The sequence below is a fragment of the Bactrocera oleae genome, chromosome 6 (genome assembly GCF_042242935.1).
Source record: "Bactrocera oleae isolate idBacOlea1 chromosome 6, idBacOlea1, whole genome shotgun sequence".
In the NCBI taxonomy this organism is placed as follows: domain Eukaryota; kingdom Metazoa; phylum Arthropoda; class Insecta; order Diptera; family Tephritidae; genus Bactrocera; species Bactrocera oleae.
In genome coordinates, this window is record NC_091540.1 from 392410 (window position 1) to 513488 (window position 121079).

The window sequence follows — 121079 nt, forward strand, 5'->3', positions numbered from 1 at the left end:
TATTTATATTAATAAAACTTGAATGTTGAAATATATGCAAAATTTTTCATTGTTTACAAAATCCATGTAACTTTCGGTAAAGTATGTGAAAATATCTCAAAACAGCTGTATGTGTGCTTAACAGATAACCGAATCACAGCAATAGTGCCGCAGCGACGCCGGTTTGACCATGAGAGACAGAAAATTCGCTTGACACTGACATTACTAGTCTTTCGCAAATGTATGAGTTAGGAGGAAAACTGGCATTGAATGGCAGCTATAGCTGAATACCGCCAAGGACAAGGTCGTGCTTGGCCCATACAAATTCTCTCAGTCCGTTATTTTTTTTTTATTTTAAATTTGTAATAATTTTTTTATTCCTTACACTTTTTCAAGAATTTATTTCAATGAGATTTTTTTTACAAGAATTTGATTTTCACTGTTTTTTTACATAATTCTTTCACATATGCATATTGTATTTACTTTTTTCGAATGTATTTGAATTAGAATAACCAAACTTTTGGAATACACAATTAATTTATCACATTTTTTACTCATTTTATTTGATCCAATCGCATTGGTTTATTCGTATACAACCGAAATTATTTAAGCAATTAAATCAACCAAAGCTGTTGCCGTACTTTCTCTTACTGACTTACTGCTGGTCTCAGTATCGTCATCATAGTTGTATTTCATGTATGTTAATGTATGGTATGTAGATACGTGTGTCTGCAGTCGATGTGGTAAATCAGCATTGTTCTCAGTTCTCGGAACTTAAAATAGTTGCTAATACATACAGACATAAATGGCAGAGATTGAACCAATGAATTTCGCAATGTCCATGCAAAAGTAGGCATGTGTCTATGAGAATAAAAAGCAATAAAATAAAGAGAACCTACAACGCAATCTCACTTTACAAAATTGGAGAACTGGAGCTGCAAAATCAACACAGAAAAGAGATATTTCGGTGACAAAATCGACATTTCTTATACAACCCTATCGCGCTCCCTGAAGACTTTACTTTCCTATTGTACAACGAAAGTGAAACCCTGAGATAATCTTACGCAAATATGAGCGAGAAGAGAAAATCAAGAGAACCGAAGAGTTGATGCTAGTTTAGTATATAAAAAAATAAATAACCCAGAACAGGAAGTATAGCGGCAGTACTCATTATTGTTGTATTTAATATCCACATACATACAAACTCATACCTATAGCTAAAAGTAGCATTGTTGTTTTTTTACTCAATAACACAAATTCAAGTTCACTACCACAAGTAACAAATAATTTGCTTTGCGCACAACATGTTGTATTGTATATACATATGTAGTGTTATATGTTTTCCTACAAATAAATATGTATATCAAACAAGTGCATTCACTCTGAAATGTTCGTGAATCTCATGTGAGAGCGAAATATACATTCGCATCTAATTTTTGCTCTCAGATACTACTTGTTCTCATCGATTTCAGCAGGCAAATGTATACCGCGTCAAAGTATATGTACAAATGTAAATACAATATAAAAAGTAAGGACAAATTTCCTCTGGTCGGAATCGAAAATTGTGTACAATATTCATTGTTTTAACGTTAGGCCAATACCAAAATGCCTATTTTTTATACAGCATTTAAATATAAATAAATGAATATATAAAAAGTAGGGAAGGAATATAATATACATAGTAATAATATTGGTCTCATGTTCAAAAGGTAATATTTTTTCCAATTACCATTCCAACTATAATAAATGGTAATCAAATATTCGGATTGCTATATTTGCAATATATATTTTCAAACATACTAAGACTATTGTATCCAAGTATTAATACATTTCTTACGCCTAACACGCATTATAATATACATTTAAGTACTAATTATGTGTATGAAGGTACTCAGTGATGTTGTAGAATGCAGTCTTTTAAAAATCTTTAAAATGTGAGTTTTCCTCTATTATACAGAAACAAACAAAGATTTAATTATGAAATTAATTTTACAGCCATATGCAAAGTATGTACATAAATACTAAATTATTGTATAAGACCAATAGAAATGATAGAACTGAGCTAGTAACTTCATGTATGCTTTTAAATTGTATACTGTATATTTTAATTTATCCAGTGTATGTAATACTTATATATGTATGTATGTAGAATACACTGACATGTGTCCATGCGCGAATTATGCGAAGGCTTCTAATGAACTGCATCAGGCGATGCCCATGAAGAAACGAGTACATCTACCCACTGACCTTAACATTGATCCGTTGCATATGAGGGTTAGTTAAGCATTAGGAGAGTAAATGCGCTCCTGTCATGCTCTCTAACAATAATGATATCGAAGTTGTCGACAGCCACCACATTTATAAGATACATATTTAAGAATATTGTTACTACGTACATTAAGGAACTTGGGCACACACTATATGAAACTTGATGTATGCACTATGAAAAGCTTTATGCTAATGGATAAGCCTGTTCATAAGCCCAAAAATTCCATAAATATTTAAACTAAAATTTGTGTACAAGTTATTCTGACTGCAAGTTAGAATGTAATTTTTACATTAAATTATATAGTTAATATATCGTCTCGACGTTGCACAAATAAAACTTTTCGTACTTCATTAGAAGCACGGGTGGTTCAGAGAGGAGACAATAGAATGAGGGGACTTTAGTCCTGGTGCTATCATAGTGGGCCTTCTAACGCCCTATGTGCGTCGGTAGACAGCCGCGTTACTTACCTACCTACATACTTATCTAGTTAATATTAGTAAATCATCCTGACCCACACTGCTAATTCGGGATAATTCATATAACGAATCAGAATTAAGTCAAATAAAACTCTGGATGGAATAATTGAAAAATAAGTATGAATTGTTCCACTTTAAGATAATATTAAAATCAAAAGCTATATTTTTTTTTAATTTTACAAAAATGTATGAACACTTGACTATTTTACCAATGCTTAACATATGTTAAATATGTATAGCGTATCTACATACATACATACCATCAGACAAAGACATACAAACGTAGACATAAGTACTTATGTACATATCGTATATACATATAATATGTATACAAACATGTAAATAACAATAGGAGACTTAATGATCGCTAATGAAATTCAAAGTACCGCTTATTATTTATTATAGTATCTTGTAGTATTTCTTTACAAACATTAAAGGAGGGTATGCCGTATAAATATTGCAGTTTATTTATTAAAACAAAAACTACTCGAAGTAAAAGAAAGCACTATGATTTGTTTAAAATTTTGTTAAATATCTTTGTTTTTACAACACTTTACTCTTCACCAAAAATTTTTCTGTTTACTTATTTTATTTAAACTTCAGAAGAACAACACTATTTATGTACATTTTGTATATTTAAATCACTAAAGTATCGAAAATATCTGACATGTAAATTAATAAGCTACTACCACATATGAACGACTTGATGTCGCTTTTGCGACTAACCTTGCAAGTAGCGTCAGAACTCTAAAACCATTGAATCAACTCATGTACAATGTACAAATCTGCACCAACCGTCAGGCGCCTGTCATACAAACAAGTGAGTAAACAAATGGGTGTTCAAGCAGCGCAGCGGGCAATGAAACTCAGAACAACGCCGGCATATTGGTTTAAGTTGCAAAGAGTGTGGGTAGGTCGGGACGCTCAGGCAATTTAGCACAAAGTAGAGTGGGAGCAGACAAAGTAGATAGAGGTGGATGAATACCAGCCCGAGTTGAACGCGCTCACAAACATTTACGGAACTGCATTTACGACAAAAAAACGTATCCATATAGAGACCTGAATGTTTGTGTGAAAGCACCACACAAAACGCAGCTAAGAGAAGTCAACGAATTCGTCCAGACACAGGGATCACGCAAGTATGAGGGCATACACCCATATATACAGGGTTAGATATGTATTAAAATGGGAGGCAAGTTCAATGAACAACGCCAGCCCTATAACATTGAGCATTGTAAAACAGTATATGAGCATATATGCGTATACATATATATATATATACATACACATGTATGTATATATAGACCATCTTCGCTTTTCCTAAAAAGTATTCCCTTTTGTGCAGTAAGGGATGTTATTGCATGTGTTTTAGGGTTTCCATTTTTTTTTTTTTAAATAGGATCATGGACATCTACAAAGGTTTGTTTACTAGAAAATTTCTATATTTACACAATGTTCAGCACAAGACATTTAAAAAGGGATGCAATTTTGTCCGTCCGACGGTTATTATGGATGATAACAATTAATATTATAAAATAATGAAATGAGCTATGTTTGCCTTAACACAATCACAACATCTACGCATAAGACATAAAAAAGTGAGTATTACTTTTATTTCAATTACAAACCATAAATCCGCAGTTACAATTAAGGTGTTCTTATTTAATAATTTATTATTATCTTTTCTATAAAATTCAATAATGATATATAAGCAAGATGATGTTGGCAATCCTAGTTCTCAACCACCAATGTACACATAGAAAAATAAAATTATGTGTAATGTTAAAAATACAGCACGAAAAGACAAGTGCATACATAAGTTTCACGTATTTTGTTCATTAACTTAGAACTATAATTAAATAACAATCAAATCAATTATTTACAAGTATAATTTAAATAACGATCATAGAATGTTACTACTCTTCTTTAAATAAATTTTGTAGTTTTATATCTCTATGGTGGAATATAAGTATTTATTATACATAAATCTATATTAATCTAACAATTAATACCTTCACACAACTATTCTATTAATATACCATTATATTGTCCTATGGCTCCTGAACCGTAGCTAATATTTCCGTTAATGTCAGAAGTAAAGATGAAACCCGGTTCTGGGTTGTCACAAATGCCGAACACTTTATACACTTGCAGTTGAAATTGTAGTTCACTTTCCATAATAGTAAAATGAGCTTGTATGTAGATATATACGTATGCATACATAAGCATTCTCTCTTCTAGTAGAATGGCTCTCCTCACGTCCCAGTTGTTGTGACGCTTCGTTATTAAATACTCGAGTGACGTTCGAGTTTATACCCCGTATATGCACATACACCTACATACAAATATATGTCTCTCTACAAAATACGACTGCATTCGTAATTGGGTTGTGTAAGCGTTTAGTATACCACTAGGATTACTCGCCACACATTTTACTGCAGCGTCTCAACGCCTATATTGATGTGGAGTAGGGCAAAGGGAGTCATAATTTTTGGTATCAATGACCTTCACCGCGTTGTTGTCGTTGTCATCGTCACATTTCTTGTTGATGGGCCACCGTACTATTTATATACATGTATATACATACATATACATGTTTGTATTAATATGTCTGGATGTATTGATATGGTTTCTGTAAAATCTTTTTGGGTAACATATTTGTTCATAAGCATTGTATATATATTTGTATTATATATGGTATGTACATATCTGTGTATATACATATTTATTATTCATTGGAATAAAAATCTTTACATTTTTAAACATATTCATATTAATATAACTAGATTCTCATGTATGCTTTACTAGGAAATTATTTTCATGAATTACCCAGTGTGAAATAAATAATGAGTGATTCTTCAAAGGTCTTAATTTCTTCTTTCTTTTCATCGTATATGTATTAAATTTCTAAATGTGATGATGAATAATAATAATACATTTTCTATTCCAGTTTTTGTTTAAGATATAATACATGTTTATGTTCTAAAGGATTTACACAAAACCCAAGGGTTTTGCAGCCTTCTGCGACAAATTTTAGGTAAGAATAAACAGACGACTTTTTTAAGTCATTCGTTTTATTAAATAATCTAACGAGATTTCCATATTATTCTCCGTTAGAATAACAGTACGCATGTGTCAGAATTTGAACAGAGCTAACTAAAACAAAATAAGCCTTACGTCCTATATATAATATGTAAATATATTGTACATACAAGCACATACTTATGCGTATTGCAGAGTTGTATACAGCACCAAGGCTAACGTCCTCATATTGCAAAATATATATACTATGTATATACTTATGTGTGCATACGTGTACTCTTATATTTTTGTGATTCTACAATATAGTCTTAATCACTATTACACATTGAAACTTCGCCGTCTGTCGTTGTAAGGGCGAGTACTATAGCAGGAAGGGCACCCAGACTGCATGCTACAGCGGTATGAAAACACGTTCTGCTTGACTTAAGTTATACATTTGCACATGCTCAACCTTACCTACTTTCATTCTACCCGTCTGTGGCTGCCACCCTCCAGCTTTTTCATGTTCGTGACATTGGCAGTGGCATTGCAATATTGCCTTGCTGCCGCATTTCTATTTTTCCTATATGAATTGAAGTTGGATGTGTACATATGTATACATATTTACTCCACTCTCGAACAATGGCCAGACCGGTTGAAAGCATTATAATTATATCTACATAAGTACATACTTATATCATATTATATGTGCACTCTGTACATATGTATGTGTGTATATTATATAACTATAGATGTAAATGCGATGGTATGTATACATACATATATGCTATTGCATACCTTTCGTTAACGTAGTGGTATATTTTGCACCGTTCATGGTCGTTGCCATTTCAACGTCTACTCAAATTCTTTGTGGGTACTTTCTAGACATACATACATAAAAGAAAATGCATTTCGACACTTATGTTTGGTAGTAAAAAGTACATGGACATATTGGAAATCAACATGTTACAATTTCAACTTGCATATTATTTATATTGTAACCTTTTATATTTAAAATATTTAGTATTTATGTTTAGAAAATTTAAAAACTAAATACGTGTAGTAACAAAAAAGATGTACGTACATTTTATTTAACAATTATTAAGGGAGAATAAAACTGTTAAACACTGTTTTTGTCACACGAACTTTGTGATAATTTATTTTTATGTTGGTGAGTTTAATAAACAATATACATATAATAATTTTGTTTCAATCACGTGCAGCTACATATTCATTTCTGCCATAATATCCAGTATTCAAACTTTTTTTCGGCCAACAGACCAATCCTACATAGTACCGAACTACCTGTGCCAAAGTCTCCAAATTTATTTGTACACCTGAAAGAAAAATTCCCCAAACTCAACATGCAATGTATATTTTTTATATTAAAGCTGTACAATATGGCAGATATTAAATATCAGGAGTGACGCAAAACGGTTTTATGACCCCATAAAAAATAAAAATATTTTAGATATAATTATTAATTAATAATGAATACTACTCGTTATTTTGTAGCTTTTTCATTTAGTTTTGAATCACTTGCTGAGTTGAGGCGGCAAGCATACCAAAATTATTTCAACCCCAACGAGCTTGCCCCCAAGTTCGCTGCAAAACCTAGGTCGTTCACTTGGTAAACAGTCAGGTTAACTTTTTGTTCAGAGGAGCGGTATGACTACATAAATTGAAGCGAATTACTTTGTATAGAAATAGTAGTTATGCCGTTAATAAATTATTTTAAAACCTTTACAATATTTCAAAAAGACTCGTAGTTTGTTTTAGCTTTATTTTGCTATTTTTTAATTAATGTTTCATATATGTATGCTGATGAAGTTGCATATACCATACAGAAATGCACATGCTTACACATAAACTTTCTCTAAGAGTACTAGTATATTTCAGATTATACATTTGCGTACAAATACATATGTTATTATATATATGCAAATATATGTGTATGTATTCACATTATATACGAAATCACTGTAAATAAGTGCAGATCTAAAGTAGTATGAGATATAAATGTATATACCTGCACATAGTACATATGTATAGTCGTAATTCTAAAATACAACAATTCTGAAAGTGACTCACTGGAAAACTTCGAAATAAATGGTAGTGGAGTAAGACGGTTTATGAAAAATAGAGAAGGAAATGTCGTATGTAGGCAAACTGTACCAAAAGTGTGCATCAATATTAACAGTGTCATACTCAAATGAAAGCAAAAAATTATCTAGACATTGTAAGAAAGGGAAATTGGTGACCTAAACTAATAAAGGAATGAAACTACAAACAACATTTTTTAGATATATAAAATCTATGCATAATATAATCTTGTGTGTGTAGGTAATTCCTAATGTTTCATAAACGATATAACTACAATAATAATGTAATTGTAAATAGTCCGTTTCACAAGTAAAAATTAATTATAAACAATTCGGTGTCGCCGAATTACAGGTTTTTAAATCGTAAATGTAATAGTTTAGCTATGAAAAACGTTTTACGCCAACCGTTAATATCCAATAGGTGTAGAAGTTTTAGGACTTACCGTAAACATTAGATCTTAATATAATATAAGTATGGTATTTTTTGTAAACGAAAATTTGTTTTTGTTTAATATATTTGTAAATTTGTTTATGATATATTTCATAAATAATCACAAATGCCTATGCATGTACATATGTACATATGTCTGTGACGTTTGTTTTGCCCTTTTTCTTTTTAACTATAACTGCTAATAATTTTTATTTTTCAAGAAATTAAGCGATTTAACCAGAGAATGTTATCACCATCTTTGATTTAACTTTGGGCTATTTGTATAAATTCCATATGTTATTTGTTGTTAAATCGAAAAGTGGACATTTACTGCAAACATATTAATATTTTTTACTATAATTCATGAGCTATGCATTTTAAAAAAGCTTTTTGCGAAATAATTTATATCAGAGAATGTTATCGAACAGAGAAGGCAGAGAATGTTAATAAATAATGCACTTTCTATTTATTAACATTCTCTGTTATTATGATAGAACATCGAAAAAGCTCAAGTTCGAAAATGAAATTTCACCACCCTATAAGGGAACGCAACGAACTACACCACTCTTTAAAGGAACCAAGCAAAATGTACATACATACCATAAATAAAAAATAAGATTTATGATTTACCGGATTCGAACGTAAGTGTTTGCAGAGAACGTAAAATACAGAGAAGGTCCAACTACGGACCAGCGTGTGAATTGTCAAAACCTAACAAAATGCGATGAGAGTGTTTCACCACAGTCGGCTCGGAAGAAGAAATTTTAACAGTGGCGAGTGAACAGAGCTGAGCATTGAATAAAAATTATGCTCAGAAGTTTGCATAGATATTACAGCCGCATGTTACTCTTTTGGCTTATATTTTTATAAGCGTACTTATATGCAATCATATTTATTGATATCAGAGAATGTTGATGAATTTTTACATTTCTGGCGTTGCGTAAGCAATATACTTATCAAACAAATGATAAGTTGAGTTAAGCTCAATCCGAATACGAGCATATAAGTTCGATTGCTAAAATACATAAAATTAAAATTTTATTTAATTTTTTTATTTTATAATTGGAATTAATTAGCATATCTCAATTCAATAACTTATTTAGCATATTTTACTTTCAGAGATAATTAAAATATTTCAGGAAAATATGTTCATATGTTTAGATTTATTCAATATTTCCTTATTATGCGTATTTACAAAAATGTGATAATCACACATACATTCATAAGTACACGTACGCTGATGCTTGCTTCTTCTTGCCCCGCACAAGCAATGACTTTTGTCTACACTTTTTGCTTTTTGCGAGTTGAACGATCGCAGGCAAGGAGGGATTGGGGCGCACTGCCACATAATTATTTCAGATATATATTTTATATATCAAATTTAGTTTAAAAACGATTTTAAGTATGGATATATGTGTATTTATATATATATATAATAAATATTATATTACGAAAATAATTCATAAATGCATCAGTAGTTTTCAATTCAAATTAAGCAACATAATAATATACTAAGGGTCCTAAGTTAGAACGCCTCTGTGTATGGTGGCAAGCCAACGAAATAACGGCGAGTTCGGGCAGACATTGTGTTGTTGAAAAAAACCAAATGACGACTTTGTCGACAAACATACATACATACATATGAGCTCGCATACATATTGACGCCGAATTTTGCGCATCGTGGCGGAGTTGACAAAATTTGTTTCAATCAACAATTTTACGACAATGTCGATCGGCTATGTTGTCTCGTTTGTCCTTTTTGCAGGGCTTTGCTCTTGAAAATTGACTTATGCTCTTTTGAAATATTGCGATTACCGATTGGGCTGCATTTTCATAGCGTCGTATTTGGATAAAATGGGCTAAATCGACAAACTATGAAATAATGATAATAAGTAAACATATAAAAGTACTATATGGACTGTGCTTAGAATATATAGAAGTAGTTAATGATTTCATATGAATGGCAATTTTATATAAATTTTGTAATTTAATGCCATAAATAGTGCATAATATAAAAAAAAAAATTAAAATAATAATTCAAATCCCTAAGAGGTCATGTTGCCAATTCTCCTTTCTGAAGTGAACATCAGACAAATTCTTCAATTTCTGATTTTTAGCAAATGTTGTGAGGAAGCAGCTTGTGGGCAACATACAAACGCGAGGGGGATGGTAGGATTTTCAATGATACAAATTGTAAAATTGAAATTTTGCTGATTCTTCAATTATACTGAAGACATTTAAATTCAATTTCCTTCATTTTAATTTTCGCGCATTTGCGGTAGGAATTCTATATGAAAACCAAATGTGGTTTACCAGGCGCACAGAAAAAATAGCGCGGCGCAGAGTTATTAACGAGCGCACTTTGCTTTGAAGCAGACGCACGTTCCTTATGAATGAATTTGTTGTCGTTGTAATTTGAAATACTTAGAAAATAAGCCGTGAGTTTGCTTGAATATTATTGGCCGATTCTGGCGTCTACGTTTTTTTGTCACTTGCGCGAATGTTTGATTTTTTGCGAAAGACATATTGAGGGACATACATATGTACATATGTGTACATATATGCAAATATATTTGGACCTGCGAATGAAATAAGGCAATTTCAAGAATATTCACATATGGACATATGAATATTTGAAGCAAGTAAAGAATAATAGCTGTTTGAGTTCTCTGATTTTACGTTCTCTGCTCTGTCTTAAGTGTTTCAGAGCGTTCAAGCATTTTAAGCATTGTATAAGCCTACAAGTAGCCAAAGAATCAGCTGTTTTCCTATGTGTGTGAAACAGCCGTGATCATCTAATCGAATATGCCTTTTTTTGACACAGAGTTTTAAATAAAAGGTTGTAGTGTAACAATTTGCATGTAAAATGGAAATATCTGGAAAACTATACGTTTGTGGCGCCAATAGTTATATATATTCGTGATCTGGAGAATCTCCTCTATCCAACCATACCCCTCTTAACCCTGAAATCGTGGGATGCTAAACTAAAGTTTTCCCATTGCTTTTCCTCACCACCTCTGAGGTTGTAATATAGGCGCGTTACAGACCTTTTTTGGGTGTTTGTTTCCCCAGGACTACACCGGTAAACTAAGAATTTAAATATTCAACAGACAAAGAATTTTCACTCACAAAAACATAAACATGTAAGTTAAAAAAGATAAAATTTGAAACATTTAATAATATTTCAATACAATAAATAATAATTAAAATAATACTATGTAAATTTAATCTTTTGGAATTAAAACAACCGAAAAATATTTTAATATGGAATAAAAACATTCTTTAAGGTATTAATTTTAAAACATAACACGGCAACACACTAGAGCAGATTTCTGTCATTTGATCGTTTTAGTAGTAGAATATTGGTTGGCAACCCGTACAAAGTGTGATTTTAGTAGCAGAATATTGGTTGGCAACCCGTACCAAGTGTGATTTTAATAGTAGAATTTTCGAGGCAACCCGTACCAAGTGGGATATTTTTGCGTGTGTTTAGTGAAAATCTTAGGATTGGCTACTTGTAGATTTATACAATGCCTTAAACCCAGCTGTTATCTGATTACAAATTAGTCAAGACGAAAGTTTACGAGTTTCTTAAATACAACACGCAAAAGTCAAATAATTGTTTAAATTTTTCAAGATTCAAGTATGACGGCAATTGCTGGTGGTCATGGTGAGCCAAACCCCAATGCTACATGGTTGGGTGCGCGTGGGATGTGGTTGGCCTATGGCTTAGGTGTGCTGACAGTACACTTAATTCTATTGTCGGTTCCATTTATTAGCATTCCAATGGCTTGGACTATTACAAACCTGCTGCACAATGCGGTATGTATTTAGAATTAATAATAATTTACCTTAACTACAAGTTCACCAAACAATTTTCACTTTTATTATCACATTACAGGCACATTTATACTTTTTGCACTTAATAAAGGGAGCACCTTGGTTAAGCATTGAAAATGATGGTGCACGTCGTTTAACTCATTGGGAACAAATTGATGATGGTGAACAGTTTACAGCAACGCGCAAGTTTCTTACAGCTGTTCCGATTGTACTGTGAGTAATTATATGTAAATCATAGCTAATTTTTACAAGTTAATTTTCGACTGTTTATGCCTTAGATTTTTGTTAACCTGCATCTATACAAGAAATGATCCTGATCATTTTATTGCAAATTTTATTTCACTTGTGCTGGTCACCCTGCCCAAACTACCACAATTCCATGGTGTTCGCCTCTTCAATATAAATAAATACTGAATTGTAATTTCTTAAAAGGTTTTGGGAGATACTAGATAATGGAAACTGTTATGTGTTTGTAATTTTTAGACTGAAAGGATAAAATCATTTCAAAGTTAATATTAACAAATTATTTTATACATACTTCTACTTGGTATTAATCTATTTTTATTACCACATAGCATAGACAGTTACAGGTGAAAAATAATTAATAAATAAATTGTGCATATATGAGATATATTAACTCATATGAATGTAACCGATAGACAGGATTTTTAATTAAATACTAGTTTTTCTGAATTACTAAACAAAGAAAGTAGTTGAAATAGTTATTAATTAACTGTAAAAAATAGTACTCTTATTAATAAAATATACGTTCTCTGTTATATATTATATTTCAAATACCCGGAATTGAATTAAATGCTACCTCTTATTTAATTGAACAAAAATATGTTATTTATACTCGAGCTTTAACGTTATATTGCACTTTATAAAAGTATTGTATTCAAATTCAAAATTTTATATTTTTTAGTAATGACTATTCATAATTACAAATAAATGCCATATATCTTTTTAAGCAGAAGAGGCAATCTTAAGCATTTTGGAGATGGTATTTCTCATCAATCTAAAAAATAATATCGATAATCTGATTACTATTGTACTTTATGTAATTATGATCCGTTATTATAATGTAATTGTTAAAATAATAAATTGAATAGCATATTCTTGGAATATAAAAATGGTCCAAAATATTTACCACGGTTTTCGTTATTTTAATATCCATAACTAGCTCTTTCACTATTGTACAATTTACGGATAAACTAACAATCTTATCGATAAATTTAAGAAGTGGATTTATGTCAATACCTTGCTCCACATCTCTAGTGCCAATTTAAAATAGTCGACTGTCACCAAGAAATTGTTACTAAGCTCAAACAAAATTATCTTTCATATTTGCCATCGTTGCAGCTTTCGTCGTCTTTGTGGTCTGTGCACTCTATTTAGTGTGTTCATTTGCTATTGTTGATTGAACTGTTCCATTAGAAAAGCTTTGAGCTCACAGCTAGTTATTTGCAAAATTTATTTTGGAAAATAATCAATTAAAAAAATAGTATAGTGCCTGCAAAGCAGTTGAAAAATAGCCAATCTGTTGAATTTCCCGCAATTATATCTGCAAACGACATCGTCTTCGTCACACAGTGCACGGACTAACAACATGCCAGTAAGTCGGAGTTTTGTAATAAATGTACACTAAAAACGTTAGTAATTTTCTTTAAGGTACACGAATTTAAAGTGGAAATGACCTGTTCAGGATGTGCAAACAGTGTCGAGCGGGTCTTAAACAAGCTGGGAGGTAAGTGTTTTCCGGGGGTGAAAATAAGGATAACAAGTGCCTATTCTAATTAGTAGCAAAGCAAAATAATGCAGGTATGTACATATGTATGATATATATCTACGACTATTGTCCTACGTCGAAGCAGGCAGACTTCGATTATGTGTAAATAAGTTCACAAAGTATTAGTGTCAGCACTAATTAATTAATTGGGATTACAAATTGATCACATAAATCGCAAAATTATAAGCATAAAAATAAGTAAAATATATTCGTGTGTATAATGTATATCTGTATGTAACCCATATGCTCAAAATTGTCGGCCCTGACAACAGTTTTTCTTATCTGATGCTTTGTCCAGGAATTATAAAAAAATTACAAAAGTAAATGAGCAGATATAATTTAAGTTATTTGTAGCATCAATCTCCTTATATAATATTGCTAATGTATAAAATATTTTTTCTTTGCACAGCGGAAAAAGTTGAGAAGATCACTATTGATCTCGATTCCAAAACGGTGTTGGTGACATCGAATTTGACAGCCGATGAATTGCTGGAGACGATTAAGAAGACTGGCAAAGCGACTCAATACGTTGGGGTAAAGGAATGAAATGAACTTTTTTGTAAGTTCCGTAAGATTGCCAAATTGAAAATGGAAGTTTAAAGGCGGATATACAACAAAGTATTGATAAGTCGAGAGCAAGCTGAAATCTACATTGGCAATTACATTGTAATCTTTTTAAATCGTTTGAAACGAACATAGAAATTAAATTTCAGGAAGTGTAGATAAATATTATGAAATATAAAATTAAAAATAAAAGAAATAGCTGTACACACACTTTAAAATTAAACACATTATTATAAACTACGAAGAATTTAAATCTCTTTTCTTGCTGTCAAAGCTCGTGTTTAATTAATTACTAACTATACTAGAGTAAATACACAAATTTTAAATATATTTACCGAAACAACAAAAAAAAAAACATCAACTGTCGTGTTGAATTATTGAATAATATTCGAACACTGATATTTACAAAAACCTACTTCTATAAAAAAAGTTTTATTCAATATTAATTGTAAATTTTAAACAAAATAACGCAAGTAAAAAATTTTGAATCGAATAGATATAATCTAATGCATGCATTTAAATATTGTAGTTCGTTTAAGAAAATATTTTCAATTAAATAATTAAAACTTAAAAGTACAATTTATTCAATTAGATATCAACTTGAACCCATATGCCAAATAATGAAATACATTAATATAATTGCTTATTATCTGTAATATATGACAAAATGTGAATGTCAGGCTTTCTGAAAATGCATGCATAATTGTGTACGGTGCATTATTTATTTTCTATGCATATAATACGTTGTTCCAGCTCTCGCAATGTTACCACAATTTCCCCTAACTGCGTCTGAAGTGCGTTCAATTCTCGCTGCAAATAGTCTTCGTTTGAAGTTTGCGTCGAAGCACATTGGAATATCGCTATGTTAAATACCTATGATTACAAACACAACACAATTATTATAAAAATATTTTATTGACAAATTAAAAGGGTTAAATATTGTACGTGCCAAGGATATTATGCGGAGCAAATCCGGTGTGAAAAATTAAATAAATAATAATAAAAAGTAGTTATTGAAAAAATATGAAGAATCAATTACTTCGTGGTATGTATGAAAGTGTGTATTTGTCATAGATCAAAACTAGTAGCAGCCGAAATTCAAACTTAAGAAAATACGGATAAATAAGTCCAAATTAAAAATATTTGCTAGGTGCGCCGTGCTCTTCGTTGACGTCGTTATTGCAACTATTGGTTGGATTATTTGGCATGTGTAGTAGTGAGGTGCTGCTGTTGCTGTTGTAACTGATGCTATCAGCATTTGCGTCTGTTTCTAACTTGTCTAAGGTTTCGTGTTGTTTTCGGAGTGATGTAGTAAAGCTGCTTACTGATTGTTGTTTTGCTGTGGTGTATTGACTATCAAGAACCTGAAAATTTTCATCACGCATCTTATATGCCACTGAATGACGTGGGTCAATTAAAATGCTGTCATCACAAACTTTTGATTCTGTATCTACAACCGAGTTATGCGGTGTGGCAGCATGACAACTAACGTTGTTTTCTTTTTGGAAAGAAGCTTGCTTGCTTCGGAAACTATTCGTATCAAATGTATGTAAATTTGATTTCCAAACGAGTAACTATAAAAATAAATATATGAATTAAAAAAAATGCGTATTCATTTCTTAAGTTCGAACCTGGCGATCTTCTCCTGCCGAAGCGAAATGCTGTCCGTCCGGTGAGAATGCGACAGCACAAACTTTATCAGTGTGACCTGTCAGTGTATAAATGGGTCGGCCTTCTAGTAAATCTAATAGTCGTATAGTGTCGTCATCACCTCCAGTTAGTAAAAAGTTTCCATTTGGATGGAAAGCTAAATCATTAACTGGCGCCGAATGTACTTGATATAATTGAATTAATTCACCTTCGGCAATGTCAAATATTTTTACACGATTACAGCTTAACGCAACAGCTACTAAATTCCCGTCTGGATGCCAGGCTACTTGTCGACCCATGCCACGTTCTTCGGTGAAAGTACGCACACATTCCCCTGACGTGACGTCGAAAATTCTTAGTGATTTATCATCACCACAAGATGCTATTAATTGGCCATTAGGACTGAACTTAGCTGCACGCACCCAATTGTTGTGTCCGGTGAATGAAGTTAAGAATTTCCGTTGTGCGACTTTCCATAACTTCAAAGTTTTGTCATCTGAAGCCGTGATAAGCTACAGAAATATATTTGAAAAATCACAGAAATAAATTTATATTTAAGTTCCTACCATAGTTCCACTAGGATCAAAATCTACACTTCGAACAGCTTTGCTATGTGCTAAAAATTCCCCAGAAACTCCACGTATCTTTGGTTCCCAAATTTTCACTGTACGATCTTTGCTTGCCGATGCTACTAAATTAGATTTAGGAGACCAACAAACATTGTATACAGCACCGGAATGTGCGCTAAAGCGTATGCAGCGAGCAGCTTGTTTTAAATCCCATAAAATTACGGAGAGGTCTAAGGAGCTAGTGGCCAAACGTTGGCCACAAGGACTAAACCGGACCTGAGTTATGCTAGAGCAATGTCCTGAAAAATGTCGTTCCAAGCATGGCTCTGTGAACAATTCTTCATTTAACATACTGGCTAATTATTCGCAATGCATTCAGTAGTTTAATGCTATGTTAATTTGATTTAACTGAAATATTGTAAAATTGCTAACTAACAAAAGTCGAACTCAAATTCTCACTAATTGAACATTTTTAAAATTTCAACAGCTACTCGCTAAAGCGTAAACAACGAGTGGTAATAAACAGTACGATCAAAAATTTGACCTTTCTTAAAATCATTGTATAAATCTACAAGTAGCCAATCCTAAGATTTTCACTAAACACACGCAAAAATATCCCACTTGGTACGGGTTGCCTCGAAAATTCTACTATTAAAATCACACTTGGTACGAGTTGCCAACCAATATTCTGCTACTAAAATCACACTTTGTACGGGTTGCCAACCAATATTCTACTACTAAAACGATCAAATGACAGAAATCTGCTCTAGTGTGTTGCCGTGTTATGTTTTAAAATTAATACCTTTAAGAATGTTTTTATTCCATATTAAAATATTTTTCGGTTGTTTTAATTCCTAAAGATTAAATTTACATAGTATTATTTAAATTATTATTTATTGTATTGAAATATTATTAAATGTTTCCAATTTTATCTTTTTTAACTTACATGTTTATGTTTTTGTGAGTGAAAATTCTTTGTCTGTTGAATATTTAAATTCTTAGTTTACCGGTGTAGTCCTGGGGAAACAAACACCCAAAAAAGGTCTGTAACGCGCCTATATTACAACCTCAGAGGTGGTGAGGAAAAGCAATGGGAAAACTTTAGTTTAGCATCCCACGATTTCAGGGTTAAGAGGGGTATGGTTGGATAGAGGAGATTTTCCAGATCACGAATATATATAACTATTGGCGCCACAAACGTATAGTTTTCCAGATATTTCCATTTTACGTGCAAATTGTTACACTAAAACCTTTTATTTAAAACTCTGTGTCAAAAAAGGCATATTCGATCAGGTGATCACGGCTGTTTCACACACATAGGAAAACAGCTGATTCTTTGGCTACTTGTAGGCTTATACAATGGTTTAAGGGTGGCACAATTTTCTACACCATTTCGATAAAAACAACTTATTTTTCTGAATTAGAACGTATGCTGCGTGAAATGAAATAGAAATTCAGTATATATATAAATTAATCAATTACGAATAGTTTCACATAAACTATAGACTAATAATTAAATACACAAAGCAATTGAAATGATATGAAAATGGACATGGGAAATAAAGATTAAAAGTTTAGATAACAATTCCTACTTTTATACAAGCGTGATTATGCTTAAGAAATACGACCCTGTGTTACAGCTGCTTTAATTCCCCTTTTATTTTATTCGTTTACGAAATTTCTCTACTGACTCACAATTTTGATAAGTGCATTCTTGCAACAATACATTAATTTTAGTGCATACAATTACGGAATAAATGGTGTTGGCTTTGATCTAAAACACATTATGCAAAATATTATTTGAGAAATCTCTTTTTGACATTATTAATCCACTTGTTTAATAGCAAGTGGTACCTAATTGTAGGTCTGTAAAGTGCGAATATATTATTACAAAACGGCGTCAGGTCGCGAAGACTTTTTGAGTGAACACACGCCACTAATGGACGGACACGTCGGCGCAGGCAGCAGCACGCGTCTGAACGGTAGTGGTAGTGTGGAACAAAGGAAACGGCAAAATATCAATTATGGAGCTAATGATCAAATAGATGGGGTACGATAGCGAATACCATGTCAATAGATTTTGTATCTTTTGTGATTATATGTATATTTGTAGGCTATCTTAGATGTGCCCAATGTCGTCGTACGACCGGCTAGACAACGAAGCAGGCCCACCGCTTCACAGGCAAATGCTGGAGCAACAGGCAGCTCTAACAACGCACCTTATCAAGCAACTAATGAAGAATTAGATGAAGAGGGATTAAAATATGGTGCACAACATGTGATTAAATTGTTCGTACCGGTCTCTCTTTGTATGCTTGTTGTGGTGGCCACAATAAATGCCATAAGTTTCTATTCGGAAACTGATGTTTATCTGTAAATATAACGAAAACTATTCACATTATTTTTTATTAGTATATATTTATTTTCCAGTTTATATACACCTTTTCATGAAAAATCTCCCGATCCTGGCGTTAAATTGTGGAATGCTTTGGCAAATTCAATGATCCTTATGGCTGTGGTTGTTGTAATGACAATTTTATTAATTGTTTTGTATAAGAAGCGTTGCTACAAAATCATACACGGCTGGTTGATTCTCTCATCGTTTATGCTACTCTTCATTTTCAGTTTTTTGTATCTGGAGTAAGTTGTGCTAATTTCTTATACCTCTCTGCGTATTTACATTAATCTTTGTTTTAGAGAGGTGCTACGCGCTTATAATATACCTATGGACTATCCCACAACGATATTAATATTGTGGAATTTTGGAATCGCTGGCATGATGGCTATACATTGGCAAGGTCCTTTACGTTTACAACAGGGTTATCTCATATTTGTTGCGGCTTTAATGGCATTGGTATTCATTAAATATTTACCAGAGTGGACAGCATGGGCAGTTTTGGCGGCCATATCTATTTGGGGTAAGTTTGAAATGTGAAAGTGTTAGAAACCGTATGAAATAAAAGAAAAAATTTAATTTCCAGATTTGATTGCTGTACTTTCGCCAAAAGGGCCTTTGCGTATTCTGGTAGAAACTGCACAGGAACGCAATGAACAAATATTTCCGGCTTTAATATATTCATGTAAGCTATCATGTATAAAAATTGATAACTTATTTGCAAAAAGTCTTTATCTCCGCGTTTTATTCATATTTTCATTAGCAACTGTTTTATATGCCGTCGTCGATGCTGCGACTAACGAAAGCAATGACAGGGGTGTTGAGGGCATTGAGAATGGCGTTCAACAAACTGAGGAGCATGCTTCTTCCTCCGCCGGCCCGGCACGTCGCACAGGTAATGCCAGTAATGTGGTGAATGACGACGCAGCCCAGGCCGCCGAAGGTATGCCTCTAGTCACATTTAAAACCCACGGAAATGGTATTTAAATCAATTTTTTAAATTTTATTTATTGCGCTTTTTGGAAGTAAAACGAACAATTTGGTGGTTTGTGGTAGTTCATATTTTGTTTTGGTTGCAAGTACAAACATGTTTGATTCGCTATTTGTAATTATATTTTGCATGTGATAGGTTATAAGTAGTTAAAGCTCATTTTCTCATTTTCTTTGTACATAATTGTAGCGCGATTTTTACGAAACATGTCTACATAATTTTCATCATAACTAAAAAAAAAAAGAAATGAAACTTACCTAATTTTATTATAGAAGCCGGTTTTACTCAAGAATGGACAGAAAGCCATGCTGAACGTGTGTCGAGTCGGCAAATTGAAGTACAAGCTAGCAATGGACAAAACGCCAATCGTTCGACGGAATATCGCACAACAACTACTACAAATAGACCCACATCAACCTTCGAGGCACAAGAACGTAAGTTTTCATAGATATTCATGAGTTTATTTTAACGAGTACATTAATACATACCTTATTTTAGGTGGCATCAAACTTGGACTTGGCGATTTTATTTTCTACTCTGTATTAGTTGGTAAGGCATCGAGCTATGGCGATTGGATCACTACCATTGCCTGTTTTGTGGCGATATTAATTGGACTTTGCTTAACACTTTTATTGTTGGCTATTTGGCGCAAAGCTTTGCCAGCTCTACCCATTTCCATTACATTTGGTTTGATATTTTGCTTTGCTACAAGCGCTGTAGTGAAACCATTCATGGATAGTTTATCAGCTAAACAAGTGTTCATATGAAGACATTTTGAGTAATATATAACCCTTTAATTCTACTATATTATAGAATAGGTAAAACTTAGCAAACAAATTTGCGTATCGGAATTTAGTATTTAAATTATAATTATAGTTTTTTTTTAAATTGGACTCCATAAACGAATTTGGGATATTTACAATTTTTCCATTCTAAAAAAATATTGGCAACATATGAATGAAAATTATGCTGAAACACGCCTAATAATAAATAACTTAAAACAAAAGATTTTCGCTAATTTTTAAAAGGCTTATTAGAGTTTATTTTTATAACAGAACACTGTCAATTAACAAATGTATAGCGGTACAAACTGATCATGGCAATTGTTTTATTCAGTTTCCTCTCCTTTCGCCTCTGTATTTGCTCGCTCTTTAGGGAAACCTTTTGATTTTACTATAATTTTATCTCGAAGTCCTATAACCCAACCGGGTTCTAGTCCATAGAATATTTGACGCGCATCTTTTTGGCTTATCAACATTTCATAGTCGGGATCATCTTCAATTCGTGGAAGTTCATAACCATACTTTTGTGCCAATACTAGTCGTTCTTTGCTTATCTCCTCAGGATCAGCAAGGTAACCACGATTTTTAGCGGAAGCGTAGTATTCGACGGCATCTTGTGGTGGTAACAAACGTCTTGGGATAGGTTCACCCTTCTCGAACCACTTTTGTGGGTTCACCATAGCCTTTATAAATTATAATAATTATAATAGAAAATATTGTGTACAGTGAATTCATATATGCACACCTGTAAGCTTCTGGGGTCATAATAAGCGGTACGTATGACACCACCATTTTTTTCAATGGCTGCTATCACCGACTCCTTGGCATGTTGCACTTCAATACATATTTTTGCTTTAAACCGATCAATTCCATCGTCTGTCAATTGAAAACCATATTCCATGCTAGCAGGTTGCAGATGTAGGAGCCCTGTATTACATAGAGTTGTGATGTCAATGGGTTGTTTGGGATCAATACGATTGGTATCCAACAAAACTTGGAGCTGTAACAGCGATAAAGGGGGGTATTGTCGACGTAAATGATGGCCTTTGTAATATGGTTCGTAGGGGAAACGCAAATAAAAGGGATTGTTGCCTGTTTCATAACCAAGCCGCATGTAATTTTGTCGCTGACCGGAACCTTTGTTGCCAGCGCCGTGTTTATCGCCACTATGCTGAGCACGTCCACGCTTTGTCTATATGAACAAGTTATTGTTTTTAACATGATGATTTTATTTAATAAAATAAGTTTTATAGTATTTACATTTTTCTTAGAGTTCGGATTTGGACGTATATTACCAATTTGTACACGCGGTAAGGTACGCAGCATTTTTAATGCCTTTTCGGCCGATTCGCGTAGATGCGCCATTTTGGTATTTTTTATTAACTTTATAACGATTATTTATAAATGTTTTTATATTAAAAACTATAAATTTTAGGTGAATATTTCTACAAATCTGTGATAAATTCACATTTTCAGCTGTCAATCCATAAATGTTAAAAACAGCTGTGTGGTGCTATTAATTCTACTTGGAAGCACTTAGTGGAGATTAAAACCAGAGAATGTAAAATATAGAGAAGGTCCAACCAGCAGAGAATGTAAAATATTCAACAAAAACGTTCTCTGCAGAAAATTTGTCTTTTTATGTTTTTACACGAAAAATTGTAATTTTTTAGTTCACATTCCACATGGCTCCCCATAAAACTGATTTTGATTTAACTGATAGGGGCTGGGTTGATTTATATGTTAAAAAATGTGAAAACATAATGAAAGAATTCACGGACTATGTGTATGGTAAGTTTCTCCCTTTTTTGGGTATTTATTTAGAAAACTCCAAATTGCTTTTTATTGAATTCACAGCTTTACAAAACCACTGTTTGAAAGAGCGCAGTAAGATTGTAGAACTTGATAATAACTGTAAGCAGCTTCAAACAAAATTATTTGAAGAGAAACACAAGCAATCAACACAATACAAAAAGGAATCTATTTTATATACGCCTCTGGATCGAAACCTCATAGACACAGATATATTGGGTGTTACCAGAATTACTACACCTACCAAAAGTGACGCAGATCGAACTACAATAAGCGATGGCTCGCCCGCATTTCTGAATATGGCTATGGATAGCGAACAATTAAATATGGAATCATCTTGCGTTTTAAGTCCCGCACAACATCTTCAGGAAATATTACCGGCCTCCGAGCAGCTAAGTAGTCCGAATCGCTTTTTGATTGGCATTGACAGTGTTTTACAGCACAACACATCGCCGACATGCAAATCAAGAAACAACAATGAAAACCAAAGTGCATTAGGTTTTCTAAAAGCGCGCGGCCGTGTCGGTAAAACTTTGTATAACGATTCCTATGTGCATAAACTTCGTGAACAAAATCCAGTATCAAATGAAGATGATAGCAAACTGTTAAAATCAAAAGGGAAGTTGCAATCCAACCGCTCGGATTGGCTGGAAAAGGACAAGAAGAGTGAAGAGCGAAAAGCTGTGTTAAAACGAAGCGCTAGTAATATGGATGAGGTAATACGCAAACGTAGCCTGATGTCATTGAATAAAAGTGGCGAACGAAAATTAAGACAGTCGCGGTTAACCCAAATGGTCTCTATGAAATCAAATAAAGTAAAAAATGTAAGCCACAGTTAATTACAATTTTTATATATTTGTGTATATTGCGTTTTTGCTAATGCTTATAAACTTATATTTTGCCATTAACAGGGTAGCATTTCAACTTCTCCGGAAAATGTGAGTGATGCACAAAATTTTTTATTATCGCCAACAAAATCTCATGTATCCTCCACTACGACACAAAAAACGCTAGCCTTTCCAACGTTTTCCAATGATACTGACGATATATTCCCATTCAGTAGCGAAGATGACGATGATGAGAATGTAAAAAAATCAAACGAAAATAGGGCAATAAAACAAAATGTTAAGAAAATGTATGACACAAACATTTTTGAACTAATGCCCAACGAAACAGATAAATCTGATAGTGTTTTGGCTATAACTCCCACAGCGCCACCATTAATTTGTTTAGATGAATCAGATGATAGCGAGCACAGAGCAGAAAGTAGGACGAAATTTGGAAAGTTGACGACACAACAAGCAGCCCAAAATCATGTAAAAAAGACAAGTGTTGTCGTTAAAAAAGAAAAAACAAGTAGTGAAAATTTAGCCACCGAGTTGGCGGCGGCAATGTTAGCCGAATGGGAAGAGGAGCCAGAAGAAGAGTATGTAAAAGCAGAATCGCTGAAAACCACCTCGAAAAAGAAGGCGAGAGCAGTTGATTTGAAACCACATCTTTCAAAGCTACCTGAAGCGAAATTTTCGATCAAAGAACGCTTCAATATCGATTGTGATGAATGTCAAAAAGTAATTGAAGTGAATTTTATTTTTTTACAAATATTTTTGAAGACAATTTATAAATAATAATTGTTTTTTTTTTACTTGCATCTTATTAGTATATCGACTTTATGGGCAGCAATATGAGTTTGTCGGAAATTGAGACGCACCTTCGACGCTGTACACGTCACCGCACTGCGAAAGATCACATACCAACTACGCCACCAAATTACTGGAATCCTTTGATGCCATCGTTTCCCGAAAATGATCCACGTAACAAAACACTTTTAGAAGATCCGTTTATACAACGGAAGCGTAGTAGCAATAAATCGTAGAAATTTACGGCGCTCAGGTAGTTTTAATATTATTATTTTTATTATTGTATTGTTAATGACTTATAATATACGTTTTTACTAACTTTGTAATTGAATGTATGTATGTATATATTTTTGGAATTTAAATTCCCATATGAGTTCTATAAGTTGCCACGTTTTGCCTGTTCGATTTCGATAGCTGTGAAGAGTGACTTAAAGTTGCCGGCACCGAAACCCTTAAAAGAAAGAATTGATTATTATTTAAAGGCAATAAAAGCAATATTTAGAAGACAGATTAGTCTTTCATAAGGGAAAAATAATTTACAGGCGATCTGAGGTTGGGAAGAGGGGCGTGGTTGAATTTTTAAAAACGGTATGTATATACGCGAACTAGTCTCTCAGGTTTTGAGACATCGCTCTAAACTTTTGCAAATTTTCTGCTCAAATTTTTTTACTCAAAAATTTAGCCGAGATTGTTTTCCAAGACAAGACTACAATACCTGAAGAGATTTCCAGATCGGACCACGATATCAAAAACTGGTATAGAAACTGACCGAACAAAATCAAGTTGTTGTGTGGAATCTTTTCTATTTGTGGAAGCTTTGGTGCAAACGAAGCATATTTTTTTATATCTTTTCAAGTATTAGCAATTTATCTCTCAGCAACATATAATTATATTACAATTGCCTATGAAAACTTTTCCGTATCACCCTAATGCTACAAAAGTTATTTAAAATTGCTTGCTTTAAACTTACATTGTGATTGTGTCGCTGAATGACTTCAATGAATAGTGTGGGTCTATCTTGCAGATTTTTCGAGAATATTTGCAACAGATATCCATTATCGTCATAATCGATTAAAATATTCAATTCCTTAAGCAGTTGCATGTCTTCCTTGATTTTGGTGCGACTGCTTTTTAAGTTTTCCTCCAAAATATCATAGTACGAACTAGGTATTGTAAGAAATTCTAAACCACGAGCGCGTAAATTACGCACTGCCGTTATAATATCGCTAGTATTGAGCGCAATATGTTGCACTCCAGCGCCACCATAGTACTCCACATACTCCTGAATCTGTGACTTCTTCTTACCCTTGGCCGGCTCATTGATGGGCATCTTAACATTCTCCTGGTAATTGGCCATTACAATTGAACGTAAGGCTGAGTAGTCAGTGTGTATTTGCGAATCATCCACTGACCAGAAACGATGAAATTGCAAAACACGTTCGTACCAAGCGGCAACACTCTCCATTTGTAAGTCAGGTTGATTACCTACAACGTGGTCGATAAAATCGAGTTTGGTGGATGGCAAACCTTGTAGAAGATTGTCGACGGGCGGTGTTACAAAGCCGGGTAAAAATTTACCGTTATATTTAGTGCGATCGACAAAGGTGTGTGTTGTGTCGCCATACTATGCAAAGAGAAGATGAATAATATTTGAAATTCAAACAGAAAATTACAGCAAATTGTAATAAATTGTAATAAATTCTACACTAAAGAGAAAATTTCGCTTTTTTATTAACAAAATTCAATATCTGGCTTGCACTCACTGTTTTTATAGTAGCAAAGCGCACGACACCATATTCATCCTTCTCCTCCCAAATTTCGCGTACTACTTCAGCACCGCGTTCCTTCGCGTATTTGAAAATCGCTTCTAAATTTTCTACCTCAAATGCCACATCCTTTACACCATCACCGTGTTTCATTAGATGTTGACCATGTTCAGCATCATCGACATTGTAGGCAGATACAAAAACGAAGATGATACGATTCTGTTTGACCGCATGTTGGGCTAGACGACGATGCCCTGTCTCTAAGCCACGATAGCCTACATGCGTGAAGCCGAAACGTGTTGTGTAGAAACTGGCAGCCTGTTTGGCATTACCCACGAAGAAGGTCAAATGATCGAAACTAAGAAATTTACCAAAAAGCGGCTGAAAGTTGTGTAATGAAATTATTGAGAAAAAAATTTTATTTTTATTGAAAATTTTGTTTATAATATTTTTACAGTCTAAGTAGCTTTTTTAATTACCTTGGGTCCTTTATCAGTATATGATGTCTAGAAAATAAATGAAAGAAAATAATGTAAGGTTACACATATTTATATAGTTTATTTAAAATTTGGTGGTTCAATAATAAAATTACAGTTTATAAATAGTTTTTTTTATTTAAAATTAATTACATATTAAAAAATACCAACATTTAGATTTTTCAATATTTTCTTTCAAACTATATTAAAAAAATATATATAAAATTTCTTCAACATTTTCCTTTTAAATTACAAAAAAAAACTCAAAAAATATTTTTTGAATTAATATTTAAATTTTGTATAATTTTTGATTGCTGGATATTTAGTTGACCTGTGCGTTTTGTCATCTTATTAGCTCTAAATCGATTTATTTTGATCGAAAACTCTCTTTCAATACTTTAATGTATTCACCAATAATTTTATTTTAAAAAATATAATATATTTTTAGGTAAATAACTAAAAAAATGTATTCAAGGATTTTTATATGTTTTTAAAAGTTAATAAGATTGGTCCACAGTAGTTTTGTTGCCTAAGATCGTTATTTCTGTGCTCACAGTCCATTAAACTGTCAACGATTTGCTCTCTCTCTCTCTCTCATTTTGAAATCTCTCGGTTATTTTGAAATATTTATTTTCATGTTGTAAATATTTCAAAAATCAAAAAACATGACACAAAATAACAGAATTATTTATACAATAATTTTAGTAAACATTAAACGAAGTAAACAGAAACAGAAATATCGAGAACATATATATATTTCAATAAAACTCCTTTAAAAGAACCGTTTTAACGATCAGCAGTATTCTGCCATCATGTATCGCTTCCATCAACTTTGGAACTTTTCTCCCGTCACTTTTAGAACCTGGTGAAATCGCTCTCTTCTGTTCCTTACTATATTTTCGTAGATTATGCGAAAATGTATCGATATGATTGCGAAGATAGTCCAACTTGTTACACATATTTGCTCCTAGAGTCTGAAAGTTTGTTAGCTTCTTTTTCAGAATTTCTTCATAATTAGGTGCTTTAGGAAATTTTCGACTATATACACAAAACTTTTGCTATCTTAAAATTTTGAAACAGTTATGACCTTGATCAAATCTGTATCTGTCATTAATTGTCGTATTTGAGAACCATTACATATGCTAAGTAGCAACTTTTACTTACTTAGCTTTGGAAATTTTCAACAAATGACTTTAAACAATATCCTTCCACGTTCGCCACGTTGAAAAATTGCTTTATCATTCCCAACTACCTAATTATGTATTTAATCGCTAAGAAAATAATTTTGGCGTAGATGTTTCACCCTTCCATTCACTTCCACCTTTCGCATATTTCGGTAGAAAGCCTGGGAGTGGAACCTCAATCATGACTTGAAAAATATTTTTTTACAAACAAGCCGGTAATTGATCAGAATATGCAATAATCATAAAAAACCAGAGCACATTCAATATTTTAATGAATAAATTTGTTATCTGGACACTTGAAAACATCAAAACTTGCTAAAATATCCAGGGCAATAAAAAATTGTTTTTTTTCTTGCGAATTATTAAATTAAATTGCACAACTTTCTAAAATTTATTTTTAGAAAAAACTCAATTTTCTTCAGATTAGAAATTAATTTAGAGGAAATATATCTTTGTTCCTCAAAAATTCTGTTTTATTTATATTTTCATCACATAATAACTGTATGTAACAAACATACCATTTTTACTTATTTTAAATATCTAAATTCTCACGAAAATCACAGTTTTACACAAAATAAAACACTTTTATATAAAAGTACAAAAATCAAATAGTTGAAATTAGAACTCCAGTGACTGAGCTTAACTCTTCAGCAACTACAGCAATCTTCGAAACGGTAGACGGTTTATATAGCCGCTGCGAACTTTCTGGGCTTAGTGTTATAATCCTGAAGCTACCATCACATCTACATCTACTAACCCGTGTTAGTGTATAATATTAGTTCGCTAATATACGGCTGCAAAAATTTGCATTAGCAATATATATATATATATATATGTGCGTATGTATGTGAGATCCACGTGTAAATACATAAGTACTAGTATATTATACAAATCTACCTATGTGGGTATACTTGTATGTTGGTGAGTTTGCGGCGCTCGAAATCTTAATTTAAATATTTCAAACGGGTATTTTGTTTATCTGGTCCTGACAACGGTTGCTTGCCGATGCTTCACATTTTCAATCCAATATTGTTTTTATTTTGAATAACGCTGTGTTAGAGCTCTTGTTATTCGACTTAACGATTAACCGGATTAACCGCAAAGGGCATTATTCGAATAATAATATTCGATTTGCACTATCCGGATAGTCGTAAGTTGTCGACTATTCAATTAACCGCTCATTTTGGACTAACCGTTCGCTGTCCGCTATTCGACTAGTAAGCGTTCATTCAAAAAAACAAAACAATGTCATTTCAATTGGATTTAGAACAATTTTTATTTAAATACTCGCAGCAGAAGTCGCAGTTACAAACCGGATATTCGAATAATTTTAAGAGCCCTTTTCTGTATATAATACACATATGATTTTTGCAGGGATCATAAATATTGCTGATATTTTCATTTGTCAAAGCAATACTTTAGTCACGGAATTCCTCAGCGAGTGCAAAATAAAATCTAAATAAATTACTTAATATTTTAGGGTAAAGGGTAAAATTTAAATTGCTATAGTTTACTTATGAATAGTAATATTTATGATTACTTCATAACATAGATTAGCTTCTAGATACACATTTCTAAGTACATTGTATATTTTTATACCTTTTATACACTGGAAATAGTACTAAAAATCAACAATAAAATACTTAAGTTCAAGTCAAATTAAGGTTACTTAATAGGGAAAGCTTAATAAGGAGACGGTTCCGACAAATGTGCAGAAATGGGTGCAGAATGTGCAAAGAACGTGTGCAAAATTTCAGATCGATATCTCAAAAACTGACGAACTAGTTTGCGTATATACATAAATATCCATCGGTTATCTGAGTGACAATATTTGTTTCCAACAAAAACTCTAACAAATTCCAATTCATTTATAAGCAGCTTCTCGAATAATTCATTAATCTATTAGTTTATTTCTTTTTTCGCGTATTTTTAAATTAAAACAACAATAATAATCACATTTTACCTCTGCGCAGCTGTGTTGTTTTTGTTTATCACATTATTTTTCATATAGCAATAATGATAATAATATTTTTTTCAACAATTTTTATGCATCTCATTATTTAAGATATTTGCGAGATCTCTCTTGCTATGTTATTGTGCGTGTGTGTGATATTTTCATTACAGCGGCCATGGTCACACCAACACATACGAACACGAGCAACTATACAGTTAAAGCTGTTACGTTGCCGGCTGTCGAACAGCTATTGACCAATAGCGATCTTGTTTTTGGGGGCTCGACACCTCGCACTCCAGCCCACCCGCCTTCGCGTTCCATACAACCAGCCTGTGGTGGCGTCGCAGAACAGGTGTTAAATGAATGTGAAAAGAAATTTGCTTTGAACGGGTTTCTTACGTTAAAATAAGCTATCGACCGGCATGTGACAAATAGCGGGTTGAGCATGCGCGCTTCGACGTTTACTGCGTGCACAGACAAATGAAATATTTACATTTTGCATTTAAATTCAATGGTTGGTATATGTAAGTGGTTCTTATGATATAAAGATAACCAAGGAAAGTTGTCGTTAGACACTCGTTGCAACTAGCCACTATTCCTAGTAGTCGTTAAGGTTAAGGTTTTTTGATATAATAAATAGTTGGATATCTGAATAAAAAAATAATAAGCACATTTTAGCAACCATATTTTATTTTTCGTATTTTTTTAATTTCAATAAAAAATTTGATGAAGAAATTCTAATTCTGATGTTGGGGTTAAAAAGAAGAAAATTGCAAAATTTGAAAAAAACATAACATCAATTAACATTTTTTCGAAAAAAGCTTTTGACTTGTAATTTTTTTGAGACATACGTTTTTTTATGATTTTTTAAGAATTAATTTTTAAAAGTATTTTAAGCTCCTTAGAATTCCTTTATTTTTCTTTGCAGTCCTAAACCAAACCAAAATTTTATTAAATTGTTGTCAAATGGAATTATTTGTACGAGGTTTGTTCAAACATTTCGGCTAAATCACTGTAGTCGATATTCCAGCCGAAATGCTCCAATCGAAACCAAAAAAAAATCTTAAATAAATCTTCCAAAAAGCACCAACACAAGAGTTTTTAAATCATTTTTGAAATTTTTAAATACTTGTAAAATTTCTAAAACCCTGAAATTTACAAAACAAAACCACAAAAAAATAATACTATGTGAAAAATATTTGATCAAGATCTTAAACATCTAGCAAAGAAAGTGTAGGGTGTTTTTAAGTCAGCAGATGCATTAAACAAATATTGCTTATTCATTGTAAAATGCATGTTTTTCAGCGAATAAAATGTATAATTGATGTTTATTTATATTTTCATCATATTTTTAGAATTTAGTTGCGACTTTTTTTCTAAACCTTAAATTTTCCCATAAGGCAATGATTATGGGTATTTTCTATGAAAATAAAATCTGAAACAAGTCTTCAATACCACGTTACCCGGAGATGGGCAACACGTCTTTGAATACAAATTAACCACAAAAAAAATTTAAATATTTGGTTGCGAAATTTTTAGCGTTCCTAATTTTAGAACCTGGTGAAATCGCTCTCTTCTGTTCCTTACTATATTTTCGTAGATTATGCGAAAATGTATCGATATGATTGCGAAGATAGTCCAACTTGTTACACATATTTGCTCCTAGAGTCTGAAAGTTTGTTAGCTTCTTTTTCAGAATTTCTTCATAATTAGGTGCTTTAGGAAATTTTCGACTATATACACAAAACTTTTGCTATCTTAAAATTTTGAAACAGTTATGACCTTGATCAAATCTGTATCTGTCATTAATTGTCGTATTTGAGAACCATTACATATGCTAAGTAGCAACTTTTACTTACTTAGCTTTGGAAATTTTCAACAAATGACTTTAAACAATATCCTTCCACGTTCGCCACGTTGAAAAATTGCTTTATCATTCCCAACTACCTAATTATGTATTTAATCGCTAAGAAAATAATTTTGGCGTAGATGTTTCACCCTTCCATTCACTTCCACCTTTCGCATATTTCGGTAGAAAGCCTGGGAGTGGAACCTCAATCATGACTTGAAAAATATTTTTTTACAAACAAGCCGGTAATTGATCAGAATATGCAATAATCATAAAAAACCAGAGCACATTCAATATTTTAATGAATAAATTTGTTATCTGGACACTTGAAAACATCAAAACTTGCTAAAATATCCAGGGCAATAAAAAATTGTTTTTTTTCTTGCGAATTATTAAATTAAATTGCACAACTTTCTAAAATTTATTTTTAGAAAAAACTCAATTTTCTTCAGATTAGAAATTAATTTAGAGGAAATATATCTTTGTTCCTCAAAAATTCTGTTTTATTTATATTTTCATCACATAATAACTGTATGTAACAAACATACCATTTTTACTTATTTTAAATATCTAAATTCTCACGAAAATCACAGTTTTACACAAAATAAAACACTTTTATATAAAAGTACAAAAATCAAATAGTTGAAATTAGAACTCCAGTGACTGAGCTTAACTCTTCAGCAACTACAGCAATCTTCGAAACGGTAGACGGTTTATATAGCCGCTGCGAACTTTCTGGGCTTAGTGTTATAATCCTGAAGCTACCATCACATCTACATCTACTAACCCGTGTTAGTGTATAATATTAGTTCGCTAATATACGGCTGCAAAAATTTGCATTAGCAATATATATATATATATATATGTGCGTATGTATGTGAGATCCACGTGTAAATACATAAGTACTAGTATATTATACAAATCTACCTATGTGGGTATACTTGTATGTTGGTGAGTTTGCGGCGCTCGAAATCTTAATTTAAATATTTCAAACGGGTATTTTGTTTATCTGGTCCTGACAACGGTTGCTTGCCGATGCTTCACATTTTCAATCCAATATTGTTTTTATTTTGAATAACGCTGTGTTAGAGCTCTTGTTATTCGACTTAACGATTAACCGGATTAACCGCAAAGGGCATTATTCGAATAATAATATTCGATTTGCACTATCCGGATAGTCGTAAGTTGTCGACTATTCAATTAACCGCTCATTTTGGACTAACCGTTCGCTGTCCGCTATTCGACTAGTAAGCGTTCATTCAAAAAAACAAAACAATGTCATTTCAATTGGATTTAGAACAATTTTTATTTAAATACTCGCAGCAGAAGTCGCAGTTACAAACCGGATATTCGAATAATTTTAAGAGCCCTTTTCTGTATATAATACACATATGATTTTTGCAGGGATCATAAATATTGCTGATATTTTCATTTGTCAAAGCAATACTTTAGTCACGGAATTCCTCAGCGAGTGCAAAATAAAATCTAAATAAATTACTTAATATTTTAGGGTAAAGGGTAAAATTTAAATTGCTATAGTTTACTTATGAATAGTAATATTTAAGTTGTTATAACATTATACCAATATAAGATATTTTAAAATATTTAAAAATTAATATTTTCTAAAATTAGGAACGCTAAAAATTTCGCAACCAAATATTTAAATTTTTTTTGTGGTTAATTTGTATTCAAAGACGTGTTGCCCATCTCCGGGTAACGTGGTATTGAAGACTTGTTTCAGATTTTATTTTCATAGAAAATACCCATAATCATTGCCTTATGGGAAAATTTAAGGTTTAGAAAAAAAGTCGCAACTAAATTCTAAAAATATGATGAAAATATAAATAAACATCAATTATACATTTTATTCGCTGAAAAACATGCATTTTACAATGAATAAGCAATATTTGTTTAATGCATCTGCTGACTTAAAAACACCCTACACTTTCTTTGCTAGATGTTTAAGATCTTGATCAAATATTTTTCACATAGTATTATTTTTTTGTGGTTTTGTTTTGTAAATTTCAGGGTTTTAGAAATTTTACAAGTATTTAAAAATTTCAAAAATGATTTAAAAACTCTTGTGTTGGTGCTTTTTGGAAGATTTATTTAAGATTTTTTTTTGGTTTCGATTGGAGCATTTCGGCTGGAATATCGACTACAGTGATTTAGCCGAAATGTTTGAACAAACCTCGTACAAATAATTCCATTTGACAACAATTTAATAAAATTTTGGTTTGGTTTAGGACTGCAAAGAAAAATAAAGGAATTCTAAGGAGCTTAAAATACTTTTAAAAATTAATTCTTAAAAAATCATAAAAAAACGTATGTCTCAAAAAAATTACAAGTCAAAAGCTTTTTTCGAAAAAATGTTAATTGATGTTATGTTTTTTTCAAATTTTGCAATTTTCTTCTTTTTAACCCCAACATCAGAATTAGAATTTCTTCATCAAATTTTTTATTGAAATTAAAAAAATACGAAAAATAAAATATGGTTGCTAAAATGTGCTTATTATTTTTTTATTCAGATATCCAACTATTTATTATATCAAAAAACCTTAACCTTAACGACTACTAGGAATAGTGGCTAGTTGCAACGAGTGTCTAACGACAACTTTCCTTGGTTATCTTTATATCATAAGAACCACTTACATATACCAACCATTGAATTTAAATGCAAAATGTAAATATTTCATTTGTCTGTGCACGCAGTAAACGTCGAAGCGCGCATGCTCAACCCGCTATTTGTCACATGCCGGTCGATAGCTTATTTTAACGTAAGAAACCCGTTCAAAGCAAATTTCTTTTCACATTCATTTAACACCTGTTCTGCGACGCCACCACAGGCTGGTTGTATGGAACGCGAAGGCGGGTGGGCTGGAGTGCGAGGTGTCGAGCCCCCAAAAACAAGATCGCTATTGGTCAATAGCTGTTCGACAGCCGGCAACGTAACAGCTTTAACTGTATAGTTGCTCGTGTTCGTATGTGTTGGTGTGACCATGGCCGCTGTAATGAAAATATCACACACACGCACAATAACATAGCAAGAGAGATCTCGCAAATATCTTAAATAATGAGATGCATAAAAATTGTTGAAAAAAATATTATTATCATTATTGCTATATGAAAAATAATGTGATAAACAAAAACAACACAGCTGCGCAGAGGTAAAATGTGATTATTATTGTTGTTTTAATTTAAAAATACGCGAAAAAAGAAATAAACTAATAGATTAATGAATTATTCGAGAAGCTGCTTATAAATGAATTGGAATTTGTTAGAGTTTTTGTTGGAAACAAATATTGTCACTCAGATAACCGATGGATATTTATGTATATACGCAAACTAGTTCGTCAGTTTTTGAGATATCGATCTGAAATTTTGCACACGTTCTTTGCACATTCTGCACCCATTTCTGCACATTTGTCGGAACCGTCTCCTTATTAAGCTTTCCCTATTAAGTAACCTTAATTTGACTTGAACTTAAGTATTTTATTGTTGATTTTTAGTACTATTTCCAGTGTATAAAAGGTATAAAAATATACAATGTACTTAGAAATGTGTATCTAGAAGCTAATCTATGTTATGAAGTAATCACGAGAGTAAATAGATTACGAAAAAAATGTTGAAGGTCTCTCAATAAGTAGCTAAATTAAAAAACCAATAACAAAGAGATTTCGAAAACTATCCAGCTCATGCGGTTAAAATTTTCTATTGACCGTATTGGCGTTCAGCCAAAAGCTCTTAGTGAAAGCTAAAGATAAACAATAGCAAAAGCGACAATGAGTTCGCAGCAAGTGAAATTACATATGTACATATTATGTATGTCACTTTTTTAGTTCGATAAATATGCACTAATATTCTTTTAGCACTTACATATGTTTATACACAATCAAGGGTGTTAGCCATTGTAAATATGTAGGGAAGTGTGAATTATGAAATCTACACATGTGTATGTATTATATTAATGTATTGGACCATCAATGACTGACACTACATAATTTGAGCCAATTTGTCTAACTTGACATGCTTTCGCTGTTTGGATGGCATTTTTTTGTTTTTGTCTGCTGTCTTAAGTGCTAGAAGGGCTGCTGACAGCTGCGGAGTGTATTTGCGTGAACTTATGTTTTACGAGCATCTTAATTTGTCAGCTGCTTATTACACGGTTGAAATGTATTTATTTTTAATGTAGCGTATGACATTTTGATTGCGGGAAATTTTAAGAATGAATGTTGAAAATTATTTAATTTATTATTATTTGTGTTTATGGTTTAATAAATTTAAGAAAAAGTGCGGTTATGTTGGTGTATATGTAAAGTTAACTGTACAATAAGCCTAAAGTTGTTGTGTGAAGTAAAATAATTATAATAATAATAGAAAATCGAATGAAATTGCATTGAAAAATCTTGTTTCGAGAAAAACGCGTTTAAAGTGGTGTCGTTTTTTAGTTGATTGACCCGAACGCTATTTCCTACATTGAATTGAATCGGGAATATTTTTTCCCTTACTAATTAAATAAAGCCTGCTTTAAGCCCACAATTTTTTTCGAGTTACTGGCATGACCCACTTCTCCACGACTAACTTATTTTTATACAATTGCTTATCTCAGAAATACAGTATATATATTTTTTTACTATATTATATTTTTGTAATATTTTTTAACATAAATTTGATTTTTTTTTAATATTTGTTAAATAGATATTATGTATTTTGTATATTTTCTGCCTCTCACAAAAAAATTAAATTCTAATAAATTAATGTTTCCATGTTCAGTTTGCCAAATGTCCTTGCTAAACAGAATATTTATGATTATTAATATATATGTATTCTCGTATGTATATACATATGTATGTATGTTTTTATTATCATTTCGTAATAAAGGATGCTAGCGAATTTGAGGTATCTTGGCCGTCTGATTGAACCCTCAACTTAATTATATGGCAATCCCATGGTCTGCTTGCAAACTTTCAAGCAGGTGGTGTATCCTTTAAAATTAACCGTCTAGCAGTCTCAAAGAGAGTGCAGAGAAAACCAAATAATAAACAGCGTCAATACTGCGAATGAGTAAGCGCATGCGCAGGCGCCAGAATGTCATGAGGCGCTGAAATGTGTGTTGGTAGTTAATAAAGGGTGTTTTGCTTTAATAAATGCATTTTGTACACTGAAAATCGTAGTCAAATATTTTTTATAATTTATGTTATCATTTTCATAATATATATTTATTTATAATTCATATAATTTTTTAACCAAAATTTTGGTGAACTATTTTTTTAAATTATTAATTGTTATATATATTTTTTTAAATTCATATCAATTTCGTTTTAATTTGTATATATTTTTTATTTAAATTTAATTAATTTTATTATAGCTCATATCTAGCATTTGTTTAGATTTCATTAATATTTTGCCTACCGTTATCCATTTTTCCACGTGTGTGTGTGTCATCCTAAGTGTATGCAACGCATTTTGCCTTACGCTCATACTCAATTTTTCATTTTAAGGTGAAGCAACAACAAAGCGTATTCGTCTTGCGTTCACTCGTTCGCTTTAGCCGCTCTTTTTCATAAGCATTCAATGCAAAGCGTTTTCACCTTTGGAAGTTAAACTTTTTAGGGGTAGTTTCTTCAACTACTTGACCGTTTGTTTGTGCAGGATACGCAGCTATTAAACAACTACTGTTATATCCATATAGAAAAAGATATACATACAAATGCACAAAAGTGTTCTCGTTGCCTATCAACGATTTCTTATGAGTTGCTGATTTTAGTCGTTCTTCAAGTAGACCGGAGTAAAGTTCATTGACGCGCCGACGCTACGGCGAAGACGACAGCTGAGACATACTACTTGTAGACTGTTTGTCAAAACACACATTAGAGTATATGTACGATTATAATTTCTAAAAAAAAAATAAATTAAGTAACAAAATAATTTTATTGCAATTTCTCTGTGAAAAATCATAAATTATTGTATTGTTTTTGGTGAAAGTTTGAAGATCGTGTGTGTCTTCTATGAATTATATATTGAAATATTATTGATGGGAAAAGTTTGAAATCTATGATATAAAAAAGAAATTATAAAGTGAGAGTGATAGTGAAAGATGAAATATGAAATTTATGAAGTGTTGGGTTATAAAAATCAAATTTAAAACTAAATACAGCCTTATACAAAATTCGTTTATAATTCCACAACAACGCATATAAATAATATTTCTTTGTAAAAATAAAGGGTGAATTTTTAGTGCTTTAAAATTTTTTCTTCTAATAAATTATAGAAGAATTATTTTGTCATTTAGATTTAGCAAATTTTATGGAGTTTTAAATTTGCACACTTTTTCGAATAGCCGACCGCCTAAAAAAGGTGATTTTTGGGAATTTTTATAAGGAAAACTTATGCATGAACTATTTAAAAATTTTGGGAATAATTAATTAAAATACACAAAAATAAAAAAAAACTTATTTTTAGAGAGTTAATAATCGCTATTTCTCAAGTTACGAAAAAAACTTGACGCATCACTATTTTTACGACCTTCAGCGTTTCTCAAAACAAAGAAATAGATTATTAATCTGTAAGGTATTACTATACAATGATCCATGATTGTTAAAAAAAAAAATTAATTAACTAAATGACAGACTTTGAAAAGAAATGTCGAATTTCGCTTGGGGTGGTTGTTGACCCACCAAAATTACATTTTTCCTACAATCGAAAAACTGTAAGGTAATTGTATAGAGAAACATATGTACCAACAAGAAAAGTAAAACAAAGTCTTTCAGTTATAACTGCAGTCAATTTGAAAATTTTCTTTTCTTTTTACGAGATTTCCCACTAGTTGTGCCTCTTAAGCCGGCAATAATACGGTGAATATTGTCTTCCCACAAGGTTGATTTATTCATCCAAAGTGATTTACGCTTATGGACTATTGACTTGAGGTTTTGATTTGATTTTATTACCAAAACTACCAACTTCTTGTGGGTACAAGATAGAAAATAGAGTCTGTTTGTTGCGCACCAAATTCAACAATTATACTTATCTATGGTAAGTATTGATTAAGCCACTACTGTTCCTCAAAACTGATGTGTGTGAAGTTTGTCACTGACATCGAGGTTTGGAAATAAATTTTACCGCACATAAATATCAAATATAAGGAGGATAGGATAGAATAGGATTGTGAGAGACATGAGACCTGCTGTACCTTTAAATAATCACCCTATTTTATAGTAAGTCGTTTTAATTATGTTAAAATAGATCTTTAGATACCGTAAACACACCTACAGTTGAATAAATACTAAAGTTTATTCAAAAATCATAGTTTGTTTTATAAAACCACACTAAAACTTATGCTACTTGTATTTTATATGAAAATCATATATCGAAAATTCGCTGCTCAAATGCATGGAAAAACTAGTATACATACATAGATAGTTAAACAAATAAGCACAAGATATGTACGTACATGTATAGTAAAGGAAATCATCCCACAAATGGGAAACAGACATAACAATCAACACTCATAAATTGCGAAAAAATGTGTACGAAATATGCACACACTTTACACAACTGCGCGCAGACGAAATTGAAATACTCGTATATGAAATTTTCTCGGCAGCACTTGTTCATATACATACTTAGATGCATATATTTCTACATACAAAAATTAATATGTGATGTTAATAAATATCTGTCGATGATTGACATTTGAAATTTCATAAATCATGCATTAACAAAGTGTTTTCCAAAGGCCAAACATTTGCAAGCACCGGCACTACACAGCTATTCAAACTATTAGCACGAGCATTGTTTATTTACAAATGTCGCAGTCGGACTGCAACAGCGACCTTAGCATGTGTCGTAGATAAACAAGGTAAAAAATAACGTAAAATAAAAATAACAAAAACAAGTTAGACGTATGAATCATGTGAAAGCGTTCGATCAATAAATTTATGGAACTAATTTAATATGTGTGTTATGTGCAAAATGAATATATTCGCGCAGCTGACCTGCTTATTTGACAAGATATTATTATGCAAACAAAGCTAATGCCACCTTCCTAAATTGGCAAAAAGGACTTTCGCGGAATATAGGATATTCTATATGGTATGTAATATATACATACTCACATACCATATAACAAATTTCCTTTCATTGCTTATTCGCTTGCAAATATTTGTGTCCTACCCCAATTTGCCGGCGTTGAAGGCTAGCCGGCACACATACGCTCCAAGTGGCGTCTCTGAGGAGCAGCAACTAGGCTTTGCTGAAACGCAATTTAAATGGCTTTTTTGCACACAATTTTCGCATTAAATGTGGATTCGTGCAAGTGCTTTTTTAACCACATATAACCTACACTTTAAATGAAATGCAAATTGTTTGCATACTATGGTCCTTACCACTAACCTCTCTCTAATACTACTCAGATATCTCCCTCTGACTTCATTCCATTGTGGCGGCTAGTTGCTGACGTGCTTTAAGGATAACCACATTGCCCTAGTAAGGTTCGGCTTGGTATTTTAATGTCTTCACTTGTACTTTTTGTGAGCACTTGCACAGTATGACATGCGAGTAATTGTTTGGCGCATGATGTCATCTTAATATACATAGCTTTCACTTCGTGCTCTACAACCATTGATTCCTTTAAGGGTAATAGGAGTTTATAGCATATAATCTTTGATGTGCTTGCTTGTGGTTTAATAGGAAATTGGCACATTAACATACGTACATACTATGAGTGGGTATGAAAAGGAATTTTATAATGATTGAGTACTGTGCTAAAATTTTAGAGTAATTTCAACAAATGAACAAGTATACCCTCACCAAGAGATGAGTAAACTTTGCTGAATCGAATAAGCAACTGAAATATATGAAATAAACTGCCACAATTTAATAGAAGCTGTCTTCGATTTGCCATATTTCTGTTCACTAACTTTACGTGTAAAAGTAACAACAGAGTTGGCGATTGTTGAGTTCAATACAAGAACTTGAATGGGAAGGGGGTGGCATTATCGCTTGCTATTCTTTTTGAGCTTTTAGAGTTATTTTAACGTTTTTAAAATAATAATCTGACAAATTACTAATAGAAATCTAAATATATTTTTATTGATTTTTAAAACTTATAATTTGAATTGAAATATAATTTATTCATAAAAAATAAAAGGCATGGACTCTGCTAAAATTTTATGTAGCGACCTCGCCAAGCGTTAGCCAATCGAAACAAATAGATATAGTTTAGAAATAGTATGTTTGTTTGCCGATTTTGTTTTTGTTATTGAAATCAGTTTCAATACCTTTTTCACGCGTTCATTTATTCTTTTTGGCTGTTTCATTTTGTTAAAAAAAAACCGGCCCAAACAGTCTGTTTTGGTCAAGTAATGTGTTTTAAAGTTATTCAATGTTTGCCTACCGATAAAAGTTATTGGTTATTGTCGACTTGATGAGCCCAGTTGAAGTCTGCTTCTCGTTTTTTGTTTTCTTAAGCTATGTAGATATATAGTAGAAACGATGATATTGGTTCTCAAGGTTCTCTTAAATAAAAAAAAAAGATAAGTAAGTAGACTGTTTGTTTTTTAAAGATACTTATGGCACTTCTCGAACTCCATATCATTTCATAATTAAATTTTCTTATGTAGGTATAATTTGTATGCTACTATAAATTCTACAAATATTTTTATGTGGGAATAAAAGCGATAAATTTTAACTCAAATGCCGCGAATTTTAGTAGGTTTCGATGAAGGGAAAATAAAGTAATGATATAAATATTCATTATATATTTAGTACAATCCTCGTAGGAAATCAAATGACCATATGTGATCTAACGCTGAGTTCATTTATCCATATCCGTTTGTCTGTCCGTCTGTATATATACGAATTAGTCACTTAGTTTTTGAGATTTCGATCTGAAATTCATTCATTTCAAGTTCTTGTATAGATAACTATATAGGTTTGACAATATATTTTCACGAAATTTCACATAAATTATTGTCTAAATCAAAGCCTTCTCTTTCTCAAACTGACCGATCAAAATCAAGACAAAGATCTCTTTAACCCTTTTATTCTATTATATGGTAAATACACCTGCCAATAGTATTATAGCTTCGGTGTAACCGAAGTTAACGTTCTGTGATCAGAAAAATAAGACTGTTTCTATAAATATATTTCTGCCTACTTCAAATTTATTTTCCTACAGGTATATGTACCCTCACACACTCTACAGCATAGTATATTAAATGTTGCAACAACAACCTGTGTATTTCTAAGAGAAATAAACTTACAAACAATAATGTATACAAGTGTAAGAATCCCTCTTTAATAGATGACGTTGGGCGCGCAGCATATGTTGATTCCTTTCGAGTTGCCTATAAATAGGCGACCTAAAGAATTCACTTTATGAGCTGCTGCATGCTATTATTAACTAGGGAGTATGAAGCCCCAAAGTATCACTGCATATGTTCCTAAATCTGTATGTATGTATGTTTCTAAGCAGTGTGCTTAACATTAATATAAATTATAAACAAATGAGAAAGTAGGCATGCCACAAACACACATGTACTTATGTATATGTATATAGAAACCCATATATTTATCGCAAGAAAGTCATAAAGGGTGGTGAGGTAGGCACCAAAGAAAGTGTGTCAGAAATGTATGCTAGGAATGAGGAATATGAATGTCGGCGTATACTAGGACTGTCAATTAACAAATGAACGGACGATTAGTATGGCTGGATGAATATTTAAATACCTAGATGATTGGTGTATTTAATCAACACACAGTGTGTGGCACGCGATATTCCATTGTGTGGTGGCTGGTGTAATAAAGTGGCAACAAATTAGAGAAATATATATATAGAGATATACATATGTACATACTATGTGAATAACAAATGCAAAGGAATAAAACCACTTGTAGGGAGCGGCAGATTTTTGAAAATAATAAACTTCTCCAGCTTTTCAGGTAAACGCATAATTGTCAAGTCCTATAGCAAATTGGCGCACAATTGGTAACGTTTTTTTTATCTCACAGTTGTCTCTCTATATATTGATCATACCCCTGTGTTAAATAACTATACTTATATATAAAGTATATGGTAGTTCAAATTCGCATCGACTTTTCTATTTTTTAATCGAATAACCGACAACTTACGAATATCCGGATAGTGCAAACCAAATATTATTATTCGAATAATGCCCTATCCGGTTAGTCGATTAATCGAATACCAAAAGCTCTAGTGTGTACATATGTACATACCTTTACAGGACAACCAAATGTATACATTTATGTGTTTATATTGACAATAAGATAAGATAAATTTAAAAAAAAATTAATGTGCGAATTAATCTCACTTCTGAATTTTTAAATATTTATTTACATAAATATATGGACATTTGGGATACTTCAACTATAGCATTCATATTTACCGAATACTCACAGTAAAACCATAAATCGTCACGTTTTATAAATGAAGTATTGAAGTATTCAACTTGAGAATGGTTACATAACTGGGTTGCAACACCCCATCACTGTTTACAATGACTTCTTGAATATTCCACGAATTGCAGAATAAACAAACAAATACAGATTATTGACATATGGACATCGCTATGTCAAACAAAAATATAAAATATTTGCTGAAGAATCATATAAAGTTCGGCACGCCTTCTTTAAAGTATTGACAATGTCATAAATGTGGTTTCCGGGAAATATTGGGATAAATAATCAATCATCGACAAAGTGTGGGTACCCAGCAAGACAACTGTCGGTTAAATCGTACTTTAATTAACAGAGAACTCTGTCATAGATTTCTTAATTTAAGAGTCCGTATCGCAGCAGTTGGGTCTAGTTAATCGAACTGGGCTTGAATTTTTATCCGGCTTTGAAATATTGCCTCGGCAAACTTTCTCAGAATTTCTTCTGCTCCAATAACAACATAACTAGAGATTTTCTTAAGGCCGTGCCAAAAAAACCACCAGAAAGTTGTACATGTAATGTTTTATAACTTCCAAAATTCGAAAAAAAACTTTCAAAATCGTAGAAAACTAACGGGGGAAAAACCGTATTTTTTAACAAATATTACCCACAGCCCAACGAAGTACTCAAGTTGTATTATATTTGTAAAATTAGATTTTACACAAACAGCCGTGATCAAGTTCAAAATACAAATGACTCTCTAAAATATTCAAAATACAAATGACTCACACAACTTGGGTTATGGCACATGCTCTCCAAGGTCCTGTGTTGAAACAACGACTTGATTAGTTCGAAACCAAAATTTTCTGACTAAAATTAATTCAATTTATTAATTCGGCTCAAAAAGAGAGCATATTTCATCTGCAAGTCAATATTTTTCAATAAAGACACGGATAATCTAAATTGGACAAAGATATTCTAGTTTGAGATAGTCTCGTTTTATTCCGTATGAGCACAGAGTCTACATTCTAATTTCAAAGAAATCTCAAAAAAATGGAAGATCCTTCTAATAGAAACGAGAAAAATAGAAAGGCCTTTGTAGATTTTCGTGATTGAGTTTTTTCGAAATTTATTTTTGTACTACTATATGGTATTAGGGAAGCTTTTAGGCGCAGATACTTATGTATAGGACTCTGTGCTAGTTACACATATATCATGTATGTACGTATATATACCACGTGATGAACCTTAATATTGTTTATTTTATTCTCACAATAAATAAGATACCACTCGTATCTTAGTTTTGTTTCCGTTCAAAATTAGCCCTTTCTACTTGGAATTTCTATATTTATATATACTTATACTTTTATTGCAAAGATACAAGCAATACATTTATTCGCAATAAGCCTAAAAGTCAGAGATGCACTCTTATCTAAATTCATACGCGCTTACTACGCATTCGGTCCATAGTTGCCAACTTGGTAATTTATGCTTTCTTTACGATGTTTTTAAAAACATAAACGTGTAGCGTCTGGTGATCTATTTTGTGGCTTTTCGAGCTCAGTTTACAGGGTTTTTAATATAGTATGTTCGTTTCAAAATTGCTACAAATATTGTATAAAAAGAATGTTCCAATAGTGGTCATCTGACAAGAGGCAGTATTAAATTACCGATAGTAATTATAATTTTTTAATAAAAAAAAGGCATCAATTTAAATAATATATTGTTTTAGAACTAGGTTAGACTGGTTTCAACTTCTCTAAGTTTTGGAGCTTTTTGTAATTTAAAATATGGCAACACTAGCTCCTGCTCTCTTTCACGTTGCCTGAGTAGAATGAAGCACAGTGGTTCAGAGTGTAATTCGTGTGAAAATTGAACAAAATACAATTTACAATACAAGTTATATTTTCAATAAAACATATACAAAATATATAAATGTAAGGCAAATATATATTTTTAAAGAAAAATTATTAAAAAAATAATAAAAAAATGCCGTCATAATATAGGCTGTAAGAGCAAACGAAAAAAAAATAGATAATACAAGCTTACAGGTATTAACCACTTTCGATTTAAGCTGTGATCATTTGTCAAATAGTGAAAATGTTAAAGCAATAAAGAGGTTATACTACAATTTAATTCAATACAATTTAATTAAAAACGGAAGAGTATTTCGATACCTTATTAAAATGGTATACCCTTTTTCTATTTTATATGTGTTGGTTGGTTGAAAAACGCAGTCGCCTGGGGGAGCGCTTGGCTTGGGGAGATGGCCGCACTTAAACCATCATTTAGCCCATTATGCTCCCAAGTTGTAACAAATTTAGTCCTGTTCAGCGACTCTGAGGATTCGATGAAATGCTCTGGGATGATAACTACAATGTTGTTTAGTTCCCTCCTACTTAAAAGTAAAAGCTCTTTAGTCTGATCGCTATCAATACTACTCCAAAGTACGTTTGTGTTAGGCCCTGTGTTGCTAGTATTCCAAGGTCTGAGTTAATCCCCTAGAATATATTTAAATTTTATATATTCTTGGCTATTTCTATTTATTTTATTTTTTAGTACTTTGTTTGGTTCACCACTCTCAAAAATTCAACGAATTGAAGTCAGTTATAGTATAAGTATTATTACCTATATTATTGTCAATAAATTGTGTGTCTACATTAAGTGGAATGATTTAAAATTAAAAAAAATTTTGTGTGAACGAATAACCTAAAAATTAATTTAAAAATGTAATTAAAAATTTGGTAAAACATTAATTCTGTACCACTGTGCGTCACGTTCAACGCGCTCACCGATAGCAAGTAAAAATATATGCTAGTGCGTTCAGTGTTGCAGTGGCAGTGAAAAGCGTCACACGGATATGGTTTTCGGTGTGTACCGAACGTAAGTGGGTGGTAAGAAACCGCTTGATTTTCGTTGAAGTAGTCGTCGCGCGATTGAAACGTGACTTTTGAATGTTAAAAACTATTAGATATATATGTTTGTATATATGTATGTTTGTATGTTAAATTCATTCACTTTTAATGTGGCAAAATATATTTGATTAAAAGATACAGAGCGTTTAACACTTTATTATGTTTACTGACAGGACTGTGGGAGACATGCGTGTGCGTGGGATTCTACCGTAAAAGTGTTAATAAATCTGCGACTGATTAAAAACATGCACTGTGCAGTATATCAAATTTTAAAATTATTTTCAAAATTCCAGTGATTTGGGAATAGATGTGTGTGATATTTGGTTGTAAATGTAAAAATTTAATATCTGTTTTGGTGGAAACTAAAAAACTTAAATAAATAAAATATTTTCAAACATTGCAAAACTTGGATTTTATTGGTTACGACGCCGTATCTTCGGCCCAAGAGAAAAACTGCTCAGACTCCTTGATTTCTCTACCAGCGTTTTGTAGATTCAGATATTTCATCCAACATGCTGAAGACCTGAAAACCAAGGTCTTTAAGTATAAGTGGTATGGTGAAGATAAAAGTACTAGATGATTCTACCTCAGAAGCTAATCCTAACAATTTTGGCAATCGGAATTCGGCAAGAATTTTGAGTAATTGTTTAATGACCGGCCGCTTAAACATTCTAATAAAATTTAATCATAAATAGTACATCTTTTGATTAAAAGTGGTTCATAGATTACAGAATTTTAGAAAAGCTTTTGATGAGTAAAATATTGTTATGCGTTCATAAGTATAAAAATACAATTAGCACCGAAAAAAGGGTTATTCAGATCAGCTCGATCGTTATTCGGTAGTTTTTTATGTGCGTTTTGTTTTTGTTTGCTTTTTAATTTTTTACTTGATAACATCAAATCAGCTGTTTGTTTTGCGTCGTAGCCCAAAAAGTTTTGTTGAAATTTATCAATCAAAGCCGACCAATAAACACTTAAAAGTATACTTCTACAAATACATATGTTTATGTGAATTCTTGCAATGCTTGAAATAGTGCTCGTGGAGAAAACAAGTGATGTGTGAAAAGAATTCGAAATAATTCAAATGCAAAGTAGAGGAGCATTTCTTTTTTTGTTGTTAATTTTTTCTAATGCTAATTAACATTTACTAAGTGTCATGTTTCAGCACTGTACGGCTGCAGTAAAACTGATAATGCGGCTTGAACAATAGCTCGAACAAAACAAAAAAAAAATTAAAACAATAACAAAACAGCTTATAAAAAAATTATATACAAAAAAGTGCACATTGCAACAACAATAATAATTTCTACAACATTTGTTTTTCCGCTTCATTTTCATATATAGGTTTTTTGATGCGTCTCCAAGTAATACGAGTATTATCGCTAGCATTCTATGCATTTAAGTGTCATATTATGTAAACAATGTGTGATTATAAAATACAAAAATAAATTATTTCAACGAAAAGCTTGTTAAACATTTAAGTTACACTACGGTTGCTGCTAAGTGTTTGCGCGTCGGTGTATTAGTGTGGGGCAACGTTGAACGAAGATGAGCGAATGCAAAATGCACACACTCCAAAGTGATAAGAATGCGCGAGCGCAACAACAACTACGAAATTCATCTTTGACTCAACGTTGTTGTAACAGTCAAAATATTTGTTCGAAGCGATTGACCGCTGAGCATTTCAATTCTTCTTATAGAAGAGTTACGCAAAATAGCACAACAACTGATCTGCCAGCATTTAAACAATTCCAAAATTTACTACAACGATCCTATTCGGTATTACACCTAAAGAACAAAACAAATTTTAGCCGTATTTCCAATCTACTCTGCTTACGTTCTAGTCAACTGCGACCGCAGCGCGTCGCGCTTCCGTCTGGGGCGGGTTATCAACAAAGTTCAACGGCAGTTAGTAAAACGAATTCTACAACAACAACAAAGCAAAGTGTTATCGAGCATTGTAGTATTTCCAGCAGCTCGACGCAACAACTATATATAAACGACAAAAGTGGTCGTCAACTAACGCGTTCCCCATCATTGGTCCTACTTATCCTACTGCTATTGTGGTTTTCGCATTTAATTGGTAGCTCCTGTGCGGCGCCACAATCTTGTGTACTCTGTGATATAAGTGATTTTAAAGAGAAAGCGCCTAATATGCAAGCACCATATGAGGAATATCATTTCGAACATCAGGTGACGCGTTTGGAGGCAATAACGGCGTTGAAAACATTTAATGTCAGCAATTATGGTGGTAAGTATCGAACCGATGAGTTTACCTTCGTTCATTTCTTAATAGTTAACTATCAATATTTTGCCAAGTTTCTACTAGAAAAGTATTTCTTAAGTGAGCAGTTTTAGGTCAGTCCAGGCCCTAAAAGGCATAACTTTGAAAATTTATTCTCAGAGTAAAGAAAAAAACCGAATTAATTTTTAAAGGTTTTATAAAACATGTCCCTTTAACCAAAAAAGCGCGGAAATCGAGAGCGTAAGAAGTAGCTAGCTGAAGCTCATAAACGACTACCAGATATTCATAAGAATTGTAAAGAAAACCATCACCCCTTTTCGCTCATGACTTCACGAACTAATAAACTTTTCAGTCCGATGCATTCCAAAAAAGTATTGAGACGAAACTGTCGTTAACAACAGTGATGGTTTTTTACTTTTTCTTAATTCGCTCTTTATGGGAACAATACTATCCATTTTTGCACTCTTCTGTTTTCGGATAACTAGTTGTTTCTTGCAGGAAATAAACGGGGAAAGCCCTGTAGATATCTTGCGTATTTTTAGTTAGGACTTTTTTATAATAATTTCTTCCTCTCTTTCTTTCTCCGGCAGAACCCTCCGGTTGCGCTATCAGCTGCTTGGATAAGGTCATGAAATATTGTTTAGGGCAACAATTTATTAACGATCACTGTTGGTGTGAATTGGGCCACACAGAGGGTGAGTAATATCATTTTAATTATACTCTTTTTTGAATATACTTATAAATATTTATATTGCAAACTTATTAGGAAATTATCTAATGAAATCATATAGGTTTATATGCATATTTATTTATTATCGAGGGTGTGCTTTACTTTCAATTTGAACAATCTTGATTTTTGCATTTGAATTTTGTAAATGAGTAAGTTATCCATATGTATGATGCATAATATCAGATCTATTGGCTAGAATCATTTTGAGTTTTTATTATGTCTAAAACTTAGAATCTTGTTGCACTGTGTAATTTTCTTCCTTTATTTTATCTATTTATTATAATTTTATTCCCATATCAATTGTCACCTCATATTTAGTTCACACAATTAACATAATGCTTGCCTGTCAATTTGTATATGATTTGACAGTGTTCTTAAATATAGCTATTTTGCAACGATTACCCGGTAATAAGTTGCATGGGGAACTCTTGTGTAGACTAATACACGGTAATTACACAGATGCATATACATTAAGGTGGTACAATTACTATTTGGAATAAATATGTATATGAAGCATTCAGTTCCAATCGTGTACTGATTTAGACTGCAAAGCAAAAAAAACATATATCCCGTACATTAATACATATGAGTATATTTGTGTAGGCCATTTGCTAATTGATTAATTTAAGGACTTTCCCACACGCTCATCAACCAATTGTTGATGTGCAAATACCGTTAGAATTTTCAAAACTGATTTATATAATTTTAATTTAAAATTTCATACCTTTAAAATAAAAAATCGCAATAAATCAAAGTCATCGGCTATAAGCTTTTAATGTTAAAAAAAATATTTTAATTAGAGTTGCAGAAAATTACATTAGAGTAGAAACTGGAAAAACGTTTCGCCTTAGTTCTGATGAATATGTATGTACAACATATATATAATGAATAAGTATATTTATCTCTAATCAAAATGCTAAATCAAATTAGCATTAATTTACACGTCATTTGTTAATTATAAATATGGAAACAAAATCACATTAAAAGTGGTTTAAATGGGTATTGAAGTGGAAATATTAAATGCATATCTACGTTTTTATTTATGGTACATATGTACATACATTCATATGTACAAATGTGCAATTATGAATATATAATATAACATTAAATTAAATTTAAATTAGAAACTAAATATTAGTCATTTCATGTGGAAAGCTGATTTCTTCGGATACGGATACCACAATTCGAGCTTCAGCAAATTTTTACATTTTTATATACATACAATTCAAACTTGGACATACTCGTATTTCTTTTACTAAACGTCTTACATTATCCACCCGATCTTTAGGTTGATTAGAAGGTTTAATTTTATGATCCAAAATTTTTTAATGTTTTAGTTTTTTTTTTTTGATGGAAAATTGTCGGATCACCACTACACAAGCTAGTTTTTGGCTCACCCTCATAGATATAGTACACTGCGAATCAGAGACGGCGCCTAATTTATCATAGATAAAATTCATCGCGTACAAAACTAAACCTCGTACAATAGAATAATATATGTATGTCTGTGTCTTTAATCAATGTTAGATAAAAATATTGAATATATCTGCAGCCTAATGAATATATAGATATGTATTTATTGTATGTATGTGTATGTAGTATAAGTCGTTATCCCAACCAACGAGTTAACCAATTGTTTCTTTTCTACACAAGAAAACAAGTTCTCTTTTACGTGTTGTCGGTTGTCAGACTTTATGCAGAAGTAGACCAGTTACATATTAGTTTAAAAAATGCCCATTTGTCTAGTTCAATTTATATGCACCTGAATAATTTTAATTCAGATTTTATACAGGTTGTCTGTACCTTTATTGAAAAAATACGTATTCGCCGATGAAACTATTATGTCTTTATTGGCAAGAAATTGGTCAAGGTCTGGTGTGTTTTGGTTGTTTTATAAGGTTGGCGTATTCGCCACTCTTCAAATTAAATATTACAAAAAGAGTGAGAACAAAAAAACTGTCAACTGTTTCAACTATCGCAAACATCTGATCATTTTTCATAGTTAGAAGTAAATACTATTATATAATATTATTTCGGATAAACAAACTTTAATTTTGTTTGGTTAGTTATGTATTTTTTATTAGACCGTATATAATATTATTTTCAATGAAGTATCTTTACAAATATATGTTCTTCTCTAAATTAAGGAGGTTTGAATACCCCTATGCATTTTCACCAGGATTTCTGCTGTTATAAGTATGTATGTACCTATAAAGTCAATGATACAATCACTCATTTCGCTGTCTATATCATAATTTAAAGCAAACACTAACTAACAAAAGTATGAGAGTATGTTTATTGAAGAAAGAAATGGACAACCTATTATCTACCGACAGTTGGGTGATTATTGTTCGCATTGCTTATTCCACGTTGCTGGAACGGTTTATTACTTAGCACAAGACAAACTTTTGCATTTTGTGTTCGAAGGTGTTGGTGAGCACATAAACAATTGCTAGACAACACCAGTTCGTGATAGGTGGCATTCTTGTTCACCTAAGGGCCCACTCACTAATGGTGCAAAAAGGTAAAGCAAACACCTTTCAATTGGAAATGAACATTGTTGTAGCCAAAAAGAACAAAATAATTGAGAAATAAATGGACACGGAAATCGCGGCACTTCATGTGATATATTTGTAAGCGCGGCTTTATAGAAACAATAGAAAAAGAATGTTTTAAATAAATAAAGAATTCATGCCAATAAGGGTAGCGCCACTTCCGTTGCTTAAAGTCGTAGCAATAATATTATATGGAAATGATTTTTAATGTAATTTTAAAATTAGAAAACTCAGTGTCAAAGATGTTTTAGAGATATTCAGGAATATACTAATTTACATATAATCCATTTGGATCTCAACTATACTATTTTATCACTTTCAAAATAAAATATTTCGTATGATCAATATAGTGCGACTCCGATATCCTTTTGACCTACTACTACCACTCGCCCTTAGCGAACTTTATCTTGCCGCAATCGTAGGGATTCTTACTGGACACTGTCAAATAGGCATTCATGCGGTAAGGGTAAAAATCCTGTCGGACGCTAGTTGTCAAAGTCGTATAGAGGAAAGTTAGGTGGAAAAATCCAGGCACTTTCTCCTCCATTGTACAGCCTTTGCAATACTGAGGTTGAAACATCTCGGCAGTCTTACCTTCGGCAAACCAGAAGACATAGCCGAAACTGACATTAGCCGTCTCAACAAATGTGTGATATGCTCAAAACCTTTGTCAATTTGTAAGGGTCTTAAGATCTATTATATAGGAGTTTTAGGTACCACGACAAAACGACGTTCTAACCTGCCCAAGTGAGATCCCTGTTAGAATCGACCTCTTAACCTAACTATCCTTACCCAGCCTGAAGAATTTTCGCTTGAAGTTGGTGTATTTAAAATTTGGCGTATTTTCTCTTTGCTGTTGCCCATCTTTGATGCTTGCTGAAACAAAACTACGTCGAACAAACACAAAATTATTTGAGCAGTTTTTTAGAACGATCTTATCGTTCTAACGCTTATAGTCGATATCGATCGGTCGTTGCTAAAGCCATCTATTGGAAAAAATAAAGATTAGTAAAAAGATATCTTTAATGTAATTTTCTTTAAATATTTGATAACAAAATATTGGTAATTCCAAATTGTTTATTAAACAATATTGCACTGGCTCAAGATCTTAAGAAAAAATAAATATTGCTAAAAAATACAAAAACCTATAAAAAGTCATTCTCATGTTGAAAATGGCTTCATGAGTTTTGAGTGATGTTTAAATTGAGTTTGCTCTCATTTAGCTGCCAATATTGTTGTCATACGCTCAATGAAGTCCTATATCAATATTCTACATACTTATATAGATATTTATATTATATGTACATATATTCCTATTTTCGCAACGCCGATTAAAAATATTTGCCATGATCCTCTGCGATTAGTCGCCGGCAATTAAGCTAAACAACTTCTCACTGTCGATCATTGTCCATGAACACCGGCAGTCCGTCCAACGCTTCGATGCTCGCCTCGCTTAACGCATTGCAATACGATTTAGCTAAGCAATGTGCGTACGCGTATTTGTTTTTTCTATTTTTTGCGTAGCGATTGCTTAACGCTTCCGTTTAATGCCGTAGCGCCATTGTTTGCAGCACACAGACAGCAAAAATAGAAAATAGAAATATTTTCAATTTATTTAAAAGATTTTTTTATAATCCCTAAAGTAATGGCATTGCAATTGCAACTTTTATGTAGAACTTTATGATTAATAATGCAAATAAAATTTTTTACTTGTTTATTTATGTAATGCTCGCACATCCGTTCACCTACCAATGATCAGCTGATAATTTGAAAAAAGCACTTCAAGTTCACATTACTTATGTAATATATGTGGCATATTAACCTAGTTTTCAAAGAAGCCGCTGTCGATTGCAATCAAATCAAATTAATTTATTATTTGTTACAACAAAACTTTAAACACGTTTAGGTCAATTTCAAAAAAATTATGAAAATTGTAAGCGTGTTTTGAAAAAATTACTTGAGCACACGCAAATCATGGGTTTTATCAACCATCAAGCATGTATGCTTGAGTGTACAGGGTAGTTAATAAATATTTAATTTATGAAAAAGTATTACATTTGGCCTCAAAAAAATATTTTTTAACATTTTATAAAACTGATGACATTCGTGAGATAAACCGACTTCCGCTGATAGATATTTTTCGATGGTGTAGAAATCGTCTTACACTTTAAAAAATATATATTATATTAAAAATTCCCAAATATATTAAAAATCTGGTATTAAGACAAATGTTTGCTCACATATCCTTAAGGGTTATATCCACTTGCAAGTCAGAAAAAACGTTTTTTATAATTTTTGTGAAAAGGCATTTTATTTGATAAATAAAAAATGTACACTTAAATAATTTAACGTACTCTAATAATCGGTAATTCGTTTTGAAAAATTTTGGATTCCCTTGTTCCCGTAACTTATCTCCAGGAGGACTTCCGAAAAAAAGGGTCTGGCTTTGAGGAATATTTTTCTGCATAAAATTATCACAAATCCAAAAACCAATTTACTATTTATTATTATAATAGATAAAATACAGGTAATGATGAAGGCATAGTAAAAATTAGATTTTTAAGAAAATGGCGGCAAACCAAAAAAGTCGTTTCAAAAAAAATTTACATTTCCGTGTTTCTAAAAAAATAAGAACGTTTAAATCCTTATCGACTCTGAAAACAGCGTTCGGAGAAAAACGTGATAACAAATTTTGGAGCCGATTACACTAAGTTAAAAAATGATTCAAAGTAAACTTGTATTTGTATAACCCGTTACAATGAATTACAACTATTATTCACAGTAATTTCTCCAAACTCGAAATTACTAAATTGGAGTCACATTGCCTACTTTTCTAACGTATTTGTACTTGTAGTTTGTAGTTTTCCTTTTAGTAAAGGAATCTACAGCACTTAGCAAGTAATGACTTCAGCTAAACTGTGCTGCTATTAATTTTCGTAGTTGTGGCTGATTAGTGTCACATTGGCACTGGTTGCATGTGAATATGTGTATTAAATGGGATTGAAATCATGGCAAAGTAATTGGAAAAGTCATGCTGATATATTTTAATAAACGACTTGGCCTATTTGGCCTAATTAAACATATTTGTCACCTGGTCATCATTTATATTGTATAAAGTGAGATAATTTTTAGTGGAGTAAATTTGCTTAAATGCTGTAGTTTAAGAAAATCAAGTGATTTTTAGATTAAAAATAATATTTTTCTTTATAAAGTATCTAAAATATCAAACAAAATAAAATACTATATTTTTTTGTGTAACAACCAAATACATGGGCTGAAAAGACTTTGGTCTGAAAATTCTGCCTAATTTTGTTCTAAAGGTTCCATCGATCCAATAATGCACATTAATATAGACTATGGACATGTTCGAGTTAGTAGAAATTAGAGCTTAATTTTGAAATGTCAAGAAACTTTGCGAGTATACTAGTTGAGTTGAGAGATTTACAGTATATACAGTTTTTGTTACTAAAAAACAAAAGACTTTCAGCCCAAGTAGTAGGTCGAAAAAAAGTAGATATTGCTCGATATTAGACTCTTAGAAAACACTATCCTATTTGTGAGTTGGTGCGGAAAAAAAAAACAGTTCTTCCTTCTCTCTACTAGTGTCTAGCTCTAGCACTTATTACAAAAATGAAAAATTCAAGGTTGTTATTAGATATAATAGTGCATCAAAATGGGGATTTAGATTCCAAAACCAGAAAACATTGATAACAATCAGACGAAAATTTTTCGCAAATTTATTTTTACCCAAAAAAAAAAATAAGGTTAAGTTGCCTTATGAATTATATTTACCATAAAATTATTAAAAGGATTATTAGTACATATTTTCTGTTCTCCATCTAAATTTTAATTTTGAATCTGTTCAATGTAAACTGATGGGTTTATATTATCAAAAATTTAAAGCAACATTAATCATATTAACATTTTTGCTTTATATGTCTACATTTATAAATGTTAATGTAAACATTTTCAATTGCAATTTAAATTGTTAATGTTACCATACCCATTGCATCAACCATCAAGCGATAATATAAGAACTCTACCTTGTAAATGTGCATTCAGATGGAAAAGTATTCCAAAAAAAAATCAAGAAAAATTAAAACTAAATACTACAGCGGCAATAACATTGTGCATCAACGCATTACTGTTGCACATATTTACATATTGTGTACATATATATACTGTATAAAGTGCTTCCTCTGGTGCTTTCCCAGTTCCATTGGCTGCTTCTTAGTGCCTTCTTGCGGTTTTTCACTAAATATAAAATCATAGTAAATAATTTTAGCGAAAGTAAATTATATGGAACTTACATATGTTAGGTATCAATAAAGTATTAGCAGGGCGTCGATTTGTTTAACGATTTGCGCGCAATTAAATTTTATAACAAAGTGAATGAACTGAAACAAAAACTATTTTTAATTCGATTGAATGGTATACTTATGTGAATTCGAAGGGAGTTCGAGTTGAACATTTAATTTGATTTAAGGGGCACACCTAAAGTGTAAATAAATATTTCAAATAGTTATTGGGTTACAGCTCTTTAAAGTGTAGCTGCTCAACTCAATTTACATCAGTTTATCTTTAAATGCATTTTTTCTCAAAACTACATTTTTCAAATTTGCTTAACTGATTGCTCGGAGACAAGTGACTCGATCACTATCAAATATTTTCTGCATGTACCTAGTTCTACATACAAAGATCTACCAGTTTTTTGATCTGATTAAAATTCGAATCTTGGCAGGCCAAAAACGACCATAATTTTGGGTAATATTCAACTTTTTTTAAATACCGCCATTTAATATTTTTTTTTAATTTTTTTTGACCTGAGGTCTTTTTACAGACAATATGTTCTAGTGGAGAACGTTTTTTTAGGTTTCATTTACGTAGAAAGCCGGAATCCCTGCAGCAGTGGAGCATCTTTCTTTAAATTCTTTCTTTAAAAGTTTTACTGTGTACTCGTATTTTTTAAATATGTATAAATTTACCCTCAAGACACACTAGTTGTGCCCTTAACTGTCAATATTTTCTGAAGTTAGAGCATAGTTTTGAGTTTTAGACAAGTACAAGTATGATATATTTTTCCATAGTACCTAGATGAAACACAGGGACTCATAGGTGAAGATGTATCTGAATTATTACAATTTATTTAAGGTAAAAATGTATTGCTGATAAATTTTGTCTAATTTGTATAAGTTAGTAAATGAAATTAAGAGGCAACGCTATTAAAGAAAAAAAATTAAAATTAAATGCTTTGCTTTTTTTAAAGATAAAAATATAAGCAACCAGTATTATTTTTCTCAAACATATTTACTCATATTCGTAGTAGAAAACCAATTAGTATTTTTGTCTTCGAACTCGCCTTGTAATGTAAAAGTAAAACTAATTAAAGTTTATGTTTATTGCACATTTACTTTTATGCTAATTTGTGCAATGACGTAGAACGAAATTGTTGAGGAGAACTTCTATTTTTATTAGAACAAAAAAGTGAAACGAACTTCCTGTAACCTAGGTACAACAAGAAACATAGACAAATGAGGTAATAAATTATTTTTTTAAATGTATTTCTCAGGTATTTTGTGGTTCGTATTTAGAGGTGTATTTAATAGGTGAGCAATATTATTTTGTGCCAACAAAGCGGAAACACAAGTTAGAATGTTTTATAAACGTTATGTAATTAACAAGATTTGTGCGATCATTGATAGGAAGAGTTTTAAACAATTTTAAAATAAAATAATTTTGCGATTTATGAAAGAAAAGCAATTTAGAAAATAAATATATATCCTTTTGCTTGTTTCAAATTATTTTGTTAATTTACTGAATTTTTCATAAACATACAATTATATTTTTTAAAGAAATGTGCAGGAAGTCGTAAGTAAAGGGGAACCGATCAGCGCGGCCAATTTGGTTAAATTTCGCTACGAACTTCTACCCACCATTTTCACCAAATTTGGCCCCGTGCGATTAATTTTTGCTTTTGAACTAGAAAAAGTCACTCGCAGAAATTCAAATAACCGTTAAATAATGAAATTGCTTAACTCTGAGTCTGTCTGACTGTTGCATATACATATGTAGCTGCCATACAAACTGGGCGATCAAAATCAAGTATAGAAACTTTTTTTATGTGTGAAGGGTATTACAGCCTCAGTGCAAGCTAAGTTAACGTTTTCTCTTGTTATTTTTTAATTTGTTCTCAATATTATCGGCATTTTGAAGCTTAAACTATGATCAGGAGACAATTTTTTTAGTTCCTCCTTATGGTGCATACATTTTATTGTTTACTAATAGTAATTTAAGGCAACTATAATAATAGCGTAAAACTGCAAACTACAAATTGAAAAGAAGAAAAAACTATGTACATAGGTTAAGTTTATAGATATTTTCACACTTCAAAAATAGAGCAAAACTCTTGCTTCGGAGTACATGAGATAAAAACGAAGAAGAAGCATCGCTTTACGGGCCAGTAACATTTATATTTTCGAATGCACCGAAAGTGAATTACGAAAAAATGGCTATCAAAAAGGCAGAAAAAATAAAAACATCTGTTACATTTGAGTTGCTGGAGATGAGCAACGAAACGAAAGCAAAATTTTATGTTTCAGAGCGTTTTGATTTGCTGGAAACATGCTATAAACTTTTAGTATTCTTCGGTGTGCGGGAAATTTGGTAACTTTTACGAGCTCCAAAAGGAAAACAAAGCGAAAGCCTCAAATTTACAAAGCGCATGGAGCTTCCCTCATGGTTTACAAGCTCATATTAAATTTTAAAAATAACTACTATACAAATACATATATATGCATGTAGATACATATTGGGTACGAGTATATTCGTACAATTTAACACCAAAATTTATTATTTATCAGCATTTGTAGTTTATGAACTCATTTTGCATTACACGAAAATATTTTTATAGCCGCTAGTAAAATACACAAAACAGCAACAAAAACAAATAGGAGAATGTTCATGAAAGTGAAACTGCATTCTACTAACACACATACATTCGAGTATGTATGTAGAGGTGTTGCACTAATTTGTGCAATATAATATATGAACTAGAGTGGCTGAGGTCAATACTTACTCGTGGGTGTTGAGTAGAACAAAGATTTAATATTACTTTTTATTGTACATTTTGGCATGTTATTGAAAATTTTTATTACTGCGTCTGCTATATGTTACACTTGTTTAGATTAGCGTGTTTTGTGTATATCAACTCATATATGAAATTTGCAACAACATTTGAGCATGAAATTATTAAGAATTTTATGTAGTGCACTGGTGTATTTAGTCATAACTTTTAATATTTACTTTAATTATTATCGTTTTATATATATATTTTCAGAGGGTCTGCCATTTGTGCCACACATTTGTTATGTGGGTGAGAAGCTTTATAAGGCTACCGTTGGTTCTTGCTATTTCTACGAGCAGGTGAAAGAGTGCTGTTGTGCGCCAATTTTGGCAAAACAATGTAAGTTGGCTAATAATTTTACATTTGACTCAGTCAAGAACTTCCAACCCAATTACCTTAGGTTATGGAATTTATATTTTAATGGACGATGTGATTTAGGAATAACGCGACAGTTGACTCCTTATTATATCTCAGAACCATTAATAAATAATTTCAACGATTTTTTTTCGAAAATTAAGAACGATACGAGTAGTTGAAGTGAGGCATCGCATAATCGATTTTTAAACAAATATTCCATGTGATTACCCGTAAATATGGTAGATAGATTTTTACAACTTTACTGCATCAATAAAAATACGTAATTTCACGCTCCTAAAAATATTTTCACAAATCAGCGCAAAATAGCCCATTAGCACCCTCTCGTTAATTCTAGCTAAAATGAAAAATGAAAATTAGCCAATTTTTCTTTTCAAGTTATACGGAATTTATGTGCAGGTGTTCACAAAACAAAAGCACTATACTATAAAAAATACATAGATATCGAATAAGTGCATAGCATTTAAATTATAAACAAATAGGTCGAAAAAATGATTTATAAAAGCCTCACATAAATAGGTGTGTATGGTATACAATTTGACGTGAAGCGTATACAAATACCAAAATATAAGGAGGAGTACTTAGTAATGAAAAATAAGCAAATATTAATAATGATAATGAGGTTAGTGTAATAATGAAAACAAATTTTAAATATTAAATTTTTCGAACGAAGATAAATAAATAGATTTCAATAATAACAACGAAATAAAATATATTTAGAGTTAAGTAATTAGCAGGAGAACCTTGAGTTAAATAAATTTATGCTTCTGGAAATGTAAATGAATACAAGATGTATAATATTTTTTTTAATGTTCGAGTATATACTATTTATAATACATCAGGGCGGGTCGTATTTTTTTGAGTGGACTAGTCTCTATTATTTAATATTATATTTTGTTCATCCGGTACTCATCTCATATAGCTTGCGTCAAACATTGATTTACATAAAAATCAAAAGTCAGATCTTCACATACCACATTGGTCAGTAAAACGCCGATATAATGAATACTGTATTGAATTTATGCTTCTTATTTTGTAATTCCAGTAGTTCCTTAAACCACAAAGTTGCAAATTAATATTCGTCACTCGTCTTTGACTGCGCTGCTTAGTCATCTCCATAGATTTTGCAGAAGACCAAAGCGGCATAAATATTTAGTTATGTACATACTTATGGTTATATATGTATAGATATTATTATTTACATTTTATAAAGAAGAAAGCAGTAACCATTCGAATTGCCTCTACTGTTTTATATGAAATTTGTATAATTATAAACATTAATTTGTTTGCTCTTCTCCTTTGTGACGTCCATTGCATTGAGTCATGGTCGATTACTTTGTATACCTACTTTTGTACTTTTCAAATATGGCACGACTGTAATACTTCCTAAAATGTTGTCATATATCTGTGTATCTGGCAATGAGTCAAAGCTACATTCATAAATAATTATGATTACCATAATCCTTGTTCTGTCACCATTTAATTGTTGAAATTGCACTTTGAATGGAGATTGGAAACGTTTTATTGCTTGTCTATAACTCCAGTGATATTATAATGCAAATTATAAAACAATATATTTGGTATATACATATGTAATAAGCATAGATTTTTCACAAATAGAAATAGGTAGTAAAGTATAAGAGCTCATCTCAAGCTCGTCATTGGTGTGAGGATATCATGCTGTTAACTTTACTTTTAAAATATTCTCATAAAAAGAGATCACGAGGAGATAAATCTTGAATACTGCGTGGTCAGTCAATATAACCTCTTTTTAATATCGAACATCTAGAAATTTTTGTTTACAGAAAGTGTATGGTATGATTTAGTGGGTAAGTAAAGTAAAGAAAATAATATTAAAATAATTGTGAAGCCTTTTTATAGTGAGTGACAGTGTATATCATCTGATGTTTATATAAAAAAATGTTTATTTTTGACGAAATTTTTATAGTTGGGTATGAAACTATCTCAAAGAACTTCTCGAATGATCTTCTAACAAGAAAAATATTTGTATTTTTATATTTTAATTATTATTTTTATACTCTCGCAACCTGTTGCTACAGAGTATAATAGTTTTGTTCACCTAACGGTTGTTTGTATCACCTAAAACTAATCGAGTTAGATATAGGGTTATATATATATATAAATGATCAGGATGAAGAGACGAGTTGAAATCCGGGTGACTGTCTGTCCGTCCGTCCGTCCGTCCGTCCGTGCAAGCTCTAACTTGAGTAAAAATTGAGATATCTTTATGAAACTTGGTAGACATGTTTCTTGGTACCGTGAGACGGTTGGTATTGCAGATGGGCGTAATCGGACCACTGCCACGCCCACAAAACGCCATTAATCAAAAACAAATAACTTGCCATAACTAAGCTCCGCAATAAGATACAAGACTCTTATTTGGTACACAGGATCACATTACGGAGGGGCATCTGCAGTTAAAACTTTTTTTAAAAAGTGGGCGTGGTCCCGCCTCTAATAGGTTTAATGTGCATATCTCCTAAACCGCTAATGCTATAATAACAAAATTCACTATAAGCAAATGTTTTTAGCACTTCTATTGACGGTGTGAAAATAGTTGAAATCGGGTGGCAACTCCGTCCACTCCCCATATAACGGTACTGTTAAAAACTACTAAAAGCGCGATAAATCAAGCACTAAACACGCCAGAGACATTAAATCTTATCTCTGAGATGTTATAAATTGGCTTTATAGGAACGCGTTCAAAATTAGTCAGTGGGCGTGGCACAGCCCACTTTTAGGTGAAAACCCATATCTTGAGATCTGCTCAACCGATTTCAACCAAATTCGGTTCTTTTCATGTTTCTATGTCATAGTGCGAAAATGGGCGAAATCGGACTACAACCACGCTTACTTCCCATGTAACACCATTTTCAATTCCATCTGATTCTTTCACTTTCCACTATGCAAATCAGGTAACAATGATTATATCGGGGTAAAACTTTGCGTGAATAATGCAATTAAAGTATGCCACCTTGCGGCCAAAAATTGTCTAAATCGAACCAAAACTGTTCAAACCCCTAAGTACTAACTATGTGGACCCCAGTGCCTATAGTTGACCTTCTACCGAAAATATCAGTCAATCCACAAAGAAATCTCAAACGAGTATACCATTTGACTTTGCGAGAGTATAAAATGTTCGGTTACATCCGAACTTAGGCCTTCCTTACTTGTTTCATATTCATTTAATTTATATAAAATTTAATTGACCATCCAAAACATAAAATGGGGCCCCTAATTTATATGGGTATCTAATACGTATATTAATTAAATTTATATTTTGTCATGTTATATTTTTAATCAATTTTAAAATTTCAAATAAAAAATAATAATTAATTTTTTTTTCTTCACTTTACAGGGCGTTACATTTCGGTAGCTTCCCGACAAATGAACACTGGTTCCTTACTGCTGCTGGCCGTTCTATTGACACTTTTAAACGTCGAAAGCAGGCACGCTATTAATGTTTAGGATGTAAAACGAGGAAATGCGACAAAGTGAATGTGCTAACAAAACTATTATACTCAGTGCAACATGTGGCAGTAGTATAAAATCATGAAATTAACTACTTAAATAACTTTCGTAATGATATATGCATAGTAAGTGTAACTGAAGAGGTCATCAATGTGTTGCTGGTTACGCTTATTATTTCTGAGAACTCAAAAAAAATGTTTCAAAAGCGTGAAAACTCAATAGTCTGTAGAGCTATAATGGATGAAAAGTGGAAAATATATGTTGTCAACAATGAACCAGGCATTTTGGAAACCTGTCACAGGAATAAGAGAAGGTTAGATTCAGGGCCGTAGAGAGAAAACCAGAGCATGCTGACAATTGTAGTGAATTGTTAGAGAAAAAATCTGCACAAAATTGTTGCACAGCACCGGGCCTCGCTGAGAACTCTGGGCCCGAGAGAAACTGTCGCCGAACTTTCCCGTCTCTCCTTCTCCTTCACTGGTTATGGCGTTTGTTGTGGGGGTGTTCCATAAGTTCATACACCTAATTCTGTTTTCACATGTTAGATTGGTTCCAGAAAAAAATTGTTAAAATAGACAATAATCGTTCCCATAAATTTGTGCTATTTACAATTGCTCGGACCAGTAAACTTGTGTGTATCCACATCCTCTAAATCCTACTTTGTGAAATGGAATAAATATATAGCTATAAAAAAATTATTTTCAAACTGTGTAAAAACAGTTTAGGTGTATACTTGTACATATATCATACAAAAAGGTTTTGAATATTGTAACAAATCAACTTCCAAATATACCTAACCAGACTTGGAGCCATCATACCAAAGAAAAGTAAAGTTACTAAAGTGAACACACTTTAGACTAAGCACTTCTTCTCATGCTAAACTGAATATATTCAACTATTTTGGAATTTCCAAACTTTTTTTCTTTACCTTTATCGCATCCGAAGATTTTGACGACGAAAACTCACAACAACAATACCCAAACGAATGTGTTAAATTAGTTTTAAGCGAATTTTAAATAAAATGTTTTTTTAAATAAAATACTATCAATTAAATAACAAAATGTGAATAGTATAGACGATAATATGCATTCAATAATAAAAATGTGTACATTTGTATCTATTTTAACATTTTAATAAACTCATCCTTTATTATATTATAACAACAAATCTTAAAAATATTTAAAATTATTTTTGCTGTCATATATGAAGCTGTTGTCATAATATTTTTAATAAATTTATTAAATGTAAAACTGTACTGTATAAATATAATTTAAATTTAAAAAACATAAATAAAGTAACAAGTCGTAGTAGTATATGTAGTGTTGAAGTTATGAAGAAAAAAATATTTTTGTATATATATATATGCATATGTATGTATGTTTGTGCGGAGCAAAGTACGATAAATGTGTATGAACAAATAAAAAGAACGATTAAGTGAATTGCGTGTTTTATTAAATAAATATCTAAATTAAATATTTTCAAGACCGGTAAGTAGAAAGGAAGAAATTTAAATTGCCACTTGTCCATCCACTTGTGAATTTCAAAAAACCGGTTTTGTTATATGTATTGAATGTACATATATTTGAGAATATTCTCCGAAATTTTAAAGTGGATCTGGCAAATAGTTAGTTGAGATATAGGCGTATTTGGAAAACAATTTTTAACTTAGTGTAATTTTTCATGAAACACTGTTTTCAGAGTTGGTAGAGATCGATATGCTTGAAATTTTCACACCACCTTCTTAGATATACATATTTCTCACATAATGATCGAATTAATACGATTTTTAATATTAATTTCGATTTTTAAGCCACTTTGAGGTGTACATTTTTCCTCAAAAAACTATTATCGTTGGAAAGTAGCCATTTTGTCAAAAATTAAAATTTAACTAGTCCTTCGATCATTACCTGTATACAATTAGTTATAATTCTATTTGGTTTTTGGATTTGAGATAATTTAAGCATTTTTTTTGAGGTCTTCTTGCAGATCGGCGACGGGTCAAGTGAATCCAAAAATTTTCAAGATGGATCACCGAAGTAAAATCCCTCTTGAAAAAATTCAGGGAAAATCACGTTTTTCTGACTTGCAACTGGATATAGCCCCTTAAATAATTCAATAATTACGTTACAGAAACCGGTTAGTTGGAAGATATGCATATTTTTATAGCGGGCGGTTAATTTTTTATAAAAACAATTAGCAGTAAATTGCTTATAAAAAAAAATACAATAAATTACCAGCAAAAGAGAACAATTTTCAATTGTAAAAATGTACACGCTTTATTATATTCATATTAATAAAACTCTGCATAAAGTGGTTAATACTAAGTGAAAGCATATTTAAAATAACAGTATGACATGATTTGCACAGAAAATATAACTATAATAGTATACCAGAATATAAGAAATGAGTATATATTCGTTATTTTCTAGAGCTAACATGGTATAATAAACATTTGATATTACAAATTTTGAAACTTAAAAATAATAACTAATAATAATAATACCGAATTTAGGTGTAAACAAACATGTGCTAATTTTGCTGACGCTTAATATACTACCGGCATGTGATATGGCTGCTAATAAATGACTAAATGTGTAAGTTCGTAATTTTGATTAAAGAGATGCACAACAATGAATTATATCATTGGTTTTTATTAAAAACAAATGTTGTGTGAAAATGTTGTAAAATTTTTTTCAACTAATTATGTACACATATACTAAGCTGGTGCGATTATATGATTGAATATACCAATATATACAAATGTGATTTCGTACTAATCTATATGTAAAAACAATACATGGTCTTATATTCATAAAAGTTTGTAGGTATATTTTGGGTTTTGTTAAATTTGTGATTGTATTTGTCACTTGTCTTTATGATCACAATAAATTGCTATAACCAACTATTTTAAATACATGAAATTAATGGCAACTTTAAAATTCTAAAATTTCTAAAATTACTAAACAGAAATTATGTAAAATCATGCTCTTAAGTCTTTTGTTAAAAAATCGTACAATAACATATTGTAAAACTATTAGGAATATACTATAGCGTTGCGCGCCCTTTCGCAATCGTTTTGTTCAAAGCGCTTAAGCACGATTGAACATCTTCGTAGTCTCGCGTCCATTCGCGCAAATTTCGTTCGGTTTCGTGTAGACGTGCCATGCCTAAACGGTGTCCACCGTTCTTTAACGCTGCAATGCAATGACATGCCAGTAGTTTGAAGCATTGACGACGGATCACATTATGCGTGGCGCTATCCCAATGCGGTGTGGCGCGTACAATCGGCCACGCCATGGTCACATAGTCCAGCAATGCATCCCAATTGCCCGAGTCATACAGTTGTTTGGTGTGTGCGGTAAGCAATCGCTTGAATTCGCTGAGATGTAGAGACGCACGTGAATAAGCGCTACTATCGGTTTTCTTACAAAGACGAGATGTTGGTAGCGAGCGAAATATTTGACGTTTGGCATGTAACAACTCCTCCTCTAATGGACTGCAAACGGAATAGAAATAGGCTAAATTTTATGATTATGAATTAGAATTACAAATATATTTATACCCTGAACAGGATATATAAAATTTGCTACGAAGTTTATAACACCCAAAAAGAGACCGGAGCTATAAAATATGTCTGTATGGTATATGGGCCAACGAGTCCCTAATTTTTTGAGATATCGCTCAGAAATTTTCTAAATGTAATTTTCACCCCAAGCTGTCAATATCTTCACAAAATTTGCCATGAATTATTGTCTAAGGCAGCACTAAAATATCTGAAGAAATTTCTATACCTTTTCATACTATAAGAAATGTACAACAGTAGTTAACGTTTTTACTTACTTTATATCCGGCATAGGCAGTCGTGTACGAAAACTCTTCTCGGCTTTTGCGTCACCCGCAACTATTTCTCCAACAATTAAAATAATAAGTTGTTGTTGTGACATACCTTGCAACAACACTGGTAAAGGTGTTTCTTCATTCATTTGTGCAATTGGTTTACCGCAGTTACCATCTTCACCGCCAAGACGTATTTTTTTCGCCATTGGTGTGCCCGGTGGCCATAATTGTTGTTTGGCTTTTGTTGGTGAAGGCATTACTGGTGGTTCAGGCGCCGGCGGTGTACTACCCATTGTGAGACGCTTACGGGGTGAGCTGCGCAATATCATGCTGGTACTCAATGGTACTTTTGTTGGTGTACGTTGGAATGGCATACGCAGTGGCGTATTTCCTACATCAGGCGATAAAGCATTGTTAAAACGACGCCGACCACGTTGACGAATTATCATTTCATCGGGTGAGGGCATTGGCGATAAGATGTTATCCTGAGAAAGTGCTACATTTGTAGTATTGTCTAGAAGATGCGGTGTATTAAATAGTGTTGCTGGTGTTGGCTCATTGGGACTGCGGCGATTTGGTGTAGCTGTAGGCGTTATAGCACCTCCACTTGCGAAACGCAGAGCTTCCAAGCGGCTCGGAATTTCCGAGAGTGCTATACGGATTTGCTGTTGTTGGTGCTGCTGATGAGGAGTTGTCTCCGTTGTCATCCTGTTTTGTGTTATTAGAAAGTCCACAATGAAAGGATGAATATTTATATATTGCGATTAGCACAGATTTAACACAAAGGTGGAGTTTACAATTTTCTATGTTTCAAGCGTTTGAAGACGCTTAAATTTCCTTACACCTTTTCCTTTGTTTTCTTCCAAACTGCGGAAAAGCGCCAATTATTTAAGCAAATTTGCAGCCGTTACAGGGTTGCACAAAATGTACTAGACCGATATATGATTATTCATGAATATTTATACTTTTATATTATATAAATAATTAAAATTTTCATGAAATAATAAAACTGTTTTGATGAAAAAGCTGTTGGCAAAAAAATAATTGTAAAAAATATGCCTTATTTAGGTTTTATATTAACCGACCCAATTGCTTATACAGTAAAAATTATTGTATTCTATGTAACCCTGCGCTATATTTTTGTTTGCCTTCACATGTTTTCTATCGAAATTTTCTTAATAGAACGCAACGAATTACGAACAAAACAAATCACAAAAAATCAAAAATCCAAATTTTGGCTCCAATAGCTATGGAAACGCCTCAGAATACCACTGCTAGCAAAGGTAAGTGTTCAAAATTGAATTTGCTGTCAGATTTCAGCTACTAATATTATTAAACTCTTGAAGAATTTCAAGTAACTGGTGTATCCCGAAGTGGACGTGTACGTAAGAAATCATCCAAATTACTCGATTTTCAATCGCCAGATGAAGTGGAAAAGAAACTGAAAAGAGCGGCAAAACTGCCGACGCGTAACGGTAATGTACGTGGTAGAAACATTATGGGTGGTGTTGGGCGGCCCGCTCGTAGATCCCACATTAATGTTAGCAACGAATTAGGTGGCGATCTTAGTGATTTAGCTGAAGACGACACCGAATTGCACGATGAAATGTCGGACAACGGTACAGATGGTGAAAATTACGGTGATAACAATACGCCCACAGGTGATTCCGATGATGATCTTAAAGAGCTAGTGGCTGGCATTGTGGATGGTGAACCTACGGACAGCAACGGTAATCCAGAATCAAAAGTGCGTCAAAGTTTATATATGACAGAAAAGGCAAACAAGCGAAGGGTGTTGAAAGATGGACGAGTTGTGACGGGAAAGGTTGAACGAAAGGATAAAGGCAAAACACGTTACACAGCGTATAGTATGTGGGCACGAGAGTTGCGTAAATCTGGTAAATTGAACAAAGGACAAGATCTAGGTAAGAGCAATTAGAATAATTAAAAATTTATAAGAAAACAATTTATTAATTTTTTATTTAGATTTCTCAAACACGGCAAAACGGCTTGGTGAATTATGGGCAAACGTTTCAAATAAGGAGAAAGATTCGTGGAGACGTAAAGCTAAAATTCAAGCCACCAAAGCGAAGTGCCGCGAACGCGTAACGACTACTACCGCCGCGAATCCATCCTTGGCTTATTTTAAACCAACAACAAGGGCTAAAAATTTAAATGAAGGGCAAGAGCAAACGTCACCGCAAATAAGTGTAGTACAGTCTAACAGACCGAAGCCACGTGGCAACTCAATTTCTGTGGCAAGCAGTGCAGGCGACTCCCCAACCATTGGTTTAACAACAAAACGTCGACGAAATAATAGCCATAATCGTGGCAGTGGTGTAAACAGCAACAATCTTTCAACACAATCGATTACTACCAACAGTAACAACACTACAAACAACAATTACACGAGTAACGCAGCAGTTACACATACCGTTAATTCGCACTGCAGAAAGTCGTCACTGCCAAATATTGAGCCAGTTGATACGGCAGCACACCTAAAATTGCTAGGTGAGAGTTTGACCATCATCGGTGAGCGACTTAAAGAACATGAAGGGCAAATTGCGGTGTCTGGTAGCCTTTCCGTATTGTTAGACAGTCTGCTATGCTCGCTGGGACCACTACTGTGCCTGACAACACGCATACCCGGTTTGGACCGAAAGCCACAGCTAAGTGAAAACTTAACGGCGACATTGGATAATATCGCATACGTCATGCCGGGTCTTTAGTATGCTGGATGCTCATTGTATTTTTGCTATAAAGTTGATCTTTTCTTAGGTATTAAGTGATACCCGTAAGTGGTAAGTGTTGTGAGCGTGTAAGAGAAGAAATAAAAGTTTATATTTAGGTTTTAACTTACAATTGCATATTTATTATAAAGTCAAATGCAAAGGTGAAATAAAAAGGAATGTAAAAATCTAACATCAATAGGCAATTTAGCATTCATTTATCAAAGTTAAGTTAAGTACATATTAGCGGCAAGTTGTTAATTTTAATTGCTGCAGTCGTGTAATTTTATTCAATAACTATTTTTTTATTTTATTTTTAGTTAAAATTTGTCAATATTAGAATAACTGAATACTCTACAATTTCAAGTTCAATTTAACCTAAATTATTACTAAACAATTGAGGATCTAGCTGAGTTTTCGTGACAAACCACAAACAGATCAAGAAGTATTATCAACATTACTACACTCCATAAAGATAAATCAAAACAGATAATATAAATTTTAGACTAACTTCAAGGAACAAACATATACTCGTAATAGGTTTCAATTTACTTGTTGCGGAATGTTTGAGAAGTATGTAAAATAAATATATGTCTTTTTTTGTTTTTAATTATTGTTTCGTCCATTACTACACGTCATAGGATCCATATGATATTAAGGTCACTGTGGGTTTCAACAGTCGTTTGGAGAGGGCACTTGTTAATTATGTAACATATATAAATTTACAACTGTTGGGATAACGCTGCCGCAGATATATTGTCGCCTGCACCAGCAGTTTTCTTCGCAACACGACAGACTAACACTGGAGCTACACAGATCTCGATAGGTAATGACTTTTGATCATTCACAGCGATAGTTTCATTCCAGCATGGTACAGGTTGTTGTGGATTAAATTGTATGCGACTGGCTGTGTTTTTGTTGAGGGCTGTGGTAGAAAAACTGTCGTCTAAAATGAGTAGCGCAGATTCGGGATTGATCTGAAATTTAAATTTTATGATAATTTCATTAAATAGCCAAATTTTTTATGATGTACCATATCTGTTTGGCATACATGTCGGTGGGCTGTAAGCGCTGCCTTGGCCGCCGCTAATTGCGTACGCTCCCACTGCGAGTCACGCACTGTTAACAATGCTTGATATGCTAGTGTATGTACGTGTATACGGGTTAAAAGACGTCTTCGTGGCAAGCCAGTGGCATTCTTGTAGTAATCTTGAGCTAAAATTTGAAATACGTCCCGCATTTGATCTAATGCTGTAGCAACACGCGGATTCCAGTCTGTAGCAAGTGTTGTGCGTCCATGTGTTAACACCTGACGCAAATTTTCTAGCTCTTGCTCGTTCATGCCTAACGAATCCACATATGGGAGCACATATTGGCGCAGCAATTGTAGCAATTCGATTTCTACATAACTTGCCATTTCAAAATGTTGCAAAGTATCAGATGATTGTGAAGTAATTTGTTCTTGAACTTTGAGTAGTCGTGCTTCGCGTACGCCAGGTGCAAACTTGTAGCTATCCATCATTTGTATACCGCTGATAACAAGTAAGCGTGGTCGGAAATTACGCACTGCTGCGTCAAAATGTTCAACAGAATTTAAATGTGGATTATTTTGATCACTATGCAGAATGTAGCGATTCGCGCGTGGCGCTACAAGTGGACCCCAGGTGTCACCCGACTTGTACTCCAATATAAGGTGGATATCATCTTCAGGTATTTCATCACCTGCTATTTTTATTTCTGCAGGCACAAGGCGACGTAATCTATGATAAATAAACAATTTGCTTAAGTTGTTATAAAGAACAACAAAATACGTGAATTATTATACTTTTACTTAAAACAATAATCTGTGCCAAATTTAGGCAAGATATCTTGTCAAATAAAGAAGTTTTCCATACAACGACGTGTATTTGATAGTTCAGGGTTTCCTTCTGTGTTACAAAATTCGAGACAACTTGATATACCCTGCTTAGGGGATAAATATATGTGCAACTCTACAATACTTACTTTTTTGACATGCGCGCTCCTAAGAGTACGTCTGCACCTTCCAAATGAAAACGAGTGCCCATAAGTGGTGCATTGCCGCCAAGGAACCATTGGATGCTGTCACGGTGTCTACTCTTAGCAATTTGTATAAGTTCCCTAAAAAGTTCGGTGTTGGGCATGATGCGTCTGCAATATTATACAATAAATAAATCATACAGTGAAAATTTTTAAAATAATTTATATATGTATATATATATATATAGCACTTACTCTGCTGCTGCACCATTTTGGAAATAATATGCGAATGTTTGTAGTAACTCTTGTCTGTCATTTACTTCGTCTACAGTAAATTCTGGACCGACTCCTTTTACCAACTCCTCGGTATAGTTTAGAAAGTCTGTCGCATGCAACAACAAATCGGTGCAAGCACCATAACCCAATGCAACCTTAGGCGCTTGTAGGGGTTTCTTTAAACTGCTTTCAATCGCCAGGAGTCCCGTAAGTATTGAAGTCGTTTTATTTAATTGCTTTAGCGACAGAAATGCTTGCCAAACAATAGAAATTAGAGCTGCGAACACCGAGCAGGTGGTCACAAGCGACATATACTTTATTACCGATGTCATTGTAATTTTTTCTAGCCGCTTTTGCACTGATTGCCCTTGAGACTGTATATATATGTAAGTAGGTATTTGGGAACGTGTTAGATTTTTTAAAAGTCCACTGTGTTTTGAACTTTACTAAAAAATTTTTTTTCACAATACAAGAAAATTCGTTGACTTTTCGTTGGGCTAATATATTTTTTTCACAGCTTGTCTGGCTACTGTTCCGGCTCTCACTCCACACCACTCATCATCAACCGCTGTGAGTGATGCTGCTGGTTAACGAAGTTTTTCCTTCTTATCTTGCTATGCACTTGTTGTAGTTGCTATGCGTATGCATTCAAATTCTTTTGCTGCTTCAACATTTATGAACGGAGCCACCACAGAAAGTTGACATTTTTTCCAACAAGTTCGAGACTATTAAATATTTATAAAGCGAAACTAGAAATAGATACGGAATGACCAGCTGAACACAATTGCCGATAATACATAAACATAAGGCAGCAACAAAGTAACTGCCAGCGGCAAAAACAAAACAAAAACAGCATAAAAGATAAGTGATTTTGAAAACAAAATGGAATATACAAGCCGTTGAATTTCAAAATTTGACGGCGCTGAAAATATGAAAACAGCAAAATAGATAAGTGATTTTGAAAACAAAATGGAATATGCACGCCGTTAAATTTCAAACTTTGACGGCGTTGAAAATATGTTGTGGCACACGAATTTTTGTTTTGCATATATCGAATATATTTGAAAGTATTCTGGTAAAAGTTTAATTTGATCTTGCAAATAGTAGTTTAGGAGATATAAGCGATTTGTAAGATTTTTTAACTTAGTGTAATAGGCTCCCAAAACTTCAAACGCGTTTTTCTCGAATAGCTGTTTATTTGGTCCAAAAAAAAAATCCGAAAGGCAACAAAGTTTTGGTCATTAAAGTCACTAAGTGTACATGTTTTTTTTTTTTAGAAAAAAACGACTTTTTTGTGAAGTAGCCATTTTGACTAGCCCTCCGATCATTACTCTGTAGTTATATTAATTTTTTTGGGTTTTTTGATTTGAGATAATTTTAAGCAGAAAAATCTTCCTCGGCACCAATTCGTTTTTACTTACTTATTAAATAAAATTTCACTTAAAAAAAATTTACAAAAAATGCGTTTCTTCTGACTTGCATGTTGATATAACCTCTTAAAGCATAATGTAAAATAATGTAACAACGTTATGTCTTGAAATAATTTTCTATGCTAAAGCTTTACTAATAGAATTACTTAATTTGACACAAAGCAAATCTTTTTTATATTCCCTATCAATTGTACATAATAGTGTTTTGTCGCATGTATTACTTTTTTTGTTTTTATTGTAATTCAACCTTTGATACACAACATCAATACTCATATCTCGACTTACAATTTACTTTCATTTCAGTTGGGAATATTTTCGCAATAACTCCGCCTTACTGATTATCTTAAGTTATTTTTACCGTTACAATGTAGGAATTTTTCAACAACTGTTTCAATTTTCGCTACATAGTTATTTATTTTGAATCTACAGTTGCCAATCACGTGTTCGTTGCCGCGAAAGGCCACCTAAAGCGCGTCCATGCACTTGAAATAGTTTCCAGTGCAAGGACAACCGGCAAGTTGCAGTCACTAACGACCGGCATATGGATAACTGGTTTTGTTTGTATCACATTGATATACAATATATAATATAATACAATATATGTACATAAATACAAGCAAGCGCTAAATGTGCTATCAAATTAGTTTCTAGTTTATTGATATATGACTGAAGTGCGTATTGATTATTTCATTTATTATATTTCCTGAAATAATATTAAAAGTTACTCATACGCCACGTTGCTTGCTTTGTAATGGTTATGTGTCAAAGTGTGTTCCGCCTCTAGTGAAATTAATTAGACATCTAATGCGCGCATCAGCAAACACAACAATATGTGTGTCGGAAATGATATGCCGGCGTAATGGCGCGCGCCAGAGTAAGTGCGGCGACGCATGCGCACAAATATATTCAGGTATGTTTGTACGTATCCATGTTTAAGTACACTTTGTTCGGTTGCTAATTCCGTCAATTGGTTAAAGGGTAAGCGTTAAGTATTAAAAAATCACGCAGCATGCCGCAGGCAATAAGCAATAGCGTAGCTCTACCTACAGTGTGTGAAGCAGTTCCGTGGATATACGATGTGCTTAAGCTTATTATACCTATTATATTATATTTTTATAATTTCATTATTCGTTATAAATTTATTTACTATGCACACTTTAGCACATTTCATTGATTATTGTTTTGATGCTTGGTGCCACATTTTGCAATTGTACTTTCAAACCTTTTCGCCAGTTGCCATTTTCAGCCTTAATTTAATATATAAATATGGATGTACTTCAGATTACGCATAAATAACGATTTTTTGTATAATTTGTTTCATAAAGTTTACTATATATTTTTTTAAAATTAATTTTAATTTTTGTTTAATTTTAATTTAAGTTACGTTTTTATTCTATTATTTTATTTTATTTTTTTGTTTTTATTTTAACTTTTTATATGTTTAAAAAATTTTTAATTTTATTTTTTTGTATTAACAATACATTTTTATTTTTACTATACCATTGAATTCCGTTTTAGTAGAAATTATGCTTTGACTAATCTTTGGCGCGATATTCGATTGTTCCATTATGTTCGTTCCGCACTTAAGTTGAAGCATCATCATATCACTGATATCCGCTATTTGGATTTTTTGTTTGCTTACATGTTCACAAAAATCACACAATCATTAATAAAACCATTTTTTGTATATGTTTAACATAAGTGATTTTTGTTTTTTATCCCCTTTTGTGTGTCAAATTTCGCACATAACGAGCATACGCTCGCCGGCAGTAGAAGCGACGGTTTTTGTTCGCAAATTCAATTACTCTTCTTTAAATTTCTTATTTACATAAAATACACTGACTCGTCTTCATTTTTTTGGGCAAATTGTTGCCTGAATTACTGACAGCGTTTTTTTCACTGTCATGCTGACTTTCTTGTAGCATTTCTTGTATGCGCTGACGTAAGTTTGCCAGACAAGCGAGTACAGGATTCCATGGTGTAAAGTCCAATCAGTTAAGAATTTAAAAAAAATCTGCACAACCGACTTTTTATTGCTTTTAGTTTGGCATTCAAGCGCTTAATTGACGTGCTTTAAATAATAATTCTAGCGAAATTTCGTCAATTTAGGCAATACTGGCTCACTTCATTGAAGACTTGCTCAATTAATTGATTTAAAAAAAAAATTATTGTTAAACATTTGCTTATAAGTAGCTAATTAGTTGACATTATTTTGAAAGTATTTAAAACCGGATTTGTTTTATAACCCAGACCCGAGGCACGTACCATCTTGAGAGACATAACAGAATATATGTAACAGGGTATGAATAAGTACTTTTTGTAGAACTTTGTACGCTGATTCAAAGTCCAGTCTGAAAATTTAATTGAATTATGAAAAATAATTAAAATTTTTTTTTATTCTTTTGTTCGTATTATGTGATAGATTATATGGCATATGCAACAATGCAAAATAGGGAAACCAGTTGTAGTACAAACAAGCTGATGTATTCTTGATCGATCAAATTGCTAATAACAACTCAAAATGCATAAATACATGCACAACAACAAAAACACTGGATTGTCGGAACCCGGATCGTTGCAAGGTATACTAAGTAAAGTAAGTACAGGCGATTTTAATATCAGCGCGACGATAAAGTCAAGCGCTGTCGTCGGTGTGAAATTCTTTCATATATATCGGTGAGAGGCACCCGCGGAAGCGGTACAGTTTGAGGTTTTCGATGCGCCTGTCAATTCGCTTTCAGTTACACCCTTTTGTGGTGGCAGTGGTGAATGCAATCTTAATTGCCACGTCTTGCGATTGAACGCCGGTAGTCACATTACACATAACTAGTATTTATGTACAACCATTAAATTAATCTTATAAATAAAATCCAATCATATATCTTTATGTGGATTTATTCTTTTCTATTTTAACTTTAATCAAAGTCAGTTGAGTTTTCAGGATTATTTTGTCATTTTGTATATACTTTTACCTTGACCGGGCGTGACTGTCACACAGAGGGGCACGCAAACCCGTTTTTCCTGTTCCGTTTAATGCTTCAGTGAGCGACCGACGCAAAACCGTAGACCGTATCAGCTGATACGAGCTATCTTATGAGAGCGCAATGTAAATGAACAGTCACCAAACCTTTTACCGTCCGTAATGTGGGATATCCGCGTAAATTGGATTGGAGGGGTCCCATAGAAACTAGTCAGCTGATTGCTCTCTTACAATGCCGGGTTGCCAGTCTCAATATTTCGTGGTACTTAGGAAATAAACTTTAATATTAGGTCAAGTAAAAAGTTCGTTCGGTTTTTATCTAAGAGATGGCGTTATTGTCCATAGTACTAGTGTTACGTGTCGCATCATGTCATACTATACTGCGCTGAAAACGTGTTTATTCACGCTAAAAGTTTGTCTTTGACAGTTTTTCAATTGATTTACTCACTTGTGGATGTCAGTCTAGAAGACTTGAAAATTAACAACTTAGGGTAACGGAAAAGAAAGAATGATGTGACTCTAATACAAAAAATGTGTTGAGTCGATTCATAAGAGATGTTGAGATCCTCGGCTATCTCTCTCTGATGCCAACACGATGAAAAGCAAATAATAAATAAGCAAATTATGATCAGTTTTTTTCGAATTGCGCCTACTTCGTGGGTTCAAAAATACGTAAATTTACACTTAGCTGCTTTTCGAAACTAAAAAAATCTGAAGCTATCTTTTCACAATAAAAACAAAATTCGCGTACATTTCCTTACACGAGTAGCCAAGCTTAGAGACCTATATTTGGCCAGTAGTACAATAATCTATCATTTTTCGCACAGCACACTCTTTCGTTTCATATACTCGAATGTATATTTATAGGTCATTAACATGGAATACAGCTGACGGGACAGTTCCTTTTTCGAAAACCGGCAAGCGAAAAATTCCTCCAACTCAACAACACTCCGCAAAAATGAAATACAACTTCTCTTTATGCTAAAAATCAATTATATAAAATAAAAAATCACTACATATTACGCCGCGCGACTTGATACAGTAATTGTATAAATAAATGCGTTTAAATTCAAGAAACTCCGCTAAAAGCGTGTACACACTATTTATGTACAGTAGTGATGCCAAAATAGGCAACAAGCGACACAACTACAAACATATAGGTATTTATATTCGTATATAAAACAATGAATTGAAAAAAGATAAAACATAAAAAGCGCAAAGTCTGCAAAGCAAGTAGAATGAAGGCATTGTTTAAAATTCCAGAAGCGCTATGTCTTACTCACAAATTAAATTAACAACTCACAACGCGTGCGTGCGTCGCCAACAACACGTCCCCTGCAATAGGTTTGGGAGGGATCACAATGATCTGCTGATTTGCTGATCGCTGAGCGCGCACAATCGCCGCATAATTAACTGATTTTGATATCAGCGCGACGATAAGAGCTGCCGCCAGCAAGAAATTCTTCCATGTATTATATTTATAATGATGAGAGGTGCGCTTTTGGTAGGCCGCGGACGCTGCGCTGTTTGCGGACTGCGGCGCGCTTGTCAACTCACTTTCAGTGACACTACTCTGTGGTGGCGGTGGTGGATGGCATCTTAACTGCCGGTTAGTGCGTAGAGTTAACGCGGGTAACAATCCAAAAAGTAATGTTATAAATAGGAGGGTTCCCAAGTCGCAGTCGCAGGATTTTTATGCACGCACGCGTGTTTTGATTTGTTTATTTTGATAACTTTATTTGTAATGTTTTTTATATTTTTTATACCCTGAATAGGGTATATTAACTTGTTATTTGTAATACCCAGACCCAGAAGGAAACGTCAGAGACCCTATATAGTATATACATATATATATATAATATATATATGGTACATAAATGATCAGCGTGACGAGCTGAGTTGATTTTTTCATGCCCGTCTTTCTGTCTGTATATATGCGAACCAGTCTCTCAGTCTTTAAAATATCGTTCTGAAGTTTTGCACACGTTATTTTCTCTCCAAAGAAGTTGCTCATTTGTTGGAAGCTTAGATATCGGACCACTTTAGCATATAGCTGTCATGCGAACCGATCGATCAAAATCCGGTCTTTGCATGAAAACTTTTTTATTTAACAAGAAATCTGCACAAAATTTAGCATTGCTAATCAAAATAATCTGAAAAGCAACGGTACAATCTCCAAACAAATTTTATTGATCGTACCACTATTGTATATTATATTATAATTTTTTTTATATTTTTTATATGGTTTTTTTTCTTTTGCGCTTGCCGTTTCATTTTCTACCGCCTCAATTCGACGTCGATTCTATCTCAACTTTAATCACAGTCAGTTTTGTTTCAGCGTTCACTCTACATAGCACAAACGTCCCGCCAGCATTTAAGCCAACTTTTACTTGCGCCAACTCTTTCTTATTCCATTTCGCTCGCGCCCGTTACAGTATACTTCGCGTACGACGCCGCTGCTTGCGCCGCCACAACGAGAACATAGCCGCCGTAATGATTGCGTTCGCTTAGTTGCCGCTGTCGCTAATTTGATATAAAATAATCATAATAAGAATTTGCAGTGCACAGTCTGATTCTGATTCTGAGCGTGGCGGGTGGCGTTGACGGACTTGCGAAAAAGAATTTAATAGAATTGTTTATACGGTACTTTTTAGACTTGTAAAAAAGAATTTAATAAAATCAGTTACTCGTTACATTTCAGTCGAGTTCAGTTGTGTTTGTTGACATTTTAAATTTACACGAGTTTGTGTTTAATATATTTGCATGGAATTATATAAACAAGTATATAGTTAACGCTGTTTATAATAAATAAAATTGTAAAGAAATTAAAAGTAAAAATATTAACTTTTTAAATGGTTCTTTATTATTATTTATGCGCTGACATAACAAAGCAATAAAAAAATTACAAACAAGTTATTATTAATATAAAAAATAAATAAAGAATTGCCTTAAAAATAAAAGAAAGTAAGTATAAATATTTGTGAAATTGTGCGCCGGTGACTATATATGTATTTACAAATAATAAATTTTGATAATAAAAAATTGAAATTCATTTGCACTTGCAAATATATTAAACTTTACGAGCTGAATGCAAACAGCGGATTTTAACATTTATTGATATTTTGTGATTAAAGATGATTGTGTTAATTAATTAAAAACATTATATAAAATAGGATTTTGCAACAATAAAAGTAATCACTGCGTTTATAAAACAGAAAGTGAATTTCTCCAATAAAAATAAAATATATTAATATAAGGTGAGTTCGTCTCTTAAGTCTTATGTAATTTAGTTGGCTTTTCCAGCTTCTTGATGTTATTAAGTTTGCTTTTTAAGTCTTATGTTATTTTATTAAAATACATAAAAAATGTCTCTGAGGTTATTAGAAAAGAAAGTGTTCGTTGAGCTTATTTATTTAAATATAAAAAGTAAATTTTTAAAATCAATTAAATTTTGAAAAGTCAATTTATAATTTTTTATGTATCGTATGAGAGTCAATATTTTTTAACTAGTATTCATAAGTATAATGACTAAACATTGCAACAAAAAATTACAATAAGAATTTGGCTAAATCGTTTTTCAAATCATCCCCTATATATTGAAACAATTCAGTAAAATCAAAGAAGTGATAAAATCGTTTTTAGAAATGCTATTATTGTATTTTAAGAATTATATGCCGTTTTAAGTTCAAATAATCGAAATTTTGTCCACTGAAAGATTTTCAAAAGAGATATCTTTGCCTTTATGCATCTTTACAAGATTGGTTTTAAATATACAAAGCGCATTCTACACGGTGCAAAAATAGTAGAAATATAATATTCTTTATAAAAAATATTTTATGAACAGCCATTTAAAAAAATATTATAATTAAAAATAAGTTTCGAAATACAAAGATTTTTTTTATAGAAAATAATTTGAGTACAAATTTTTTGTAAATTTAATTTTATTAGTATTATAAAAATTCCGAAATACAACGATTTTCTTTACAGAAATTATTTTTCAAACAGCTGTGTCGCTTCAGATAAAAAACAAAAGTCCAAAATACAAAGAAAAAAAGAAAGAAATAAAAGAAAACATTTTTAACTACTCTGACACCTTTTCATACAAAAATTCCTTCATATAAAAATATGCTGATAAATTAGGTTTTTTATAACTAGCAGAGAGTGTTTTCAGTACAGAAGTTACGTAATATAGATATCTATGCATGTATATATGTGTATATACATATAACTTCAAAGCAAAAAAAAAATTTTTTTATATGCTTTGTTAATATTTGGCACAAAAGAGTGAAAAAAAAAATTTTAAACTATCTGTTAATTTTACTGAAACTCACAAGCAATTGAAGCGGAGTCTATTAGTCTAACTATTTAGTGTTCGCTAAACGCTTAATTGCCACATTAAATAGTATTTAACGGATAATTTTTTATACAAAAATATATTTATAAAGAAATCAACTACATATAGTTGTGCGCATGTGTGTGAGTTTTGTGGAATCAATATTAATAGAAATCCACAATTAATGGAGAATTCGAAGTTTTAGCGCGCACAGATTCCATACAATTAAGATCCAGAGGAAAAAAGTTAGTGTATTTGTATATATTTCCTTAAACTAAATGGTTCCAACAATTAATTGAGGAAGTCTCGCGAATTTTAGACGTTATTTTTTATGTAAAACCATTTTCAACACCTATTATTTGTGGGTTATGGGTATATATTAGTTGGTTTGAACAATACTAACTGTTTTTAGCAAATCAATCATATCCAGTTTTGTTGCTTCAAATAGTTTTCGGTAGCAGTTTTTGTGAAATTAGCTGTTTATTTTTTGTAAAATGTTAGCTTTGTAATATTTTTAATTACATAAAACTTGTTGCTGTTTTTTATTTACGTGTGAGAAAATTTGAACGCCGGTGCCGGTGGGATACGCTAGAAGCATTTAAACAAACTTTAAAATACTTAAATAATTAACGCAAACACATTTTGTTGAACTTCATCTGTTAGACTAGTTTAAATATGTAAATTTATGGCGTTTTTTGTAGTTTCACATAGCATCTGTGTTATGTTTGCACACGTTTTATGCATTTGAAATATTTTTTTTATTTTCAACAAACCTTTAACAAATCAATGAAGTGATATTTATTTAACTGCAATATGAACAATAGTCGCATGTCACTTTTTTATTGTTTGAAAGGCATTGGCAATGAAAATAAGCAGGTCTTTGTGTCAGGGTGCCAAATTGTATTGTTATTAAAATGTTGTTTAATTGCGAAATAGTTGAGAGAACGTTGAAGTGCCTCAAAATTTTAGTAAAAGTTGAATGAAAATTTTGTTTTTGCTTACTTGAAAAGAGAACGGAAGAGAAATGTAAAAATGTGACAAATCAATTAATTTGTTGGTTGATATGGGAAACAGACAAATTAAAATTTAGTAAATTTAATAAATCTAAAATCATTAACCTAAAACCTTTCTGCTTTCGTTGGCTACTGAACCTTTGGAACGTCGTAGCCGAGTCACCTACCATTTCATCGTCTGTAACTTCAGATACTGACTTTGGTTAATTTAAAATTTATATTATATTTATTTAAAATTATTTTATGAACTGTGATGTGGGATAAATTAGTTAAAATTTGTAATTTAATACAAGACAATCAACGCCTTAATCAAGTCATTTTTTTCTTGATAGCTCATAAGTTCAGATCCTAGCTATGGTTAATCCAAAAATTATAAAAATTATTGTGATTGGCCTGCAGAAGTTAAAATTAATACTTTTAGAAACTCCAATAAAAAAATGCCAAACATGCACCAAATAAATCTAATGAATAGAGTTTACTTATCTTCTGGTATATTTGAGCGTAAAAATAATTTAATTATAATCGAACAGATATACCGAGGGTCCTCAGAACTTGAGGATTTTTTCTTTTTTGTACTAAAAAATGGAAGAGCAGTTCGGTCGAATAAAGAGAATGTTAGAGAGCTAACTGAAATGCTTTTTCAAAATATTTTTGAAACATAATCAAAATATTATTTAAGAATTAGGAAGCTTCTTAACGCCAAATTATGCAATTATTTTAGCTATATATTTGGATAATTTTTTTCATATATTTTTTTCAATTTCTTCCGTGTTTTTTTAACCGTAAAACGTAAGAAACACTCACGTCATTGTTTTCGCACTCGTTTACGAATTCACTTAGCAAATCGATGAAGATTCGAAACATCCACAAAGAAACAAAATTAACATGAAAAGCTACAACGAATCGGCAAAAAAAACATAGGTAAAATATTAACAAGATATTGAAATGAAGCAAGCTAATATGTTTCGTCAGTAATAGCAGTCACTCGTCTTAGGAGCGGCGCCAATGGTATAACTTTCGGCTAAAACACGTAAAAAAACAATAATAGCTCAGAGATAATAAAGAAGTAATTATAAATGTAAAAATTTCATGGAAGGTAGGATTTTGCATAATAGACAAAAAACTACGTTATAATTAGTGGCTAAATTATAATAACAAAACCAAAAAAAATTATTTTTAGAAATTATTAAGAGTAGAATGTGCTGACGTTGTAGAAAAACATACACAATTTTTATAAATTCCTGTTTGCCTTTTTTGACATTTTTTTTTTAATGAATATTTACTACAATACTAATTATTAGCTTTATAACATTTTTCTTTAGTTTTTTCAATATTTTTTTAAATATTAAGACAAAGTGTACATAAAAAATTTTGGTTTAGATATCATAATTTATTTATATTTATTTTCCTATTTACAATATATTTTATAATTTTTTAATTCTCTTTTTAAATATTTTAACACGTTTGTTACATTTAACACTTATATATTAATGCGAATAATATTTGCTTTTACTAGCTACTTATGCTATATAGGTATATACTTTTACATATTAAATCTTTATGCCTTATGCCAATAAATCACATCTCCCTTCACTGAATCATCAATTTCGGCATCGAAAACAGAATGAAAATATGAACAGATATAGGCGACAACGTTTGAAATACTTTATTATACATTTAATATCTCATTTTAGTTCATTTAATTAAAAAAAACAATGCTAATCCGCGTCTACTGTTAATTTGGTGAGGTCAATAAACCAAACAGCGGCTGACACTAAAAATATACATATTTTTTTATGTATGCATGTTTTGTTTTTGTTTTTTGTTCTCTTTTCGTGACTTTAAAGCAGTTATTTTTCTGGTGTTTTGGCATAACTTCTTTTTTGCTTGCCTTGTTTTTATTTTCACGTTTTGTTTTATTACTGTGTTTACTATATGCCGCGCGCGCCATGAGTTAGTCGCATTGTCGGAAATGCTTTTTTAACAGTTTTGTTTTTTATTATGTCTACCATTTCTATATTGCTGCATTGCTTTGCGTGTTTTAATAAAAAACTTAGTAAATGCCGTAACGCATGCTCACTTTAGCTTTCGTTTGCTCCCGTTTTTTGTTTGTGGGTTAAGCTTTTCACTTTATTTAAGCATATGTAGGTCAAGGTTGACAGCTACTACATACTAAAGCGGAGTCATAAAAAAAGTGAGATTGGCTTTTATTGCATAAATAATAAGTTCATTAACTCGAAAATAATTTTAGATTATATTTATATCGCATTTTGATAACTTAATTTGTTTATTGTTGTTGTGTGGGATTTTAATAGTATTTGTTGACAATTGCATTTAAAACGGGTTTTTATGCATTTTTGGTAAGATTTTTAGCAAGTGAACCTCAGACGTATCTGCTGAGAAGAAGCATCACATAAAATCCATTAGCTCAGTTATGTATATATATAACATATATTTGTAGAGAATTAGTTCAGCCAAAAGCAACAAATACAGATATAATTTCTAGTTTAATGAGCCCTATGATCGGGAGTTCATTTCCTTAAAAGTCAATATAATACATCTATGCAAACGAATCCTAAATTACAATATATATTAACGCTAAGGGGCATCAGTATGCTGCAAAGGAAACTGCTTTTGAGCCAAATATTTGACTATAAGCTCGATTTCTTATTTGAGACTAAAATTATTTGACGACTGTTTATTTTTTAAACGATGATAAAAATGGGGTCTAAACTGTTTACATATTATGAGAGTACTTTAATTGGAAAGTTTGATCCTACAATACCTTTTTCATAAAATAACCTTGTTTGCAGAAGAATAAAATGTTTTGATACTTCAATCAAGGATTAACAAATTTCGCGTTTGTGGTTGTAATACAGGTAAACATTGTGGATAAAACTTTTATTTATGATATTGAGACTTTAATTTTTGTAAGATCCATATATAATGATCAAGCTAAGCTCCTTTTGAGCCTAATTCAATTATCCTTCACTTTATGAGCCTGGGCTGGCCATCATTCAGTGTCTTCAGCGAGATTTTGTTTTTTTCAGTTTCGGCTTATTTTTGGTGCGCCATTCGCTAGATTGTTGAACAGTAATGATGCGCTTGATGAATGTTGAGATCCTCTGCTATTTTTAATATTTTTGTTCTGTATGTAATCTGAGCTTTAAGATTATACTCCTATATATCACATTACTTTATAACGAAAATATAATTCCAATACATATTTTTTGACTTCCAGCTCCATTACAGTACAATAAAAAAATGCACGGCACACCAATTAAATATTATCTATTGCTCTGCGCACTACTGTGTCACAGCTGTCGCCCGGTGCTCATGCAACGCACTTCATTGGACGACACATTCCGTAACTTATATCGACCGCTACGTTTGATTGGTTTAAATTTCGCCGGGCGTTCAGGTGACAATCCGGGTAATCGACAACTTGTGCGCGATATGGGCGTAAGTGAATATTAGATATAATAATTTTATCACTTCTATCTACATTTTCTTTATACATAATAGAAAACTCAAAACCTCAATACACGTGCGCGTTCGTTGGTGAATTTCTGCGATGCGCTGAATGGGCCCGGTAAACGCAGTGAAACACGCCCGACATCGGTGCATCGTATACGACCCGGTGATATAGATATCGTCGGTGCTATGGGTGATTCGCTGACAGCTGGTAACGGCATTTTTGCCACAAATTTATTACACATTACGGTAGAGAATCGCGGTATGGTCTGGAGTATTGGTGGACAAGGTACTTGGCGACAATATCTAACGCTGCCAAATATTTTGAAGGAATTCAATCCGAACTTGTATGGCTACTCGCTGAAAGATGGGCTCTCCACCGATCGTAGTTCGAAGTGAGTGAAGTTTTTTTTAAATAGTTTTTTATATACATTTTTATGATGTTTATTGACAAATAATTATTATACCACAGATTCAACGTCGCTGAGTTGGGCGCCATGTCACGTGACATACCTTATGAAGCGCAAGTTCTTGTCAAACGCTTGTCACGTGATCCAAAAGTGAATATGACCGCAGATTGGAAACTTATCACTTTACTTATTGGTAACAATGACTTTTGCTCAGATGTTTGCTATCTGCCACGCCCAGAGGATGCGATCAAGCGACATGAAGAAAATATGGTGAAGACTTACCGTTATTTACGTGATAATGTGCCACGTCTAATGATAAATGTAGTGCCATCGCCAAATTTGGATTTCCTAGTGGCTTTGAGTATGAAAACACCCGTTTGTCATACGACCTTGTCGTTCGAGTGCCCCTGTTTAGTGGGTAGGCCCAAGCAGCATTTGGTAAGAATGATAAAGCTGATGAAAGATTGGGTTGCGAAGGACAAAGAGATCGTGAATAGGGACGAGTTTAATACAGAGGTACGTGGCGAATTAAGTTTTAAATACATTATTACAAAAAATGTTTGAAATTGCACATTAATAAAATACTTTTTAATTTATTTATAGACATTCACCATTAATCTGCAGCCATTTACACTATTCGAAGATTTCTTTCCCAGTAACGATGACGCGATGAAATTCAAATTTCTGTCAGAGGACTGCTTCCATTTGAGTCAGCGGGGACATGCGATCAGTAAGTTTTTTAAATAATTATTTTTTTGTGAAAAATTTATTTTAAAAAAATGTTCGAGATATTAAATATTTTATATAAATGTATATGTATGTAATATGTATATTTTTAAATATTTTTTATAAAATTGTTCAAACAACTTTTTTTTTTATTTTGTATAATTTTTTTTAATATTTTTTGTTATACAAAATAATTTTATTTTAACAAATTACATCACAGGCGCTAATTATCTTTGGAACAATATGCTGGAAGATGATAACCACAAAAGTATTATGGTGGAGCCAATGTTAATGAAGACTTTCCGCTGTCCGACTGAGGCGCGTCCTTACTTTGTGACACGTGTCAATAGCGCTAAAGATTTTGTAGTTTGACTTTGAACGCCAGTCTTCGCCATCCATTAGCGGTATTTTCTAATTATAAATATTTATGTGCAATTTATAGTTAGTCGTGTAATTAAAACCTGTGATAATACAGTTAGATTGTAATTAGATTACTTTTTTATAGTATATATATGCATAAGCAAATTGTAGGGTAATAATTTATGTAAACTATTTGTACACGTGATATTTGAGAAGTAAAAAAATTAATTGGCATAATTCTTTACAATTAAATCAATAATTATATACATACACGCAGCTGTGACAATTCTATTCATTAGATTAATGATATGAAATGTTTTCGTGACAGTACGAGGAAAAAGTGAGTAACTTGGCAAACCATTTGGAACACCATATGTGGTTGACTTATGTAGATGTTTAAACTATATATTTTTATAATAGAAATCCTATTACTCTAATAAGAATAAATTGGAGACTGTAGTAAACAATTTGTAAATTTACTGCAGTGTTATAGCAGTCTAGGGCTCTAAAAACAGACCGAATATTAAAAATGTATTCTGAAAGTAAGAAAAAACAATTGAATATCTTTCTTTTTAGCTTTATTAAACATTAACTTAATTCTATAAAATAAAATTTATATCAATATTTTGACACAAAATGGTGGTTACTTTCATTGTACTTATCGGGAAAAAGTAAATGCTGTCAATTTACAGTTCCGAGCAGACTAATTGGCAACGTTGAGAAGGTTGTAAGCACTTTCACCACACTTGGTTTATAAAAGATCAGTTGCGGCATGGGCTGGCTGAGTGACAGTTGGACCACAGAGAATAACATGACAAAATTACAGATCTTGAATTGGCAGACCCACGATTAAAGTGTATGAGATAGCTGGGTATCTCAGAAGACCGCGTGAGACATATTCGGCATGAAATATTGGGGATGAGTTTGATTCTGTTTAAGCGCAATTTGAAGGAGTTTCTGCGTCATTTAGTGACTGTCGACGAAAAATGGTATACATTAGAGAACAATGAACCATCGAAATAGTGAACTTCACTAGGGAACCTATTATGATTCTGTTAGCCGAAAAGGTAATGGCCCTGCTTTCGCAAATTCGAATGTTGTGTTCAACATCGACTACTAGGAGAAGTGAAAAACGATCAAAAGATTTGACTATGCCAAATTATTGAGTCGATTTGAGGCTTGGTCGATTTAGGCTTAGAACTGCTGCCGGGTAGAAATTTTAGTCGAAAAAGAGGTGATTCTCGACGCCTTCGACGCTTACTTAACATACCTCCAGAAAACTTATTTTTTAGACGGATCAAAGAAGGTGGAGCCTCGCTGTGTCTGGAGTATCGAACTGAAAACGAAATTGAATACTTAGTTTAACAGCATTAAATATAGTCTGACATAACTGTTAATAACAATCAATGTCAAAGCGCAAACACGACTTTACAAGACTCTTGTGCAGGGCTCCGTTAAATATCTGCTTTAAATTATGCATCCATATAGTGACTAATAAATTGTAATGGGAGCATATTAATTTTGTGCTACGTTACATTATACTAGTAGTAGTTTAATTCCAAGCCTATATGGCTTTATATCATACAAACATATAATAGTAAAATAGGATTGTAATTAAACACTTTATTGTACTTTGCATTTAATTAAACGGAAAATTTAAAATATGCACTTAGACGTGCTTTGGTGTTGGAAGCTGTGTTAAGACAACAGTAATTAAATTCTAAATGAGACGCTCAAAGCTGGCCTTTCACGGTATTAACTACCGTAAATGAGCAAATGGGTCAATGAGTTTCCACTCTACAGGGTGAATGTGAAGTTGTAGCTGAATATATGCAGTGAGATCAAATTTGGTGAAAAATAATATAGGTGAAATATTTTCAAGTCATTACGATAACAACTTATACAAGTACATATACTGAGTAAGTCGAATCCACTTGTTAAATTATAACAGCAAAAAATTCCGATGACTTGCATTTGTGTTAGCTGAAATGCAACACAAGCACTTACAGTTGCACGAGCTGTCAGTCATTCGTTTGCCGTTGTTTGCACTGACTACCGGGCTTACTAAAAATTGGTCAAGTTCAATAATATAAAATTAAACCGCTAAACGTGTGCGACGCTCAACTGTTTGTTTACGTACTAGAAGTTTGTAGTAATTATATTTCAATGCTGAAGTTTAAGGCCGAAATTCAGCAGCAAATCATGGGCGCTACAAATTTTTATCTTATGCACGTCTGATTTTACTAAGAACTTTTATTGCGCTTGGGGTCAATATACATACTTGTAATCTTAATTTCAACACTAATTACAAATTGTATTATATCTTCATCTACAGGGTTTCGAACCCACACCAATTATGTAGTTGTCTCATACAATAGACAATCAGATATGTGCTCATTCAGGGAACGGCTGCTGATTATATGCAGTAAATTTAATACATCATTGTAATCCATTGCATATATCACATTATTTACATAATCGAAAAGGAATATGTATACATGTATATGGGATATTTCATGTTCAATTACTGAATTATTGTTTATTTTTATGACACTATTTTAATTAACAGAAGGTACTAAATATATTTAAAAAAAATTAAGGCAAGCTTCTTTTTCAAATTGTCGTAAATTTTGATCGTACCGATCACTCATAAATTAACATTCACCCTCAGTTTATTAGCAAGAAGTTAGATAACTAAGCATTATCGTTTAACTATTTGGAATTTCGATTTTTTTTTTCAGTTGGTAACTTTAACAGTTTAAAGTTATAGCCCGTCTGTCTGTCCGTCTGTATATACGCGAAGTCCCTCAGTTTTTGGGATATCAAATTATGCACACGTCCTGTTTTTCCAAGAAGCTGCTGGTTGGTCGGACCGCCAATTTCAGACCACCATAATATACTACAGCTGCCATACAAACTGACCGATCAAAGTCTAGCACTTGTATGGAAAACGTTTCTATTACATAAGATATCTGCCCAAATTTGGCAAGGATTTGTTCCTTTGGGCAATAAATTACACTTCCGAAACAATGTTCGGATCGGACCACTTTAGATAAACGATGTTTTTTCTTTATTTGATAAGCTTGGAGACTTGTAAATCGCTCTGATTTTAAGCCTTTGTAGAAGCTTCCCCCCTTTTAATGCGAGTCTGTGTGAAATAGAACAACTTGTTTCATTTTATAATTACATAAAGTATAAAACACGTATATAAACCCGTTTATATCTTCATTTCAATAACAAATCAGCACTTTCTAAGTACAATTTTCAAATAATAACTAGTTAATTGCTTGCATTTGTGCTCAGCCTTCATTAATCAGCAAATAAATACTTATAACTATTTTTTTTTTTGAGTTCACGGAAAGCTGCAATTAAATTTTCTGTAATTTGCTGTCCCACCTTCCTTATATGTACAATATTAGATTACTAATGATAAATCTAGTTCTATCTACAAGATCTGACTTAATAGCAATCAGAGAAGAGAGGAAGGATGCTACTCAATAATATTGTTCGCTAAGTGATAAATGAAAAATACGTTTTAGACAACTTTTAGTATTGAGAATTATAAGAGTTATTTTAGTCTAGGAAAAACTTTTAAGAATGCCTGCTGAGGATTGAATACTAACAGAAAAAATTAAATTTACCTCACTTTTGGTACACCCTTTGAAGTTATGTAAAAAGTGACTTCCACAGAGATATATTATAAACTACATCAAATTGGGAAGTAACCTCAACCAATAAGTTTTTTAAATATGCTTTATAAAATGGGGATGAATTTAACAAGTATTTGACCAGACAAAGAGTTTTAAAGCTTGTGCGTTGCTAACCACTTTTCTAAATTAATAATGGGCCTAATATTGTAAGAGGCATGTTAAATTTAATATTACAATCGCCTCCCTTTTTGTACCTTTCGAAATTTTTGAAGATCGCGAATAACGTAAGTAGAAAATAATTTGGCTTGGATGCATGAAATAAGCCTCATGATGTCAATGAAAGTCTTGTAGTAAAATATAGGGTTAGAGTTTTTGCTGAAAACACGCGACTACTATGCCTCATCAACATCTCAGAACAGCACTTGATAAATTTTAGTGTAGTTTTTTAAACAACTCTTGAAAGTTTTCAGATAAATTCGAGGGAAAATAGGCAATGTGGGCAAAGAAGTTGGACAGTTATGACGTCAGCAATAAAAGTGCTAGTGCACTTAAGTACCAAAACGGCTTATTTTTCAAGTGTCATTCAAAAAAATATATTATCAATAAAAACAACAATGAGTTTATGTATTGTTAGCGAAAAAAGTAACAAAACTTTAATTGCATCGAGGCTATAATACCCTTCACAGGTCTAGTTTTTATAGCATAAAATGGTATAAAAAGATATTTTTTTTATTCTGATCGTTCAGTTCGAATATCAGCTATAAGCTATAGTGGTATGATATCAGCGGTTTCGACAACTAAGCAGTTTCCTCAAGTGAAAAGGACGTGTGCAAAATTTCATATCGACATTTAAAAAACTGAAGGACTAGTCCGCGTATGTACTGACAGACAGATGAATATGACTAAATTTAGACCCACTACAATTTGATATGAGGACTAATTTACAGAAATTAATATATACATATATAACTAAATCTTAATTCTTTCATTCTACATAAGGAAGTACCAATTTGTTGTTATATTTTCTTTAACTCTCAGCAATAAATAAATCACATAAAATTAATTAATAAATTATTCTCGTTACTTTTATTTAGAAGTTGCAGCCGAAGCAACTCATGAAAAAAATTCAAAATTTTTTCGCACAGTGTATTTTTATTACCTGCTTACCTATGCTTCAGAACATGTTATAATTCCAACTAAATAAATATTTGAGTTCACGTCTTCTGTTTACATGTTTATGTGTGCACTATCTCCCCAACTTACGGTAAGCACTTAAGAGTAAATAGCACTTGTTATTAGTGCTTCAAGTTCTTTGCTTAAGTCTTTAGTCGATTTGCAGCTTGTAATCAGTACCAAAAAACATGCTATGACATGGAAATGCAAATACTTGTTTTGGTTTTATTCTTCTCTCAACATAATTGCATACCTTTCAAGTGGCATTTGCTTTTGCGCACCTTTGGCTTGCAGCCAAACTAGGTTTTGTTTATATTGGCACTTCGCTAAAACATTTACCGCTTTTGCGAATCTTTTTCACAGTGCATTCACTTTTAGCTTGCTGTTGCAGCGGTCAAAGTCAATGCTACATTGAATTTATGGCATTGACCTAGGCAGCAAATAAATGTATTTATTCTGATTGGTGCAGCAATCTAAATAAAATAAATAAAAAAATTTAAATTTTACTATTCACGCAAAGTGACTTGCATCTTTTCATTATTTATATTTATTCTTATACTCGCAGCAATAGTAACGAGTCATGCTGTCAGTACAACAGTTGGGTGAACGTGTTAAATGAAATGCCATATTTTCTTCTGTCATTTAATTTAATTTTATTTTCTTTCTTATTAATTCAATACACGTTTGGCTCGCATGTAACTGCCAGCAATAAATGGTTGTAAATGTTTGTGGAGTTAGAAAATGTGCGCGGTTCACCGATTAATTTAATAGTTACAGATTAATGTATATTTTAATTGTTGACAGTCGGCAACGGCAATATTAACAAAAAAAAAAAAACGATAACATTTAAATTGATTTATAAGTATAAACATTATCTTTGTTTGTGTGTTCAATGTGAAATAATTATGCACACTTTTATGAATAATATTTTGACTGCAATATTTATTGCATTTAATATGCATTCTTAAGTATATGATGATTAAGGTAAGACTTTGTGGTTTATATTATAAAAATGAATCTTTGCAAATTGTACAGTAAAATTTCGGTGATTATAACCAGAAAACAATTTTAGATTTTTGAATTTTTCAATTAGAGAGTTTTTTTTCAAATAGCTGAGTTTGCAGTTCGTAACCTTCTGCAATAAATTTTCCCGTGCCGACAGCATAGGGTTGGTACCAGCGGATTCATATTTCTTCGAAAATAATCTTTGGTATCACTTTGCGACATACCTTCCAAAAACAAAAATCGAATATCCCGCCACTAGAATAGCCTTTTCCCGTTTCCCACATTCGATGTTGCCTCATGTGAAAACAACAAAAAAAATTAAAAATAAATAAAAATATATATTATAAAAAAAGTCTTACTACAAATAAAGAAGAGCTGAGTTCAGTCGTAACCGAACATTTTATACTCTTACAACTTGCAAAGATCAAAGCACCTCAAGGTGTATCAGAACTTTATATTAAACCTGACTTCAGCTGTTCCTTCACTAGGGCATTTCTTATAGCGTAAAAAGGTATAAAACAATTTTTATATTGATATTGATCGATCAGTTTGTATGGCAGCTATGTATGACTATGACCCTTTTGTTAACATTTAGCAGAGACACAAACCTTTGTTTACATTTAGCCGAGACGACAACCTTTGTTTACATAATGCGGTGAATAACCCTTTTGTTTATATTTTATGGGGTCAATGAACCCAATGTTTACATTATGAGGTCAATGACCCTATTGTTTACATTTTGCTGAGGCCAATAACCCCTTTGTTTACATTTTATGAGGTCAATGACCCTTTTGTTTACATTTAGCCAAGTCCACAACCTTTGTTTACATTTAGCCGAGACAACAACCTTTGTTTACATAATGCGGTCAATAACCCTTTTGTTTATATTTTATGGGGTCAATGAACCCATTGTTTACATTATGAGATCAATGACCCTATTGTTTACATTTTGTCGGGGCCAATAACCCCTTTGTTTACATTTTATGAGGTCAATAACTCTTTTGTTTACATTTAGCCAAGTCCACAACCTTTGTTTACATTTAGCCGAGACAACAACCTTTGTTTACATAATGCGGTCAATGCCCCTTTTGTTTACATTTTAGGGGGTCAATGAACCCATTGTTTACATTATGAGTATCACATCACATCGAGGTGACATAGTCACTTCAACACTGACCAGGCACGGTACCTGCTGTATTTATATAGAAGCAGCTGGCAGCCAGTTTCGCATGAGGTCAGCTGGTGATTTCCAAATCAAATCACATCGAGGCAAGAGAGTCACTTCAACACTGGCCAGGCACGGTGCCTTCTTTACTTATATAGAAGCAGCTGGCAGCCAGCTTCGCATGAGGTCAGCTGGTGATTTCCAAATCAAATCACATCGAGGCGAGATAGTCACTTCAACACTGGCCAGGCACGGTGTCTGCTTTACTTATATAGAGCCAGCTTCGCGTGAGGTCAGCTGGTGATTTCCAAATCAAATAACATCGAGGCAAGAGAGTCACTTCAACACTGGCCAGGCACGGTGCCTGCTTTACTTATATAGAAGCAGCTGGCAGCCAGCTTCGCATGAGGTCAGCTGGTGATTTCCAAATCAAATCACATCGAGGCGAGATAGTCACTTCAACACTGGCCAGGCACGGTGTCTGCTTTACTTATATAGAGCCAGCTAGCAGCCAGCTTCGCGTGAGGTCAGCTGGTGATTTCCAAATCAAATCACATCGAGGCAAGAGAGTCACTTCAACACTGGCCAGGCTCGGTGGCTGCTTTACTTATATAGAGCCAGCTAGCAGCCAGCTTCGCATGAAGTCAGCTGGTGATTTCCAAATCAAATCACATCGAGGCAAGAGAGTCACTTCAACACTGGCCAGGCACGGTGCCTGCTTTACTTATATAGAAGCAGCTGGCAGCCAGCTTCGCATGAGGTCAGCTGGTGATTTCCAAATCAAATCACATCGAGGCAAGAGAGTCACTTCAACACTGGCCAGGCACGGTGCCTGCTTTACTTATATAGAGCCAGCTAGCAGCCAGCTTCGCGTGAGGTCACATCTTGACTTTAAATCACATCACATCGAGGCACGATAGTCACCTAACCACTGGCCAGGCACGGGGCCTGCTTTACTTATATAGAAGCAGCTGGTAGCCAGCTTCGCATGAGGTCAGGTCATCACCAATTTCCAAATCAAACCACATCGAGGCGAGATAGTCACTTCAACACTGGCCAGGCACGGTGTCTGCTTTACTTATATAGAGCCAGCTAGCAGCCAGCTTCGCGTGAGGTCACATCTTGACTTTAAATCACATCACATCGAGGCACGATAGTCACCTAACCACTGGCCAGGCACGGGGCCTGCTTTACTTATATAGAAGCAGCTGGCAGTCAGCTTCGCATGAGGTCAGCTGGTGATTTCCAAGTCAAATCACATCGAGGCGAGATAGTCACTTCAACACTGGCCAGGCACGGTGCCTGCTTTACTTATATAGAGCCAGCTAGCAGCCAGCTTAGCGTGAGATCACCTCTTGACTTTAAATCACATCACATCGGGGCACGATAGTCACCTCACCACTGGCCAGGCACGGGGCCTGCTTTACTTATATAGAAGCTGCTGGCAGCCAGCTTCGCATGAGGTCAGCTGGTGATTTCCAAATCAAATCCCATCGAGAGAGTCACTTTAACACTGATTTAAAACTGCTTAGTTACGGAATGAAAAATTTCGACAGCTAAGATTTAAAAATATACAATTGTTACGATTTTTCTATTAAGAGAAAGCTATATGGTCTTTCTAATTTTGAAAAGTGTGTCAGATAAATTAAATGTGCAGGAATGGGAATTACAAATATGACATAAACGGCGAAATGTTTCTTTTTGTTCAAAATTTGATTTACAGGATTTTAAAAGTAAGGCTCTAAACTGCCACGAAAAGCGAACCGGCCCGGGCTTGTAATAAGCAATATTCATACAATGGAATTAAGAACTATATTTATTTCTTGGTTTATTTGTAAATTCTTGTGCATACACTTTTTAAGGTAAAATTTTTTGGTATAAAATAACCCTGGCTTCTTGGCCAATAAATGATTCGACATGTACATATGTATTTATGTAGTTAAATAGTATTTTTATAATCCGTTAAATAATCGAAATGAAAAGTACAAGTTAAATATTAGACACATAAAAGTTTTGTGAATAAAAATACATGAGTTTCAAAACTATTAAATTAATTCAACAACAAAATCTATTAATGAACAACTTATTAGTATATTTATGTTTGTTAATATCATGTTAAGTGAACCGGTTTTCCATCACCTACTAGCAACATAACAGCTATTAACCCGTTTGAAAACCGCTAAGACGCACTTGCTGTTTCATATGAAGAAATTATATATTCATATTTTATAAGGTTTTGGTGTTTGCATGTTTTTACGACGTTTTTTATTCAATTCATTTGCATTGAGTACACACGTTCACTATTACGGTGTGGAAATGTATATTAATTAATAGCGAGTATTTGGTGGATAAAATTAATATGAATATTTGAGTTAGTTAACGGCTACGAGTATAAATGGAATATATAGGTTGCAACTACAACTATACGGAGTATGGGTTTTTTGTTTTTGTTTTCAATTTTACAACTAGTAAGGCACATTGAAAGGATATGCATGCATATTGGTACATACACATACATAAAAAAGTATATACATATATATTGTTGTATATAGCAATGGCAATTTAAGTGGCAGCAATAATAATAAAAACCTAACTGTTTAAAGCAAGACTTTTGAGGATATGAGCGTACTCAAAACTCTTCATGGGTTTTGGAAAAATGCAAATCTTGATTAAATGTGCCACCCTCGCTATCTTTCACTAAATCCACATATATTTCATCTTCCGTTTGCTTTGTGGGTGCATCTTGCTCTGGTTGTACATAAGGGAATTCCAATTCGCGATCGCTCTTCAAATGCACATTACCATCACTGTTCATGGCTGAGGTCACCTCCGAGTCTTCGGTGTCTGAAATGTAACCCGATTCACCGGTATAATGTGTGGGGAAGAGTATTAGTGGCGCAGCGCTAAAGGCTAGCAAATCACGCTGTGGGAAGTGAGAACTCCAAGTTTTGTTCGGATGACGATTAAACATTAACGGTAGAAATTCATCGACTGGCAGCAGTTTTTCCAACGGTTTTGCGGCGAGTAGCTTGCGTGCGCCTTGCAGTGATATAACATAGCCCAATGTCCAATATGAGTAACCAGCATGCACAAGATTTTCTGCACCTTGCACCCAAGGTTCCTTTTCTTCCTTCAAACGTTTGCGGCCAAAGTAACTGTGGGTTAATAAATATTTTAAATATTCATATTTAATATGAATATATTTGGAAACTTACACTAAATCATATTCAACAACATTGCGTATTTGCGAGAGCACGCGTATGGCACTATCTTTGAAGTATGGCTGGAAGCGTACGTCATCTTCGAGAATAAGCACTTCATTTTGCTTACGTTCGACAATATTTTCCCAAATGCGATAGTGACTCAAAAAGCAGCCGATTTCACCCATTGTCATTTGACGGTGAGAATAGGGATCTTCATAGCCAGACAGGTACTTGATACCCATATCTTCCAGTAACTCAGTGGTTAGATTTCTGAAAGAGTTTTTAATATAATAATGTACAAATAAGTATTAATTTCTACAACTTTTAACATACTTTCCGTCGACGGCAGGAAAATATTCAACATCTAGTCCTATCTCGAGGAAGAGTTTCTCCATTTTAGCGCGGCGCTCTGGGCGTCTTTCAAGATTTATCATGTAAATGTTATCCAGCGTGAGTTTGGTTCTGCAAATTAAAATTTGTAAATATATTATTTTTCGAATATCGAAATTCGCACTCACTTATTCGGATAACTGATGTACGTCTCGAAATACGCATTCACTGGCGCCACTTCATCCTGATCATGTACGATATTTGCCCGTATATTTATCAGCTGCTGCATGTCTTGATCTAGACCATCGTTTACTTCAAGTGGTTGCATTAAATAACCAAATGGTAGCTTATTACTGATGAACATGGGTATACGTGAACAATTTGCCGATGTAGCAAAAACAATAATATCATCGACTGGCCCATCGTACCGGCGACATGGTGTGAACCCTTCATGTTCTGCCCATTCGACCTCATTTTGTTGTTGCTCAAGAAGCCGTTCACGATTGAACGTAAGATAACGCATGCCCTGATAGTTCACTCTTATCAGCACAGCACTATGTACCATTGGCACAGGGAAAACACCTTCCTTATTAACATTGTAAATTTCTCGGTATTCGTCCGTGCGTTGATAGTAATAATCGGATGTCATGCCACACCAAAAATTGGAGTACAAACCTTCGGACAGTAACATTGGTGCAGCAATGGGCAATTTTAGACTAGTCAAGTGCGTTAGGGTGTCGGAGTGTGTTAGCAGTACATCAGCATCAAGGAACTGTAAGAAAATTTAAGAAAAGAAAACATAATTAGTTGGTGTGCATTGAAAGTATTGTGAACGTTTTAATAATTACAAATATGTAATCAGCCCAAATCTTCTTAGCATAAACCAATGCTGTTTCTTTTAAGCTTATGAGATAGTGAAAACGTTCAGCAGGCCAATCGTTCGGTGTACTCTCATTTTGATGACGTTGCACACTGTCGTCATGCTCGAAATCGACACTGTGATATAAGTTTGCGGTGTGATTAAGCCACAGCTGCAGCAGTTCTGTGCTCGCATCGTTATTGTGATCCGAACGTATCCTACAATTGGAAAATAAATGTATCATACATGATTATCACTTTAAAATGTGTGTATACATGCTATAATATATGGTATATGGGGTACTTACCATAGTGCTATTTGTTCTTTTGGATAGTTTAGGCGCTCGAAGTAGGTTAGGAACAACGGTAGAATATGTGCCTTGTTGCGTACCAAAAGCGCTACCACCACAGTTGGTGGTTCATCGCCTAAATCAGACGGCAACAATTCATACAGATCATCGATGCTTGGCACCACAACGTGCGTCGGCGTCTTTGACTTGACGGTTTCCGGTGTCGCAACTGCGCTGCAATAATAGGAGCTCAGAGCGAATAGCAAAATATAAACGGCGATTTTGCACATCTCAAAGCTAATCGCAACGATGCTCTACAATGATTTTTGGTATGAAGTTTAAAAATCGACAGCACTTTATTCCATACGTTTGTTCACCACTACAGCGCAGAACGTTCTGAGACGATAAATGCGAGTTTGCTGTTAGAAATCTATTTTAATATACGAGTTTTAATTACTTGACTGCTGCGGCATCACTTTACTTTGAACAGACGCTAGCAATCAGAAACCGCATACAGACAAACAGAAAATATGACGTTTCTTATCATAAACAAATCGTTTCACAGTACTTTTGTTGTTGGACAGCGGTTTACGGAAGACAATGGGAAATGCTAATGGAAACATGTGTTGTTTATGTGCTACAGTGGCTTGCAAATTGTAACTAAAGTAGGGTTGCTATTCAGATTTTTTTTTTGTTTTGTTTTTCTTCAAAAATATTGTATTTATAATGTTTTATTTACAATAGTAGTCAGGAGGCAGTCAATAAATAATATTATTAGACATTCATGCTTAATTTGCTAAAACAATATTACAAATATGCATTACGCTACATGAGGACGTGCATAGCTAGGCATTTGTAATTTCAAGCCTTCTTTTGATTCAAAGAAAGTGTACGATAATGTTATCGTATCAACATTTTCCAGTTTCGGATCTTTTGTAAATTCCGGATCAATATAGAAGAAAACAGGCATATCCACCTACAAGAACAAAAATTATATTTCATCTTGCATATTAACTAGATTGAAATAGTTTACCTCCTCGTGTGGATTTAATTGTTGTTCTTCAAAGCAAAAACACTGTATTTTGTTAAAATATGCACCAGCTTCGAATGGCAGCACGTTGTAGGTGCTAATACCAATAACTGGCTGATCTGTGGGATTGCGAGCTGTGTAGAACGCCAATGCCGTTTCGCCGGGCACTACTTTGATCTCATATTGTTGCGGTTTAAAATTCCAACGCATCGACGCGGCAATGTCCGCATTAAAACGTATTTTCAATATGCGATCTTCAATTTTCTGCATTGTTTCTACTTTATCGGCATCGTGTCCTTGCGACGTTGTGCCGCCGTAGCTGTATGCCTAGAGTATTCAAAGTTTTTTCTACACTTTTCTTCTTAATAGTAGAATTGCTCACCTGGCAGAACATGCGATATAGTGGTACCGCCGCATAACTGGCACCAGCTACGAAAATACCTCCAGCAGTTAAATAATATAGCGTTGACTTTTGCCGTTTCCGCGCTGCTTCACCGGCGGCTGTACCACTTTTACCGCTTGTAGATTGAAAACGTAGTCGACACGCGCGCTTGCCTTGTGTTCTTAATAAGTGTAAGGTTCGTAACATTCTTTTTTATTACACTAAATTAGTAAAATTAACTAGTAATTTATGTTTTTATGTTGCCTTACGAGCAAACTCGTAATATTTACAATTTATTTTGTAGGTTAAACAGCTGTTTAGATATTTCCTGAGCCACTGTGTGTTTACTTCGGCGCTGAGTGTGTTCAATTGCATAAAATTACAGTGGCCTTCAAACGTTGCTAGGAAACGGTTATATTTACGTTGACCAAACATATTTGTTGATACGCTAAATAATTTTAACTTTCGCTCGAATTCAGTGCAGTTTTTTTTGCGAATTTGTTTTAAAAACGTCGCATATATACTTACTTTAATTTTCAAAATGTAAAACTCTATAAACAGACGGTAACATACTTTTTAAATATTTAGTAAGTTATCAGTGCAGTTTTCTTCGCTTTTGCTTGTAGATGAGCGGATACGACTGCTATAGCTGCCATCTTTAAGTCTATAAATACATTTGCACTTCCGCTTAGTTAAACAAAATTTTTAAAATTAAGATCTTTTTTAAAATATTTAGTTTATTATGTAACTTTTTTCTGTTCGGTTTATTAATGCCCGATTTTGACAGATATGAATTTCAGCGACGATCCATTGGCGGACTTGCTTAGCGACAATAGTTTAGACAATGACACCTTCTTCGATAATCCAACAGGAACACGTACTACAGCTCGTATTAATAAAAGTAAAAATAAATTAGATGATTTATTTGGGATTAAAGAAGAAAGTGAATCGACAGTATTGCCAGTCCCTAAAGCACGCCAACCTGTGCCAACAACAACTGTAACTACGAGTACACCACGCACAACTAACTATCAACAAAAGCCTTCCAAAGATATGCTAGAAGATGACGACGATGATGATTTGGGTTTCGATCCGCAGAAACCAAAAGCCGGCGGTAAATTGAATTTGTTGGACGATTTGTTTGCGGGCACAAGCGTTAAGGAGTCAAAAAGACCTGCTACCGCGCAACCCTCGACTGTGCGTCGTGATACAGAGAAGCCTACTATATCGCGACAATCAACAGACACCACCACCGATACCTCAAATGTATTGCTAATACAACCACGTCCTAAAACATCGGCGGGAAGACGTAGTTCCAGTGCGTCGAATGTAATGACGACCGATCTGTTAGGTCTATTTGGTGGTTCCATCACCAAAGAACGTGAAAAAGAACCTTCCGCAGACTGGCTTGGTTTGGGTACAGACTCGGAAGTTGCTGGTAAGTCTGATAACGTAACAGACTTACCAATGCGCACCTCAAAACCGCCAACGACTACTTCGCTTACCACAACTGCTAGTACCGCAAGAGAAACTATAGACATTTTGAAGCTGCCTGATAATGAGATACATGCGCCCCTTGTGCAAAATGCTGAAATGCATGAAGACACGTTAATGATGCCACAAGTTGTAACTTCTGCCCCAACTGGCGACAGCACAGCACAAAATATACTATTGCTAAATACCCAAAATTTGGAAATGAAGAACGCTTACACCGCTCTGCAGCAGCAAGAGTCTCAACTTGCGTTGGCGGCGCAGATGAAAAACCAAGAACGCGCTTTGCTGGAAATGCAGCGCAAGCAAGAAATACTACTACAAGAACAGGATCGGCAGTTTCAGGCATTAGTACAACAACAGCTAAAGCGTCAGCAACAAATGGAGGATCATATTAAGATGCAACAGCAACGAATCAACACACATATACAACTTCTGATGACACAGCCTGCCTTGCTGCCGTCTTCTATATTATTACCGCCGACTAAACAAGCGTCAGAGATTGACACCTTAGGTGAGCGCATTGGATCTCCAGATGGTACACCAGAAAAATCTGACGACGCCGGTGGAGCTTTGGACGAACGGCATGGCCGCAATCGCAGTAATAGCGGCAGCCGTAGCCGCAGTCACAGCCGCAGTAGACCGGCCTCACCGCCGGACCTCATGCTGGAAACGGTACAACATGAAGCTGATGTCAAGCGCTTGCAGTTAGAAAAATTACGTCTAGAAGAGTTGGTGGCAAATCAAAAGGTCAACTATGAGCGCGAAATTGAATTGATAGAACGTTCCTATAAAAAGCAATTAGAAGTTGTCGAAAACCATACAAACTCAATTGAAACGCGGTTAAAAGCAGAACTGGAAGAGCTTACTAAGTACTACAAACAAAAACTGGATACGTTGGAAAGCGAGAAGGAAAAATTAAAATCAGAATACGAAACCGACTACGGTAACTTGAAGCAGGATCACGAAGATGAGTTACGCAAACTAAAAAAATCGCATGAGGACGACATAGAAATGTTAAGGGAAGAACATCGACGTATGCTGGATAATGTGCGGCAAGCTAAAATGCTTGAATTTGCCGCAGTACAGGAGAATGGCTCATATATGGAGATGCTGAAGGCTGCCTCAAACAACTTAGAGAATCTCACTGGTGGCTTGCGGGGCTTGCGCGATGACGTACAATCGCGACTTGAGATGTTGCACAAAGAAAAGGAAAATAAGTTAGAGGCACGTGAACGTCGACTTGAAGACGCTGAACGACGTTTGAAGATGAACGAAGAATCCGCGGATGAAGAAAAAAAGCGCCTAATGACATTGGTTAGCAGTTTGGAGCAGCAACTAAATAAATTGTCAAAAGAATCGGCAGACGAAAACTGGATGCTGCGTCAGCGGATGGCCGCACTTGAGGCCGAGAAGGCGGCATTTGAAAAAGAAAAAGAGTTTGCACGCGAACAAATAACGCGTGATGAGAAACGTCTGGAGGAACTCAAAGAGCGACAATTAGTTGAAACGCAACGCGCTTTGACGGATTTGCAAGAGGAACGAGCACGTCTTTATTTGGAGCGTACTAAGATTGAGACAGAGCAGAAACTTCATTCCGGCCATGATATTGAAAAGCAACGTTTAGAAATGGATGCCGTCATGAAAGTGGCGCAAGATGCGGCGCGTCAAGCGGATGTTGAGCGTGAACGTTATCACAAGTCATTGCGCCAATTGGAACAATATAAACGCGAACTTATCGATAAGGAAAATACACTGCGCGCCAAGGAAGACGAACTACAGCAGGAAACCCTTTCTTTTCGTATGGCTGAACATAAATCACAGGAAGCGCTACAAAAAGCGCGCGTTGCCGAGCAAAACTTTCAAACCAAATTGCAATTATTACAGAAACGCTTGCGCGAAACAGACGAGATGGAGGTGAATCTCTCACAAGAGCGCATGCTTCTTACACAAGAACGCATTAAATTAGAACAATTCAAGGCGCGTCTCTTGCAAAAGCGTTGTGAACTATGCAAAATGGGGGATGAGCGTGAAAATATAACACAATATTTAAATAGCAACAATGACGAACATGTTGCGAATGATAATGGTGCAGCGGGCGATTCGATGCCACAGCAACGCAATCACATTCGCTCGGAGGAGCTCAAAATGCGGCAAATGTTGGAACAAGGCAGCATTGTGGATCGTATACTTGACGAGAACATAGCCGAGTCTCTGCGCAAAATGAGAGCATCAACCAACATGCAATACTGGCCGGAGACGGTGCTGGACGATGATGCCAAGGAGATGGCTCTACATAATTTGGATGGCAGTTTGTTACAAGGCAGCGTAGATAATTTATTAAGTCGGACCTCACACACCAAATATTAACGGTAGTAAATTTTATATGTATGTACAAAAGAATTTATACAAATTAAACGATATTGTCTTAAAAACAGATTGCGATCCTATTCAACTGGATAGAAAGATTTCCGTGGGTTAAAGAATGGTAGTTAATTGGACAAATGTGGTTCGAATAGAGATAATTGCTATTATGTTATTGTATTTTCATTCGAGGCTTTGTTTGTTTTTTCGTTGGGCCTGTGTTTTTTTGTGGTGGGTCCCAAGCTCTTTAGCTCACCTGCAAACGTTCCTGGCTACTCCTCGGTCAAAAACTTTCCTAACTTGCGTGAACTTCTACACATGGCCCCAACTTTTATCGCTGCATAGTTTATACGGCTATATAAACTGACAGTGGAACATACCAGAAGCACAACGAGAATTGGCAACGCCTTCGGTACAAAATGAGATTTCTGATTGGGTGACTCCTTATCGTGAGATTTCTTCAACCTGAAAATAACAAGAGCCGCAGAAGTAGGTAGACAAAGGAAAGTATTTAACAAATGTACAATTGCTGGCCTATTCCCGATAATATTGATATTATTGGCTTGAATAACCACGCCGTTAGTTCTGCTTTTTCCAGACTACTTTTTTGTATCGGTAGTGATATTAAGAGTTACGTTATATGTTCCATCTCAAAAATCCACATGAAATAGTTGTATTTTTAGTGTTTATTGTATAATTTTATTATTAAAAGTAATTTTTTAAATTTCAAAGCCGTAAGTCTTACTTCTCTCTTTGTATAGTGGTAAAGAGAAATACTTTTCATTTATTTCTATTGTCTCGACTTCGTTTTGCTCCTGTTAATATGACAAAAATTTGATTTATGTATGTTACAAAATACTTAAACATATTAGTATGTACTTACAGTATGGACACAAGATCCGATAATAGTTTCTGCGGCAGTATATTGCAAATACACCTTTGTATGTGGTTAAATATGGAATACATACTTATGTAGATATTAGTATGTAGTCACTTTGATTGTTTTGATTTACAAAGGTGAAAACTTAGCCCAATAAGCGACATTCAAATCTGAGAAAAAATTACATATAGAGTTATGTATGGTATGTACTTCTTCATACATACATATGAGTTTTTATTTATGTATATTGTCTTTGTTTTCATATAAAAAATAAAAACAATGCTATATGTACTCCCAAAAGTTTTAAAGCCACTAAACCACTCACCCCAGAAATGGTGAAAACAGAAAAAGGAAATAAAAATCCGTTGACAATTTTCTGCACAACTTGTTTGTCTACTTATTTTTGCGCGCACCGTTTGAAGTTGTCAGTAAAAATGACATATTACTTTTGTAAAACTACTTTAATTGATTATTAATTCGAATAGTGTGATAAAGTTTCTATTTTAATATTCGGCAACACACAGAAACCTGTGCATTTGCATTTTCTGTTACTCATGAGCAGAGAAAATATTGATTATGTACTTTTCAAGCGATATATTTATGGAAATTGTTGCGTTATAATAGTGAAGAGTGTTTTATTAAAAATACATTAATGTGAAGCGTGTTTGTGATTTAAAGGAAGCATTTATGTGTATAAAAGTGTTGTTAGAAGTTATAATAGATACAAGTTTCGTCCCGTCAAAGCAAATAACCTTTTTACTGAGTACGGAGGCGTCATACAAACAGTGTGAGCAGTAGTTGTAAGTATTGTAAGTTTCACAGCTGTCACAAAGGTTAGTTCCGTACGTATGCCTTGCTGATGGACGAGTGGACAGTTGAATGAATGCATGTGTTTGTTTTAATGAAGTTTTCATAAAACTAACAGAAGGTAGTAGTTAGTGATGTAGAGGGTTGCTATTGTTGCAGCTTCAATCTTGGGGGATAACTTGGCTGAAATTGCGTTTTAATCTGACAAGGATCGATTGAATTGCCCGACTAACGGTTTGAATTTGAATTGATTATATTATATAAACACTTCACTACTATAGAGCTAGTACTTTTTTCTTTGGAAGCAGAGTAGCAAAAACAAGTTTAATTAAAATTTATAGATACTTATCCATACAATGACCTACCAGTTTTTAATCTGATCAAAAAATTTTCGTTGACATTCAACTTTTTTTAAAAACGTCGTCATTTCGTAAATTTTTTGATTTTGGGTTTTTTTATGATTAATTCAAGGCGAAAGCCAACATCACTGCAGCAGTGGATTACCTTTTTAACCTTTAAATTACCATAAAAAATTTCCTGTTTATTCTTAAAATTTGTATAAAACACCCTTATAATTTTAAAACAATTGATTTAGTCGTTTCTTTGAGTTTCTAAAAATCGCCTTTTTTGGCTGCCTAGCCAGGCAGCCACTAGCTGTGCCCCTTAAGTCAAACATCTTACGAATTAACCGAAACGGTGGTGTCAAAGGGCATACATTGTCCTTAGGTTTTAATCTCCACAAATAACGTCACAAAAAACGCGTTATCAAAAAAAAAAAGAAATTAAGTAAAGCGAAAGTAATTTCCTATAAGCATCTGCTTGAAGGACTTTTAGTTCATTTCTTAGAGGTACCTCTGCGGTTGGGATAACATAATCAAAAATGTAGAATAAACGAGAAAACAAAACAAATTCACAAGTTGCATGTTACAATAAAAAAATCCACACAATATAGAATACCACACAGCAAACAAACAAAAAAAATTAAATTTTAATTCAAAGAAATGCGACAAATTGTTTTTGACTACTGTTGTCTCAACTTTTTGTTGTTGCATTTATTTTGATTTCACCTAATGCATTGGCGACTGCACCGAGCGCCCCACATACAATGCATTTATGATTTATTTACATTTATTTTTATAAAATTCATTTTCCATCTACGAAGGAATGTCGCATGTACACACATTTTCAAAGCAACTGCCTTCACAATAGCCGCTTAGGCAGCCTCCTATGTTTGTTACAATGTCGACGCTTTGCAGGTTAGCAGAGAGCTACAAGTGTACATACATATGGACATCTCTCGTATGTATGCTGCGCTTTGTATAAATATTTACTAAGTTTTAACGGCAGAAAATTGAAAACAGCATCTTTTAGCGCCTCCAGCGTGAGTCCATCGGTGTAGCTGGTTGTAGAGTAAAATTATCTTTGTGGAAGGAGATAAAGAAAGTAAAATAATTGAAAAATACCGCTACAACAGCCAATATTTAACTAATGTAACGCTTACTTGCGCAAGCGTGTAGCGTCATTTAAACGATTAGCCGAGTTTTGTGATAACAGGCGGTTTCTAGGGGAACACTTTGTTGACTCTTCGTGTCGGCAAATTAACAGAAGTCGAAACACTGTTTTAGTATGAAAGTTCAAAAGAATAAGACTGTGTGATCTGCAGAATTATGTCTGCAAAGAATAGTTATTTAAATAACCGTTACTTGAAAGTAAATTTCGGTAAATTTACATTTGCTAATTAATAAAGTTAATTGTCATACATATGTCGGTTAGCCTTTGAAGTTTTATTCTTATTTGATGTGTGATATTTCGAAATTTCTATTAAAATTTCAAAATTGTTTGGTAGTGCACATATTGACTGTTACATACAACCGTATGCACAATGAAAATATAGAGCAAAGAGCTTCTACGAGCATGTGCAGGAGGTTCTTTACTGTCAAAATTATTTTCTTTTTGGTTGAATATCGATTTCAATAATATTTAGTTATTTATAAAACATAATCAGACTATACTATAGTTTCCTTAGATTCCTACGGCTACTACTAAGAATAATTTGAAAAAATTTTACGATCACGAAGTGGCACTCCGTCTGTTGAAGATGTGTGAGGCATCTCAAATAATCGTGTAGATCATATTCTGAAAAAATTATTGCCACGAAAAAGTAGTCGGTGCGATGTGTACCGTGTTTACTCACTCCGCGCAATAATCACAATCGTGAGAGCACGTCACAGCAGTGTTTTATGCTGTCGAGACCACAGAGTGTCAACAGACCATGAACTAGTTGAAACAGTGGACTTCACCCGCCGAATTAGCTTCATAGAAAGAGTAAGCTGTTCTGTTGGCCGGTAAGATAATGATCACCGTTTTCTTGGGATTCACAAGGTTTATCTCGATCGATCGATTATCGGACCGATTCGATGCCAAATTGCTAAAATGACCAATTCTTTTCCTCCATGACAACGCACCGGTTCTCATCTCTGCCATCACCACGGCTTAAGTAGTTAAATTATTGTTCCATCCGCTGTACATATTATCCATTTTTTGTACTGTGCGACTTTTTTGTGTTTCCAAAATTAGAAAAGTCACTCGGCAGGAAGAAAAATGAGTCGAGGGTATCTCCAAGAAACTAACTTTTCCAATATTTTCGGACCGACCTCGGAGTGTAAAAGGTGAAAATTGTCTATCAATATTTGTGAAAACAACTACCTAAAAGTAGTATAGATGCCACAAAAAAATTGTCAACATAAAAAATTTTATATATAAATATCTTCGATTTTTTCATGTTTTTCTTAGTTGCATATTTAATAAAAAATAATTATCAAATCTGCTCTTGTTCTTATATCCTTTCAGTGCCATAAAAAGTCTGAGAATTGAATATAATCCAGCTTTTATGTGGCTCAGCGGCAAAAATAATTACATTTGCGAAGTCGCAAAGGTGCCGATTCGGACCTTTTTGCAACAATGGCCAAAACGAGCACCCGCAAAACACAAAACAACACTGAAGGTGAGCAATAAAAACCATTTAAGTTCTTATCCTGCTAAAGGCACACACTGATCAGCACATAACTATATAAACAGTTATATGCATATGAATGAATGTGCATAAATGTAAGGAGGTTGCCAAAATAATACATTGAATGTACATATAGTAGATATATTTATGTATGTACCGCATTTGTGTGAATAAGCACATGTGAGGATAAACAAACAACACCTTGCAGTGATTTGTAATTGTCATATTTAACAGAAATCCCTACAAATGATTTTTGCACAGGAGTCATACATATGCATTCATATAAGTGAATATATACATACATACCTACATACATATGTGTCCATTTGCAAGTAGTGACAAGTAAAAAGAAAAGGATGCTGGAAATGGAAAGTAATAACAGTAGCTAAGAATGAATGGGAGCTGTAAGATTCTTAAGAATATAATCAATTTTCGGGGATTAACAGACGGACTTTTCCCTACCGTCTACTAGTCAGCCACACATACATACATACATAAAAGCATACATTCATATAGTATTGTGTATAGGTGTGGCGCTGATGTTTGTGTATGGTATATGTAGTAAACAAAAGCATATAAGACAAGACAGTCAACACAGTAGTGGCGGCTTACGAAAGGATCAATCAGTACACTTGGTCACATATTATACCTGCTTGTCCAAAAATAAACAATTTCAGTAGCAAATACAAATTGTATATGGAAAATATAAATGGCTATGTTTATATTTATATTTTGTTTAAAGATTTCTATCGATTTTCATTCTTATTCGGTAGCTGCGAAGTAGCCCCTTGTCTTAGTATCTTTTCTAGCTATTTTCTTACTAGTTTAGTTCTGATCAATTGTAGAGTAAAGGTAACCTCAAAACCAGACACTTTACAAATTGGGCTCTAAAAATTGATCGATTTTATATTACAAAGAGTGGGCTTTTTATCTTATTTGAGTGTCTTTTGGTTTATAGCATAAAGCAGTTTATCTGTATATTAGGCCAGCTTCAGACTACGATAAGAATTTTGAAATGCAGTCTTCTTCTATGCTAGTCCCCCATTCGTCTACTTCCAACTTTTGATACTATTTTTTAGTATGATTGTTTATTTATATTCTTTTGAGACCAAAAAGGTATTGGGGCCAAATCAAAGGTTTATGGTGGATCTGGAAACAATTTAGAGCATATTTAACCCACTTCTGCACTTATGAAGTACCAAACTGAGCTCTCGTGGCACCCACTTTTCAAAGAGCTTTGTAGGTATACCAACATATTCATGAACGATATGTCTTTTTAATGGCAGTCAACTTCTCTTTACGGGTCATTCTAAATTTTTTCGTCCTTTTTTCGAATTTCGACCGTAATAAAATTTTTTGACCATCTTGATTATCCTGGAGGTTTGTCAGATTCGAATCGATTTCGATAAGCCTTAAGCCAACTTTTGCTGTCAGCAGTATTTTTTTCACCAAATCGCTGTTTTAGTATTGTTGTAAATTATACAAGGTTATGTTGAAGGTCAGGTTAGAATATATGAATTCTCTTATAGTGATGCCGTATCATTGGAGCTTCTTAGACTGCCTGGTTTATACATATATTTGATTATTATTTATTCCGCAATTTCAAATAATTTTTTGTGTTGCATAATTAATTCAGATTCCCTCGATAATAGGCAGTGTTTATTGTTGAATTGATGAAAACTTATGTATATTTATGTATGGATATATCCAAAAAGGGATTTAATTTTAACAAACAGCTCATTGCGCTTGTTCTTCGGCAAAGAATCATTTATAACAAATGCTTAGCTAAATTACGCTCCTCTTCAAATGGGATTTGATAACTCAATCACTCGAGGAGCAGTGTAATTATCCAAACACTCAAGTCATTTGGTATGCACAACAACAACATGTTTGCTTTGCATTACAAATATTTATCCACTGGCTACCAAAGCTCTTGCTACTCTCCCATTCTACAAAAGTGGAATGCTGAGAAACTTAAATAGTGTTGCAAGCGAAAGTGGAACGCAAATGACACACAATTGTCAACAGTTTGTATCAACATTAATCAAAATCTTCACTTCAATTTAGTGTGATTTATTTATTTTGCTTAATTTTTTCGGGTGGACTCGTATTTCGACAAAATCGGCATTGAATTTTAAAGCAAATAACATTTAAGGGGTGAGATCAACCTTTAAAAAACTCGATTAAATTAAAATTAAAATTATTAAAGAAATCTAAGCATTTGGGATTCAGTTGAGACATTTGTTTTAAAAAGCTTGAAGATGAGAAATGCGAGCTTTTTCCTCTCCGACTCTCAACTTAAATTGTCAAAATTAAGCCTTTGTTTAGGGCTTTAGACAGGTCTAGCCCCTTAGTAGTTTACATTTTTAAAAATAATATAATTTCAATCAAAATTTCTGTTTGAGGCTTATTAATACACATACAATAACAACTACAAATATATTATAGCAAATTCTGCGCAATAACAGTTTAAATTCAGTTATAAAATCGCGACTTCGCTACCAGTAATTTTATTGTTTTTGTTGATTTTGCTTGGTTTCTATTGTCATTCCCACTGATGAATTGAGAGGCTGTAGGCGCTGTATTAGTTAATGGAAAGGGTGAGGGCCATCGAGTAATGTATCACATAAATTTCGTGCACATCAATCACTGTCATTCGAGATTATTCCCACTGATGAGGATGCAGATGTGGTCGCTGAGCGCGAAGCGGTAATCAACACACTTACATTCATACTTTACAAGTCCATAGGTTGTGAAGCGGACAGGCCGGCAGGATGGAGGCAAATTTAGAAAATTTTACCAAATTTCAAATAGTTAAGGAGTAAAAGTGTGACGAAGCATTAATATTTAAATGATCATAGCCATCATCTGTACATATATTGTACTTATGTATGTACATAATGTACGTGCATAAGCGCAAGCACTTATTTACTTGGGGACGATATGCTTTATTTTAATCACTAAAAGGAGGGAAATGAAATCAGTCTTGGATTATTGTAAAATAGAGAATTGACAACTGCGTTGAGTACAAATTGAGCTACAATTAAGGAAATTAAAATGCAGAAACACAAAAGCGTTTTTTTGCTTTAACGGAAATTCAGAGTTTATAATAATAGTCTTTTTGTTGCACGACAATGATAAAAATCCACTTTTAGGTTTTAAATCTTTATATATTTTGAATATTTATTGTTGTTCGGACAGGAACATGATACGTATATTCTTAGTTTGTGATAAACCTGTAATTATTTTCACGACTGCCGCTATAGTGTAGGGGTTATAGGTTAACTTTATCATAGGGGTCCTTACCAATATAAAAAAAAATGTCTAGACAGTGGTTGTCTTTCGGTAGCTATTGGCAAAGCGTCTCTCTATTATCAAAAAGTTCTTAAAAACCATTAGCACACCGGATTTTCCTTACAAACTGGTTGATTCCTCAATCAGAAATTTGTCTAAACAAAACCAAATGACGGTGAACCCCAGACTAATGAAGAAGAAGACGACATCGAGAACTTTCTCAATTAAGGAATTTTTTCTCACTTAACTTTTCAAATCGCTTCTTAAGGATAGAAAGTGATCATTGAAGTTGTTTTTACTGTTTTCACCATAGATTCTTATTTTGTTGATACATTTTTTGCGTTTTTGTTGTATATGCGTCTGCGTATGCGTTTTTATGCTTAATTATTCAAAGTATACATTTGCCACAATTGAGGAGTGTGACCAACCTTTTCAACTGGGTGGATCTGAACCGCCGCGCTTGTCTTTCATTAGTATGTTCACGGCACCAAATAACATCTTACTTGTTTAGAAATATTTTGCGACCACCCTCATATCAATAAAACACATGGTCGAGGCTCATAATACCATCCACAATTTTTCTGGAAAATACCTTTAATATTACCAATTAAAGAAAGAAAGAAAACCTCACAAACTCAATGAGAACTAGGTCAAGTTGTATGATTCTACCTTACGTTGTTAAAAAGAAATAATATACATAATAATATTGCTGCTAAAAATAAGAGGGTGTTTGAGTATGGCTCTTAAGATAATATATATTTCAAACCGTTGATGCATTTTAAATTTTAAGAAATTTCGAAATTCTAAATAGATTAAACATATGACATATATATATATTTAATATCTTAATCACATGAAAAAACCAAATAGAGAATTTCACGGCAAGAAAAAAAGGTCTTTGCCAAATATAAAAGGGTTCTCATGGAAATTCAGAATACGATAAAAAATGGTTAAAAAATGTATGACCCATCTAGAATAAAGTCAAGACGCTAACCATTTTCCAACAAATGAGGCAAGCTTTATTTTATAATCTTCTTTTGAGTGGCTAATTAGTTTTCGGTGTAAAATTTTTTATGTAGGAAATGCTTTGAAAGGCGAAAAGTTGTGGAATTATAAATTTCGAAGTAGTTGGAATCCGTTAGAAATGTTAATTAATTTTTAGTTTCGACTCCATACATTTCTTTCTGCTGATCTAAATATTATGACCTCCGTAATTTTTGCAAAGATCAAAACATAAGCTGTGTCTGTTTTGTAATTATTTTTTCCAAGAGTCATTTTGAAGCACCTTATATAACAGAAGTGGTAATTTTTCTTCCAAATAAAATAGTGCAGAATTGGCAGAAAAATCGCTTTGAAATTTATAAAAACCCAAGTGCAGTGCAGCAATGGCCATTTTTGTGAAAGAAACAGCAGCAACAACTACAGCAAAAAACATTACCAAATCGAAAAGTGAAACTGAAGTGATATTTTAATAAAAAACAAAAACAGCAAGAAAAAATATTCCAAAAATCAATATGAGCCAAAGAACTTTCGCACGTTTATCAGTGTTATTTTTGCTAAGTGAGTACAAAAAAGCCTAAGTATTTCAGCGTTATGAATAATTACATAATTAATGCATTTAAAACTGTGTGACACCTCTATTATTTGATCAGTGCACTTGCAACTCTTGCACGCGGCACCGCCACACTCGAGCAACGACATCGATTACAATGACAGCAGCAGCGCAAGCGGCAACGGCGGTGCCGGCAATGCGTTGGGCAATCTCTTCAGAGGCAACAACAATTCGCAAATGGATTACAACATGATGTTTACACATGTGAAGGATTTCTTCATGTATCTGCCGGTGATGATGACGACGCTTAAGGAGTCCATGTCTGGTTTTCCGAAGTTCGCCGAAGGCATACGCATATTGACTTCGAAAAATGGTCGCTTAGAAGGTGCAGACTGTAATTGTGAGAAAAATAGCAATGAAATTGATAGCCGACAATTTGGTTGACAGGTCCAGTTGCTAACAGTGATGAAAGCACATGAAGAGGAGTGTACTTAGACGAAAGCTCTGATGGCGAAGCAATGAAAGCGCATTGACCTAAAAGCTCGCTAACGCTTTTGTAATGAGTAGTTTGTCTTTTTATACAATTTAATCATACATATTCTCATTATTTACTTTTTTGGCGTATTTCTTCTGTAAGCAATTGTAATTAATATAATTAAACGTGTAAATAGTAAAATCGTAAAATATTTTCATGACAGAAGTGCACTGTGTTTTTATAACCTTTCATTGTATTTATCGCAAGTATTCAATCAATTCGCGTTTCGTGGTCACAAAAATGAGTCGCAGATAAAGTAGCGATGTCGCCACACTGATAAGTGGTACACGACTCCTTGTTAAACGTGCTTATGTTGCCTCCTTTATTTGTGCATTGACTCTCGTAGGTTTCACGATTGTCACTGAAATTATAGTCCGCACCCACGTTCACTCATAATGTGTAAGCTACTTCCAATAGCATCTTGTAACATGGCGGCGAAATGTATTAACCACAAAGCCTTCTTTTAGTCGTGTTGAAAGATTTGAGTATGGTACAGTGTTCTGACTTATAAATCTCATTGAGATTAATATAGATATATACATAGGTGAGCTGTAAACAGGTAGAAGAGCTATGAAAAGTTCTGCAGAGTCCTTACGAACTCTTATAGAAACATTATCGACAAAAATCAGTTATAGTGTAAGGTTAAAATTAAAGGCGCCAGAAAACTGTGTCTCAAGTCTAATTCTTAAATCCTTATCTATTCCTGATACTCTTTACAAGGATCGATTATGATGACGACTATTTTCGTTTATCGACATTGTGTCCAGTTTTAGAACTGTTGTAGGCGAGTAGATTGAGTTGACAGTTATTATTTGGTAGATCATAGGGTAAAATGATGAACATGGTGGATAGCACTGTATACATGACTGGCTCATTACTTGATTGTTGATGCTGAACCTATTTTAGTTAGATTAAAGTTTAATTAAGTTCAGTGGCTTATCGATATATGACAAGTAGAAAAGACTTTCACTTAGGCAGTTGTGAACGTCGGTTATTTGTGATGACAAGAACTCGTCAATGTAGATCAAAAAACTAAAATTTGCACGCAATGCGTCCATATTTAGACGCGAAACATGAGGCGACATACCATATTGTTGGAAATAGAGATCGTCCGCGTCGATTTCTTGAAATTCTGGGAAAAAAATCGTCAACATCGTGTTATAACGCTCGCCATTAATGGTAACGGTAGGCGCCATACTACAATCAGCACCAAACGGTCAATTTTTGGGGATGCAATTGTGTTTCCTGAACCACACGAGAATTTGATTCACCCCATTGGCGGCAATTTTGTTTGTTGACGAAGCCATTAAGCCAGAAATGGGACTCATCTGAGAAGATGATTTTTCGATTAACGTTTCTTAAATTTTTTTTCGAGAATGTTAATAAGCTTGGACTATTTCCAAACGTTGTAACAAAATGAACGTGACATAATCAAATGGCAAATCTTACTGAACTCACTGACAAAATTTGATACAAATTCGTAAACAAACATGGCCGCTACGAGTTGTCAAATTTACCCTATTAGTAGACACCGTACATGAAATGGGTTTCAAAGTCACCTTAAGAAGTAGTTAGTAAAAAACTCGAAGAAATAAAACAATGCATCAGTATTTTTCTGAATAAAAAATCTCCTATTGCATATACATATATTCATCTTCGTGTTTCTACTCATGTGCCTCTCTTTTTCAACCCACTGTTCCAGACATTCGTTTGAGTCATTGCAAATATCTTGATTCTGATCTACGTCGGCGTTCAAGCGTTAACCACGCGAGCACCTTCGGCTAGTTTCGTATAACCGCTTGTCGCGCTTCATATAGCCTGAAGGCGAAAACTGCCAATAATTTTAATTGATTTTGCTGCCCTTTTGCTGTTGTCGTTGCACCTTCGCAAACACTACAGTCACCAACATCCGAAGAGGACAACCGACTGCTGTGGCAACACGATAAGTAGGCAGCTACATAGCATGGCAGAGAACATAGTAAGTACGTCGGCTACGTGGCCATAAGTAGTGTCACGAACAAGCGCGCTTATTGAAACTGTGGGCTGTTGGCTAAGTCAGAGGATGCTGGTTGGCAACATAAGTGCGTCTAGGCGCATTCACACAGACGATTGTTGCTGTTGTTTTTGTTGTTGGGATGCTGGTTGTGCTCAAATAACAACTTCAGTAGTTGACTGCCTGCTATGCTAGTTGGTGTTTAGTTGTGGTCTTGTTTTTGGTTTTGTTGTAGCTCTGCCTTCGGTTGCATGCTGCATGTTGCCCATTATTCAACATGAAGATGCAGTGAGTTCATCATGTACTTGCGCGACTGATTGCCACGATTCGTTGCTCGTGTACACGGAGGCCGAAACAAATGCTTGTGCGATTGTTGTTCCAGCAACGCAATGCTCTTGACTGTTGCGTGTTGTTAACTATGCTCTTGGTTGGGTTGTCATTGCAGTTGCGCTATTGCTACTTTGGTGTTGTTGTTGTGTTTACTGATGCTTCTATGCTCGCTATGGGGTTTTTTGTTGTTGTTAACGCAGTTCTTGCATTTTATGCGCTTGCTTGTCGTCGCAGCTGCTGTTTACATTGTAACTGTTGTTGTTGTTACTTCTGATTGCAGCTTATAGTTTTCTGATGATGCCAGCAAAGCGATTGCGGACCCGCAGCTGATTTTTGCTTGTGCAGCTTAGCGTTGTGACCAACATGAAAATGTCGCGTTTGTTGGCGCTTCTGTCATTATTGCTGTTGCTGTTATATGGTCGTTATTGTTGTTGTATTGCAACGTACATCAGCCCAATAGTCTGGCTACATAAGTGCTGCCGTCTAGTATTGACACTTCATTCGGCAGTACAAGTACTCCACTTCAAAAATCAAAATCAATGTCTGCTGGAGTTTCTCCTGTCTGTCTGCTTGGTAACTTCCCTTTTGTTATACCAGCGAGTAAAATGCGGTACTTAGGTATATTAAATGTTGGTCCGTATAGTGGTCGGTCATGATAGTTTATATATGTATATCCGATTTGGTTCATTTTTGTGTCTCATGTTTATCCTAAGAAACACTATATTCGAATCATTTCGGTCTTCATAATTTGATATTTCGATATTTATTACATAGACGTTTTTTTTATAAATTTGCAATCCAAATAATAAAATCCGTTAACTTCTCTTGTACCGAAGGTATAAAATTCTTCCCAGGTGCATTTCTTTAAGCATAAAAAAGTAATTTTGTTGGTTTTGAAATATCAAAATGTTTTTCATTCAGGACTTGATTTTGATCGATCAGTTTGTATGACAGCTATATCCTATATTGGTGCGATATTGACGGTTCCATATTTAATATTTTTATGAGCAGCTTCTTGAGAAGAAACGGACGTATTTAAAATTTCTGATCGCTGTCTCAAAAACTGAGGCTAGTCATATACAAACGGACAGACATGCGGTCATGGCTAAATCGACTCTGCTCGCCAAGCTGCTCATTACCATACTTTCCTCATAAACGAAAAATACCTAATAATTCATTGTATGCCCTAATTTAAATAAAAAAATTCAAAAATATGTCTATGTTTTTTTTTTAATTTTTATTTTGCATTAAAGTTGTAATTACTCCTTATTTGCATGTCATTTGAGTTGTTTTGGGCTTGTTGTTTCATATGTTCAACTATTCTGAATTTTGTATTTACCATTATCACTACACATTGAAAATAATATTGTATGTATAATATTATTTGTTCACATATTTGGAATTTAATATGAATCTATGCTTGTATGTATGTATGTATTTGTATGTGTTTTTGTGCGCTCCGTGGCTCCAGCGGCTGAGTGAGGCAACTTACAAAGCTGGTCACAAAGGCTTAAAGCACAAATGTATTCAGATTATGTTAAAATACATTTCTGTTTAAATGCCTTTCTTAATTTTTTGGAAAAAATGTTTGCGTTGCCTGGTCTTCGGCGCTTCCAAGTTGCTTCTCTCAACCAATTCAACCACGCTGCAGCTTTTATTTATTATTTCAAACGAATTTTTGCATTTGTATTTGTAATTAAAACTTTCTGTCTGACATTTACAATGTTTTTTTGTTTTGTTTATACTAGAATACATTTTTATTTTATTTTTTGTTTTGGTTTTATTTTAATTTTTTTTTTGTTTTTGTTTTAACTTTTTATGTTGTTTTATTTTTTCTTTACTCGTACTATTAAGTTTTGATTTAAAGTTTGCTTGTTGTTGTTTTATTTTATTGTTTACAATAATGCTTTTTTGTTATTTTGGTATAATAAATAAAATACAGTTTTGAAATTTAATGTTTGGGTTTTTTTCTTTTTTCTATTTCCTTTTCACAACATTTTTCGCTGGCTCTCTAGCTTTTACCTTTCATAATAAGTGAATATATAAATAATGTAATGTTTCAACTTTTAATTTTGTTTTTTAATCTTTTTTTGCAGTTTTATTTAATTTTTTATTCGTACAGGTTTTTTATTTATAATTAAAATTCACAAAATACAATTCACAACTACTTTATGCTTATATAATAACTCACACCTGTATATACCTGCTGATTTTTTGTTTGCCTGGTTCATCCAATATTAACCCTTTTGTATCTCGCGAACAATGTTGCACCGCATTGTAGGGTTAATACTAGTTTTTCATTGCAAACCCGTTATACTCACTTTCTTTATCGTATTTTCAAAAAACTTCACTTTATGTCTTTACATGCTATTAAACGAATTTTATTTAATATACTTTTATCTCACGTTGAATACTTTTTTTTGGTTTTACTCATACTAAATACTATATATATAATTATATAAATATTTCATTAATTTTTTTTGCTTAAAAAACAGAAATAAAAAGTTGCTAAATCGTATACATGTTTGAATTGAATGTAAATGCTTAAAATCTGCGAAACCAGATGCTTTAAATTATTATTATTTTTTTATTTGCTTTGTCATGCGCTTTGCTAAAATGTTTGCTTTTCTTTACAGTTATTAGTTACATTACAGTTGCAGCAAGTAATCCTATTTCAAAATATTATTCGTTACTGGCTCTTTCTCTCGCACTTATTATATAGATTTTAAATTTTTTCTCTCTCTCTTTACTTTGAATATTTCCTTCTCCATAAATTTCTAGCAATTTGCTTGTCAAATTTTATGTCAATCACATGTCAAATATAATGACATGTACTTACATATTCCATTTTTAGCAAGTAATCGGTTATGCATTACACTAAGAATTTACAGTTGCTGACTTCTTTTGTGCCTACTCCCACACTCTCTTAGTATATAAATTTTTTAACCAGCTTGTATAGATTTCAAAACTTTTTCACTTAAGTTTATTGGTTTTTTAAAATAGCATAAATATTTTAAAATTGCTTACACATATATTACGTATGTTTACTTTTTTCAGTAAGAGTAGTATTGCAATAGTTTCATACACAATTTACCTGTTTTACATGTTTACAATTTGCTTAGCCTCTAAATTTGTATTTTTTGCTTGTTTTTAAATTAATTTTTTTGGTTTGTTACGTTTTACATAAACAGCGTCTTTTCAATTACGTATATTTGTTGCGATTTATCAAAGCTTATGCACTTAAGTTTTCCTTAAGTAATTACGTTTGTTTCTAATATATAAATGTATGTACAGTTGTAGCTTAAGTAAGCTTGTAAGCATTTAAGCTTTTAATCATATGTAAATATTGAACGACTGGCTTTTTATACAGCAATTCTTAAGCTTACGTTCGAGTGAAATAAAAAAATAATTGTTAGGAAGAAAGGATGAAGTACCCAGAAGTAGTCGAACGGTTTTACATTCGATGGAATAAAGCTGAAAAATAAATGAAGTGATGGCTCCAGAAAAAGTAGTGTAAAATTTTAAAATAATAATAGTGAAAGCTCCTATGAACTTTGGTTTGCAGTAATAAGGTTAAACGAGATTTTTAAAAACTTTCATCATCTAATATTAATTAGTAGAATGAAACCTACAGTGAAATTTGTAGTGTATATAGTGAATTGATTACAAAAAGACAGAAAAATTTCATATTATATCATACTATGCATTAAAGTAAACGCGATATAGCCACAGAAAACTGAATTAAGTGAAAGCTCTCGTAAAATATAGGACAAAACTTTTACGTGCGTAAGGTGAAAGCTCTAATGAGGTGTTGTTTTTGGACTATGGCATTGTACTTTCTACTATGCATAGATAACCGAAAGTTTTCCTTGTCAGCTGAAAATTGAATTAAGTGAAAGCTCTTGTGAAATGTAGTTCGAAACTTCTAAACTTAAATACCTCAATGTAATGTAATTAAAAATTTCAAACTTCAAAATATTAAACTTTTTTCTAATTCTAACTTTTATATTTCGTATTAAAATTTGTAATGATTTCGTTTACTTGAAAACAGCGAAAAAAGATAATTGAAGTTGTAATAATATACATTTTTTGGAAGTCCTTCTAGTCAGAGCGGAGTTATGGCATACCAGAAAAAGGAAAGAATGGAATCACGCATAGTGAAAGCTTTCATAATGGTTCAAATATAAATCATCGAGCAATTTTAATAATATTTGCAGCTTTCTTGTACTTGTGGAAATTAAAAGTTTTGTTAGTAATTTTTCTTGTTGTAAATATTGAACAATCTGATATAGGAATATAGTTAAACCTCATAAATACTACAAATGTATTTTTTAAAAATTTCAATATTTGCACATCAGACGAAATTTTTTTGTTAAATTACTCATTATTAGCTATTTGAAAAGCTTTTTGGAAAATGATTGCATTTGGAAAAATTATGCAAGTTCGACTTCTAGAGCTTTCACTTTACAAAAGGAGGTAATTTGTCAAAACATTTATAATAACATATTTTTTTTAAAGTTTTACCTCCTAACCGCTTAGTAAGTATGTATGCCCAAGGTACCCTAATCAGTGAATTTCCAATAAATGCATTTTCTTCTTAATATATTGTATGTATATTAATAAACAATTGAACTTTACTCTACATTATTCTCACTACTTTTACTACACACTTATTGGGAGTAATATAAATACAAATTTCACTCGATTTTATAATATATTCTTGCTTTTTTTACATTTGATTATAGGAGGAGGGTTATATCTGCCTTGTTTACGTAAGTTGAAGTAAGTCTATGCACATTGAAGAGTATCTAGTAGGTCTAATTAATATTTATACTCGTTTATACTATATATGCCAAGCTTATTTTTATGTCTCCGTATATCAACTTCAACAATATTTCACTGTTTTTTGTTTATTATTATATTTTTACATATTTATGCTGTTCATTTATTTATATTCATATAAAAATTGGCTATTTAAATAATTTTCTCTTTATTTACTTTATATTAGGCTTACCAAAGAAGTGGAGAGCTGCAGTTCTGATGATACGTATGAATTATTTGTTTTTGTGTGGAGAAAAAAAATTATATTCAATGATAAAAAAAGTGAAGGAAGCAGATACTATATAAATAAATATTTTTACAAGTTAAAAATTTATAAAATTATTAAAAATGAATAAAATATTAGGAAATATTTATAATAGTTAATATTATAATTTAAATTGTATTGTAACTATTAAATTTTCCATATTTATTAAATAATATAAAAATTGTTCTTTACATTTAATAAAAATCCTATACATAAATATATCTCATTTCTAAAAAAATCTAAGCGACTAAAATTAAACATTTACACATATTTAAATTTATTAAAAAACTAACTGCATTAAATATAATTTACACTTAAAAAAACTAACATATCTGGGGACGCTTCTTCTGCCTTAAACTAAATTAATAATTCAATTACACAGTGTAAAATAATTTCCAAGATTTTTTTTTGTTTTTGTTTTTAATTAATATACAAATGAGTTATTTTAAGTGCGTTGGAAACGTTTTTTAGTATTTTGCTGGGTTTTACTTTTTTGGCAAGGCTTTTCAAAATATATCTAATTTAAGAACATAGCGAATACCTTTCGTTTGATACCCATATTGTACTATTTTCTACCTCTTTATGCGCGAAGGTTAAAGCTAGGTCGCTAGAACTCCAGATACACCTGGACACCTTTGAAAACCGCCTTCAGAAATATTTTTAAATTATAGACGTATCGAATACGTTTCATTTGATAGCCATATTTTACTATTTTCCA

The 121079-nt window shown here is 33.0% G+C and overlaps 16 protein-coding genes and 2 long non-coding RNA genes across 37 annotated transcripts; 10 read left to right on the forward strand and 8 right to left on the reverse strand.

Moving 5' to 3' along the window:
- The first annotated feature begins 11727 nt into the window (after positions 1 to 11727).
- Positions 11728 to 12775, forward strand: ORMDL (Orosomucoid 1-like). Its single transcript, XM_014240455.3, has 3 exons — positions 11728 to 12099; positions 12179 to 12330; positions 12396 to 12775. Exons 1-3 carry the CDS (start codon positions 11923 to 11925, stop codon positions 12529 to 12531), a joined length of 465 nt encoding a protein of 154 aa, XP_014095930.1. The 5' UTR covers positions 11728 to 11922; the 3' UTR covers positions 12532 to 12775.
- Positions 12776 to 13383: 608 nt separating this feature from the next.
- Positions 13384 to 14717, forward strand: Atox1 (Antioxidant 1 copper chaperone). The gene is given in 3 exon segments (XM_014240457.3): positions 13384 to 13732; positions 13789 to 13864; positions 14316 to 14717. Coding segments are annotated over 3 exon segments (273 nt in total). The 5' UTR covers positions 13384 to 13726; the 3' UTR covers positions 14507 to 14717.
- Positions 14718 to 15054: 337 nt separating this feature from the next.
- On the reverse strand, positions 15055 to 17262 carry Poc1 (Proteome of centrioles 1). 2 transcript variants are annotated; one of them, XM_070111864.1, is made up of 4 exons: positions 16687 to 17262; positions 16102 to 16632; positions 15750 to 16044; positions 15055 to 15339 (listed from the first exon to the last, which is right to left on the reverse strand). In XM_070111864.1, the coding sequence occupies exons 1-4, from the start codon at positions 17038 to 17040 to the stop codon at positions 15188 to 15190; spliced, it is 1332 nt and encodes a 443-aa protein (XP_069967965.1). In that variant the 5' UTR covers positions 17041 to 17262; the 3' UTR covers positions 15055 to 15187. The 2 variants fall into 2 exon arrangements, with proteins under 2 accessions (XP_069967965.1, XP_014095929.2); XM_014240454.3 differs by lacking the exon at positions 15055 to 15339 and having other exon boundaries at positions 15367 to 16044; positions 16687 to 17252.
- A 1082-nt stretch (positions 17263 to 18344) lies between these two features.
- On the forward strand, positions 18345 to 21081 carry Psn (presenilin). Of its 6 annotated transcripts, none has more exons than XM_070111859.1 (8): positions 18345 to 18739; positions 18803 to 19062; positions 19120 to 19329; positions 19387 to 19607; positions 19671 to 19769; positions 19848 to 20063; positions 20351 to 20509; positions 20574 to 21081. In XM_070111859.1, the coding sequence occupies exons 1-8, from the start codon at positions 18629 to 18631 to the stop codon at positions 20840 to 20842; spliced, it is 1545 nt and encodes a 514-aa protein (XP_069967960.1). In that variant the 5' UTR covers positions 18345 to 18628; the 3' UTR covers positions 20843 to 21081. The 6 variants fall into 6 exon arrangements, with proteins under 6 accessions (XP_069967960.1, XP_014095920.2, XP_069967962.1 ...); XM_014240445.3 differs by having other exon boundaries at positions 18346 to 18739; positions 20348 to 20509; XM_070111861.1 differs by having other exon boundaries at positions 18346 to 18739; positions 19848 to 20027.
- A 2-nt stretch (positions 21082 to 21083) lies between these two features.
- Positions 21084 to 22377, reverse strand: mRpL15 (mitochondrial ribosomal protein L15). Its single transcript, XM_014240448.3, has 3 exons — positions 22118 to 22377; positions 21603 to 22049; positions 21084 to 21540 (listed from the first exon to the last, which is right to left on the reverse strand). The coding sequence occupies exons 1-3, from the start codon at positions 22220 to 22222 to the stop codon at positions 21184 to 21186; spliced, it is 909 nt and encodes a 302-aa protein (XP_014095923.1). The 5' UTR covers positions 22223 to 22377; the 3' UTR covers positions 21084 to 21183.
- A 49-nt stretch (positions 22378 to 22426) lies between these two features.
- CtIP (CTBP-interacting protein) lies at positions 22427 to 24814 on the forward strand. The gene is made up of 4 exons (XM_070111858.1): positions 22427 to 22648; positions 22715 to 23493; positions 23581 to 24237; positions 24327 to 24814. The coding sequence occupies exons 1-4, from the start codon at positions 22543 to 22545 to the stop codon at positions 24540 to 24542; spliced, it is 1758 nt and encodes a 585-aa protein (XP_069967959.1). The 5' UTR covers positions 22427 to 22542; the 3' UTR covers positions 24543 to 24814.
- Positions 24215 to 28392, reverse strand: Hpd (4-hydroxyphenylpyruvate dioxygenase). Its single transcript, XM_036358474.2, has 5 exons — positions 28251 to 28392; positions 26552 to 26578; positions 26070 to 26453; positions 25277 to 25930; positions 24215 to 24757 (listed from the first exon to the last, which is right to left on the reverse strand). Exons 1-5 carry the CDS (start codon positions 28251 to 28253, stop codon positions 24683 to 24685), a joined length of 1143 nt encoding a protein of 380 aa, XP_036214367.2. The 5' UTR covers positions 28254 to 28392; the 3' UTR covers positions 24215 to 24682.
- An 8905-nt stretch (positions 28393 to 37297) lies between these two features.
- Positions 37298 to 63803, forward strand: LOC106621537 (uncharacterized). 7 transcript variants are annotated; one of them, XM_036358506.2, is made up of 5 exons: positions 37298 to 37416; positions 47189 to 48095; positions 48680 to 48784; positions 58711 to 58836; positions 62252 to 63803. In XM_036358506.2, exons 2-5 carry the CDS (start codon positions 47393 to 47395, stop codon positions 62359 to 62361), a joined length of 1044 nt encoding a protein of 347 aa, XP_036214399.1. In that variant the 5' UTR covers positions 37298 to 37416; positions 47189 to 47392; the 3' UTR covers positions 62362 to 63803. The 7 variants fall into 7 exon arrangements, with proteins under 7 accessions (XP_036214399.1, XP_036214392.1, XP_014095918.1 ...); XM_036358499.2 differs by lacking the exon at positions 37298 to 37416 and adding an exon at positions 45738 to 45823; XM_014240443.3 differs by lacking the exon at positions 37298 to 37416 and adding an exon at positions 45748 to 45812.
- An 811-nt stretch (positions 63804 to 64614) lies between these two features.
- LOC106621536 (uncharacterized) lies at positions 64615 to 67089 on the reverse strand. Its single transcript, XM_036358473.2, has 2 exons — positions 66205 to 67089; positions 64615 to 65860 (listed from the first exon to the last, which is right to left on the reverse strand). The coding sequence occupies exons 1-2, from the start codon at positions 66906 to 66908 to the stop codon at positions 65410 to 65412; spliced, it is 1155 nt and encodes a 384-aa protein (XP_036214366.2). The 5' UTR covers positions 66909 to 67089; the 3' UTR covers positions 64615 to 65409.
- A 259-nt stretch (positions 67090 to 67348) lies between these two features.
- Positions 67349 to 69063, forward strand: LOC106621547 (HMG box-containing protein 4). Its single transcript, XM_014240462.3, has 3 exons — positions 67349 to 67484; positions 67548 to 68126; positions 68188 to 69063. Exons 1-3 carry the CDS (start codon positions 67451 to 67453, stop codon positions 68928 to 68930), a joined length of 1356 nt encoding a protein of 451 aa, XP_014095937.2. The 5' UTR covers positions 67349 to 67450; the 3' UTR covers positions 68931 to 69063.
- LOC106621546 (ADP-dependent glucokinase) lies at positions 69039 to 72037 on the reverse strand. Of its 2 annotated transcripts, none has more exons than XM_036358457.2 (4): positions 71184 to 72037; positions 70935 to 71099; positions 69982 to 70690; positions 69039 to 69907 (listed from the first exon to the last, which is right to left on the reverse strand). In XM_036358457.2, exons 1-4 carry the CDS (start codon positions 71534 to 71536, stop codon positions 69653 to 69655), a joined length of 1482 nt encoding a protein of 493 aa, XP_036214350.1. In that variant the 5' UTR covers positions 71537 to 72037; the 3' UTR covers positions 69039 to 69652. The 2 variants fall into 2 exon arrangements, with proteins under 2 accessions (XP_036214350.1, XP_014095936.2); XM_014240461.3 differs by having other exon boundaries at positions 69964 to 70690; positions 71184 to 72034.
- A 6142-nt stretch (positions 72038 to 78179) lies between these two features.
- On the forward strand, positions 78180 to 86567 carry LOC106621535 (phospholipase B1, membrane-associated). Of its 2 annotated transcripts, none has more exons than XM_014240440.3 (6): positions 78180 to 78578; positions 84202 to 84422; positions 84486 to 84829; positions 84907 to 85360; positions 85448 to 85574; positions 85791 to 86567. In XM_014240440.3, exons 2-6 carry the CDS (start codon positions 84225 to 84227, stop codon positions 85940 to 85942), a joined length of 1275 nt encoding a protein of 424 aa, XP_014095915.2. In that variant the 5' UTR covers positions 78180 to 78578; positions 84202 to 84224; the 3' UTR covers positions 85943 to 86567. The 2 variants fall into 2 exon arrangements, with proteins under 2 accessions (XP_014095915.2, XP_036214365.2); XM_036358472.2 differs by lacking the exon at positions 78180 to 78578 and adding an exon at positions 78749 to 78871.
- Positions 86568 to 94726: 8159 nt separating this feature from the next.
- LOC106623504 (glycosyltransferase 25 family member) lies at positions 94727 to 98192 on the reverse strand. The gene is made up of 6 exons (XM_014243046.3): positions 97623 to 98192; positions 97305 to 97533; positions 96645 to 97228; positions 96460 to 96588; positions 96139 to 96396; positions 94727 to 96078 (listed from the first exon to the last, which is right to left on the reverse strand). Exons 1-6 carry the CDS (start codon positions 97892 to 97894, stop codon positions 95553 to 95555), a joined length of 1998 nt encoding a protein of 665 aa, XP_014098521.2. The 5' UTR covers positions 97895 to 98192; the 3' UTR covers positions 94727 to 95552.
- A 125-nt stretch (positions 98193 to 98317) lies between these two features.
- Cox11 (Cytochrome c oxidase copper chaperone COX11) lies at positions 98318 to 99338 on the reverse strand. The gene is made up of 3 exons (XM_014243047.3): positions 99017 to 99338; positions 98638 to 98961; positions 98318 to 98580 (listed from the first exon to the last, which is right to left on the reverse strand). The coding sequence occupies exons 1-3, from the start codon at positions 99221 to 99223 to the stop codon at positions 98425 to 98427; spliced, it is 687 nt and encodes a 228-aa protein (XP_014098522.1). The 5' UTR covers positions 99224 to 99338; the 3' UTR covers positions 98318 to 98424.
- A 143-nt stretch (positions 99339 to 99481) lies between these two features.
- twy (fas-binding factor 1 twitchy) lies at positions 99482 to 103006 on the forward strand. 3 transcript variants are annotated; one of them, XM_036358390.2, is made up of 2 exons: positions 99482 to 99580; positions 99804 to 102944. In XM_036358390.2, the coding sequence occupies exon 2, from the start codon at positions 99806 to 99808 to the stop codon at positions 102875 to 102877; it is 3072 nt and encodes a 1023-aa protein (XP_036214283.2). In that variant the 5' UTR covers positions 99482 to 99580; positions 99804 to 99805; the 3' UTR covers positions 102878 to 102944. The 3 variants fall into 3 exon arrangements, with proteins under 3 accessions (XP_036214283.2, XP_036214282.2, XP_014098516.3); XM_036358389.2 differs by having other exon boundaries at positions 99486 to 99603; XM_014243041.3 differs by lacking the exon at positions 99482 to 99580 and adding an exon at positions 102946 to 103006 and having other exon boundaries at positions 99652 to 102879.
- Positions 103007 to 103524: 518 nt separating this feature from the next.
- On the reverse strand, positions 103525 to 104228 carry LOC118680124 (uncharacterized). The gene is made up of 3 exons (XR_004975634.2): positions 104077 to 104228; positions 103755 to 103921; positions 103525 to 103686 (listed from the first exon to the last, which is right to left on the reverse strand). It is a non-coding gene; the product is annotated as an uncharacterized lncRNA (long non-coding RNA).
- On the forward strand, positions 104189 to 120477 carry LOC138857870 (uncharacterized). 3 transcript variants are annotated; one of them, XR_011397086.1, is made up of 4 exons: positions 104189 to 104551; positions 107409 to 107562; positions 120021 to 120057; positions 120284 to 120477. It is a non-coding gene; the product is annotated as an uncharacterized lncRNA (long non-coding RNA). The 3 variants fall into 3 exon arrangements; XR_011397087.1 differs by lacking the exon at positions 120021 to 120057 and having other exon boundaries at positions 104214 to 104560; positions 120284 to 120470; XR_011397085.1 differs by lacking the exon at positions 120021 to 120057 and having other exon boundaries at positions 104224 to 104551; positions 120284 to 120468.
- On the forward strand, positions 112264 to 113104 carry LOC106623500 (uncharacterized). Of its 2 annotated transcripts, XM_036358539.2 has the most exons (3): positions 112264 to 112425; positions 112518 to 112802; positions 112865 to 113104. In XM_036358539.2, the coding sequence occupies exons 1-3, from the start codon at positions 112380 to 112382 to the stop codon at positions 112894 to 112896; spliced, it is 363 nt and encodes a 120-aa protein (XP_036214432.2). In that variant the 5' UTR covers positions 112264 to 112379; the 3' UTR covers positions 112897 to 113104. The 2 variants fall into 2 exon arrangements, with proteins under 2 accessions (XP_036214432.2, XP_014098517.2); XM_014243042.3 differs by having other exon boundaries at positions 112518 to 113104.
- Positions 120478 to 121079: the final 602 nt, after the last annotated feature.

Bases quoted from the DNA above. Each gene is read 5' to 3' on its own strand.
- ORMDL (XM_014240455.3), top strand. From the start codon at position 11,923: ATGACGGCAATTGCTGGTGGTCATGGTGAGCCAAACCCCAATGCTACA. The intron at 12,100-12,178 runs GTATGTATTTAG...ATCACATTACAG, and splicing joins CAAACCTGCTGCACAATGCG to GCACATTTATACTTTTTGCA. The intron at 12,331-12,395 runs GTGAGTAATTAT...TTTATGCCTTAG, and splicing joins ACAGCTGTTCCGATTGTACT to ATTTTTGTTAACCTGCATCT.
- Poc1 (XM_070111864.1), bottom strand. From the start codon at position 17,040: ATGTTAAATGAAGAATTGTTCACAGAGCCATGCTTGGAACGACATTTT. The intron at 16,633-16,686 runs GTAGGAACTTAA...ATATTTCTGTAG, and splicing joins TTGATCCTAGTGGAACTATG to CTTATCACGGCTTCAGATGA. The intron at 16,045-16,101 runs GTTCGAACTTAA...TTATTTTTATAG, and splicing joins CGGCAGGAGAAGATCGCCAG to TTACTCGTTTGGAAATCAAA.
- Psn (XM_014240445.3), top strand. From the start codon at position 18,629: ATGGACGGACACGTCGGCGCAGGCAGCAGCACGCGTCTGAACGGTAGT. The intron at 19,770-19,847 runs GTAAGCTATCAT...TATTTTCATTAG, and splicing joins TCCGGCTTTAATATATTCAT to CAACTGTTTTATATGCCGTC. The intron at 20,510-20,573 runs GTAAGTTTTCAT...ACCTTATTTTAG, and splicing joins AACCTTCGAGGCACAAGAAC to GTGGCATCAAACTTGGACTT.
- mRpL15 (XM_014240448.3), bottom strand. From the start codon at position 22,222: ATGGCGCATCTACGCGAATCGGCCGAAAAGGCATTAAAAATGCTGCGT. The intron at 22,050-22,117 runs GTAAATACTATA...TTGTTCATATAG, and splicing joins ATCCGAACTCTAAGAAAAAT to ACAAAGCGTGGACGTGCTCA. The intron at 21,541-21,602 runs GTGTGCATATAT...TAATTTATAAAG, and splicing joins ATGACCCCAGAAGCTTACAG to GCTATGGTGAACCCACAAAA.
- CtIP (XM_070111858.1), top strand. From the start codon at position 22,543: ATGGCTCCCCATAAAACTGATTTTGATTTAACTGATAGGGGCTGGGTT. The intron at 22,649-22,714 runs GTAAGTTTCTCC...TTGAATTCACAG, and splicing joins ATTCACGGACTATGTGTATG to CTTTACAAAACCACTGTTTG. The intron at 23,494-23,580 runs GTAAGCCACAGT...TGCCATTAACAG, and splicing joins AATCAAATAAAGTAAAAAAT to GGTAGCATTTCAACTTCTCC.
- Hpd (XM_036358474.2), bottom strand. The intron at 26,454-26,551 runs GTAATTAAAAAA...CACAACTTTCAG, and splicing joins ATACTGATAAAGGACCCAAG to CCGCTTTTTGGTAAATTTCT. The intron at 24,758-25,276 runs GTAAGTTTAAAG...CTTTCTTTTAAG, and splicing joins TTCAGCGACACAATCACAAT to GGTTTCGGTGCCGGCAACTT.
- LOC106621537 (XM_036358506.2), top strand. From the start codon at position 47,393: ATGAGCGAATGCAAAATGCACACACTCCAAAGTGATAAGAATGCGCGA. The intron at 48,785-58,710 runs GTGAGTAATATC...ATATATTTTCAG, and splicing joins TGAATTGGGCCACACAGAGG to AGGGTCTGCCATTTGTGCCA. The intron at 58,837-62,251 runs GTAAGTTGGCTA...TTCACTTTACAG, and splicing joins GCCAATTTTGGCAAAACAAT to GGCGTTACATTTCGGTAGCT.
- LOC106621536 (XM_036358473.2), bottom strand. From the start codon at position 66,908: ATGACAACGGAGACAACTCCTCATCAGCAGCACCAACAACAGCAAATC. The intron at 65,861-66,204 runs GTAAGTAAAAAC...TTCCGTTTGCAG, and splicing joins CTGCCTATGCCGGATATAAA to TCCATTAGAGGAGGAGTTGT.
- LOC106621547 (XM_014240462.3), top strand. From the start codon at position 67,451: ATGGAAACGCCTCAGAATACCACTGCTAGCAAAG. The intron at 67,485-67,547 runs GTAAGTGTTCAA...AAACTCTTGAAG, and splicing joins GAATACCACTGCTAGCAAAG to AATTTCAAGTAACTGGTGTA. The intron at 68,127-68,187 runs GTAAGAGCAATT...TTTTTTATTTAG, and splicing joins GAACAAAGGACAAGATCTAG to ATTTCTCAAACACGGCAAAA.
- LOC106621546 (XM_014240461.3), bottom strand. From the start codon at position 71,536: ATGACATCGGTAATAAAGTATATGTCGCTTGTGACCACCTGCTCGGTG. The intron at 71,100-71,183 runs GTAAGTGCTATA...ATAATATTGCAG, and splicing joins CAAAATGGTGCAGCAGCAGA to ACGCATCATGCCCAACACCG. The intron at 69,908-69,963 runs GTACATCATAAA...TTTAAATTTCAG, and splicing joins ATGTATGCCAAACAGATATG to ATCAATCCCGAATCTGCGCT.
- LOC106621535 (XM_014240440.3), top strand. From the start codon at position 84,225: ATGCACGGCACACCAATTAAATATTATCTATTGCTCTGCGCACTACTG. The intron at 84,423-84,485 runs GTAAGTGAATAT...TATACATAATAG, and splicing joins AACTTGTGCGCGATATGGGC to AAAACTCAAAACCTCAATAC. The intron at 85,575-85,790 runs GTAAGTTTTTTA...ATTACATCACAG, and splicing joins TCAGCGGGGACATGCGATCA to GCGCTAATTATCTTTGGAAC.
- LOC106623504 (XM_014243046.3), bottom strand. From the start codon at position 97,894: ATGTGCAAAATCGCCGTTTATATTTTGCTATTCGCTCTGAGCTCCTAT. The intron at 97,229-97,304 runs GTAATTATTAAA...ATTTTCTTACAG, and splicing joins TTTGGGCTGATTACATATTT to TTCCTTGATGCTGATGTACT. The intron at 96,079-96,138 runs GTAAGTTTCCAA...ATTAACCCACAG, and splicing joins GTTGTTGAATATGATTTAGT to TTACTTTGGCCGCAAACGTT.
- Cox11 (XM_014243047.3), bottom strand. From the start codon at position 99,223: ATGTTACGAACCTTACACTTATTAAGAACACAAGGCAAGCGCGCGTGT. The intron at 98,962-99,016 runs GTGAGCAATTCT...TGAATACTCTAG, and splicing joins TATATCGCATGTTCTGCCAG to GCATACAGCTACGGCGGCAC. The intron at 98,581-98,637 runs GTAAACTATTTC...TTGTTCTTGTAG, and splicing joins AATTAAATCCACACGAGGAG to GTGGATATGCCTGTTTTCTT.
- twy (XM_036358390.2), top strand. From the start codon at position 99,806: ATGAATTTCAGCGACGATCCATTGGCGGACTTGCTTAGCGACAATAGT.
- LOC106623500 (XM_014243042.3), top strand. From the start codon at position 112,380: ATGAGCCAAAGAACTTTCGCACGTTTATCAGTGTTATTTTTGCTAA. The intron at 112,426-112,517 runs GTGAGTACAAAA...TTATTTGATCAG, and splicing joins ATCAGTGTTATTTTTGCTAA to TGCACTTGCAACTCTTGCAC.